Raw genomic sequence first — 117,117 nt, forward strand, 5'->3', positions numbered from 1 at the left:
AACAAATACCATATTGGGTAAATAACACTACGGCTAAAAAATTCTGAAAAAATAACCAACTTAAAATATATATTTTGACTTGTACTACAAATTTGATATGATTTTTTTGTACTGAAGGGAACAAATCATTGCTGCAAATTATTCTAGAAAAACAAACAAATGCTTGCAAGATGCATTAAAATGGTATTTGACACAATCAGGTTAAATAAAAATTGCACCTTTTGCAATCTGATATCTGCAGTGGGCCAGGCTGACTTCATCTAAATTTTGCCCTACAACCAACTAAAAGTCCAGAAAAAAAACAAAACACAATTAAGAGTTAATGAAAATAAAGATAAATACAAACAAAAATAGGCCAAACATTTTTAACAAAATTAGTCATCGAATTCTATTGCTTTGCCCTTACTTCAGGGATAATGTGGTTAACTGTTCAAGACATGAGTCTATACTATATGAGTGTGAGACCCCCCCCCCCCCAAACACTGAGCAGTGATATAGTAGTAGCAGAGATCAAGCACCCTGGCGAGCTGGCACTCGTGAGATTTCATAGTGAAAAAACAAATAATTCAATGAGATAACACTGCTATGTAAGGCCAAGCAAACAAGACATGCTGCGTTTCACTGTATGCACACTGAAAGTGAACCAATGTGGTGGAACTCACTCATTCCTTGTATAATGAAAGTAGCATTGTGTTTTAAAGGCAGCTAAAATACTGTGTGCTGACTGTACCACTCAATCTTTTTGTCAACCAGTAGTTTAGCACCGGTTCTTTGAATCCTGGGAAAATGGAAGGTTGCGAGGTTAAGGCCAACCCTTCCTAGATCAGGAAGAGCTTCCTAGAAGCTCTTCCAAAGGGAACGGCTAAAGCCTTTAGCCAATGAAGTAGATGGCCCTCAAGCCAAGAAAGCTGGGGGCCATTTTAGTAGAAGGCCCTCCGGCCTCCTTGGCCCCCTGGCCAAGGTAGCTGGGGGCCATTTTGGTAGAAGGCGCTCTGGCCTCCTTAGCCCCCTGGCCGAGGTAGCTGGGGGCCGTTTTAGTAATGGCCCCCAGCTACCTTGGCCCTCCAGTTGAGGAAGCTGGGGCCATTTTAGTAATTGCCCCAGCTTCCTCGGCAGAAGCTGCTGGTGAGGTTGTGGATGTGGCACCCCGTGTCGTCCAGTCCAGGCTGCAACAGGAGGACCGAGACCCCATTGTTGCTGCCTGTAGAGCCTCTGGCCACATCCAGCAGAGAGGTCAGGGCTACACCTGTATGTCGAGCTGCTGAGGAGCGCTTTAACGATCACTAGAGGCAACACCACCCCGAGGTTAATATCAGCAACAATGTGGCTTCCAGATGCCAGGAAACAGCCCGAGATGGAATTAAACAGAAATGAAATGGTGGAAATGTGATGTCTGTAATGGAATGCTGTCAGACCATCACACAACCTGAACAGTGCAGAGCACAGACCCCTAGGAGGTCTTCACCATCACGCATAGTTACTGGCCTCAGATTCGCCAAGTCCAGGCCTATCACACAATCACCAGTGGACTTGTCAGACAGACACACAAAACACAAAGGCATTGTGGGGCTGCAGTTTCAACTAAACTTCCTCACTCAAATCCAATAATGCTTACAAAACATTTAAGTCCAACAAGTTTTAATCTACACCAACACTGTCTTACAAGGCCAGTAAAGCCTTTATCTAACCATCTTGCTGCTTTGAAAACGGCAGGTGCAGGTAGCATCTGGTCATCCCACAGGCTCAGAATCCCGAAACCTTATAAAAGCATACCTAACAAACCCCTGAGCCGGCAGGACAATCAGACACTACCCACAGATGCTGCATGCAAAGGGCACAAGATGCTATGCTAACAACTTGCCATCTCTGCCAATACAGGCAGTGAGATCTCAGACAGCAGTAATCCTGAGTCTATGCTCACTGCCACAAACCATGTCTATCAGAAGCACCCTATCACCTAACTGACAAGGCTGAATAAAAATGTCCTAATGGATAACATAACAAAATCAATCAGAAAGACATAAAGGAGCTGGGAACAAGCACATTCCACCTATGAAAATTTGAGTTCCTGTGCATGGTGAAAAGATCCATCTCTGGCAAAGATGTGATGAACCACAGCCTGGTAGTCTCATTCACATTCAAGGGTCAGAATAAGAGAACCATGCACACTAATCAGTCAGCCATCTGTCTACAGGTTGTCCTGAGGAGTCTTCTCAAACCCAAATCACCATGCCTGGTGTCAACAAGGCCTGTGAGGCTTAAGGGAGAGTCCTGCATCTTAGCATACAGCAACCACAGAACCATGATGCACCGAGAGCTCAGGGGTTTGTGTAAAAGGTACACAATTATATGGTTTCGGGATTCTGAGCTGTCAGGACACCAAGGCGTTTTCTGAAGTCACAATACACCTAGACTCAAGACTCTACACCTCAAGCCTCACTGGTCCTGTAAAGCACCATGCACAGGGACAATGGGCATGACAAGACCCTTCAGGATAACCCACAGACAAACAGCTAACAATCAGTGCAGATGCTTCTCTCACCCCAACCCTGAATGTAAATGAAAACTAACCAGGAAGCAGATAATCACAAGTCCGTCTGAGATGTTTCTTTCACTGTGCCCAGGAAGTCAGCCTTGCCACAGGTAGACAGCTCTGCTCCAGCCTTCACCCGAGTGTCCAAAGCATACATCTAAACACCTGACTACACAGCCACTAACCTTTCACTCGGGTGATCTACCAGTTATGATGACAAACTACCCTACCTTTGAACACTGTGTTAGCTATGGCCACTCAATGACCAGCACAGAAACAAATATATACCCTAAGGTTCATACCCAGCAGGGTATTCATCCCCTCTAGAAACTGCAGCTGAAAACTTCACACAAATATCAACTGACCCTCAGACAAACCAAGAGGAGAGCATGTCATACCAAGAAATGCCTCTCCTCCTAAAACCCTAGACTAGGAGCTCTGTAGGCCAGTAAAGCCTTTATCTAACCATCTTGCTGCTTTGAAAACGGCAGGTGCAGGTGGCATCTGGTTGTCCCACAGGCTCAGAATCCCGAAACCATATAAAAAGGTGTACCTCTAACAAACCCCTGAGCCGGCAGGACAACCAGACACTACCCACAGATGCTGCATGCAAAGGGCACAAGATGCTACTCTAACAGTCAGGCACTTGCGTGCCAACACTACACCCTGTGCTACTTCCCCTGAGAAAAGACCCTATCGCCTTACCTGTGACACGACTGAAACAGCTGACTAGACCTGTCCCACTGGATCACACAAGATCCCAACAACAATCATTCCACCTATGAAAATTTGAGTTCCTGTGCATGGTGAAAAGATCCATCTCTGGCAAAGATGTGATGAACCACAGCCTGGTAGTCTCATTCACATTCAAGGGTCAGAATAAGAGAACCATGCACACTAATCAGTCAGCCATCTGTCTACAGGTTGTCCTGAGGAGTCTTCTCAAACCCAAATCACCATGCCTGGTGTCAACAAGGCCTGTGAGGCTTAAGGGAGAGTCCTGCATCTTAGCATACAGCAACCACAGAACCATGATGCACCGAGAGCTCAGGGGTTTGTGTAAAAGGTACACAATTATATGGTTTCGGGATTCTGAGCTGTCAGGACACCAAGGCGTTTTCTGAAGTCACAATACACCTAGACTCAAGACTCTACACCTCAAGCCTCACTGGTCCTGTAAAGCACCATGCACAGGGACAATGGGCATGACAAGACCCTTCAGGATAACCCACAGACAAACAGCTAACAATCAGTGCAGATGCTTCTCTCACCCCAACCCTGAATGTAAATGAAAACTAACCAGGAAGCAGATAATCACAAGTCCGTCTGAGATGTTTCTTTCACTGTGCCCAGGAAGTCAGCCTTGCCACAGGTGTACACCTAAACACCGATACACAACCACTAAGGTACAGTCAAACCTAACTGTTGCCTTTCAATGACCAGCACAAATCAAACATCACATCATCCAACACGTTTGTGTCTTGTGGTTGTGACAGTGCTGTGGATAACCATGCCACAGGTCGAGTCAGGACAAAAATGACGCCAGGAACTCTACGCCTTGTCTCAGACCACCTAGGTGTCTACAGTTGCAGCTGCCCAGGCTGTGAAACAGACTGAAGACACAGACAGGAAGCAGCTGATGAAGCCTCGGCAGTGTGCTGCCTTCTGTGGTCGCCGCGGTCACACAGCAGTGCGAGGTACAGGTATAGCCTTGGCCTCCAAGCTGATTATGGCCGAAGGCACAACAGGCAGCACCAATTTTTTGGTCACGGCCGTCCTGTTGCAGCCTGGACGGGCCCCACTGATGGTGCCACACCTACCAAATTTCCACCTCAACCTCACCAGCAGCTTCTGCAATTTTTAAGGAAATTTCATTTTGTATACAGTTTTATCTTTTTTTATTATCAAATTGATTAAAGTGATAGGTTTTTTAGGTTATTAGACAAAGGGCTTAATTTCATGTACTCTTTTATATTGGTTATTTAAATTTGCCCTTGTAAAGACTGAGAGCCTTTTGTGAGCCAAGGAACCATGTGGACTGTATAAATGTATAGAGTTTTCTTACTTGGGTTGCCTACATGGAGGAACGTTTGAATGAAGCATTTTTCTGTCTCTGCTACCAATTTCTACCCACTTACTGACCTCTAATATCCCCTAGATATTCTATTCCTGTGACATAACTTTTAAAGGGCTTAACAAAACTGTGCATGCCCAGTTTATGCTGCCATTTTTAATGCTACTTACTTTTTCTAAGTGCACACAGTTACTGCAACAGTACATTTGGCCTGCTGGGCAATTAGAGTGGACGTCTGGCCTTGTTAAAAAGAAGGAACCATGCCCTCCTAATCCAGGCAGTCATTCCATAGATATTCATGCAGGAAGCAGCATCCTCCTGGCCAAAGTGGTTTCCCTTTTGTCTTTTTTTTGAGTGTAGTGTTATCAAAGAAGCACTACACATCCAGAGGACGCTTACTGATCTGAGTGTGTCGACATCATAGGTCACCATTCCATCCTCTTCAGAAGAACCTAATAAGGGGAAAATTAATAAATCATTTTAGAATAAAGAAAACATTCCAGTGTTATTACAAATATCTTCAAGTTCAGTTCAACCACTAACCTGATATTTCATCAAGGTTCACAGCACAAGGTTCTTCATTGCTGATGTGTGATGGACTTGATGTTACAGAGTGCTAAAAAAAAAAAAAAAAAGAAAAAACAGGATCAGAATATCTCAAATACACCTGCAGATGTTTAACATTTCATTTCATTCATTTACTAAAGTTTGACAGTTTAAAACTTTACCTTCTTTGCTAAAAATAAGATAAATTGTACAGGTTATTGTTAGAAACTGATTTGTTTTTTTGCAGGGGCAACTTTTCACATCTAGAGCTGCTGCTACAGGTTAAGCCTCTTCTCACTGCCATTGGTCATACACCAACATTAATCAAGTTTCATTTACGATTTTAGCTTTGCACAATCACAAAAAAGAGACAACAGTGTGTTAAAGTCCTAGTTGTCAGCAGTACTGGGAGCCCATGCATGGCTAACTTGATTTGTACACAAGATGTTTAAAACCTCCAAGGAGGATGCAAACTGCCCCTTATAGTCCGATTTTCCTCAGGCACTCTCAGTCTCACAGCTGTGCCTCGACATGATTTACTATTCAGTCAATTTGGAGATATGACGCATAACCAAATCGTTCTGATGTTATCTGTGTTAAATCTACATTAAGGTTGGACCAATATGGATTTTTGGGGGCTGATACGATATGAAGGAATAAACAATATTGAGTGTTTAAAAGAGTTTTACAATATCTCAATTGTTTACAGTTGGGCATGGGCCAACTATCTTAGGCCAGACTTGTTTTTAACTAGCTTTGCCAAGAACTTAACTTTAGGAGGGATATAAGCAGCTGTATAGTTGGAGATATTGCAAAAGATAGCATGCTTACATTGGGCATAATTTACATTTACTTTAAGAGAGTGGGGGCACATCAAGGATTACACTATTTATCAAGCAGACAACGTCACAGCTTAGTGCACAAAACAGAGCACATATATATAGTGTGAAAGTCAGTCCCAGCAATTACCATCATTCGTTTGGTCGTCCAGTGCCTGTATGTGGGCGAGGAGTGGAATGTTTTCCAGACCTCAGCTTGGACAAAGGCCTCCTCCCCCGCCATCCTTGGTGTCTCTTCCTCCTCTGAGCTGAAGGACCCATTGGCATGGGAAGTTCAGGGCTCCAGTTGCAGCTCTGTCAGTGGAACTCCAGGAAAGCATTTAGGGATAATTCCCAAAATGTGTCACTGTGATGAGAAAGAATGCAGCGCGGCAGGGAACTCTGGAGAGCATAAATGCATGTCAAGGTGGTCTTGGAAGTCGCTTCTTATCAAGGTTGTTGCTTATCCTCCTTCATGTGTTCACAGGTTTAAAAGGGCAGTCTCCCTCTCTGTGTCAATGGTTTTAACTCTGCAAAACACAACATAACTTATTCATTACTTTCTTACTATAACAGAGGAAAGGATTGCTGATGCACATGGAACCTTTATTTTGTTTCCTCCTAGTATAAAGAAAAGGTACATTTCTCAAATTCAGCTGCTCATTTTTATAAATCAGTCACAACAACACAAAATAAAAAGATAAATAAAAAAATCTGCATTACTTTTCATGTAATAGATAGAAAATTGCCATTTATTCTGTTCTTACCTTGGAATGCAGATGGGTCATCACTTCTCTGCAACAAGACAAAAGTGGTTCACTATGTCCTTGATATGCCACAATGACATCCATCCTGCAGAAGCAACAAGAGGGTACATTGCTATTAACCCTTAGAGCTCACTGCCATGTTTTTTCACCATCATGTCTCACCTGGACATTTTGTCTTAAAAAGCTTGTAAAACATCAACCCTGTGGTGCACAGTCAAGCTCTAAATATTTTTTTTCAGGACAACCTGGGCTGGAAAAATATATCTACGACAGTAATGTCAGTTGAATTTTTAACAAGTTATAGAACTCTAAAGACAAAAAAAGAAAAAAAAATCAGAATTTGAAACCCAGCGATTTTTTTTATAACACACAGAAAACATTAGTGACTAAACCTTTTCTAAGCACAGACTTGTTCTCCCATCTCTTAGGGACAAAACAGTAAATAAAATAAAACATTTTATGACTAACGCTTTTCAAAATATCTATCTAAATCTACGGACAAAGAAAACTCCATGCATTTTTTGCACTTAAATTTATTTGTGCCAGTCCCAAAGCAGCAGAGATACAATTGGTTGACTACAACTCCCACAATGCATTGCGGTAAAAAACATGGCAATGCCCTGGGAAGAAAACCGAAGTAAGTGATCAAAAATGGGTTAAAAATTGATTAAAAATAGCATCCTTTAGGACTACAGAGGCATTTAGGTTAGCAAACAAATAACAGGAAAGTCAGCTTTCAGAGGAAAAAAAAACAAGTGGCTATGACTTATTTTTTCAAAAGTTATCAGCGTTTTTATAAACTTGTCACTTCTTGTTATTTATGACGACACCGTCCTCAGAGACCCCGGAAAGTCAGCCAAGTTCCGGGCTCGCTAGAAAATGTTCTGTAAGTGCTACAAATGCACAGAGAACATAATCAGAAAGGCATAACGAAGAGCTTTGGGGGAAAAAAAACAAAAAAAAAACAAAAAAAAGGTGTCCAAGACCTACGCTCTGAAATCTGAAATCTAATGTAGCATCTATTTATGTTTTCTAGGCTTTGTGATTTGGTTGATTCCCCGTTACTTGACACAAAGAAACAGACTGTGAACTCCTGCACAATACCATCTGCAAACAACAACAATCAATAATATAAACACATTTTACCTGAAGTTCAGGTACTTGGACATCTTTAGCCCCCATGTGTTAGTGAGGGTGTAATTAGTCCTGGTCCCTGCAAGGCAATTATGCTCATCCCAGCAACATGGAGGAGGTCCAAAGGTCCTAAAATAAAAAAAAGCATATCTGCATGCTAAATATCAGCCCCGACCACACAAAAAATACAAATAAATAAAATCTGCATAACTTTGTAAGTCATTGATAGAAAAATGCAATTTTCCTGTTCTTACCATGAAATGCAGATTGGTCATCACATCTCTGCAACATGACAATCTGGTTCACAATGTCCTTGACATGCCACAATAATGTCCATCCTGCAGAAGCAACAAGAGGGTACAGTGCTGTTAACCAGAAAATCAGCAGTCTTCCACTTACACAGGAGTAGTGTATGGGTCAGTCTTGGTCATACCACAATAGTAGAGACAGTCTGCTCTCAGCCCAGCTCTTTGCCCAACTGTAAGGCAATCACGCTCATCACAGCAACAAGATGGAGGTCCAAAGGTCATAAAAAATAGAAATGTATCCATTTGCATGCAAAAATATCTGCCCCAACCATACAAAATTTAATAACCGTATGTTTTTAAATAACTTTGTTTGTAATGGATACAAAATTGCTATTTTCCAGTACATACCATGTAATGCAGATAGGTCATCACTTCTCCGCAACATGACAAGAGTAGTTCACTATGTCCTCGACATGCCATGGTGACGTTAATCCTGCAGAAGCAGTAAGAGGGTACAGTGCTGTTAACCAGCCCTACATTAAAAAAAAAAAAAAAAAAAAAAAAATTACTGTGAGTGTTAGCCCTCAGGCATCACTAGGGACATTTTTGTCCATTTGGGCAATTTTTTCCTCTTTCTCTGTTCTTCATTTTGGCTGTGTTAGTGCATATGGTCTAATTGTTTGCAGCAAAGTTTCTTTCGAGCCAGATTTTTTAATTCAAATTTCAATTGCTCTAATAGGTCAGGGGAACACTGGGAAACTAATATACCATCCTTTAAAACCATTAAGGACAAAAATGTCCACTAACAAAAATTTGTTATAAAAACTTAACATATTAGTATTTTTTTTCTGCTTTTTTGCATAAATCTCTTAAACAACTTCAGCTGTGCTCAAAACTACCAAACATACATTAGCCAAAATATTGACTTTGATGCATATTTAGTTTTTGCATAGCATCCGATTTAAAATTTACCATCCTTTCAAGTCACTCGTGGACAAAAACTTCCAATTGACTCCCATTCAAACCACAGTTTTTAATCTTTGAGTAATCAAACCGGCATTTAAAGGGTTAAAATCCTCAAAATGATGTTTGGTAGTTTTGAGCACAGCTGAAGTTGTTTAAGAGATTTATGCAAAAAAAAGGCTGAAAAATATAAATCTGTTAAGTTTTAGTAGCAGTTTTTTGGAAGTGGACATTTATGTCCTTAATGGACAGTAAATTAAAGTGATGCCTGAGAGTTAAGCACATCAAAATAATAGTGACAATAAACTGTAACTGTACATGCTGTAAATAAGAATGTACCAGTTAAAAAGACTAGACTCCTGCATCAAAACCATCTGCAAACAACAACAACCACTGAAATAAACAATATTTATCTGAGGTTCAGGTACTTGGGGGCATAGTGCATAGTGAGGGTGTAGCAAGTCCTGCTCCCTCTCTCAGTCCAGGTCCTTGTCTGACCGGCTGCAAGACAACCAGGCTTGTCAGCAACATGGAGGAGGTCCAAAGGCCCTAAAATACAGAAATATATATATATATACTTTTTGCATGCTAAAAATCTGTCCTAAACACAGAAAAAATATACACCAAAAAATCTGCACAGCTTTGTTTGTAGAAGATTGATATTTATCCTTTTCTTACCATGAAATACAGATGGGTCATCACATCTCTGCAACATGACAATCTGGTTCACTATGTCCTTGACATGCCACAATGATGTCCATCCTGCAGAAGCAACAAGAGGGTACAGTGCTGTTAACCAGAAAATCATCAGCCCTCCATGGTGATGTCTATCCTGTAGAAGCGACAATAATGATGACCTTCAGTAAAGATAGTCTTACAAATAACTTCAATTAAGGAGGCTCCCTGGCTTGAACGCAGGCCGACTTAAATCGTAGTAGGCCCCAGTTTAACTATCAAGGTATCAGGAATGCCAACGTCGATGTTTCAGTACTAGTGGACAACAGACTAAGCGAGCACATAGATGCTTTATTTCTACACTAGAAGTTAAATGAGAACATGATGTTTTCAATTGAAAAGCCTACAGCATAGCGAGCTAGCACAAGCTAACCGGAAGTATTCAGACTCACCCTTCTAACAAAAACAGCCCAACTTTGGGTCACTCTCCAGCCAAAGGCTCCCAAAATCCATACTGCTCTTCATCCGAAGCGACTCCTCATGTGCCCACAAGCCGGTGAAAGACAGCTTAGTCGCGTCTGTTGTTTGTGAACAAGCTCCTAGCTGCTCATTAAGCACTCTCACACAGCTGGATCCGCCATGGCTGCCTCAAACAGATTTCCACGTGTTGGCACCGGTTTAAATACACATCGCCCCCCACCGCTCTCCACGTGGAGCACAGCCGGACTGGCTGTGACGTCACTCTGCGGCCCCTTCTTCTTCTCTGGCATCCATGAAGTTTAGGTTATTATGTCCAATCCTCAGTCTTGTTATTATTACTTGCTCTTTTCTTTTATGTCCTCTGTTTCTTGATGATCTTACTCTTTTTTGTAATGAATATAAATGTCTTCCTTTTCCAAACACCCCCATATCTTTAGCTATTCCATTTCCTTTCCATCCAAAACTCTCTCTCTGTGCTCTTCACTTATCCCAACACACCTGCAGCACACTTTTTGTAGGATGCTCATCACCCTGCCCTTTAATGTTGACCCAGTAGTGGGTCATCAGTTGCGTCCTCCTCAAGCACAATGGCATTTCCTCTGGAGTGCACATACAGGAGAAGATCTGACTGTTCCTAAACACAGTCTTAGTGCTTGCGTCTGGATTACATCTAAGCCTACCAGCACTGACTTTGCCGCTGAACCATACACTATACTCCCATAGTCCAAATGGGATCTGATTAGGACCACATAAATGTGCTTTAGTGATATAAATCTGCACCCTACCGCAGTCCTACAAGGCATCTCATTACATTTAAAACTTGTTAAACACTTGTTGATCATCTGACTGACATGATCTGTTCATCTCTGGTCAAAGTGTACCCCTAAGAAGCCAAAGCTTTCATCTCCTCCAATTTCATCTCCATACATTTTTAATCAGCAATTTCTTGGTGTCTTTCTTGGAAAGAAAACCACTTTCAACGTTTCCCTTGAAAACTTAAACCCCCCTTTAGTCCCCCACCTCTCAACTTGACTGATTCCCTCCTGTACTTTCTTGACTACATGCTCAAAATTCCTCCCCCTTTTCCACAAGGCACCATCATCTGCAAATAAAGATGTCCCCATTCCACATGGAGCACTTTCAAAAATATCATTAATCATTACTGAGAATAGTGTTGAACTTACACAGCTCCTTTGCGGCGTACCATTCTCAACTTCATGCTGGTTGGATAGTTCTGTCCCTAATAATATATTTTATTCTATGTAGTCTAGAGTTTCACTATCTTGATAATTTACTTTTCTATTATCTTCTAAATTTTTCCATTTTAGTCCAAATGCCTTGTTTCCTTGTCACAATGCCTTAATGGCATTTCCTTAATTTAACACTTAATCTTTGGTTCACTATCATTTTTTGTTGTTCAAGTTTTGAAGTTGTCATGTAAAGTGTTATCACAATGAACTTTAATTGACAACTGGATAATTTCTCATCTCTAGATTTTTTTCTGTCGGTCTTGCAAATTGCTGGTATTGACCAATAATCCTGAGTAGTCAATAACTGTAGTGTAAATCCTGCAGCCATTATATGGTTGCGGGATTTACACTACACTGGTGTCTCCTGTTGCCTGCTGACTGTGACAGCAGCAGAGATTGTTGGATTAAAAATGTTGGCTGTAATTTGATAAATCTAACTTTAGTTAAAAATGATCTGATTCTGGTAACTTTACCAGCAGCTAACAGTTTTAATCCAACCATCTATTGGTACATGCAGTTTAAACTTAACTATGCTTGCCAGAACAATAGATATGAGATTACTTTAGGAAACATCTTGGGATGCATGATAGAGGGTTTTTGCTGATATGATGTTTACAGATTGATTCTGATCGCAGTATGGATACCAATATTTCCATGTTTTACAAACCTAAAAATCCACTATTTTTTTAGTTTACATGGCCAAAATTTAAAGTCAATATATGCTGATATTCTCAGCCAAAATATCAGCTGTAAATATCGTCAGTAACTAAAAAACAGCAAATACCAGCAGATGTCAAACTCTCTATCTGCTCATACTGATGTCAGACTGATAATGTCATGCATCCCAAGAAACATCTACAGCTCATTCAAGAACAGTTGGAAATATTTTTGCCAGTTCGTCCTTTTAAAGAATGTGACTGTGGTCTGAAAAAAAGCTTTGTGCTTTCACTTCATGACTTCTAGAGCAGTTCAGAAGTCGACTGATTCTCTTTTATATCCTGTAACTGGTTGCAAACACGTTCTCATTCAAATACACTTTTATATTAGAATGGGTTACCACAACAGCAGTGGCGGCTTGTCCACGTCCTCGTCTTTCCCTTGTTGTGTCAGTGTTGAAGATTTCAGCACTAATTATTGACCTGTTTAAGATGAAATTAAATCTTAACCTTGACTGGTTTAAAAATGTTCAAATGTATAGACTGCATTCATTACAATTCATTTAATTTTTGTTTTGTTTTCTCCACATTTTTAAAGTATCCTCTTCTGTTGACTTAAAATAAAATAACTCAACCTAAAGACTAGTTTCCTATTTGTCAGAAGTCTTGCACATTGTGTGTGTTCCCCATGCCTCGTGTGTTTTGTTTTTGTTTAATAAATGTTGCTGAGAACATAAGGCTTCTGTTGTAATTGTTTGATGATTATGAGTTAAAGTAAAGATTTTTATGGGGTTTTACCCGTTTTATTATTGACTGACAAGTAGCCATTCCAGAAGCTTGTCAAGCCTAGGTTTGGGTGGCTTTTCGAGGTCTTTAAAAATTAAATCCACATGAAATCCGTCGTTAAACTTTGTTTTTTTTTTTTTTTTACCCATTTTTAATCTAATTTCTATCTTGCCTTTAAATTTTAAAAGGAGCAGTAACATTTAAATGATTACCTAGTTGACAGAACTTTCTGGAAATTAGAAATTAAATGTCTCTTTAAAGACACACTGTGCAAAGTGGCGATAAAATTTAAATGCTAATTGCATTTTTTGACCCAAAATTATTCAGATTCTTACTCAAAATCTCATCCATTTGTTGTTGTTTTTAGTATCGGTACTTGCATTTAAATCCATGAATGTAATTGTTTGTGCTTATTCCGACAATTCACGTACTCCTCGTTGACTTGTATTGCCTTATGTAGCAGACTTGCCTCTTGCAATATGGCGGCTATGTCAACGTACAGCCAGCCAGTCAATGAGGCGTCTACAGCCATGGACGAAAGTATTGGCACCCCTGTAATTTTTCCAGAAAGCACACCATTTCTACCAGAAATTGTTGCAATTATAAATGTTTTTGGTATAAATGTGTTTATTTCCTTTATGTGCATTGGAACAAAACAAAAAAGCAGAGGAAAAAAGCCAAAACTGACATTATGTTACACAAAACATAACACACAAAACTCAACCCGTGTGGTTACACAAAACTCAAAAATGGGCCTCATTGTGACACTTTTTAACCTTGCAAAGCAGATGGATACCCTGTTTCCTTGTTTCTCACTGGCAAATCCATTTTCCAAAGCTCCCATCTGAACCATTTGGGCCCAGTTAGAATGTGACGGGACCAATCAGCGATGAGGGGCAGTACTTACAGGAGGGCAGAGTCATGATGTAAACAAGCAGCAGCAAGAGGCCGGTGCAATTATGGCGGAAGAGCTTAGCGAGGATGCTGCTAAACAATGGGTGGCAATGGGTGAATTTGCCAAAATGTTGAAGTGTTCCTTTAAGGTGATCCAGTGGAGGACAAAAGAGCATCTGACAAGATGCCATTCACCCTCATGCTGAGATTTACAAGTTAAAAAATCAGTCAGCCAACATATCAAACCTGGGTTTAAGTAATGAATGCTCTGCAATCTGGCTGCTAAAATATGAGACTATATACAATGAAAAGCTGAGGAAAAGTCAATAAAAACAAGTTGAGCGAATGTTTTTACACCCTCAAGGTGTGTCAGGACCAGGTTTAACAAGGTCCCAATGGCATCTTCAACAACCCTACCTGACCAATTGCAAATTGTAAGGATTTGCCTCCACAGTTTTAAGAATTTAATCTTTTACAATTTCTTCAAAAGACTTTATCACAAGAGAAGTGAGGCTTACAGGTCTGAAGTAAGCATTATTTTTGGGAAATGCTCTCTACCTATCATGACATACACATGTGTCTCATTGTCAACACAAACCATGTGACCTCTCTTTACATTTTACAGTGTGCATGCCCTTCTCCAGTAGGACAGCAGGTGGCGCCTGTTTGATATGTTTTAGTTAGTCCGGCTTGAACTGGGCCTAGAAAACAAAACATTTCATATGAGATTAAAACCTCAAGAGCTGTGAGAGTTTTTCCTCACAAACACAATAACCAGTATCTTCCTCAGACTGCGTCCTCCTGCTCGAGTGGGGGCTTCTTTTGGGTGTCAGACTGTGGACAGGCGTGGCAGTGGGCTGGTCCTGGCGCGCGGAGAGATGAAACACATCAGGATCCATTGACTTGGTGTCAGATGAGGCCCTGAAATAGTCCGACAAAGGGACCCTGGTGTGGAGAGCCAGTTTTGAATGTTTTTTTTTTTTGGTTGTAATTAACCTCATCTGCTTATTCTGAGGGCGGCTGTGGGTTGTGGGTGTGCCTCACCCACGCAGAGGACACGGTCCTGAGGATGCACTGAGGTGAGCAAACTGCCTGCTGATTTTTGTTTCTTTTTGTGTCGACTGAGGCGATCATGGTGAAATGGCTGGGCGTAGCACTGGGTCCTCCCTACAGCGTGCATGAGTGCTGTGTGCGCATGATGTCTGTCTGACTGCACCGTCCTCGCTGCTCATGTTTACAGTTTGGCGTCGGCCATACGGCGCATCCCGCTCCTTTCTCTAGTAAAGCTTTAGTTTACGATAGTATAAAAGGATTAAACCGGAATAGTTACTTAAGCGCCATCCCCATATTACCCGTGCATAAATGTACGTTAAGCGAAAGGCCAAGTGCAAGGTCCCATATGTGCAGTGTGTGTTTTCAGAGTCAGAGTGATGGAAGTGCTGTAGCCATGGAGGCTCTAATCTCGCTCATTAGCGCTCCACTGATGAATATTCGCTTATTTTATGGCAGCTCTAACAACCCTGTGTGACGATAAATAAACGAGACTTTAGAAATAAGGCTCTTTTTAATAGAAACGCAAACATTCAGGGTATTTTCTTCGCCCTGTTTTCCAAGAGAACAGTCGTGTGGTGATGTGTCGTCGCTGCTGTCCTCTGCATTTTCGCTGGTGGCCATTAGCGGATCCTCGCTCTGCTGGTGCTGAGGCTGCAGCGCGTGCGAGTGTTGCTAGGCAGCCATGCAGAGCGCGAGCCGCTGGCAGGTGGCGGAACAGAGGATGCTAAAAAACACTATATTGTGCTTTGACGTTAAAATATGGCGCTGTAGATGCACAGTATGCTGCGCAGCACTCACATGACTATCTGATCAATAGGCCGGAGCTCGAGCTCCTTCCTCCCCCGTGTGGTTCAGCGTGTTTGGGAGTGAGCAGATTTTATTCAGCACAAAGGCAGACAGAGAACCGAGCATGGCTTCACCCTAGCCACTGGCAGAGGGTGGATGGGAAAGGGAAAGTTATTTCCCTAGTTCTTGCTGTACTGCCTTTTATTATGTTGTTATATTACCTCAGGTGCCCTATCCCAGTCTGTTCTAAGTTCATTTGATCATTTCTTTAAGTCTTTGTAAAAATGTCCTTGATTTAAGGCAAGGGGACCCACTGAGATATCTTACCTGGAGATGCTCTGCTTCAGTGATGGATTCAAGATATTTAAGGGTTAGGGGCGTGAATGATAAAATGGGCCCCTGTATGGAGGGATGGGGGGTATTACAGAGCACTGCAGTACTTCTGCAGTGAAATTTTAAGAAACTTTAAGAAACACACTACTGTAGTGAATTAGATTAGGGATTATATCCCAAAGATACACAAGAGTGAATAAAGTGAATATGAACTGAAGGAACTTAGGGTATGTTGTTGCATTTCTCTGCCATTGGACATGTGCCAAAAGGGCACATTTTGTCTATTTAGAGGGCACCGTATAATCACGTTGTCCAATTTAAAGGCACCCTAGAGGAACTTTGACAGTTTTTTCTACTTACAGGGCGCCTAGGGAGTACTTTTCTGTTTACCAGGCACCAAACTGAACACTTTGTTAATTCTTCCCATTTGGCATTTGTCAAATTTTGTTGACTTAAAAAACTTGACAGAGCTCTTTGTCTAAATTTATTCATTTAAAGAGGAAAAAAGTTTGTCAAATTTTGTGTAAAGCTAAGACACCAAAGAAGGCATATTGTCAATTTTGCCCATTTAGAGGGTACTTTGTCAAATTTTACTTATTTAAAGGACACTAAACAGGCCACTTTGTCAAATTTTGTCCATTTAGAAAGCACCAAAAGCGAGACTTTTTCTAATTTAATTCATTTAGAGGGCAACAAAGAGGCCACAAAAAGGGCAGTTTGTCAAATCTTGTGTAGAACTAAAGAAGGCATGTTGTCAGTTTTGCCCATTAAGAGGCCACCTTGTCAAATTTCGTCCTTATAGTCGGCACCTAATTGGGCACTTTGTCTAATTTTACTCATTAGACGGCAAAAAAGAGCAACCTGACATGCCAGATGGGTTTGTTTCACAGATCCATCTGGGAAAGCTTCAACAGGAAATGTTTGAGAAAAGGCAGAGGCTTTGAAAAAACTCGGAGTATGATTGGGTGAATGTTCTGTCTGTCACATCTCTATGGGCCAATCAGAGCAATAAAACACATGACGTAGCCGCTATCAAGCCACGCGTGCGCAGCTATTGAGGACTAACGCGAAACATGGCGACTATAGACATGTAAGTACTCGACTTTTGTTGTTTTTGAAAAGAAAACACCTCACTGCTGTTCTTTGTTCTTCTTTTAACAAAGAAATGTCGTCAAATTCTGATAAAACTGGCGCTTTGGCAACATCCACGCTAATCTCTTCCTCCAAAACTGCACCAGCACTTGCTGCTGCTTGTTTACGTCACGACTCTGCTGCGCCTGAAAGTACTGCCCCTCGTGGCTGATTGGTCCTGTCACTTTCTAACAGGACCCAAATAGTTCAGACGGGAGCTTTGCAAGATGGATTCGCCAGTGAGAAACAAGGAAACAGACGTATCCATCTGCTTTGCAAGGTTAAAAAAAAGAGGGTAATTTGTCAAATCGTGTGTAGAACTAAGACACCAAAGGCACCTTGTCAAGTCTTGTCCACTTAAAGGGCGCCAAAGAGGGCCTGTTGTCTAATTTTGTTCATTAAGAGGGCACTAAACAGGGCAGTTTATTAAATTTTGTCCAGACGCAGGGGCACCAAAGACTGATTTTGTCATTTTTGTCCATTCAGAGGGCACTTCGTCAAGTCTTGTCTACTTCAAGGGCAACAAAGAGGGCATATTGTCTAATTTTGTCCATTTAGGTGGCACTAAAGAGGGCAATTCAGTAAATTTTGTTCAAAGGCATGGTACCAAAGAATGCATATTGGTATTTTTGCCAACTAAAAGGATATTTATCAAGTTTTGCTCATTTAGAGGACACCAAAGAGGCCACATTGTCAAATTTTGTCCATTTAATGGACACCAAAGTATCACTTTTTTGTCCATTTAAAGGCACCCTAGATGGCCAGTTTTTTCAGGGTGCCCAAGAGGGCACTTTGTCAAAATTTTCCATTTAGAGGGCACCAAAGCAAGTACTTTGTCTGAATTTGCTCATTTAGACAGCACTAAAGAGGTCACTTTGTCTAATTTTGTCTATTTAGGGGGTACTAAAGAAACACTTTGTTTGTGCACAATTTAATAGGCACCCAAGAGGAAACTCTGTCAGGTGTTTCCTACTTACAGGTTTGTCAAAAGGGCACTTTGTCTGAATTTTCCATCTAGGGGGCACCAAATTGAGCATTTCATTAATTTTGCCTATTTCAAGGATGTTCTGTCATGTTGTGTACCTAAATGGCGCAATAGACGGCACATTGTCTGATTTTGTTCATAAAGAGGGCACTAAGGAACTGCTTAACAAATTTTGTTTTATCTACTTACAGGGCACTTGTCAAATTTTGTTCATTTAGAGGGCACCAAAGAGGGTACCTCACCATGGTTTTCTACCATTAAGTCAGCCAAAAGGGCACTTTACAGATTAGATTAGGAAAGATTAGGGCACTACGGGGGGGCTCTTGCCCCCTGCCACCCTCTCAGTCCACCATTGCTCTTCTGCAATACAAGTCAAAGAGAACAACTACAAACACATCCACCCAGATAAAAATACTTGCCTATTCACTCAAACACAGCTTAATCCTGGTACATCATGTCCATTTCAATGTTTTCATGTTTTAAAGCAGTTGCAGTTTATTTCCACAAGCCCTTTAAAAAAACACCATATAATACCAGACAGCATAGCTTAACTGCTTTTTTTTTTTTTTTTTTTTTTTTTTTAAATGACTTGTCATAATAATAGCGGCATCTCTAAAATTCATCTTTCCCCAGCATAAGCCTTAGTATTTCTAATGTGATCCAGTTTTGAGATCTGATTGGTTGTATAGCTTGAAATATTTATAGGAGAATAGTAATGTAAGGAGGGAGTTATCCAATGAGAGCTCTGTTAATAAACAGTACTACTGTACTACAAGTTCTGCCAACAGAGCAGTACAAGTCATAGTCATGACTCTGAGATCAATTTGGGAAAGGGCAGAGCCTTTGAAAAAAAATCCGAGTGTGATTGGATGAACGTTCTGTCACATCTTTACAGGCCAATCAGAGCAACAAAACTCGTGACGTAGCTGCTACCAAGCTGCGGCCCTACTGAAGGAGTAAGCTCCATATAGAACTGCAGAACACGAACCATGGTGACTGTCAGTAGTTTTGTCGTGTTTGAAAAGAAAACTCACTGCTGTTCTTTGTTCTTCTTTTAATGACGAAATGTCGTCAAGTTCTGATAAAACTGGCGTTTTAGCAGCATCCACGCTAATCTCTTCTGCCATTATTGCATTGGCCATTTGTTGCTATTTATGTCATGACCCTACCATGCCCAAAAGTACTGCCCTGGTTGGTCCTGTCACTTTCTAACCGGGGCCCAAACGGTTCAGACGGGAGCTTTGCAAGATGTATTTGCCAGTGAGAAACACTGAAACGGGCCATCTGCTTTGTATGGTTAGATGTAGATGCTATACACATACTCTTTTTGGGTATGTCTTACTCCCCATTGGGTCCCTCTATATATGTAATTTTGTAGCTTTGATGCTTTGAATTAAAAAAAGGTCATGCTGGGGTACCTAATTAGATACTGATGGACTTCAGCTGTGTTAAGTCACATGTTTATGTTCACATATTTAAGATGGCTACTCTCAGATGCATTTAAAAGTCTGAAGAAGAGTATGTTGGCTTGAAACGTCACTTAAACTTAATTGCTAATAAAAACTTGATATGGGAGCTCCTTGATGTGCGGACCTTCTCTCCTTGTTATCTACTTCGTTTTTGGATCCTGCACCCTATCCACTGATGTGTGTTGTACCTCTGATTTTTCTTAGTTCATTAGGCCAATAAGTTTGCCAGACTTACCTTGCCAGAGTCTCATGAGAATAATATGTAGGTTAAAGAAATGGCTTTGGAGCTCCATTCACCTTCATCATGTATTTACACTGGTTGCAGTTCTTTATGAAGGAAACCAAATCTGCCTTCAAGGTTGTAGAGAGTGATGCTTTAGTTTGCACAGTCAACAAAATGTATTCTAGCTCTACATCATTTATGCATTAATGCATTCTCATTTTGTGCCTGCAGCATTTCTGCAGAGCACTCAGTCTGCTAGATGTTTAGAGTTAATGGGTCCACTTACATGTGGAGTATGAATACAGCAAAATTAACCTTATCAAACCATAATAGTGTCATCTTCTTTATGCAAACCCTGACTTTGTTGTGCCTTGTCAGACAGATATAATGATTTCAGGATATAAATCATATTTATTAGCAATTATGCAGGACTTTGAAGTACTAGTGATGTTTTCTTGTGAGATCTTGACTGGAAGTTGAATGATGAAGATTACTTCCCCCAAAAGCTGCTATTTGATCAGAGCTGCTACGGCTTATGTCTCTTCAGAGTGACTTTAATGATAAAGTGATACAAAGATGTTAAGGAAAGTTTATTCATAGAGCATTCTGCATCAACAAAGCAGTTTAAAGTACTTAGCTGTGTTCAGACAGAACATTTATAACATTAAGAAACATTAAAAGACAGCAAAGAAAATAAAGAAACAAAGAAACATGACATTAAGCAAGAATATAAATTTAAAAAATATATATATTTCCTCAAATTGGGTGTCTGTTTTTTTGTATTTTACAGTGCTCTCAAGTCCCTACAGAGTCTAACTCACACTAGGCAGTCTGTACTGTGCTCAAGTGCTCTTGAGCCCCAAAGTCCACTTTGTTTGACCTGGCAATCTGTGCCAGGACCAATGAAGTACACACTCACTGACACAGATTGAAAGGGGTGGACTTCAGTACAGCTATGTCATTGCACAAGCATGGGCACACAATGTGCATGTGATGTATAATCGATACAACCATTATCCACTCATTTTAAACAGTCGCAGAGTCATGCAGAGGAATATCTGACCAAATAGACTCAAAAACAGCCACAACGTTCTCAATTGTGCAGACCCTCTGAGGCCACGCTTCTTGTAAACTGTGTGTGTCACATTACAACATGATCACTGGTCCAAAAATGATGCAAGTGCAGGCAGGTGACGAGGGAGGGGGGACAATCACGCTTCTGCACAGTACGGGATAACTGGGCCTCATGTGAGTGTGCCATTACTTTCCCCACGGACGCAGACTCATTTACTAGTCTTGCCGTATCCACCTCCAAATGCCTTCTTAACGATTAGGGGTCACAGTTTGCTCCATCTGTGTAGGGCACAGCCCTTGGCCATCCTGGAAACCCCGCGCAGGGGTCCCACTCAGTCTTTTCTACCCATTCACCAGAGCTTTAGACATAACTTAATTTGTGATGTGCCTTAGTTTTCTTGAATATTGAATTATGAGTTATTGATTTTTTAATAGCTAATTACTATAATAAAGGATATATGAAGGGATATGTTTCAGTGTATGTTATAAAAACTGACTTGTTATGCCAGTTAAACCAAAGAACAACATGAAAAGTTTGTTTGACTTTGTCTTACCTGCATGCAGATGTGCATCTGTCCAAAAACATGTTATGTGACCAACTAGATCCACTAACCAACCATTATGACATAAACCTAATGAAAGGGAAGCCGAGGGAAATCAATCCAGAGCTACTTAGGTACACTATCTGCCTCTCAGCTGCTCTGTGTCAATGCTCAGACCTCCTACCACTGAGAGTGGGTAGATTTACACAAGTCAATAAAGCCATGTGTGTGATGTTCATCAAACAAATTCCTCCTGTATCGCTCTTCTATTATCCAGAGATCTCAGAGTTTAGCTGCGACGGCAGAGCATTGAAATGTGTTCTGTTAAAGGAAACAAAGGCAGGAGGACAGAGGAAGATGATTTTATTAAAGTGAAGTGAGATGAGGATGCATACAGCATCACAAAGCAATTGAGGATTCAGGAGGAGGAAGAGGAGGAGGCAGCGATGATGGGCTAGCAGCCAGCTCTCTGTCTCCCCTCCATCATTAGGGCCCTCCCTGGAGAGAAAGGCTCTCTGTCTGCTGCCCGTCAGCAGCTGGGCCCCCTCTACCCCCACAGAGAGAGTCATTTACACTGTGAACCCAAATCTGTTGTGAGTAAAAGAGAGAGAGTGAGCGAGCTGCTGCTTTAAATTAAGGGTGTCTAGATTGGCAGTGCTTTTATTATGCAATATCTTTCAGGCATCTATCTGAATGCATTTGAATAGAATAAATCTGATGTAAATAAAAAAAATTGAAGAAAACTTACTTTAAAGGGTCAAATAGCAGATGAAGTGTGTGTGAGAGTAGGTTTTCAATTAATGTCAAACTACAGTGATTCACATTAAGGAGAAGTTTTGCAGGAAAACAACATAATGATTAGAAAAATAATTTAATTCTTGAACAAGTTTTCAATGATTTTAGATATCTGATGAGATGTTACATTGCTTCTGAGAGCAGGAAGCCTGATGTTGTCGGGATAAAGTGTGGTTTATCCAGAAAATCCATTAAAGGTTTAGTCATCTGTCAGCTTTTCTCACATGCGCTGCAATGAGACTGAGCGATTCAAAAGGATCTGATGCAGAGAAGATGTAAGAAAGAGCCTCTTACATGCTCGCAATGAATGTTTGACACATAGAGGTCGGATGTTTTAGGGTAGAAGAGCTACAAAATGAGCTGCGATTTCACTGTTATTGCATCATGAAAATATTGCATCATGAGGTACAATTTGTAGACATTTCTAAATAATTTATAAACTCATATGTATTTATTGAATCTTTTCAAAGATATCTAAAAGTCCCCAACATGATCCTTGATACACCGCTGAGTGTTACATGCACAATATGACAATCAGTGGAATTAACTTGTGCAGCCTCAGACATGGGAAATATTCTAAATCATTTTAAGAAGTCTTTAGAGATTTCTAGTGATCCTCATACAACCTACTGTATCTTTATCTTTCACTGGGGTCAGGTTTATAAAATAATCTCATCAGTTAAGTATGCACGAGAGCAGTCCAACATCAAGAAGACACAATGGCAGTAGATTATGAACCAGTGGTAGTAGCGGTTAAATATTGCATTGCGTTTCGTGCTTCAAACAATTAAAAAACATAATTTACAACATGTTTTTGATCCTTAATGATGAAGTAGTACAAAATAGCACCCTGGCTCTGAGCTGAAACTAGAGAGGAGTTAAGAGGTCGGGTAATGAGGCGGTGTTGTCTCCCTACTGACTAAGCCAGCGATCGCCCTGTAACAGATTATTTACAAATTCACAAACATGTTAATGATGCTGTAAAATTAAGATCAAACTCATTCAACGTGCTTGACAAATTTACACAAAAGGTATGCCATCTCCAGTCTCAAGATTGGGCTGTTTGTGCCATCTGTCAGAGAGAGGTATTCTTATAATTTTGTTTCTTCTAGAATATTTTTATGTAACCCGGCATGTCACATGGGCTGTTTCATATATATCCATTTTATGGAATATATTGAAATTTATCCCATACAAAGCATCTGGGGAAGGGCAGGACTTAAACATTTGTAAGGAGATTGGACAAACTTTCTGTCTGTCACATTCAAAATGAGCCAATCAGAGTGACAATAAGAAATGAGGTAGTGCATGAGGTAGTAACCAGAGTTTGGGAGACAGACGTGTCACAGGTTATGAACAGTGTTGTTGGCCGGTTGGTACAAATACAAAAACATCCTCTCTGCAAAGTAAACCTTTCAGTATGGGTCTGTTCTCTTGTTAATACACAAATGTTGCCCAGTTCTTATTCTAAAGCTACATCTGAGCTAATTGCTACACCGGTGGCTGCCTATATACCGTTCTACAGTACCACTAATCCCTGTCCGCATCTATGGCAAACTCATGCTGAAGCAGCAGATTCTGAGGAGAAAATCATAATGAAAAGCTTTGCTCTTTATTTAATAAATAAATGTGGTCTAGCTCTGACACAACTGCTAGATACATCTGTAACAAATGCTACACTGGCTGCAGCCATTGCTATCAGCTTCCAGTGCAACCAAAACCCACCTGTAGCTCGTTCTCTTGAAATGATGCTGATTGGTCGGGTCTGTTTTAAACTGGAGCTTTGCAAAATGGATTTACCTGATGAAAGACCTGAAGTGTGGTCAACCTATCAGCTTTCAAGGTTAGTTTGAATGCTTGTCCTTATTACTCCCGCCAAGGAGGTTATGTGATCGGGTGGGTTTGTTAGTTTGTTAGCAACATAACTCAAAAAGTTGTGGACGGATTTTGATGAAATTTTCAGGAAATGTCAGAAATGGCATAAGAAAGAACTGATTAGATTTTGGGACTGATCCGGATCACCATCTGGATTCAGGATTTTTTTTAAGGATTCTGTACTATTGGGAGATAGGGCTAATGGTGGAGGTCTGCGCTGTTACCACTTTACACCAGGAGATGGCGAACATGAGCAACTTCAATCCCAGCAGCATTTTGGGTGTGTTTCTATTCAAAGTTTTGGAGTTTATAGAGTTTGAAAGACACACGCCTGGTCAAGGAGACGAGTCGGAGCGTAACAGAGAGAATACTCAAAATGCTGGGAGGAATAGAGGAATATTCACCCTCTGCCATGACTTCCAGTCATCCAGTGAGACCATGGGTGAGACTGTCAGTGCATCTGTTGGCACCAGCTGGCAATGCTTCTGCCATGACAGTCCACCCATAGCGAAGTCAATGTTTTGCCTCACCGCGTGTCCACCCCTCTGAAGAGGGAGTAATTGGTGAATGCCGTGTCAGAGGGGGAACATGGGGACGGATCCAGGAAATTGTTAAAGGATTTGTCACTATTGGGAGGTAGGGCTAATGGGGGAGGTCTGCACTCTCTGAGTGTTTTTCTAGTTTATAAAAGCCATCATTTTTATGTCTAACTCACTTACCTCAGTATCTTGGCTCTAATAACTGTTAAACAGGGCATGTTTTGTTTTTAAACCTTATAAAATCCCATCTTCCCCATTTGCTGCCATTTTTTCTGATGAGTGTTTTCACCCAGAAAGAGACTGGCCAGCATCATTTGGGCATTATCTGAATGGATTGCACATATCAATTAGAGGGCTAACAAAGTTTTGACTTCTTATAGTTGTAACAGATGTGGCTTGTCGTTATGTCAAACATTATTGGAACTGCTGCTGGAAGCTGCCGTTCTGTTGCTGTATCTCAGTAGTGTTTTGTGCTGCTTACCTCTGATGGGCAATAATTATTTTCTGCCACTGACCGCACATTCAGTCGCCTAAGCTCCTCCAGTTTGTCCTCCAGTTGGTGTGTTCAGAGTTCCAATCAATCCCTTAATTCCTACTACCCTTGACCTTAACATTTTTTATTTTGACTGAGAGTTTCCTGGCAGATGAGTTTAAATACTTAACATGCATTTAAGACATCCTTGAAGACTGAATTTAGTAAAATAAATAAAAGAATATATTTCATGTAAACAAGCATTGCATTCTCACTCGGAATATTTAAATAATACCTGAAAAATACCTGTATGAAGGAGGTCTGGGTGAAGATGACTAGCTGTCACACCATAATGATGCAGTCAGATGAAGCTCAAACTTAATATCAGCTTTGCTCAGATTTTTTTGTGTCTATTTATTGGGGAAAAAAGGGCTTTTTTGGTTATATCACATCCATGTTGTATGCGCAAATTTATGTAAAACATGAAGAGCCTTACATTAACATGAAAGAAACTGTGAGTTAGACCAGGGTTTCTCAACTGGTGGGTCAGGACCCAATGGTTGCTGGCAGAGCAGTTTTCAGTGGGAATCCTTATTGGACATGCATCGATACCTTTTATTTTACTCTGTTTTACTGGGAAATCGGGTAAATTTTAGTGTTTGATCAATATTTCAACTAATTTATCTCCTCTTGCAATCAGTGGCTACTTTTCCCATGACATTGAAGTCATTTCACAAGTTCTCTGAAAGATTAGCAGAAATGTACACATATTGATGGGGAAAGTAGGCATAAAACTTGTCAGTTTTGTCCATTTTTTTTTTATTAGGTGTTTTGCTCCAATCATGCTCCAAACGACAACACTCAATGAACTAAACATGCATTGTTGAAAATGGTTTGGAAACTTGGGTCGCGATCTGTCATAAGACAGACGGGTGGGTCCTGAGGCGGGTCCAGTTCAGAACCACTGACTTAGACAACAACAGAGTGTATTTCATTGGTTAAAACTTGTTTTAATATGGCAGACAATGTCACCAGACCTTGGCTAAAATCACCCGTATTTGTATTTTTTTTTTAACCATGATGTTGGAAGAAGTTGGACAGTATCCTTAAAATGTAGGTCAGACCTAAAACTTCAGTCCTTAAAAAACATTTTAATGTGAAAAGATGAGCCAAGAAACAAACTTCGGCTGACATAGGCTTCTTGGCCAAGCCTTAAACTCCATGTTAAACTTTACTGCTGACATATCGGTAGAAAATATCAGCAGAAATTAAATATCTGCTGATATCACCATCATGCTGATAATACTGTGCATGTTTATCTTCCAGTATTTCCACATTAAAATGCAGGTGTTTATACAGTATTTATTTGTAACGGTTTAAAAAGAGTTATTGAACAATGTTGTAGATCTTTGCATTTTTCCCTCAGTTCTTGTAGGCTCATAATGCATGGGATCAGGGATACACAGTAACACTGCTTTGATGTTGGTCATTGAGCCTGTTGGTTAGATGTAGAACAGCAGAGAGGGTGTGGTGTGTTTGGGACCTTATCTGCTCCCTGCAGCTCTGTGTGCATGTCTGTGTGTGAGTGCTTGTGCTGGAGTTGAGTACGCTTCATTCAGGGTGGGGCCGCCTCCTTTCAGAAGCTCTTCTCCTTACGGTAACTCTTTCTCCAATTACTGAGCAGTATCACAAGCTAACTTCCTGTCTAGTTGTGAAGCAGCTGTCTGCATATGAGCTCTTACTGCTAATGCTCCATTTGCTTTAGCTCTGCGTTTCCACCATCCAGAGCCCTGAGGGATACAGCATCCTTAATGTGAGGGTAGGTTATTTTGTCTTAATGCTGCCGTTTGAAAATAGACAGATATCCCGGCTTAACGTGCAGACCAATATACGGTTTATTTTTATACCTGCAAGAAGAAACCCAGCTTTCTCTTAATGCAGCATACAAAAGGATTTGCATGGAGTTGATTACAACATAAGTGAGCGTATTGATTGAACTGACATTTGTTATTTAACATTTGATCCAGCATCTATGCTGGTTCTCTTCATAGCCTGTGCTTGGTTTGTAACTCTACATCTCTCAGCTTTAGTAACTCTTAGAAACAGGCTTACAAAGATCAGAAACATACTGTATTTTTAAATCTCACAGGACTAAAACTATTAGCTCTCACTTTTCATCTTTGCATTTTATTTGACCCTTCCTGAATTCACCTTACTGTCTGCCCTCTTGATTTCACAGCCATCATTTCAAATCTTGGATGGGGTGAGGAACATAATATAAGGAGAATGCTAGGTTCTGCTTTTGCCCTGTAATGTATTTTATATTATCACTCAGTTTGTTGGCAAAGATGAAGCATCCGAGACTCACCCTGATAGTGAAGCTCCTGATGCAAGAAATAATCAGTCCTGTTATGATGACTTATGGTACAGTGTGATGGACTTTCGGACGAACTCTGTTTTTAAGCATCTTTTTTGCTACATACAGTGCTTAAGAAATTTATTAGACCACCTGTCATATTTGTCTCAAAGACCATCCAACATCATGAAGTGCTTTAATGCGGACTCTTGCATTTTCAGTCAGCTCTCCACGTTTCTCTCAGGAATGAGGGATTTCAAACTGAATTCATTCATTCAACCACTAAAAGTAATTTTTCTGGTCAGGAATGCAAGTAAATAACTATAATTTGACATATTAATCAAGAAATATTAATGTGCTTTACTATTTTTTCATTTTTTTGTGAATCAGTAAATTTGAAAATTCATGAATAACAATAATAATTCTATTTTAGCATTAAAAATATCATTTGGGTTAAAGAGCTTCTACATATGGTATATTAACCATTGCAGAAACATAGAAAATGATTCTGGTAATTACCAATGCTGTTAATTTAGGGCAGCTGTGGCATAAACCTTACTTTGGTTAGGGTTAGGGTGGTCTAATAAATTTGTTAAGCACTGTATCTTAAATGGTATTTGTTGTATCTTTTTAATGATTCATCATACTGGTGTACTCATCCACCATATTGAAGTGGGAATGACCTGCCAGGAAGTTTAAGAAGCCAAAGTCTGACTAAGGGCTGTCTTCAACTCAAACCTGGTCTTTCTATCCTTTTATTAATTTAATTGATGCTGTATAGTTTCTGTGGTAAATTAGGAGGTTAAAAAGGCTTTGTAGTGTGGTAAGCTAAGCTAAGCTAAGCTAACAAACTGCTAGCCTTAGCTTCATAATCATTTACAAAGACCTGAGTATGTAGGGCAGCCAACAGTTCTTTAAAGTAAGCAATCATTCCTTATTTGACATCTAAAGTGCTTGTCCTATTGAACTGATAAGGAACACCTTTTGTTCCTTATTTTAAACTTAGTTAAAAATCATTGTCTTTAAAGCTTTTATTCCCATGACATCATCACAGCTACTGCTGTCTCTTTGCTTAGGTCGGCCAATGAGAAGCATCAAGTTTCCACTGTGCCTGTTCTCATTGGCCAATGAAAAATGTTTTTATGGTTGTTGCCCATAGAGCTAATAATACCATAGAAGCACTTTGAACTTGAGTGTAAGGACAGTAGCCTATATATTTAGCCTCTATGTTACATGTTACAAGTGTTTTTACAGATTGAATAAAACTCTGTAAATACCAATGCTGTCCATCAGGTAACAATACCTCCCCCTGTTCCTTATTTTTATTTCAGGGAGCTGGAAACCCTGTGAGTAAGTTATTAATCTCCTCATGTAATCCTTAAAAATAAAACCAAGGACAGGGGTCCTGCCAAAAGTTAATTTTCTTTCAATTAAACTCTATTATTTGATTATAAGGAGGCTAAATTAGGAGTGAAAAAGAGAATATTGCACAACTTTATAGAAGCTTTTGTATGGTGTAGGGTTAAAGTGGTAGGCCCAAACCAGGATACCCTGCTGTTAAAGTCCAGACATTAAAGGGGTATTTCAGTTTTTTTTCTAAATTATAGATATTTAGAAATATTGGGTACCTAGAAGTAGTACAGGCATTAGCCTCCAGTGATTTCAGTGAATTTTAAGCATTGCTCCTTCAAGAGGGACTTGATGGTTGTACCGGCCAGGTAGCTAGGCTATACAGTGTAACTGTTAGGTACAGTTTCTCCACAGAATTAAGTGAGTTTTTTTTTTTTTTGGTAACAATTGCCTCCAAAACAATGTTGACTCAAACATATGCACTATTGAAATTATTGAAGCATTCTATTTTAGCATCCCAGGGAGAAACTGTACCCATCTGTTACGCTGTATAGCCTAGCTTCCTGGCCTGTACAACCAGGAAATCCTTCTTAAAGAAGTCAGTTTTACCATAACTGAACCACATTTCTTAATTACAACGAGCTAAGAGCCACCCTGAAAGCTTCTCACAGCTTTGCATGTCTCCTTGTCGGCTTTGGCATTAAATTAATCCAGCACAAGTCACACCGTTCACAAACCACCAGGCTGCAGAGCTCAGGTTAGTGCTGGGGCTGAGCATGTCTGCTACCTCATTTTGTCTTGTTGCTCTGATTGGCCCGTATTGCATTGGGCAGACGCAATTTTCGTCCAGTCACCTTTAAAAATTTTTTGAGAAGTCCTGCCCTTCCCAAACACTTTGCATGGGAGGTTTCAGATAAATTTGAAATATATCCATGTAATGGAAATATGAAACAGCCTATCTGGTGTGTCAGGTTGGGTTGTTCTGATTCATATACAAGTATGGGAAATACATCCAATACTGCTTAAAATGCAGGTATTGGTGTTGGCGAGTACACGAGTTTATGCACAATAACATTTGGTTTAACTTTATATTTTGATTCATTTAGCCATTCTAAATGTAAGCGCTATAAACCAGAATCAATTCTTCTGCTGTTTCAGAGCAGCTAAGTAGAACCTAAGGACCCACTGCAGCAGCAAAGAATGGTGGCTGCATGACAGTTTTTCTCTGAATGTGATAGTTAAAATGCCCTCCAGTCCAGCGCTGTCGTACATGAAAAGAAATGACACAGTTTATCAAATGTTAAATAACTTTTGAACCATAAATCGTTGCCTCTTACTTGTTTTTCCTCTTGAAGCTAGCTGTTGTGCCTTTCCTTTGATGCTACTGATGCCTTTGACTCCATTGTGGCAGCATTTTCAGCGTGCCTGGAACTCATGTGACTTTTCAGGACTTTAAAGAGGGGGTATTATACTTTTCCAATTTTTAAAACATAAATATAAAGTCACAATGTAGGGTGACATTCTGATCATGCCTAGTCAGCAACCTTGCTATCTTACAACCATACTATCAATGCACAGAGACTTGTATATAATAGAAAAATACCTAACAAGAGCTTGTGCATACTTAAATCATATTTTTCAAATCATTTTTCAGTTTATTATTTTGTATTTAATGTTTAATTCCTGTACACTGAGACCAAAGCTAACCAGAGTCAAATTCATTGTTGCGTAAGCACACTTGGCCGATATATTGGAGCCTGATTCATATGTCATGCACAAAAAGTGCCCAGCAAATCAATTTTTCAGCAAATCAGTTCATGACAAGCAGTTACAAAGTTGCCTGTTATTCCAGCTCGATATTAAACAGAATATTCTGCCTTTTCTCCCAGACTTTGCAGCAAAAATCTGCTATAACAGTGAATACGTTTTTCAAAGTCATCCATTCAAAAAAAGTCAGCAGTGACATTTTTTCTAAAAGTAGCACCTCTTGGCACGCCAGTAGTCGAGTGGTTAAGGCGCATGCCATATACACAGGCGACCCGGGTTCGAATCCAGCCCGTGGCACTATTTCCTGCATGTCTCTCCCCGCTCTCTCCCCTGTTTCCAACTCTATCCCCTGTCCTATACTATCAAAAAGGCCAAAAATAAATCTTTAAAAAAAAAAAAAAGTAGCACCTCTTAAGTCATCAAAAATTGGACAGTAAAACTGAAAACAATTTTCATTCTCAGTCACCAAATCATCAGTATATACTTATTAGGGCTGAGAAAAGATGAACATTTTTAACTGTGATTGATCTCAGAATATCCATAGTTAAATGCAATTTGTCACACCCCTTTTGTCATGTTTTGATATTCCACTATTTTGCAATAAAAAAAACATTATATGCCATTTTGGTTTGGTCTTCTCCTGTTTGAATACAGATGACTGTTATAGGTAGAACAATGATTATGACATGAACTTAACCCTGGATAAATGAAATAAAAGAACAGTAAAAAGGCAAATGTTTGATAACACATGGTGTAGAGGACTTCTGATTTGTCCACATACTGTAAGTAAAATGAGACATTAAGAAGCAGAGGCTATTACATCATTGGGCTGCATGGAGATGCTGCTGAAGTGTGCCAAAACAGGACAATGAAGCATGAAATTAATGCAGCCTTTTATAGGGCTATATCCCACCCAAACTTATTCTGAAGCTTTGACTTTGTGTGCTACTACTCTTTGGACGGTATTCATCAGCAGTACATTTAAAAAGCTATGATAGTACTGCTTGCATTTTGATGTTTCAGTTTATTCTCCTGTAATTTGCCTCTGAGGTGGCTCTTTCATGCACATCACTGCAGTCATCCTAAACTATAAGCAGGAGAGCATCAGCAGCAAGAAGTTGCATTAAATTACTGAAATGAAACTACTTAAAAAGAATAAAAACACTAAAAGGAAGTTATAGGAAGTTTGAATTGTATCATGAGATAACTCGGCAACCTCTCTCTCTCTCTCTTGCACACACTTGTAGCGGGATCATGCATGAGTAAAAGCTTTGGTGGCTATGAATGTAGCTGGACGGCCTGCCTGAGTATTGTCAGTGTGTGGTTAAATCTGCATTCATGCAGCTTTTGTCGGTGCATTTAAACTGTCATCATGCTTTCATGTGCCATAGACAGTGCATTTCTGCAGAAATGTTCATGTCTGCAGGTGCCTACAGTATAATTAACATTTTAAGCTCCACTGATGCTGATATTATGCTCATGATCTTATGCATCTAAAAAATGCAAAATAGCTTTAAAGTTTGGCTGCGGCAGGATTGTTGGCTGATAGAGGTGGAGAAATAGATTGGTCTAAAACTTAAACTTACACCCTGAGTCACCTTATCCCAAGAAGAGGAAGACAAGTAGGAAAAGATCAGTATAGAAACCTGAATGAATGAGTATGAAACAATCTTTCTGCTTTTATTTGTTTTTGCTTTATTTCATCAGTGTCGTCACTTTAATTTTATTGCAATACTATAAAACACCATCAATGTAGCATTCCTAATACAGACACTCTTTCTTTACAGCTCTCCCCACCAATCATTGGTTCTAAGTCCCAAAATAGTTCAAGATGAGCAAGTCCCCGACCCCCAAGAGCACCCCGGTGCAGCGCAGCCCCAGTGATGGGGTCCCTGAGGGCCTCCAGTCACCTCAGCACTCCACGCCAGGCTCTGGACCCCAGCACAAGAAGCGGATCTCCAGCCTCCTGCAAAGTCCGGTGAGTTGCCTTTTAGTCTCAGAGTGAATGATTTATGCTCTTTCTGTTTCAGTCTCTGGATATCCTTCCCTGTAGATTCAGTTATCGCCTCACATCACTATTTATCTGTTCTCAAATGACACTCGACAGCCTGGGCACTAATCAGTGCAGAGCCCACTCTGAGTGCAGGACTCTGAGTTTCTCTGCAGATGGGAGGTTATCAGTGAGGCTTCAACATGCTGGGGTTGTTAGTGACATCACATAAATTGGGAAGAATGTGGAGAGATACTGTCAATGAGTTTCTTAATCAGTGCATGAGTTTAAAGCCCCTCTGACACTGCTTACACTGTGTGGTATGAGGGTACATGTATGTGCATGTGATAATCCAGAAGTATCTATGTTTGTGTTTCTGCACAGTCATTCAGGGAGGAGCTGGATGTGCTGATCCAGGAGCAGATGAAGAAGGGTGGCAGCTCATCCAACCTCTGGGCACTGAGACAGCTGGCTGATTTTATGGCCTCACATGGCTCTCCAGCAGCCCTGCCTGTCACTCCCTCTAGTATGTACACAAACCAAGTTTTACTGCTAGACTTCACTGTTTCTGAACATTTATTTAGTAGAATCATAAAGCATCGGCACGAGCAGGGGTGGAAAGACTACAAAACAATTTTACTCAAGTAAGAGTACAGTTACTTTGGTTGAAATTACTTAAGTAGAAATAAAATAACTGGGCATTAATTATACTCAAGTACAAGTAAAAGTAGGGCTGTTGAAAGATTAAAAATTTTAATCCCAATTAATCTCAGGATTTCTGTAGTTAACTGCAATTAATCAATCCTTTAATCACATTTAAATAAGAAACTATTTTTATGCCTTTTTGGATTTTTTCTACTATCTTATTAAGGAAAACTGACTTGAGGTTGTCAGCATGATGAGAAGTCGGGATCACATTTTTAGTGTGACCGGTCTGTCAGCCAAGACGGGGCAAGGTTTTTTGTGCATAGTCCAATATCACCAAAAAAATCATGTAGTCTTATCTGGCTTTAAGACAAACAAATGTCCAGTTTCGTGTCGATGACAAAAAAGCTTGAACCTTCTTGTTTTGACCCTCTTGTTTTTGGGTGCTTAGAGGGGGGCCCCATGTGCGCAGGTGGCCTGGGTTCAAGTCTGGCCTGCAGTAGGGGTGTAACAGTTCACAGAGATCATGGTTCGGTTTCATACCTCGGTTTTGGGGTCATAGTTTGGTAGGGGTTTGGTTCATTGATAACAAATTAAAAAGTTCCAGATTTATAATTCTAGATGTCCCTTACCTATTTTTTTCTAAAATTTTTATTAGTATTATTATTATGGTTATGGTTATTATTATTATTGTTATTTACCTTTTACTAACATTAGTGCAGCTAATGCTTTTGTTACATGTTTGAAATATACATTTGAATCCATAAATCCCTTGCTCCATCTAGTGTTATTTAGAGCTATCAGTAATAGTTGGTGCAGCCTGTGATATATTAAACATGAGACAAAAAGTGGAAAACAAAAAAACATGCAAAATGAAATCAACACAGAAAACAATCTAATATCTCCTGATTTAAAAAAATAAAAGTGAACACAACATAAAATGCAAATTAAAATGCGTGCTTTTAGAGCAATTTATCATATTAATGATTTATAAAGTGCGCTTTCACTTTATGATTAAATACAATGATTTATAAACTGTGCTGGTGTAGTAGTTACCCTTAGCCTGCAGCTCCTTTCTTATGTCTCAGCCCCACCACCCTATCCCAACTCTTTCCACTGTCCTCCTCTCAAAATAAAGGCATAAAGAACTCAGACATATATCTTATTTTGATTATATCTTATTTACTTCCCCTAATATATACTTAACGATAAGTAAAACAATGGATTTGAAAATCTTCTTTGAAAAGGTAAAAGTGCGCAAAAAAGCTACTCAGCTACACTTATGTAAGTAAACATTAAATTAGATACTCAACTAAAGGATAACTACTACTACAGGGCTAGTTTGATTACTCTTTTTACAGGGGGAGCTTATATATAAGCACATTAAAACACTGACTGTTCAGCAGGTTTGCTCAATAGAAACAATAAAAATTTGAGAAATAGTTTGTCTGAATGTCCAAAAATGATGTAGCTGCTGATGGAAAGTAGATTTTTTGATTCCACGTGACTAACAATAATAGTAAACTTAGGAGCCGCTTGGTTTCTGTCTTGTAGCTCCATAGCGAAGCACAGATGTAGTATGAGAATTAATTATTGACCGTAGAGCAATATGTCCTTGTGTTTGACCTCGGGTTAAAGAAGGATGCTGATGGAGGGACCACAATGACTTAAAGCCCCCTCTTCAGATCTGATGACCTAAAGGGGCCAGGTCTGGTTGTGGACTGTGAGCAGATCACATGTGGATCCAGATGAAGCATTGAGAGCCTCCTGGATGACTGAGAGGATTCTGGAAGGGATTTTGTATTTTAAGGCGAACCATTGGAGTGTTGATGTATTTAAGTTTTCTGCCTGCTGCTTTTTAAATGAGGATAACCCAGCATAGAGAGTATTATAGTAGTCTAATCTGCTTGAAATACACGTCTGGATTAATTTTACTCTACATCTTTTATGAATGGCTGTAGTGTACCCAAAATGACTGGCTTTAGGTTGTTTGCAAATGTATTATCAATTTATGCATTTTTTTTTTATAAATGCTTAAAGCTGCAGAAAAAGAAACCTGTTGTTAAAGAGTGACATATTTTTCACCAGGGCTGCACATTTAATCAGGAGGCATCTTTTTTGCAGTAAGAGCATTTGCAGGAACCACACCACAAAAGTCTGAACTCGTCGCTCTAAATAGAAATATATGGCATTGAAAGAAGAAATTATTTCTCACTCAGTGTGAGCACATCTTACCTTTATGGAGGCCCAGGTAGAATGGCCATGCTTTAACACCACTTTGATGAAGATGGATGACACTTAAGCTCAGTATCAGCTTCTCTCAGATGAATTTTGTTGTTAAGAAAGCTGCTTTTTGGCTTTGAGAGAGCCCATGATAGACATAAGGTACAGCAGATAGACATAAAAATTGACTTTAACCAACAAATAACTATGTATCAATTTTCTGACATAATGCAGGTCTTCTATCCCCCCGAAAACACAACATTTTATCTGATTGCATTTTCTATATGTATCACAGAGAGAAAATGTATTGCAATGTGAGTTTTTATCAGTATGGTATATTTTGTAAAAAAAAAAACAAAAAAAACCTAACCCCCTCTCCTACTTACATTTTCCCACTGACGGTCATCCCACTGTCTCTGAGTCTTTCTGGTTATTTCTCTCTCTCCCACAGACATGATGATGGTGACGCCCATCAATGACCTACACGGATGGGAGCCTGGCACCATGGTGAAGGGGGAGAGATTGATGCGCTGCAAGCTGGCAAGCACCCATCGCCTGTTTGACCTCTTTGGCTGGGTGCAGATCAGCCACACATGTCTGACGGTAGGTCTCACTCCCTTATTTAATAGTGCTTCTCTCTGAATCCTTCAATTATTCTAATTCAACTGAACTGACAACAGCAGCGATAGGAGCAAAGAATAGTTTGATTGGCAGATTATCTTTAGAGCCATTCATGATATCAGCGCTCATCAACAAAGGAATGAATTTATCTCTGTGCTCGTATCATCTGTCCTAACTACCATCCCTCCTCCTCTGTGACAGCTGCGTGTGAGCAAAGAGCAGGAACACTTCCTGGTGCTTCCAGACGGACTGTCTTACAGTGAAGTGACTGGATCCAGTCTGGTGAGTGAGACACATCACAGGACAAGCGTTTTTATTAGGATTGTGTTATATAACTGATCAGTAATCCAACAATCATTGGTCTGATGTCAAATTGTTTTTGTGATAACAGTATGAGGTATTCTGGTATTACTAATGCTGACAATGAGTCTGTGTATTTAACCTTGTATTTTTTTTAGTTGCTTTTCTATCCAGTCGAATCTGAGGAGAAAATAATTCAGCTAAAACTTGCTTTTCAGTTGAACTGCAGATATACTAAAAACACTGATGTTCTAGATAGGTCCACAAGCAAATCAGTAGTGATTGAATTTTAAAGAACACAATAAAATACTGTGGATGTCTTATTGGGAGGCAACTGCTCTAACCTTGCAAGGCAGATGGATTTGCCAAGCTCCATGTCTGTCATTAGGTAGATCCTTCTTGCAAAGCTCCAATTTACAAAATTTGTGCCAGACTGGAAAATGGTTTGGAAATAACATCATTTAAGGAGAATGAGGCAGTAGCTATGAGTGGAGTGTAGTTGTACTGTGAGCCAATGGCTATGGCGGCCACCAGTGTAGCACTCAGCTCAGATAATGTTAATATAGCAGCAGTTTTATTGGAACTGAACCACATTTCTTAATTAAAACAAGATTAAAGAGCCACATTGAAAGCTTATCATGATAGAATAGATGTTTTCGCTCCTCTCTCCACCTGCTTTGGCATGGGTTTGCCATTATTGCAGGTGGAGTTAAGCTGTACAATAAGCCGGTGCAGTCAAGGGCTGCTACCACCATCACTATTAGCTTTGGTTTAGCTGTAGAAAAGTAGCAGTTTAATCAGACCTTGACTACATTTCTTTATTAAAACAAGATCAGAGAGCCACAATGAAAGCTTCCCTTATCAGAGAAGATGTTTTTGCAGATCTCCAGATAGGTTTCAGCATGAATTTTAACCACCAAGAAGGGCACCATCAGGCAACTAGGAGGACTGGCAGTACCCAGGCCATGGTTTGGATGCCTTTGCATATTACCAGGGGCACGAGGATAGAATTTGTAGAAAAAATAACAAAGTCTACACCTTTTGGGCATGGTAAGGGGTAAATGTAAGTAGTAAGCACTGCCTAGGGTGTAGTGTTGGTAACTTTTCTGACACCTCCTGCTTAAAACCCAAAAAGTCAGAAGGATCATGGTCATGCTGTGGATATTCCAAGAAGGGTGGGGTTCACCAGGGGTGAAAAGGCCTGAACAAAAGAGATGCTGTTTAAACTTGACCTTGGCTCCCGAGCAACACTTGTATGTGTCAACATATTTGCAGAAAACTTATGACCTTATATGTCCTAAAAACATGCAGAAGAAAGCCAATGCATCTTCTTGAGTACCAACTAGGCTGCAAATGCATAAGCAAGACACAAAAGTCAACAGAAGAAAACTGGCTGAGGCCTGGTTTGCAGGTTTTTTCATTTAAAGTTACTGCAGATGCATACATAGATCATACATGTTAAAGAAAAACAACAAAACAGACACAAGCTTAGTAAAGCAACACACCACTTGGGCACTGGAACCACTGAACACACCACCTTCACATGTAGGCAGTAGTGGCATTATAAAACAAGGTCAAGCACGACTGCTTTAAGTTATTCATGTTGTGTTGAAAGCTGCAGAAAAGGCAGCGGTTTCTGGTTGTTGGTTTTGATTTGGGTCAATTATTGGAAGAATTGTGATAAATATGTTAGTGCTTTTCATGTCTGATATGACCCCAAAATACTAAGAAAACAAAGCATGCTGGTGTCTGGATAATTGTTTCCATTTATGTGAGAACTTAAAAACAACCAAAGATTAAAGACAGGGTCAGCTGCATTTTGACAGTTCAATTTCTGAGGCTTCTAAAATACAAGTGTAAAAGCTTCGCAATGAATTGGGAAAGCTTATTCATGTAAATACACCAAACCTGTTACTGTGGGCTAAGAGGAACATTCAGATGGTGGTGTTTGTTTTCCAGGTAAAGGTGAACATCCTGGGTGAGGTGGTGGAGAAAGGCAGCACCAACCTCAGTGTGGACACAGAGAAGTTCAGCCTTCACTCGGCCATCTACTCGGCCCGGCCTGATGTTCGCTGCCTGCTTCACCTCCACACACCGGCCACGGCTGCGGTGAGTCAGGAGAACAGGAAGAAGTTGGCGTTAGCTGGTCAAATACAGATGCATGTGCAAGAATGAGGATTTCAGTATAACCTTTATTATAAAACCATCCAAGCTATATATCTAAGTAAGACATTTTTAGCATAACTGATGGTGAAGTGTCTGAATCTAAATGCATCATATTTGATCTGCATGGATTTGCTTTGATGATTTTTTTTTTCTCTCAAACATTCTGCAAATGAGACTCTTGCATGACCTTTGCAACCATGACTGACTCCCTCCAGGTTTCAGCGATGAAGTGCGGCCTCCTGCCTCTCTCCCATGAGGCTCTGCTGGTCGGTGATGTGGCTTATTATGACTACAATGGAGCCATGGAGGCAGAGGAGGACAGAGTGGAGCTGCAGAAGAGCCTTGGGCCAACCTGTAAGGTGAGCAGACTGCAGAGGAACAAAAGATGCTATATCTGAAACATAGATATCATCGCCTGAGTCAGCGGTTGCTGCTCCTGCACCTCCCTTGTGAATTCTTTCAGCTTTATGAATGGATAAAGGAAGGGCATAATGGGACGATATCTTGCTCAGAATTAATTATTGAAGCTTCTTCTGCTGCTGCGTGGTGGCTAAACTTGGAAATGTGTCTTATTGTGCCCTCTTATTTCAATGACTCGTCTCACAATGCTGCAGCTTTCATGAGATATGATGAATGTGGTTTTGTTTAAATGATGTGTAGGTTCTGGTGCTGAGGAATCATGGCATTGTGGCTCTGGGAGAGTCTGTGGAGGAGGCCTTCTACACCATCTATCACATCCAGGCTGCCTGCCAGATTCAGGTACATCCTGCTCTCACAAATACCCTATAGGGACTCACAGCTGACAAAGACAAAGTGCTACCACTGCACGTGACTGTAGGAGTGTGAATGTTAGAGAGCTTGCATGTGCATATAATGTCGATAAACCTGGGCAGTGCCCTTCTCCTGCCACCCTTTCACAATAATACAGTCAGCAGCTCTGCACTGCAGTATATTACTGTACAAGAGAGTGCCAAGAGACACTGCAGCAATCCTACAGGACCAACACAGGCCTGTGGGAAAGGTCATCAGTGCTTCAAATCTCCTCAGGCTGATGTGTTATATTGCCCTCTTTTACACTAAATTGGGTCAAGATGTTTTAAAGTAATCCTCTCTGCTTGACTGTGGCAGGAAATCGAGCAATGACCAAAAGAAGCCGGGGCTGAGACTTCTAATTCTGGTTTATTTTATTCTAGGTGACAGCTTTGTGTTCAGCTGGTGGTGAACAGAACCTGATCATGCTAGACCGGGCCATCCATAAACCAAACATAGCCGGCACCGTGGGCTGGGCTGGCTCCACTTTTGGACCGCTGCACAAGAGCCGCCTTGGGGAGCATGAGTTTGAGGCCCTCATGAGAACTCTGGATAACCTGGTAGGTCTCAATGTTAGTGAGCACAGGAGGGTTATCTGCCTGTCATAATGCAGATCCCTTTAGTTTAGTTGGAGTTTAGTTGTACTGCAAACCAGTAAGCAATATCAGCTGGTGCAGAGACGCAGCTATAGCGACTGTTTAATCAGATCTGGACAGCATTTATTTATTTAAAGAGCAAAGACCCACAGTGAAAGTTTTTCTTGGCAGAAAATATATTTTTGTTCTTCTCTCGAGCAGCTTTGCATGAGTTTTGGATCTACTGTCAGTAAACAACAACTGTGCCTTATCAGAGCTGTGTATGCTTACTACGTCAATATGTCCTTCATTCTGATTGGCCTGTCATGTATGTGACAAACAGAATATTCGTCCAATCACTGTCTAAGAATTTTTGAATGGATCAGCTCTTCGCAAAAACTGTGAATGGACAGTTACCCAGATGGAAGTGAAATATATCCCATGCAATGGATATGTGAAACTACAGAGCTCTGGAGGGGACATGAAGGATTGAATAAAGATGATGATGAAAAAAAAATCCAGTTATGTTTGACAAAATTCTGCGAGAGCTTGCAAAATTTGTGAGATGTTGCAAAATGTATCCTGAAAATGTTCTCACTGTTAATTAAAAAAAAAAAAATTGCAAATTTTTGCAAGATCTTGCAAAATATATTCTGATTTTTCTCCCAATCAATGTTTTATTTACTCCTCCATGTCACCTCCAGGGCTTGGTATGAAAAAGGCTATCTGGTGTGTCAGATTACCAAAAATAAAAAATTTGTTAGGAAAAAAAATACAGTCTTATTTTTGACCCAAAGCTGCTGTGAGTGGGGATAAAATGAGAGCATGCAGCGGTGGGGAATCAAGTAGGGAGTGGGGGCATTGCAGTTGACAAATAAAGCAGTAACACGGAGACAAAAAGATGCATTTTTTAGAGTGTTGGCTAAAATGTTTTCATGAAGTCCCTCTGTATCTTATTAAAGAATGCTTTAACTTTAGTGACACAGATAGCAGAGGAAAGAGAAAACAATGCCACCTTGTTCCTACTACTAAATGAATTAATCTAACAATCCAGTGAAAAAAAATGTTTTTTGTCACTTTGAAAATCTCAAGGCTTGACATCTGGTTTAGGGGAGTCTAGTTGAAATCCATTTCTTAAATTATGTTGGCAATCTTATTTTGTCTCAGCATACATTATAAAATTGATTAACACTCTTTCGGGTTAGCTGATTTTCCTTTTACATATTAAGAATACAGTCTTGCATAAAGCAAGTCATAGCAATGAATAGGTATATTATGATTCCTGCAGTTAAGCTCTTAATTTTTTTTAAGAAAACCAGGAAAACAATATTACTGACTGTCAATCATAGTCATCAGGAGGAGATTAACTACTGAGCCTTTATCTTGTGAACATAGCACAGATGTTTCGTTACATGCATTTCCTGTAAAAAATTTAAAATAAAGCCTTAAAGCCATTCTTTGGTTACCAGATGAAAAGCTTTTAACGTGAAATGTGGACTTATCAGGAGGCAACTGAGCAGCTGATACATTTTTTTCTCCTCTAGAGAGATGTCGAAGTGTCCTTGGGCAAGACACTGAACATCAAATTGCTCCTACTGCTGAATCAGTGTTTTGTGAATGTGTAAGAAGGGCATTCATTAAAAATTGATGAACATTTACTGTAGCAGCTCATGATAGCAGTGTACAAATATGATGTGAATGGACAAATGTTTCCTGTGGTGTAAAAAGTGCTTTGTGCAGTCAAAGACTAGAAGTGCCATACAAGCCTATGACAATTTACCATTTAACAGATCTCACTCTCTGCTGTTTACAGTGCCTATAAAAAGTATTCACCCCCCTTGGATGGTTACACCTTTTACTGATTTTCTAAATCAATTATGGTCACTTTAATTTGGCTTTTTTTGACCAAAAAAAAACCCTCTTGAATGTCAAAGTGAAAACTGATTTCTACAAAGTAATGTTAATTAAATCAAAATGTGTAACAATTAATTGCAAAATATTCACCCCCTTAAAGTCAGTATTTAGTTGATGCACCTTTGGCTGCAATCACAGCACTGAGTCTGTGTGGATAGGTCTTAATCAGGTTCGTACATCTGGACACTGCAATTTATCCCCTTCCTTTTTTCAAAACTGCTCAAATTCCTTCAGGTTGCACAGGGATCAGGTGTAAACAGCTCTCCTCAAGTCCAGACACACGTTCTCTATTGGATTCTGGGCTTTGACTCGGCCACTCTAGAGCATTCACCTTGTTGTCTTTAAACTATGTGTAGCTTTCCCTGTATGCTTCAGGTCATTTTCTTGCTGTAAAATAAATATTCTCCCAAGTCGTAGTTCTCTTACAGACTGAATAAAATTGTCCTCCAGGATTTTCCTATATTTTGCATCATTCATTTTACCCTCTACCTTTACAAGCCTCTCAGGGCCAGCTGCAAAGAAGCATCCCCTCAGTATGATACTGCCACCACCGTGCTTCATGGTGTGGATGTTATCTTTTTGGTAATGTGCAGTGTTTTTATGGGCACTGTACATTAATGTCATACCGTCCTGACATAAGATCTTTCAAGCAACAACCCATTTACAATGTTTTGTTTCTGTATGGATTAAAATGAGATACAACATAAAATATTTGGACCAGCATGCCATGGGTTGGTGCTACTGTGCACTGTGGGACTGCAGTGCATTAGAGCTGTTATGACACGATTGCAGCTGTAGTATGCAATAGCAGAACAGTTGACATTAAGTGTGTCTGCTTCCTGGAACATTTTGACTTAATCATTGCATCCTGTGACTGGTGTGCATAAATCCGCCTTCTTGTTGTGTATTTCAGGGCTATCGTACAGGCTACGCCTACCGTTTCCCTGTGCTGCTGGAGCGATCGCGGACAAGGAGGGAGGTGGAGGTGCCTGCAACCGCCACCACATTTTACCAGTTTGACGACGACGGAGTCCACCCTGCTCTGAGGCAGCACCCGTTTGCTCAGCGCCAGCAGCAGGAGAGGACCCGATGGCTAAACACCCCAAACACCTACCAAAAAGTCAGCCAGGAGCAGGCCAGCCCAGGACACCAACGCACTACTGTGAGCCTCTGGGAGTCTTGATTTATTGAACAGATCGATTAGAGTGGGGAAAGTGTTGCAGATCAGAAAGCCCTGCCTGTAGACGAGAACTAACAAACAACTCACAGTAATGCTCAGATCATATGTTATTAACTTTGCAAACCAAAAGCTGATTGCTGATCAAAGAGGTAGCAATAGGTAGCCTGCATGCAGAGATATGTGGGTTAGAAGAATATTTAAAAAGGCTGGAGAGCAGGGGGATCAAAATCAGGAGGGAGATTAATGAGCTGTGAGGAGGAAAAGGCTTAACTCATGCAAATTTGTGGAGCTACTTTTAAACCTTATGACCTGTGCAAGGAAGAGACTAAGTGACAGATGATATGATCCTAAAAGAAACTGGTTAATTTTCTCACACAACTAAAGCTTTTATTGATTTACAATCAAACATTTCCTCTCAGACTCCTGCAGAGGCTGCTGTGTAACGTGGAGCGTTTGTTTTGATTCTGTGTGCCATGAAGGACAGATGAGGCAGAGCTGCAGTGATGACTCCCCTGGAGACAAAAACAGTATGAGACTGGTTGACTTACATCAGTGGGAGGAGCTCAGCCTCTGTTTCTGCTTTCACTCCTCCTCAGTCCCTCCCACCCTCCTCTCTCTCCTCTTCTCTGCATTGCAGGGGAAAGCCCACTGCTCTTTTATGACCACTGCAGTGTAGTCTGCCCTCTGGTGGACAAACAGCTTACCCAGGCTCCATGATAAACAAACTTTTTTTAAAAAAGAGAAAAAATACATTATTAATAAAGTTAGGAGCTTTAAATCCATGTTATTTATGATCTAATAATTTATTCAATGTCTCCTTAAATAAGTTAGACAAGAGGGGTTTATATTCTGTAACCTGACACCCCTGATGGGCTGTTTAATATTTCCATTATGGAGAATATATTTCACATTCATCTGGGAGACCAACCTTGGAAAGCGTCTGGCAAGGGGTGGACTTTTCAAAAACTTCTCAGCAGGTGATTGGACAAAGATTCTGTCTGTCACATTCATTACAGGCCAATTAGAGTGACAAGACGAACTGAGGTTGTGTGCATGTGCAGCTCCGGAAGTTGACGGGCAAACACTGCCATAGTTTATGAAAAGTTGAGCTACTTGGTGGTTAAATCAAATAGTGAGGCCAGTCAGAAGAAGTGCAAAAAACATATTCTCCGCAAAGTAAAGCTTTTAGTGTGGCTCTTTGCTATTGATTTAATAAAGAAGTGACCCAGTTCTGATCAAACTTCTGCTATATTTTTGCTACATCCAAGCTAATCGCTGCACAGCCATTGTATTTACTGGCCTGTGGTACAACTAATCCCTGCATGTTACTCTTGCAAACTCTTGGTCAAGAGAAGAATGAACACATGTTTTCAATCATAAGCATTCAGTGTTGTTCTTTGCTCTTTGTTTAATGACAAAATGTGATCCGTTTCTGGAAAAAATATGCCTCTACACTCGGGGTGTAAAGGTATGCGTATTTGCACCGATATAGTTTCGGTACGGTGCAGATGTGTACCAAACGAATACATGTGGAGCAAAGCTCATACAGGGATAGAATATAAGAGAGCACCTCGCACAACCACAGCAAATGATAACAGCAGCCTGAATATTCCCAGTTAAAAGTCTTCCGTTTGGGAACACTTTGCTTCCCAGTGAAATACAACAGTGGAAAAAGACAAAGACAAGGACAATACAGATGTAGGGCATACACTACTTAGCACCGATCTTCAGCCATATAAGCTGTTGAGAAAACAGGGCTTTAACACCTATTAAAGTTAAGTGAGCCAAAGTAGAGGAATTCAAAACCACTGCCTTTCCATTAAAGTCTCACCAGCCCTTTATGAACTTCCCATGATTCAAGGTCTCTTCTTTTAAACAATGGTCCTCTGGTTTTGCGAATCAAAACCTATATGCAGAACCTTTGGCTGCCAGCCTCAGGGGAGGGGTAGAATGGGACTGTGTCATGTCTACCGCTGTGTCATAGCATTGGTAACACTTATCCTCTCCTGTCTGCTCAGATGGGCTGTGAAAAGAGCTCCCAAACTTTGTAGCAGGTCCCATCAGTTGCAAGTGTTAGCAAATGCTGAAGTCTGTGTTGATATGGGCCGGATAGACGTTTATTAGTGCACTTAAGAAGCTTACTAACAGTTATGCTGTAATATGTTTAGGGTCAGCTGGGAAATTACAGGAGTAAATTATTCAGCCAATTTATTCTAATAAATACAAAAGCTCCAAATTAAGAAAAATAAATTCTGTTTTGTTGGCTTTAATTACCCCTACATGCTACACTATAACTACATCTGAGCTCGTTGCCGCTCTAGTGGCAGTCATTGTTATCAGCTTCCAGTACAACTTAACTCCACCTATAGCGTCTGCCTTGTTTTCCTTAAATGACGCTGACTAGCCAGGTCAGAGCTGGTACAGCTGTTTGGGACTGGAGCTTTGTAAGATGGACTAGCCTGATTATAGATGTGGAGTCTGACCAACCTATCTGCTTGGCAAGGTTATGTAGATAACCAATGAATAAAGTGTCGACATATTGATTACTCATCATTTAAGTCCTTTAAGTGTTTTATTGATTAATTTACTAGTAAAAATATGCTTCATGAACAGTTCCAACATTTAACAGTAGTTAAAAAAAAACTTTGGATTGTCTCAGGTCAAAATGTTTGTAAAATGCTGTCATAGGCTCACCACAGGGATGGTAGTATAAGAACAGGAAAATATTTGGCTCATTAGTGTAAATAATTTTTTTTTGTTCAAAGATTAGACTTGTCTATAGCATTTAAAGCTTCTTTAAAGCCTCTTAACTAGTGGGTTGGGACCTGAAAGTTGGCCGTGGTATCGCCCTCAGTGGTCTATATTTTATTTTACACAGTTGTAGTAAAGATCTAAAGATCTTGAGAGACTATACATCCATTCATTTTACTAAACTTTTATTGCTGTGAGAATGAGTAAAATTTGTTTTTTCTCTCAACATCTCGACCGAAGGCCCATCTATACCCTTTCTATGTATGCCCACGTAAATAAAACATTCCACTAGAGGGTGCTGTTGCACTCAGACCTCCAAACTTCTTTGTTGCCTCTCTATATCTTGGGAGATGCAGAGTAAATTGGTAAACAAATGTTGTGTTTTGAGAAAAAAAGGATGAAATTGTGTTATACAAGCATAAACCCATTAAAGAATAGCAGCTAGTTAATTCCAAAATATTTTTTATAAAGGAAATCTGGTGATTTTTCTCTTAAATTGTATTTAGAGATGTTCTTGTTTGTTTTCTTGTCTTAGTGGTTGAAAACAGAAGAAGTGACCCAGGCTGGCAGCACAGCCATCAAGATCGAGAACCCAAACCAGTTTGTACCTCTTTTCACCAACCCTCAAGAGGTCATCGAGACACGCAACAAGGTTTGACCCTTTCTTTACCCATAATCCCGATCTTTGCCTTGTGCATGTACTGTCACATGAGTCAGAGATTAAATACTTCTTCTGTCCTTAGATCCGACAGCAGAATCGTCAAGACATGAAGACAGCAGGACCACAGTCCCAAGTCCTTGCCAGTGTAATAACAGTCGACAGTCCTCCGGTAAGCTGAAGTCCCACCATTTATGAAACACTATAAACTCTCTATTTTTCTTCCTGCGCTACAGCTGTGGTTTTGTCTTGTCCTTTAGTCTCCAGTCAGCCCGCCTAAACTTCCACCTGAGCCAGAACCTCCCAACCCCTTCAACCAGCTTACAGACCAGGAGCTGGAGGAGTACCGCAAGGAGGTGCAGAGGAAACAGGATGGAGGGACTGATGGTATGATTTTTAACTCATTAACTGTTTAGTTTACAGTCACACCACCATTTATTGTCTATGTATGTGCATAGTTGATGTCTATTTGTCTTATTCTACAAAACTAGTGCCTTACTTAAAGCAGAATATAGAAATGTAAAGCTACATTCTTAAATAGTTTTTGCTTCCAAACATTGAATCTGTATGTAATATTTAAATATTGCATTAAAAACACATGGGTGTTAACCTGCAGCCTCGACTCACCTGGGAAGAACTTCTACTGTTTTGCTGCCATAGAGGAGTCCTCTGCAGAGGTTGGGTGATTTGAAGGCTTGCAGTGATTTAACTAGCTGTGACTCAGTTACTAACTAGAAAAGCTTGTGCTAAATGTGTGTGCGAGCTTGTCAGGGACTAACTTGCTATTTATTTACATAATATTTTATATTTTTTTTTTTTCCACATTTGAGATGGGACAACTATAAAGTAAGGATACGGCTGTCATTCCTTGTCAAAGTTTATGACCTCTCGTGCACGTTCGCAGAGCAAGATGAGCTAAACAACGAGACATCAGGGCGAGGGGGTAAACCCTGCCCCTCAACCAATCAGAGTAGAGAAGTCAGAAACAGTTCTGATTGGTGGTGATACCTGGCGCAGTGAAGGATTTCTGACATTTGATCCAATGAGACTATTTAAAAAATTGTGTTTTACCAAAAGTTACCAACTGCAGCTGTGAGTAACAACTTAACTAGTTTCAATGTAGGATTACTGTGGACTTTACATCATAGCTTCAGACATAATTTATACATAACTGGTGCAATGTGCTGCTGAATCAGGTTTTTTTTTAAAACTCTGATCAGATTTTTTCATGGCAGTTTCTACAGCAGCTCTCAATCTTCTCAAAAATCAGATTCAGGCCACTTTTAGATGGGAGTCAGCTGAATCAGTGAATAGTGGAGTATTAAACAAAAACAAAAATATCAGATCTGAGTGAAAAGTGAGAAGTGAGCATCAAAGCTTCCAGTTTGACTGTAGCCTACATAATCCAGTTAAGACTGATAACTGAGGAAAGAGATGTAATCAAGAGACTACTGTTAGAAATGCTTTTATTTTGTCATTTGTACTGCAATAATCTAATGGTACTTACTGTTTTGATAACCTGCTTTTATTCTGACAGAAAAAAAACAAACTCTTGGTAGATCAAAAGTTCTGACATAGGATTAACCATGTACATAGAAAATTAAATGAAATCGGCTAATGGGCTTGGTAAAAGTTACATGTTTGATATCACAAGTTACAAGTTTATGTCCACTGAACTGTCTGTGATTTGTGTAAGGTGAACTGTCATTCAAAGGTGTAGCAGTATCTTTATTTTAAAGGGGACATATTGTGCAAAAATCAATTTTTGAGACTTTTCTAACAAAAATATGTGCCCCTGCCCACAATCCCCTCAGGTACCAGAAAAATCTATTCCCTACCCCCTCTGTTTCTCCACCTTTCAGAAAATGTGTGCTAAAACAAGCCATTCTCAGATTTTCCCCTCATAATGTCATGTGGGGAGTAAGCATCGCCCCCAGGTTGGGTTGGCTCTCCATGCTTTGAAAAAAGTTCCGCCCTCCTCTCCTGCAACCTCCATTAAGCCACATCCATTTCCTGAGAGGGGCGGAGTCAGGGGCGGAGTTAGACAGCTCAGTAACATTTAAAGCCACAGACACAGAAACAGCTCGTTCTGAGCAGGGCTGAAACAGAGGGTTTTTAGACATACAAAAATCCAATACTGGACTGTTTTTGCAACTTCACAGGCATGTTTTGGGGACCTTTGAGACCAATATAAACTTGTCTTGAAAGGGTAAATAAAAATAATATAACAATAACTTTATTTATATAGCACTTTTTAAAACATGGGTTTACAAAGTGCTTTGACATGTGTAGAAGCAGGCAGAAAAACAAAGCAACAAACCCAGACAAAAGACAAGAAGACAGAACGTGACATGTAGACAACATCAGCAGAATCCAAACATTTAAAGAAACTAACCAAAAACATGGATGAGATAATAATTCATCAACATCAATATAGATCAAAACCTAGACGACCTGTGATGCCATGCAAATATGTGACCTTTATAGAACTATCTGAGCAGGAAGACTAACATTCAGAGTAGGCTACTGCCCATCTGCTGCCCTTCTATGGTCGCTTAACTATGGTGTGCTTGATTTGACAAGGTTGCATTTATAGAATCTGTTTTTAAAAAATTAACGCATTAATTTTGGACTTCTGGTTTAGACTTTAACAGTGACAGCCCTACGCCCAGCACTCTGATCCAACTACAGCAGAAAAATTCTTATCAGTACTAAAGCAGAATACATATGAGCTGACAGAAACTCTCAGAGGATAAAAAAATTAACATATTTTATGTCTTATTAAACAAAATCAAGAGACAAAAACTTGGCCAAATTGATGCTTCTTCAAATTGTTTAACCATCTGTATTATTTCATATTTTATTTGTCTTGCTCTTTTCATATTAATTCATATAACTTTTTAATGTTTCTAGCTGTCGGGCTTTTTTAACAGGAGAATATGACTGTTGCCATAGTCTTTCCCATTAAGGATGTTTAATATGTCAACACTCACTCTCACTAATAATGCAATGCATACTGACTTCTGACCTTCTTAAAGGTGCTGTGTGAAGCATTTTAAATGGCCATGACATACATTTTTTCCACATAAATTCTTATTGCGTAGTTGAAAGAGTAAGGTGCAGAACACATACTTGAAGAAACTGTCAGTAACTAGAGTAGGAAATTGTTTAAAGTAAGATTTTAAGAAAGAGAACAGTCTAGTCTTACTCTTACTGTAATAGAGTTTGTCAATTTAGTGTGTACTAATGAAAAAAGACTTTGTTGATTGAAAGTACCACTAGTAATTTTGAAGCTCAAAATGCTCCACACAGCCTCCTTCAGGAAAAGATTTCACTCATGACTGTCTTATTAACTGTGTTCATTTCTCTGTGCATCACAACTCTAACCTCCTGTAGAGCTGATTCCTCACTGTCTGTCTCTATGTCTGTGTTTGTGTAAGTAGGGGAGGAGGTGGCAGATGACAAGGAGTCTTCCCCTGCTACCTCCCCCTCAAAGGGCCCTCCCCTCGCAGGTGAGGTTTGCAGAGTGCTGCCTGTCTGCCCTGCTTGCCTCAAACTCCACTTGAGCTGCAGCCTGTTTCATGAGCTCAGAGCTGCTTCTGCCCTCTCATGCTTCTTCTGACAACCGTGTTACACCTCCTCACTAATACACTCTCTGTGTATTTTAAAACATTCAGGGCAGTCTAATGGGGATCTCTTGACATTTAAAGTATGTTTAATGATGCTTTAAATTTACTGAATTTCACTTGAATGTTAATTCACAAATTCAGCATGCACTGAAAAAGAAATTTAAAGTGCTTCGGGTTGGATCTCCTCATGCTAACATGCAGTATCATTAAGCTGAATCTATCTGGTCCACACTGCAACTGCTCTGATAATCTGAGTATCTGGTTTTATCTAATAATCCTTAAAGGAAACTCATTTAGACTCTAAAACTGAAGGAGCAACACTGGTTGTCAGGATTTGTTGGCATGTGCAATTGATCCCTCTTAAACATGTCTGTGCTGACATTTTAGTAAACATAGATCCATGTATGTAGCTCTGTAGTGAGCCAGAGTTACCCTGAGAGTAGTCTCTAAATGTAGATTCTTCATAGATATGTAGAATCTATACACAGATGTCCAGATTTCCACTCTTTTAGAGCTCTAGTTTTAGTTTGTAGTAAATTAGTTGCCCCAACCAAACTGACTAACAATAAACTGACTTCAGAAGATGAAGATGGAGGACGATAGAAATACTCAGCTGGCTGTCCCAGCATGCATTACAGTTGCAACAAAAAACAAGGACAAGAATTAAAAATAAAATTAAAATTCTGGTTGAGTTGATGGTCTGCTCACTCTAATTGGTTCTTGTGGGTAATATGTTAGGAAAAGTCCAACCTACAATCATAAATACCAGTCCTATTTGATATTACAGATTCAAGGTCTGGTAGGCTTGGACAGGCTAAGGAGCAGCAAAAAAAAAAAAAACTGTTTGTGAAGCCACACACATAAGGATTATTTGTACAAATAGTTGTTGTGATGAACTGTGAATCTGGACATGCCCCATCTGATTTGTGAGGAGGAATAAATCCAGCCTAAAGTCAGGATAAAGTTAGATCACTGCGTTTAGATGATTTTGCTGTGAAGTTATCGAAAATTGCCTTCAAATTGCATGTGCAAACACCACACAGAAAAGGAACTCTAGCCCCTAGCTTCATCAGGACTAAAGAAAGATTCCTCCCCGTTTCTGAAGGCACAAAGCATCCATCAGAATATGATAGACAATGACTCTCAGTGGGCTCTAAGATCACCCTAGGAAGGACTACAAATAGGTAGATAACTCACATATTAAATCTGGTGTTGATTACTCCTAGGTAAGTACAACAAAATGCTAGTACAAGCCTGTTGTCTTAGTCCCTGTTTGATTTCTCTGTTCCAAATTTCATCCCTCTTTAGGGAATCCCGTCTGTCACTGTACCTATTGTATCTGTTCTTCTCCTGTATCTGTGTCTGTCCGTCTGTCTGTGTCACGCTGATTCTTAGGGCACACTTCTGGTGCTTTGGTCTTGTCTCAATAGTAAGTACAGAAAACAGAATGGAAACCCACCTCTCATAAAGCAAGCATGTTCATCTGCACTAATGTTTCTAGCATGTAGCTTTGCAGCTCCAGCCAACACAAGGCTCTTCATCCAATCACTAAATATTCTCTTTTTTTCTTCAATGCTTTGAGCAGAGGAGGCAAAACCGGACGCTCCAGCCATACAGAACGGAGGCGAGGAGGAGAAGCAGACGACGGAGGAACTGGAGAAAGGAATGAAGGCCCTCACGACCAATGACACCTCCTCCACACCTGCAGCTCCGCCCGCTAAACCGCAAGGTGGCACCCCTGAAGGCTCTCCCTCCAAGTCCCCGTCCAAGAAGAAAAAGAAGTTCAAGCCTCCTTCGTTCCTGAAAAAGAGCAAAAAGCAGAAGGAAAAGGCAGAAACCTGAAGAGCTGGGACAGAAAGACCTTGGTGAAAACCTATTGTGAAACATTTGTTAGTGTATGACGGATGAGTTCACCACATCAGAGCTATACAAACACAGGCAGTTAAGATGTCATTCTCAGACACGGCGTGCTAACTCTAATACTTAACTGTAAGAAAAGTACTCACTTACTACAGCAATGTGGTGATTCATCTAACGCAGGCTGAAAACACTAATAATTGCTTTCACATATGATTTCACTGAGGTCTGATATATCACACTACGTCTCGTCACACAAACACAGCGCCCTGTACTACTCACGTCTTTTTTCACCTGCTGTGCTATCAAACCATTACCTAACTTCACTGTGTAGACGGTCATACATGTTCCTTTCTAACACTGGGGGTTACTCATGTGATCCATGCACTTCAGCTTCATTTCTTACCATTTTTATATCCACAATGCAACTATACATCTCTTTGAATTATGCACCCTTTCTCCATGTATCTGCACTTACCACATGTATATTTACATTTTAGTATGTTGCATTTGTTGACCATCATAGGCATCCTCTAGTCATGGTTTGGTTCTATTTATCAGATAGATGTTGCAGGTATACTATGTGAGCACCGGTGCAGTATGTGTAGAAGAAATATACTCCTAGCTACTGATTGTGCTCTTCTGAATGCTGGTTTTGTGTTAAACTAACAGCCTATTGAAATTACTACAGCAGGGATGAACAATGAAAAAAAGAGCGGGAAAATATACTGGCTTACAACAAAACACAATCCGCCATAAAAGCCACCATGAGCCCAAAAAAGTGATAAAGCATAAAGAATTTGTTGCTTGCCGATGCAGTCTGAATACCAGTAATAGGATACTGAAGGTACTAAACATTCCACTTTTCTCATTTTCTTTTATTGTATGTGTGCAAAATACCTCCTAACAGTTGTAATTATGTTCTGTTTTAAGTAGCTTTTAGCAAAAATGCTGATGTGCGATGTTTGCATCATGGTTTTAATTTATTTTTTCATTAGGATGTATAAGTGAGTGTTGCAAGGTTACCATGTATCAGTCATTAAAGGTCAACTTTGATTTCAAACCAGCTGGATGTCAAAGTTTGTCAGTCAATTCCTGCTTTTTTCTACTGTACACATTGATCACATGTTAAACCAGAGATTCTTACCGATGTTTTAATCTCTTAAGTGATTGAACAGCCATTTATATTGATAGAAATAGAAGCACGTTAGCAGCATTTAAATTTACTTTTGGTTATCTGTCATTCAAACAGGAGTGACATGAAGAAAACATCAAGAGATTGCCATTGACAAAAATATATCAGGATGCAGAAAATATAAAAACAGTGATTCTATTTTTGACACACATTTTGTTCATTGGCTAAAACTTTCCATAGTCACGACTTATTTTGATGCCATTCATTTTTTCCAATGCAAATGTCTTGATTCAAAGTGCAGCCAAGGTAAGGAGGGTTTACGGTTAAGGCACCTCACAATTTTATCTCCTCTTTTTGCAGATAATATGGTTCTGTTGGTTTTCTCGACTGGGGACCTCCAGCAGGCATTGGGACAGAGATTGGTGTAGCATCAGTAGTACGGCGAGAGTTGTGCCAGAGGACAAAGCTTTCATTTTACCAAATCTTTTTGTTTTTATCTTCATCCTAACCTTCGTCTTTGGACATGAACTCTGGATAATGACTGAAAAAATGTGATCGAGGATACAAATGACTGAAACTAGTTTTTTCCAGAGGGTGTCTGGGCTCAGCTTTAGACATAGGTTAAGGAGTTCAGATGTCTCGAGGGAACTAGGAGTAGAGCTGCTTCTCCTTCACATTGAAAGGAGCCAGTTGAGGTGGTTTGGGCATCTGATCAGGATGCCTCCCTTTGGAGGGAGGTGCACGTCCAGCAGGAAAGAGAACTCGGGGAAGACCCAGAATGCACTGGAGGGATTTTATATCCTGTTTGGTCTGGGAGCGCCCCAGAAGTAGCTGGAAATGTTGCTGGGGAGAGGGATGTATGGGTTGAATTGGTCAGTCTGCTGCCACCGTAACCCAGCCCCTAATAAGCAGAGTAAGGTGGATGGATGGATGGTTTTACACTGCCAATGTTCCTTTTTCTAACCTTGCAAAGCAGATAGATTCACCTGTTCCTTTGTTTCTTACTGGCAAATCCATCTTGCAAAGCTCCCGTATGAACCGTTTGGGCCTGGTCAGAAAGTGACAGGACCAATCAGCGTCGAGGGTCAGTACTTTTGGGCGCAGCGGAGTCGTGACATAAGCAAGCAGCAGCAAGGGGCCATTGCAATCATCCATTAGCTTGGATGCTGCTAAAGTGTCAGTTTTATCAGAACTTGGTGACATTTCTTCGTTAAAAGAAGAACAAAGAACAGCATTGAGTTGTTTTCTTTTCAAAAACGACAAAAGGTGTGTACTGACATGTCTACAGTCGCCATGGTTCAGGTTATGCAGTTCTATATGGAGTTTACTCCTCTGTAACGGTTACGACGTCATGTGTTTTATTGCTCTGATTGGTCCGTAAAGATGTGACAGACAGAATATCATCCAATCACACTCCGAGTTTTTTTCAAATGCTCTGCCCTTTCCTAAACGCTGTTTATGGAAGGTTTACCAGATTGATGTGTGAAACAAATACATCTGGCATATCAGATGACCTTTTTTCAGTTTCACAGTATTTTTTCATTGTCCTGGCTCTGGTTAACAGGCTACAGCACAGAGATTAATAGTGAAGCTAGCAAAGCATACTAAGTCTAATGAACTTAATAACAATTCAAAATTGTCACAAAAATATTGATTTCTTGCAAATTTATCACGTCACATATATCACATGAATAAATACTACTTCATACTAAATACTACAACTATTTAATCAGAATTTACAAACCAATTTACCTCAGGCACAGCATGCTGCAGACGACACGGTTTAACACGCTACTCTGCAGGGGCCCCAGCAGAAGGCACTTGTGTTACACAAAGTATAAGTACCAGTGGAAACACAAAAATATATTAATTACAGCATTTACACAAACAAAGTAGAAGTAAACACAAGACATGTATACATTACTGAAATGACATGGGCTCAGTGAATAAACCCTAAAAACAGTTAAGCCCTTAATATTGGCCATCATGAGTCAGCCATGCAGACCGATGCAGAAAAAGGCCAGCACTTCACCAGTAGCGGGAACCCTCCTTTGCCAGAGTTTGGTTTGCTTTGTCCCACAACACCTCGAGAGGGCTGAACAGTGATCTCCGGTGTCCCAGAGCCACCCTCCTCCATGCTAGCTCTCACCAGCCACCATGGCACCACTGAGACAATCTTTATCTTACCTACACTACAGCCCAAACAGCATTGCCACCTTCATCAGACCCAGACTCTGTCTATGCAAGCTCCAGATAGTGACAATGCTAAGACTACCAAGACAAGTAGTCCTGCTTCCAACATTAACAACAGCTACTGAGGCCAATCGTACACTCAAGAAAGTCACATCTGCATTCACTGTTTTATAAATCTATCATTTTTTTTAAGTCTATCACCAGTTTTGATACCTCTAAGCTGTTCTTTTATTTATTACCTGGTTCCATAATATGGGATAAAACTATTTAAGCCATTTATGCAAAGCTTTGCCCCTCCAAAAACACTGAATACATTTTTAATTTTTTTGATTTATCATACAATTATCAAAGAAATACCTTATCTTCTATTTTATATACAAGGGGCAAAAGAAAAAACAAATTCCATCAAAGAAGGAAAGATAATGGAAGAAGAAAGAAAATAGACCTGGTGAACTAAATATTTACATTTGGCAAGCAAATTAACATAATGTGATGCGAAATTGGCCGATATTATGAGGATATTTATTATATAAATCAAAATATAAATATTTTAGTAATGGTTTTGCAGATAATTAACACAGACGAACGCTGTCCTCCAGGTCGATAGAGGGCGCTCATGACACGACTAGTGCCCGGAAATTGACCAAAGAAACCCCAGCCTGTTTCGAAGTGGCAGACATTACCATCAACGACATATAAACAACAGCCGTTTTGCAGTATTTTTCACCCCAGTTTATCTTTTACTAGGTATTACATCGCTAGATAAAGGTGTCCTTTAAACCACTCGGAGGATGGGGAGGAGCAGAAGTCGAACTCCGCCAAGACGAGGTAAAAACAAGAAGATGCTAACGAGGCTAACGTTTTAACTACTGATGCTGCTTGGTCTTTGAGGTTACATAGTTAAATATCGTGTTATTGTTAGAGAAAAATAATTACTTGAGTGGATAGATACAGAATGCCGTTTTAAAGAATACAGTTATGAATCTGGTTTCATTACGATTATTGTCATTATTATGGTAATCGTCGCTGTAGCTGGCTCTTTGGATGCTTGTGGATATTTCTAGATCTCTGCCGAAGTCATTACAGACTTGATATTATTAATCTTTTCCATAAGCCTTTTAACTTAATCGCAAAATGAGTTGTGCAGTTGAAACTCAGGGGACATTGCACATTTGTAAACATTTGTAAAGTGATAAAATTTAAAAGGTAAATAAGTAGTTTGTGTTTGATGTTATTTACTGAGTGCATGTAACCGTTATGAACGTTTTTTTCTGCTGTATTGTTTTCTAAATTGTTAACCTTCATAAGACCGAGACACGATAATGAGATAAGGCCTTAAATTAAGTGACGAGAAACAGCAGTCTTCTAATGTGTTCAGCTTGTGAATCAGTATATTTGCCTGGAATGAACCTGAAAGTGGTTTGCATTGTTCCAGGTCCAACTCCTAAAAACTATGACTGAGGTTGTTTTACCTTTTTTGTTTCCCAACAGTTGCCTTTCTGTCATTATTATTATTTTTTATCTTTCTTGCATTTTAGTATGTGTCATGGTTCCCACTGCTCCTTACTTAATTTAAAGTGAGAGCTGTTCTCACATGCACATATTGCTCTGTAAAGGAAGGTAGAGTATGCTCCATTTACCATACATGATGAAACCTATGGACAAAACGAATGCAACGTGGAATCTAAAAGTAATTAATTAACACTATCTTATTTTCATGATAATACAAAGTAAGGATGCACAATATTGGATTTATGCCAGTATCAATAGCAAATAAAGGTCTGCCCTTTAAACATGAAAGTTAGAGTGTGATAATGAACATATTGGCAAATTTCAGACTTTCAAGTGTAAGGCAGAATGATGAAAAAAAAGACTCCAGCTCTCTCAGGTGTCTTTGTCCAGCCTAAAACACCACATACCTGTTCATATGGCCAATATTTAAAGCTGATCAAAGCTAATTTTTGGCTCCCATATCTGCTAATACCATTATTTCCTTTTTTAAGTGAATATGTGCGATATTATAACAATAAAAATGTGCATCCCTTATAGGAAGCCAAAATCATTATTGAAATTTAAACTTGATGAATGACCCAGAACTAACTACTTGTAGGGTTGATATAAAGCACTGTTAAAGAAATAATTTATATTAAAATAGGCCTCAGGTGATAGCAGTGACACATATTCTGATCATGTTGCATATTTAAACTTGCACAGAGGTAGTATGTATACCTTTTTGCATTACTTTCTTCTAACAGATACCAGTTTAATAAAATGATATTTTAACACTTAACAAAGAGCACAGATTACCTACAAATCTCTGGTATAGGCTCAAATTACATTCTGTGTTAAAATCAGTGTATTTTTATTTGTTATTCTCTCTTGAAAATGACCTAAAGGCTATTGATTTGGGTCATCTTGCAGATTTAGAAACCAAAAGTACAAGATTGGCCACCTTAAGTCTACTTGCATAAAATATGTTTAACAATTGCAGACTTAAATAAAGAAGAAGTAATAGCATTCGAGCAGGAGTAAGTGACAATTCTGATATTCTTTTGTAACGATAGAAAATGGTATCAGGAAGGCAGTTTTATATATGTCTGTAATTTATTGCTTTAAAAAAATTATAAGGAAAAATAAAACTGTAACAGAGGTCCACTAGGTTTATTCTTAATAAAATGCATATTACTCAGCTTGAATACTCAAGTTTTGCCACTTTGCTTGACACAAATGATATGTTTTTTTTCTCCAGTTGAGCTCGTCAGCTATATTCATGCCTAATAACTTGTGTCCTGCAGAGAGAAGGCGCTCCCGCTCAACTTCACGAGACCGTGAGAGGAGGCGAAGGGACAGGGATCGCTCACGTTCCCGGGATCGTGACAGAGACCGCCGTAGAAGCCGTTCTCGCTCTCCTCACAGGAGGCGTTCAAGGTAAATGAACACTTTTTGTGATCAATAAATAGTGGCAGGTACATTCTGTGTGGAACGTTGTATGGGTCGCACATATTTGTGTGCGAGTATTTTTAATAAATAACCGCTAAGTCAACTGATCTTTCATTTTTGGATCATTCTGATGATTTATATGCAAAAAGCCTTGTCCTTTGATTTGGTTTTACTGCATTTCTTTACCTGTTTGCTCAGATGGAACAATTTTATCTGTAGTATTTCATCTAAACAGATTTCAACAAACATGGACAGTAATCATCATTTTGGATGCAGAATTATCCTGTTTAATTAGTCGTGGTAACCCGTCCTGCAGCCATCTTTGTGTTCCCTCTGCAGATCTCCTCCTAGACGTCACCGCTCCTCCTCCCTTTCTCCTCTGAGACAAAAAGATCGACGTGACGATGACCGCAAAGATGCAAAGGAAAAGTCTTCGAAGCCAATTCAGATCTCGGGTATAACTATTGAAAATAGTGCATTGTTTCCAAGCAAGAAATGTCTGTTTTTTTCAGAGCTCAACACCATTCTTTTTTTATTTATCTGCTTTTTTTTTGCAGCGGAAGACATGCAGGGCAAAACAGAGGAGGAAATCGAAATGATGAAACTAATGGGATTTTCTTCCTTTGATAGCACCAAGGTAAGAATGTCGCATGTCATACAGCCACAAGGGGGTGCTGTTGATTTCAAAGTGATTTCTACGTCTACTTGGAAGATTGGCATATTGTTGTTTGCAATTATGTCTTTGGGCCTGCTTGGTGCAACAACTTAATATGTGTGTGCACTGATTTTCAAGATGGAGAAGGCACCAGAGCATTCTGATAAAAGTGAAAAAAAATTAAAGTGTTTGTGCACCTTAATGTTGTACTGAAGGTATGAGGAAGGGTGTTCTTTTTGACAGTATTCTTGGGATCCCCCTCAGACAAATCCTGATATTGAAGTTTGGTTAAGAACAACCCATGGTCCTTTTTCCATTTCAGCTGGTCGAATTCTCTCTGCTTTTTAAAGCAACACCATTGTCATCAGCAAAGGAGCTGTAGCCCTGGTGGTTGCTAATTTAAAAACCAAGCCAAATGAACTTTTCTGCTCTCAGGAATAACAAGGTCTACTCTTCTTTGAAACTGAAGACGAATGGTAGATACCAAAACATAAAGCGACTTAATTTAAATAAATGCAATAAAATAAAATTAAAAATTGTACGGCTCTGTGCTTGACAAACACGATGAATGCTTTCTCTCTGGCTCATGATGTTATCCATAGGCAGATGACAAACAACTTCTGCTATGCTTAACATTTATGCTGTTTGACTTCCAGGTTACATCCTGGCATGGAGGCTGTGGCACATTAGCAGAACACCTAGTCCAGTTTTGGTCCTTTTGAGGTGTATGCTAACCTTGGATTAGCCGGACTCTTAGCTGGTCAATCATTAAGCAGATTCATCCTGCAATTCTTCAGGCTGAGATGTTTGTGTCTGGTCTGAGAACTATTAGACCAATCAGTCTTGTTTTAGAAGAATAAGGGAGGTGGCTAAGGAAAGGGTTTAGTTTTACTGTATGCCAGTACAATAGCAGCAAGTTAAGCGATTAGCTTTGATAATAATAATAATAGTACATCACCCTTAAATAGTGCTTTTTTTGGACACTCAAAGATGCTTCACAAACAAAACAAAACATATGTTGCTACAGTGGAAGTTTAATCAAAAGTGGACCGTTTTTTAAAAGAACAGTAAAGAACTACACTGAGAGCTTTTCTTGGATGGAAAGAGATCTTTGCTCTTCCCCGGACTGGCTTCAGCGTGAGTTTAGCTTACCTACAGGCTTCCTGAAATGTGATGAAGGATAATGTGCTAAAAATATGTAGTTTAAGCAGCTGACACACTAGACAATGATCGTGCCCATTGTTGGGCTGAATCCTCTCTTCTGACCAAAGTCAGCAAAGCCTGATGGGATGGTTCTTAAAATAATCTTGCCAGATTATCCTGTGGTGTGTCTATCCGACTCAAGATTGTGAATATTAAACATGTTCAATATCTTCGACCAAAAATCCTATAGTGGGTGGTGAGAACCGAGGACAGCCAAGCAGACATGAATGTCAATGGAGCAGTAGCCAATCAGGAAGCAAGTTGACTGAAGGAGGAAGTACAGCCATGGCAAGGATAGAAAACGTGAAGCATGAAGTCAGATGTTGCATTAGAAATAGAAGAGAAGCTTGTTGACTCGTGGCAACAAAATGAGTGGTTAATATTGTGCAGTAAAACATACTACAGGTGAACTGACAAGGGAGGAAGCTACTGTAAAGGACTTAGCGTGTAGCTAATAGCCAGTGCCATAGCGTCTTCACTCTAAAGTCATGTATGACCGCGCAAGATTTGGCATTTTGAGAGATGAGACCAGGCTGAGACTCTGGTTGTCAGGGAGCAGAATCTGTTAGTATGTGGTGTGCTATGTAGATCCTCACATTCTACACCACAACATGGTAAAATCAGTGAGCATTTGTTGCCATGTGTGGGGTCTCCCACATTGAAAAAGTTGGTTAAGATTTTATAAATCTTAATGTGTGTTGCAGATTTCACTCCCCAGAGCTGTGTACTCGTACTACATCATAAATTTGTTGCTCTGGTTGACATGTAATGAATGTAAGAGAACTTTCGTCCAGTCATCCGAGATTGTTAAAGGGTTCTGCCCTTCCTACCATCAACTATGGACTGCTGCTGAGAAGGGTGTGAAATATATCACACACAGTAAATACTGGAAATGGTCTATCTGGCATATCAGGTTAGGTGTATACCTACAAGATAAAAATAATCTCTGACCACACTATCTTGATGTGTTAAAGTCCAGCTTTGAGAAATTCAATTTGGCATGATTAATGTTGAAGTAACATCTACTTTAAAAGTGTATTTTGAGTCTGACTAGCAAAAAATATCTAATGTTTTAGGGCACAACAATTGGCTTATGTGTTTCATGGTTTTCTCTTTTTTATGGTTTTTTCTCTAACATTTAATTTTTTTTTTAAAGGTTTGTGTTTCCTTTTTTGACAGACTGGTTTATGTGAAGTGAAGACTAATTAGTTTGATTTATCGGTAATTATCCTCTCATTTTATAAATTATAATATGTGCTGATTTGTTTTCACACAGGGGAAGAAAGCAGAAGGCTCAGCCAAGGCACATGCTGTTAATGTGACCATGAAGAGAAAATACAGGTACGTCAAAAAATAAACACAAAATATTTCTACCTGCATAGGGCTGTTTTTTAATCATACAGCCTTCCTGAATCGCCATACAGTTTTCATAAGTTTTATTGTCTGTAGATAATGTATAAAAGCCTTTTTGAAGTCACTCTTTGAAGTTCTGGTGTTTGATCAGGTTGCTGACTTAAAACGTCAACTTTTCAGTCCTTTTACAGTGAGCCCACTAAGTGTCAACCACTTTTATTGTAGCCAATCACCTCTGCAGGTGTTTCTATGCAGACATCCCAGCTCTCCTATTGGTGCGTGATGATGTAATCTGCAAGTGTTGCGAGGGTAACAGTGATGCAATGTTTTTCTCATATATTTATTTTTTTAGGCAGTACATGAATCGGAAAGGAGGATTCAACAGACCACTGGATTTTATCGCTTAGAAACATCAACAACTCACCGTGACGTCGACAAGATAATTTCCTTTCTCCCCTCGAAGTCTTGAATAGTCTTGTTTTTTTTTTTCGAATGGTTTTGTGTTGTGTTACAGATCTGTTTAACTTTTTAAACACACATTCATGTAAATAATGGCTTGCTGTAAGATGCAGCTAAATATTAATAGGACAGTTCTGGCCTCATTGCATGGGCTTTTTGTTGTTTAAGGTTATCTGAATAAAACTTTTTAAAATTCCAGTTGCAGTCTTGTGTATGAGAAATATCTTTTTTTTTTTAATTTGTAATCTTGTCTTTCACATTTGAAATTATATGCATGATTATTTATAGTGTCATCACAAGTGTCTCAGCTAATAAAGCCTACATTTAATCATGTAGTTAAGGGTTCAGGACAATGTTCTTTCTAAAGTAAGTTATACAGGTATTACTCCAAGGATGCACTAAGGAAACAGTTGGATATATATTGTTGGTTAGCTTGCTTTTTCTTGTTTTTTTCCAAGACACAATTTAATAAGGGTCTTCTTGAGAATGTATGGGATGGACTGTTTCCTCGTTTACAGACGTAATATAGCCCAAAAACGAATCGGCATATTTCAGTAAAGGAACTGTCAGGCTGTCTTTAGCGTTTGTCCATGGTTCATACACCCGTCCAAATATGAAGCAGGCATTTTCTGCCATCATATCAGACAGTAGTCCAATGCACATGCGCAAATGGTTGCTCTGTGACTGGAGGTGGGACAAACCAATAGAAAAAGAGCATGTGAATCCGGCCAATCAGTGGACAGCAAATAAAACAACATGAAAGGAGCCAATCATTGCAATACACCGCGAAACAGCATGGCAGAGGGGTGTGTTTTCTGTCAGAAGCGGGCGTTGTCTCTTTGAGCTCGTGGGCATTATGACCAATAGCAAACCAGTTTATCGGAAAACAGCCAATAACGTTGCCTGAGAATTTCACGGCGTAACAATCCATTCTGGCTCTAAAGAGCGACTATACCAATGTAAATCGGAACCAAAATGGCGGATTCAGAGCGTCAGTTGCAGTGACAGGTTGCCCCTCTCGTTAGCTGACGTCCGTAACGTCCAATGAGTGCTCGAGAAGCAACGTCCAGTAGCCAATTACATCGCAGAACACGGAAGCTTTGTGGTGAAGTACAGTAGTTAGCTGTCGTCCAGATCAACAAGCCACTATTTTGGAAGCAGTTTGATAAACACGAGCTATTCCTCAGTTGATGTCAGTCGCTATCTGCGATTCCAACGAGACATATCACGCGTGATCATCGATAAACCAGCACAAACTAGCCAGCCACGTAGCCCTGAACCGAGCAGTTTGGGAGACATCGACGGTTGAACTTTAAAAACAGCTAGCTCGGTTTTTCTTTCCATTGCACATCAGGCAAGTCTGACAACCTTACAGCCATCGTTTTTGTTTTTTTGATTGGCTTGATCCTTACAATACACAGCCGAGCTAACAGGAACTTTTGACAACTTGTCACTAGCGATAACGTCAGCCAAGTTGCATTTTTTGCCAAACAAAACAACACTCGGCTCATTTTTTTTCTATTCGTCAAGCTACTTTACACCTTGTTTTTGTCAACAAGCTGTTTTTTCGAAGAACTTTTTCTTCAATATTTAGCCTACAGCTTGCTTTATATCGAAGGCAAATCAACCTAAGGTGTGAAGAACAGTGTTAGCGCCAGACTAAACCAGCCTGCTAACCAAATCCTTACCTGAACCATTTTAACAATCAGACCAGTCTGGCTTTTAAACCCTCCTGGTGCTGTCACGTTTTTTTCACGACCTTTAACTTTTAAATAGCTCGTTTTATACTCTGCAGGAGTAACTATTCAGCGTTACCTCTCGCCTTTTAAATAATAACTGAGACAACAGCAGGCAACCTGAGTGCCAGAAGATAGCCCGACCTGAAGCAGGCTGTGTGCATCCACGGATTCCCTTTTCGGATTTTTATAATATCAGTGTTATTGTTAAAAATGGCGGCGATCGGACTGGTGCAGATGTTGATCGAAGCAGCTGAGTTCCTTGATCGCAGGGAACGAGGTAAAGTGTAATTGTATTGTGATCTATGGACTATTGTTTTCCTGTAAAATAACGATGCAAAGCCCCTAAAAATCACACAAGTTTACATACATGTCATTTTAAATTTTAAATCATGTCGCAGTCCTTATGTCTTAAAATGAAATAATCGGGTCATGCAGTTAAAAATAGAAATGTGAACGGATTTTGCACAATACAGCAGCATGAACCACCTACACAAAATATCTGCTTACCAATATTCGGGCATAATTGGGAATAAAATGCAAAAGTATAAGAAATATAAGTGCATTTTCCTTTCATTTATGATAAAAGATGCATGCATATGTGGCAGATGCAGTCAGATGTGTAGGGAGACATTGTTTTCATGATGGCCCCTCCTTTCCCTCTGTTGTGGTTTGCTGGTGGGGTTTATTTCAGTTCAAGATGACATCATTGTCCAGGCAGAGGGAGAAAACACTGTAGAAAGATACTGCAGGAAATCCATTCATTGCACACCTGCGCGTAAGCATAAGGCATTGCTACTGAATTCCAGAAAAGATTTAATGTGGCACATTCTGCAGTCCTCCAATTCCCTGCTGGGCTTCCTTTCACTGTGGCTATATTTTGCATTGCCAAATATCCTGAACATGTGACCACTATGTTGTTTATTTGCTTGCAGAGGCTGAACACGGCTATGCCTCCATGCCACCCTTCATCAGCAGCCGAGAGAGGGAGAGCTTGAAAAGGAAAAGCAAAAGCAAGAAAAACACAAGTAGCAGGTAAAGGACATTCTGCTCGCTATGGCATATGTTTACTGTATCATCATCATCAAGTGATTCCCTACTGACTGCAGCATGATTAATCCATTATTCCCTTATTTTCCCACTCCAAATCAAAATTTCTGTTTGTGATACTGAAAGCATATCTTGCATCATTTTATTAGGTCTTTTCAGTCTTGAGAAAGTAAATATTTCATACCCGTGCTATAAAATTCAGCTCCACACCCTCTGTAATAAAATGCTCACATTTATCGTACTGAAAAAATGCTAAAAAAAAAATGCAAAAAATATTCACACTAATCTCTGACATGCACAAGCACAAATGAAGTCTGTAATCGCGGTGCAAATGACTATGCCTTTGTGAGTCCTTTTGTAAAGACCATGCTTGACTCCCCCTCACTCTGTTCAAAGCCTGTGACTGACAGCAGCAAACATCAGTCTGGCTGGTAGCGAATGGCCACTCTGTAAAGGCAAAGTGGGTCAGTAAAGGTGACTGCAGAAGACATGTCTGTGGGGAGGGGTAGTTCCAGACACCTCAGTGGAAACATATACATATGGTACACTGAGTCTGTAAGCAGCACAGTATTACTCTCTCACATTAGGATGGATATGTGTTCTTCACCCTACAGATCAATGTGTGCTCTGTTATCAGATATCAGGTTGGATTCCATATCTCAGTATTTATTAGTGCAATCCCATTCGTCACATGATTAATGTGGCTATAGTAGCACACGAAAGCCCTTTGTGAAATGCCAGAAAAACACCCAATTAGTGCAAAAACAAGTTTAAAGTTTGGCAGAAAAGGCAGAAAAGTTGGCGCGCCAATATGGCTGAACTACACTGGAAAAACTGGCATTGCAATATGTCTTCATTTAAATATGAAAAAACAGGGCTATCCAACTATCAAATTTTGTGATCCTGTTAGTTCTTTGATATATATTTTTTTTGTTAATTGCAGTCAATCTGTTTTCTTTGCTGATTTTTTTTGCCTTTTTTGCATTTTATTCTGTATTTTTTTCTTTATTTTTTCTACTGTCTTAAACTGTACCCTGTTTGGATACAGATTAGAGCTGAACAATTTTGAAAAGAAATATTTAATTGCAGTTATTTTGATTCATATTGCAAATTGGATATGAATTGCTGTAATGAAGGAAACAATCATTTTATGCCATTCTTGTTTTGCTTTTGCAAAAACAAGGACAGTAGGATTTTGTTTGCAGTTAAAAATGTATTAATGTTTAAATACCTTTTAGAGCAGTTACAGGAAGGGTGGCTCGCTTTAGTTTCATTAGCTTTAGTTAAAGCTAACTAAGCTAAGTATTGGCACCCCTGAAATTTTTCCAGAAAATACACCATTTCTCCCATAAATTGTTGCAATTACAAATGTTTTTGGTATACACATGTTTATTTCCTTTATGTGCATTGGAACAACACAGAAAAGCAGAAGAAAAAAGGCAAAATTGACAGTTTTACACAAAACTCAAAAATGGGCCGGACAAAATTATTGGCACCCTTTTAAAACTGTGAGTAAATCATTTTATTTCAAGCATGTGATGCTCATTTAAATGTAGCTAATGTTAACAAAGCTACATAGGTAACATACCTGCATACCTTGCATAGCTGCTTTGAGGTTAGCTTCTGCTAGGATAGCTGTGAAGCTGTTAGCTACATTATCTTTGTAGCTTACACAGGTAATGGAGCTACGTAGGCAAAAATAGCTGTGATTGCTGTGTTAGAATGTTTTCATGGAGGACATTTATTTTTTTATTAAATGTTTACTAATCAGGTTTTACACGTCAGGTTAATGACTTTAACTTATGGTATCTTAAACATTACCTTAACCCTTACACAAAAGCTTAAATGGACGTTAAATTCCAATTTTATTTTGAAAGATTCAGTTCTGTATCAGGTTGTATGCTGCTTGTAACACATTGCTGTTCATCCAAAAGAAAACTGAAAACTGTTTTAAGCCCCTAAATTGGAAGACATTACTTTAAGGGTCCCTGATTGCAAGCTTGAGTTATCTCTAACTGCATCAAAATGGTGCAGAAGAATCAACATTAGACCCACGATTTCACTTAACACTTAAAGTCTACACATGCTGATTGAGAAAGAATAGCCTATTCAAATATAGTCTTTTTTTTTTGTATTCATTACAGTTATTCTAACTTTTGCAGAGTCTTTATTGCAAATGCTGATGTTGGAATAATGATAATAAAAATCACTTTTATTGTGCAGTCCTTGCAAATCTTACAAATGGGTGGCTGGCTTGTTCACTAGTCTTAAAGAATATTTTTCCTGCCATCCTGTTTTTTTCAGAAGGATTCACAAGTAGAGATTAATCAAGGATAACCAGCAACACCCTCGCACAATGTGTAAGGAGGCAACTGATGAATGTATACATCACAAATCGCAGCAGGTGTGCAGCAGTAACACATTCATGTAGCAAAGTTACAGCTATGTGGGTGAGCAGTCAGGTCTCATAAGGGTAGTTATTAACCCATTCAGACATGTGCTGAACGCACATCAGGTCTGCTGGCATTGAGGGCACACTAGTCCACTCTGTCAGTCACCAACTTCCCACTGAACTGAAGGCGTCTCTCTGCCAGTCTGATGTGTCAAAATGGGCATGGAGAGCACATGAGGTGAAGCATATAAATAGGTATCTATAGGCTTCTTACCTTCTGTGACCCAATGTATATCCAGCTTACCATCTGCTGTCATTGAGACGGCAATGCACTGACATTTAATACGATGTAACATTGCTTCTGATATTGAACATTGGCTCTTGATTGTTAAATTTGATCCATATTAATTCAGATTCATTTGTAATTTAGTCTATCAAAAATTTCCTTACCTTAATACTTGCAAAAATTTAACATCACGTCAGCTGTCATCTCAACTGTCAGACTAAGAGGACATTTCAAATACTGCCTGTAAAAGTCACCTTTTGTTGCTCAAATATTTGGTCAAGCCACAGGAAAAATGGGTCACCAGGTCTGTCTCCAAAGGTGAAGACATGGACCTTTCAACATGAGAACAAAGACTGCACATCATACTAATCTGTGGCGTTAGACAAATACCACAGCCTTAAGTGTCTGTGCTTCCAATGTACGGTATTTAATGAATGTAGCACATGAGGTAAAGCATGTATACAGACATATAAATAGCGTAATGTATAAGCCTGTTACCCCATGTAAACCAGTCCATTAAATACTGTATCCACTGCTGATCAGTAGTACCTTCACATGTAGTCTTTTTAGCACTATCTTTACCTAAGTGTGGGCTCCTCAGCTGACCCTATATTCTATTAAGTTACAAGGAAACCACACTTAATTATTTTTATGTAGTTTACTGTTTTGTCCACTACTCACTTTGAGGCTTCCTACTCTTACAGTGATAGAAAGCACCACTGCATCTTTGAATGTCTAATTTCACTTAAAAACACTCAGAGGCAGCTGGCTGGACAAGCCAAAAGGAATCTGAACCCTGATATTAACTATTTCACTTTATATATGGTCTCTTTATGGTAAATTGGTAAATTAAAACTAATTGAAGTGCTTTTAAAACAGCACGCCACAACCATTCCTCCCACATTCACTCACTGATGACGAAAATTGGCCGCTATTGACATCAGTATTAACTAATCCCATTCATATACATTCACACGCCACTGACGCAGCAGTTTGAGGTGAATCGTCTTGCCCAAGGACACGACATGTGACTGTAGGAACTGAGAATTAGATCCACAACCATTCAGTTGCCTGATAACTGACTGAGCCACAGCTGCGGCCTGTTGTCACTTTTCTGCATAGGAAATTCTGTGTTTATGCTAATATCAATACTATCCATCGCCCAAAAGTTCCTTATTTTCTCTTGAAGTGTAAGTGAACCCCCAGCTCTAAGTTAACTCCGCCCACTTCTGTAATTCAAAAAATGCCCAGAAAGTAAGCAGTTTGGTACTGAGAGGAGGGAGGGGAAAAGGACGAGGTTTTCCAGATGAAGCTGGAGTGACAGTGACGATACCTTGCCAGAAAGTGAAAGAGTCCCGCAGCACAGTGATGTGCCTCAGAGCGATCTTTAGAGGTGGAGGATTTTTCCCCTCCAGAGTCCCCTGAAGCAGGCTGTAATATGGTGGTGGAGCGTGGTGGTCCTGAGCATAGATATGGACACACACTACCTTTTTGGGCTCCAACACTGGCGTCACTAAAGCTGTTGCTCTCAGAGACGAGGAAGTGCAGGTGCAGGAGAGGATGGGAGTGGTCTCTGAATGGTAAAGTTGGTCAGAGGCGGTAACATTCTACCTAGCTAATTAAAAGTCGTAAAATGCAGATTTTTAACAGTTTGGTGCAAAAAACAGCAGCATTGATGTGTTTTATCATAGTTCAGACAGATACTCCAGTGTACAACTGAAAAAAAAAATTGCTCATGTTCACTACTTCTTTAAATGATAGCAGGTTTTATCCAAAGAGAGGGTAAAGTAACCTTAGCTTGAGATGGTATGAGTAAAAGCATAACAGTAAGCAATTTCTTGAGAAATTATTGTACCACCTGAACTGGGTTACTTACACAGAGAAAATAACTAAACTGGTACTTCTGAACGGTGCAAATAGTGATGGGAATTGAGAACAAGTTCCAGTTAGGAACCGGTTTGTATTGGTTCAGTCAGTTGACATCATTTACATTTAATCTCAACGGTTCCCTTAGCACTACCTTACTTTCACATGCCCTTAAAAGCACAGTCTCACGAGAGCTAGTCAGAGAAGCAAACAAGAACAGAGAAGAAGTCAACATGGCAAACAGTTGCTGAAGCCGTCAAAAGTGTGGCATCATTCTCAAAAATGGCACAAATAGCATGACATCTAACATCTGTTGAACAGTAATTTCATCCAGGATCCAGAGACTAGTTTTATATTATTTATTTTAAGATTTTATCTTTTAAAGAGAATGAAAAGTAGTATTGTATTCTCATTCAAGTTCAAAGATTGAAGATCCAGAGAGCAGTTTGCTTAAACTGAGACATTTCCAACTAAAAAGATATTTTAAAATATATTTCAGCGTGTTCTCCTTCCAAACACTTGATGTTTAACATGTTTAGTCATTTAAACTGTTTATTATAGCCAGTAATTGAAGTGTGCTTGCCATTGACCCTTGCTGAAGGTGGCATACATTTTGTTCGGTGTTCAGAGAAAGAGACTTAATAAAATGTGAGTTGTTTTACAAAAATAAAATTCACAGGAAATAATTGATGAGAAAAATGGATTAAGAATTGAATCAATAAGAATAATCGATGATGGCATTGATATCAATAAGATCTTATCAACTCCCATGCCTAGTTGCAAATGCCGTCACATCAGGTAGGCATCGTTGGGCCTCACTGAGTCATTTTGTACATGCACTCCTGATTTTGTTTCAGTGCATAATGATGTTAAACGCTTTGTTTTACAAAATAACTTCTTCATAGCAGTCTCCTACCTCTTAGTCCTGGTTTCAGGCCACACTGGTGTAGCAGCACTGGTTTGAATAATCAAATGTAAAATTCAAGAGCATAAAATACATCTCTGGTATTAATTTGATTCTCAAATCAAGACGCTGATAAGATTAGCTTCACATTAAAGATGGCCTTAAATATTTAAATTTAAAAGGCAAAATGATTGATTGTTAATCATGTAACAGAAATGCAATTAATTTTATTTGTTTATATAAACATGACAGAGCACATTAATGAACATAAGCATAAAAGACAAATGTAAACATGCCAGAGTTAACAAAATTGCTAATTTGCATCTATAGTCCTGTGGCAGGTAACACATAAAGAAACAGAACAGCAATACTGACAGTGTACAAACACGCAATCACAAGATTAATGCAAACAGTGCTGAATAAAGTTCTTGATTTAAAGGGCTATTCTAAGTGCAAGGAGTAATTTTCCTCATGTGTGTTGCAGACACAGGACGAGTACCACAAGCTAGAGAAGGAGCTTATAGCTGTTATAGTAGATGTAAATAAATAAATAAAACATTCTAGTTGTCTCTGCCTGCTAGAACTGACCAAGACAAGGAGAAAATGCTACATAAAGATTGACGTATATGCCCCACACATGCATACAACAATGAAACCATAGATACAAAACAAAACGAAAAGTCACAAATACATAAAGCAGTTATAATATATAAAACAGCCTGGTGCAATGCTTGGCAGACTGGGACAGCGTGAATATACATACGTAAATGTATGCTTATGCTGCAGCAGATCCACCTAGCAGTGAGCGCAGGTTTGATTTGTTTTGAGCCAGTTTGTGAAGTATGCAGGACATTCCAGGATTGCAGGTGTTGCAGATGTTTCTGCCCCTAACTGACATGGCATCTCCTGTGGCAGTGGTCCTGGTGGTTTTGTCACTGTTAGCTTTCGGTTTAATGTACTCATTTAATGGGGGAGACCATGCAGGCATATTTATCACAACTGCCTGTCAAAAATCTAGCGTTTGGTCATGATAAGGAACATTTAACTGTTTTGCAGCTCTTGTTAAAAGTATAATTTGTGAGGGAACAAGTTATTTGATTGAAGATGATGGCCTCAGATGTCTCTCTGTTTTCAGCCAGCAGTCCACCCAGTAAATATCAGGAATGCTTGGCATCTCTTCTTTTTAAATGACCAAACAAAAAGATGATCAGAACTGTTTCCCATATTTCCTGTTAGTTCTTCGAATTTGAATGCTAACCTGCATTTACCTCCTGGATACCTGACAGACTGAAAGATTATCTACAAAAATGCTCTTTAGAAGGGACAACTCAAATATTTGGTTAAGCCTGTTAGATAAGATTATGTCTGTCGGGCCTGTCAAGGTTGTCAATGACAACTAAAGAGTTATGGTGTCCTTTAAGGCGCAGGATGTGGGCTGCTGTAAGAACATATCTCCTTGGAGCTCAGAACATGTCTCAACATGCTTAGGAAGCATTTTATTTTTAGACATGCGTGGTGAAGAAAGTGTGGGACTAGCTTTATGTGTTAAGTAGACCACTATCTGCTGCAGGCTCATCCTTGTTTGCAGTCATTAAAGCTTTTATTTACTGTCGTTTACTTTTACTATTGTTTAACTACAGGGTTATATTAGGCTGCAGCTAAGAGCGCTCTATCAGCTACTAGTCATTACTTTTTAAGCGGAGCAGAGCTCCTCTTGTTAATAAGGGTTTCTGCTCAGTCAAGATGATTTGATAGGGTGTGCTATGATGATTACTCTGATCATTAACAAGCAGGCCAGCTCTATGACTTAAAGAATTTATATCTTTGAAGGAGGAATGATTTCGATCAGGCAGTGTTGTAAGTTTTTGTAGCTGCTGGTGGGTGAGACCTGCTGAAATGTAGGGCAGGCAGCAATGTATGTTTGAAGTCAGTCAACCCAGCCCCTCCAGTTTCTGTTGTTTCCTCATGCCGTGGACGTGTGAGTGGTGGGGGAAGGGAGTCACCCTGTCTCTGGCGTGTATTTGTGCATGTGTGTCAGTAGTAGTGGCTCCCCCCTCCCCCTCATCGCTTTCTCTCTCTCGTGTTTTCCCTCTCTCCTCACCTCCTCCTCCTCCTCCTCCACTCTGTGTCTTTCCTGCTTTGCTCTCACTCTTGGCAGGCAGAGGAGAGCACCAGCTCCTCCATTACATCGATGGAGAGTCCTCCCCCACCCGTCACACATACACGCTCAGTGGTACTACAGTGCACTGTATGGAAATCAGTCAGTGATCCTAGCTTCCCTGTTAAAAGAGGAAAATTCAGTCCTTCCATGCTCCCAGTGCTGTGTTTCTTAAAGGTTAATGTGGCTGCATTATGTGATGCTGCGGAAGTGAAACAGGTTAACTGTAGGTTTCTGTAGTAAAATCCTATTTTAGATGATACTAACAGATGGATGCACTGGTGAATCATGTTGTTTCAGCTCACTGATCACATATAACCTGCTCCTGGTTTTTACAGAGCCGTTAAAGCGGCTTTTTGTGGATCAACCTTTAGTGGTGTTACCTGTTCCAGAGTGAAAGGAAGGCAAAGACGGGAATCTGACTGAAAATTGATGCATGGGTGACCCTGGAGGACACACGCCATGTACCATTCTATTGTAGGCTGGCTGTTTGACTCTAAGCTCCAACGGAAACAAGACCAGGTTAAAACCTTGTATATGGCTGACCACAACTATCTGGGATGCCTGTTGAAATGCCAGACTGAATTGTGTGTCCTGGAGTGATTAGTTTTTGGGGTGTGTAATTGTGTTGTCCCTAATGTCTGTGGGTTGAGAATTTAAGGATCCTTAAACTTCAAAACATAAACCGCTAACCTGACACATTAGATTGAATATATTTGACATTCATCTGGGACTGCACCCATAGAAAGCATTTGGAAGGGCAGGACTTTTCAGAAAATCTTCAGAAAGTGATTGGAGGAATGTTCTGCCCTTCACATTCATGATGGGCTATCAGAGCAACAAATGACGTAGTGCGCATACGCTAGTCTTGTGCAGACCACTGCTGGCTTAATGGCACAGCATGTTATTTGGTGCCAAGGTAGCGTGCAAAAACAACTTTTGTGCCAAGACAAGCTTTCGGATTCACTTTTTGTGCTTGTTTTAAAAAGAAATGTAATCCAGTTCTGATTAATCTGCAGCTTTACTGCAGCTACATCCAAACGAATGGCTACTGTGGCAGCAGCCCCTGAATACACCGGACAACCCCTCTGTAATGGTTGGAAATCCGTGCTGGAGAAGAGAAAAAACATATTTTCTGTCACGGAAAGCTTTCAGCGTTGTTCTCTGCTCTTTTAATAAAGAGACGTTGTCCAGTTCTGAAAAAACTGCTGCCGTGGCTATGTCCAAGCTAATCACTCCACTAGCAGCCTTTGTATACAACCACACACAACAACTAGTCCTTTCCCAGTAACTATAACTGTCATGCCAAAGCAGGTTGGAAGAAGAGCAAAAACACCTTTTCTGTCACGGAAAGCTTTCAGTGTTGCCCTCAGTGCATGTTTTAAAAATGCATGTTGTCCAGTTCTGACCAAAGTGCTGCTGTGGCTAATTCTGAGCTAATCACTCCACAAACAGACATTGTATACAAGCATTCACATAACAAGTAACCCTTTCCCCCATCATATACTCACGCTGAAGCAAGTCGGCAGAAGAGTGAAACCATCTTTCTCAACTTGAAAGGCTTTTAGGGTTGTCTTTATTCTTTACTTCATACAGAGAGGTGGTCCAGTTTTAGTAAAATGGGCGCAATGTCAAAGCTATATCGGAGGTATTTACAGCAGTGGAGGCAGCCATTACCAATGGCTTTCAGTACAACTAAACCCTGCCCATATTGCAACACTAGTTATGGCCTTTTGTGTCTTGCTTTTATTTGTTCCTCTCCATAAAGGCTTAGCAATGTTGAAATATAGATCACACATGTCTTACTGCAATCTTCAAATCACAGGAGGTATTTCTTTAACCTGAGTGTCAAAATACCAGTTAAATGCATTTTTTTTACAGCAGAGATGTCACACTACACCAGTCAAATCATGTCAACTTTATTTATATAGCACTTCACACACAATGTGGTTAATCCAAAGTGCTTTACAGTATACATACAGAAGCATAATTAAAAGAATGAAAGGAAGCAGAGAAGAAAATGAGTAAACTTTAAAGGTGATTAAAAGTAACAACTGCTCATTATAGTGATTATTATAACAACAGCAATAATAATCAAAGCAATAATAACAATCATAAACAACTTTAAGAGAAAAGTCTGAGAGTGTTCCAGAGTTTTGGGGCACGGATAGAAAAGGTTTGATCTCCATAACTTTTTGCTCTGGTTCTCTGGATAGACAGGAGTCAGACGACCTCAGATCTCTGTGGATGTGGTATGGGGACAGGAATTCAGTGATATAGGATACAGATTGTGATACCGTATATTGCGATCTATTCCATTTTTAAACTTTTTAGCTGATTTAGCTGATTAGTTGCCCTCATGTTTGTTGTATGTAGCACTTCTTGCAAACCTCATGTGTCATGTCCATCTCATTCGTGCCCTGCTTGCATTCCTAATATCCTTCCCCTGGTGCTGCCATGTTTGTTGTACTATATTTCTCCTGCTCTATGTCTATCACATCTGCCCACATCACTGGACAAACAATTGTTCAAACAATTGATTTTATTTTTCCATTATAATAGACTTTAGTTCATATTAGCAAAAATTGATACTTGGTGGACGAGGCGATACAATATATCACCAGACAAAATATAACAATACTATGCTGTATTGATTTTTTCTCCCATCCCTTGTGACAGGTAGCCAGTGCAGGGAGGAAAGAATGGGCGTTATGTGGTCTGTGTTTTTTGACATTTTTAGAATTCTTTGTTTTGAACGAGTTGAAGCCGGGATATAAAAAGTGTGTGATACCAAAATATAGCGAATTACAGTAATCGAGACAGGATAAAATGAACATGCGGAGGTGCAGAGAATTGGTCTGAGTTTGGAGATGATACGGAGCTGCATGAAACTAACTTTAGCTTCATGATTGATTTGTTTTTCTTGGTTAAACCTGAATCAAATATGACACCAAGAATTTTTGCATGTGGTTTTACGGAGAGGGATAGTGGACCAAGAGGAGGTGAGGTACTCTCAGTGAGATGCTGTCGACCAAATATGATCTGTTTTTTTCTCATTTAACTGAAGGAAGTTGGTGGCCATTTTGTTTTTTTTTTAATGTCTTGAAGACAGTTTTTGAGGTCATACAGTGTTTCTATCTTATACACCAAAGCCTGCTGGTATGTAACTGGTTATTAAAGCTCAGACTACAAATGTAAAGACAGAAAAACAGAAATCTGAGCACCTCCTTTTTTGACTGTCTATACACTCATGGACAGATTCTTAATGTCTATGTTGAATCTGTGAGCAGAGGTTCATTCTCTGTGTACCTTTCTTGTTGACCAAGAATCAAGGTTTGTTGGATTAAACAGGATCATGTATGAGGACAAAATTAACATTATCACCGAATTTCCATTGTACTTGGTTGTGTCCTGGCTGCATTAGAAGCATTAGTTAGTAGTGGAGGGTTGTGAGACTGGAGCAGGGGATTGGGGGTTTCTGAAATCTATCCTGAATAAGTGGGATCATTTCCCTGCTAGCACTGTTATGTCACCAGCTGCTGTCTGCCCCGCACTGGAATTCACACTGACTGGAGGTGAGATAGAGAAGAGCCAATGCTACAGCATGATACCCCACGGCACTCACAGAGGCATCACACGCAGCAGAGTCAGAGCCAGTCAGTGCATTTACATGCAGTTGGAGAAGGTCAAATGATTGAAAACCGGACTTTTTAAATGTTTGTTATCATGTCCCCACAGCTGATTACAGCTCTTTCTCTCCATAAAGCGGTGTATTTAAATATGACGTACTTCTCACTTATCCCTGCTTGCATTAATGTTGATGCACCATGGTGCTGCTGCTGTGAAAGCTTAACCTCCTCCACCCCAGCCTCCTCCTTTATGGCATAAAGCTTATTGCACCCTCGTATTGAGATTCATACTACTATGGATTAATAACTTTTGAATTAATTTTATTGTATTCAGTACATACTGTCATGCAGTATGACAGTGCAAGATATTGGATTTTTGCCGATATGCCAATATTTTAAAACTCACTTTGGCCGATACCGATATTTAATCACATGTTTTCCACTGTGAAAAACACCAATTCCATCCTGTACTACGAATTTATATATTTTTTAAATATCTATTTTTCGACACAGAAAAGACATTTAATTTTTATCAGAAATTAAGGATGTGCTGTTTTTTCAAATACAGCCATACCCAAATGAAAAACTTGCAGTAATGTCTTTGGGTTACATGTGCAGTACATGCTACATGTATTTTTAACAGTACAGCCAAGTTTGATGGGCATTTCACTGTAAACAGCTCTGTAACAACCCAGTGACACCCACATCTCCAATGCTGGAGACAGGACACCTGCAGAGTGTGTGCCACGCATGTGAGACTTGGCACACAGAAGTCCGTCATTGCTTTTGCCATGTCACGTAGCACGACATGCATGTTCTTTTTCTCTATTTTCCATTTCCAAAATGTTATCAAAAATAAGAACTGGAGCACTCCTGTCAGTACAGGACTGGCTTTCTAAGAGTGAAACCCTCATCTATCCACTAAGGCAGTGAGGCTCAACATGCTAACAGGACGGACACTTGATGTCCATATATCCGAAGTGAAGCTAATATGTTTAGCTTTAACGAGGAGCTTCTCTATGTGACTGGAAAAAAGTTTTGCAGTTCAGGTAAGGCTTTAAGCGCCTGCTAGGTATAACGTAGCGGGGCTTTAAATGCGTCATCAGCCCGTGTAAGCCCGTATATTCTACCACGCTAAAAGGCTGGTTATCTAGAGCTTTAAATTCAGTGATTTTCTTGTTCAGCTCCTTACCTTGGGTGGTTGCTGCTGTATTTTTTAGCTTTGTTAAATGACTTAAGTAGAGGCTGTTGATGAGTTTTCCCTGGCATGACGTTTTTTCTTTCTTTATCTTAAGAAAGTCCTTGTAGTCATTAGGGTGACTGTTTTTAAGATGCAAAATTAAACTGGTGGTGTTAAAGGCATGTTGTTGAGCTCCTCCTCGCATCACATGTACTTTACAAGCGATGCAAACAGCTACTTTTCTGTCTTGTTCTCACACCTCAAAATTCTTCCACATAGCCGACACGTTGAGTTTGTTGTTGGCGTCATCGCATGCGCTTAATTATGATGTCACATTATTGGCCGTACAGATCGGAGTCAATTTTCTTCTTTTATTTAGTATTGTCACCAAGAATAGCAGAGTTGGACACATTTTTATCCCTAAATTGATCTGCTCCAGTGCTTGTATACAGGGACAAGACTGATAGTCGGATTAATTGGCCTAATTGATTTACATCCAGAGCTGAACTTGACTGCACATGTCAATGTGCTGAGTACTTCTCTGCTTGATCTTGAAAATAACATCAAACGTGGAGATGAACCGAGGTGTGGAGTGAAGAGTGGGAGTTTGACAGAGCGAGAGTCCTCTGAGGATCCATTGCCTAGCAGAGCTGAAGGTGCACAAGCTATTTTGGGATGTAGGGGTGTGGGGGTGTGGGGGTCAGGAGGTCAGGTGGAGGTAGATAAAAGTTCAGGGATGGTGAGGGGATTTTCTACATAGCCTACTTGTTCTCATCACCATCCACTCTGCCCTTTTTGAAGGCATTCCTACCAAAATGACACTTAAATCCATCTCTGTATGTGTTTTCGTCTCTGTGCTGCAATGCAGGAGTCGCGCTGCCCACCAGCACGCCTCCATCTCTCAATTTACCTCCAGCACTGTCTTCCCCCACCTCTCTTAGTGTTATGTACACGGTGGGTAATCAGACAATATGAAGGGGCATAGTCCCTTCCTCTACTGCTCTTGGCTTCTGTTTCTGGTTACTGTTACTATGTTTACCCCGGGCCTCCTCATCCTGTATCCGAGTATGGCTCCTAAAAAAGCTCCAGTCTCCTCTGTAGAACAAGCCTCGGGCTTCAGAGTACCCAACCTATTCTTCTATTTTTCCAGAATCTCATTTTGTCAGCCGTTCTGACTGCTCATAAACTCCCACACAGCCTTTTCTCTCTCACTCACTCCCCTGCAGTAAGGCCTTGGACGGCAATGATGGCTCACAGAGAGGAAACCTTAGCCTGTTTAATCAGCTGCTCTCTTATTATGTGTGGTTTCTCATTTGTCTCTTTTATCTCCACAGGTCTACGCACAATGAAATGGAAAAGAACAGGTACGTTAAAATGTCTGTGTGGTTGTGTGTACAAGTGTGCATATTTGTGATGTTTATATAGTGGTAATCAAAAAGACAATTACCAATTTGGAACGCTGTGTAATGAGGCTGTAATAAAAGATTAGGCAGAGGAAATTAAACATTAGAACTGACATTTTAATTTTTCTTTGTATGAAATTATGTTGCAAAGACAGGTGCACCACCACGACTGTAACAATCCCAAAAACAGCTACATGACTGACCTCATGAACATTAAACTCTACTTATTTCTTTCACTCTGTCCAACCCTAACATGCCAAACTAATATTGTTTATTAAGTATTTAAAAAGTTAGGAAGTATTCAGACCCTGTTTACTTTTTCTTAGGTAGCAGCCTGATGCTACAGTCAAAAAACATTTTCATTATCATTAACCTACACTCAATACCCCATCATGACCAAGTGAAAATAGTTGTTTTTTTTTTGTTTTTTTTTTGCAAATTTATGGAAAATAAATAAATAAATAAAGTGTTCAGACCCTTTGCAAAAACACTTAAAATTTAGCCCAGGTACCTCCCATTTCTCTTGATAATTCCTGAGATGTTTCTACACCTTGGTTGGGGTCCAGCTGTGGTAAATTAAATTGATTGGACATGATTTGGAAAGACACACACCTCTTTATAGAGGGCCTCATAGCTGACAATGTAAAGACCAAGCCAACTTAAAGTAAGTTTTAAGGACTGAGATTTGTTAATTTGTTCATCCTCAAATTTAAACTATGTTTTAAAGACTTAAGTTTAGGTCTGAACTATATTTAGATATTGGTATACGTATCTGCAAAAATTATTTGTAAATACCAACATATTGGATATCAGCAAAATGTCAGTGTTGTGTATTCACATCTGAAATATATATATAAGATACCAAAACTCAGAACTAAGTCTTACAGTTTGAGGAGTATTAAATATATATATATATATATTAATATTAAGTCTCTGAACTAGAGTTCTGTTTTTCCTTTGTGTGAGTAGGCATGCAACAATGGTGGCAAAAATAAGTCCACAGGATTTTTTGAATAAAAGTGCTTTAGACTTAAAAAAAACAAAACAATGCAAAACAAACAAAACTGTGATTTTAATAATCACTCAAAGCAAATGGTGCCATGAGGTGAATGGAATAACTTTTGTTTAACATTAGATGGTAAGATGATTTATTTTACAAACATGTAAACATGTACAGTGCTTAATAAATTTATTAGACCACCACCCAAAGTAAGGTTTATGCCACAGCTGCCCTAAATTAACAGCACTGGTAATTACCCAAATTATTTTTTGTTTCTACGATGGTTAATACACCAATGTGTAGAAGCTCTTTAACCCAAATGATATTTTTAATGCTAAAATGTAATCCTTGTTGTTATCCATGAATTTTTAGATTTACTGATTTACAAAAAAACTGAAAAAAAAACAGTAAAGCACATTATTATTTCTTGATTAATATGTCAAATTATAGTTATTATAGTACAGAAAAATGAGTTTTAGTGGTTGAATGTTATGCTTGATTAATTTCTGACTTCTCAGAGAAGCCCAGTGAGCCGGCTCAAATTTGGGTATGTAAAGGTGAATTCAGTTTGAAATTCCTCATTCCTGTTCAAAATGGTAAAATGTGGAGAGCTCACTGAAAATGAAAGTCACATTAAAGCACTTCATGATGCAGCTGTGGCATAAACCTTACTTTGGGTGGTGGTCTAATGAATTTGTTAAGCACTGTATGTATGTACATGCAATGTAGTTTTTGAAAAAAAACTTTTGTAAATGTACAAAAAATGCTCAGCCAATACAGGCATAGCATAAACTGAAATATTTGCAGTGGTATGTTGAAGAAGCATATTTATTTTTAGATCATTTTTTCTCTTAATATTAGGTTAAAGGAAAGACTCTCAAACAAAACCATGTTTAGGCGAAGTTAAACATCAGTTAAAAAGATAGTCAATGAAATATTATTTCATTGCTTCTTTGTAAAGTAGAAAATTAAAATTTTTAAGTATTACTCCTGAAAAAGAAAAACAGCATTTATGACACGTCCATTATATCACTTCCGTCATGGTAAGGGCTTTCAAAACTGGGGTTTCAGCTCTGGGTCTGCAGCTTGATATTGCAAGAAATATGCTGGAGTTCATGTACAAAATGACTCACTGAAGTCCTGTGATCCTGAACAGTTTAGCTGCTGTCTGTGTGTAAACAACCATATTAAGCTTGCCAATTAAGTAACAACTTAATTTCCTCAGAAAATGGATCCTTTTTATACTTAAATAATAACATAAGCCCAACCGCAGAGAATGACATTGGCTATGGATTAGAAGTAACTGGAAATGCCTGAAAAGAACAGTAAAGAAGTGAAATTTTTGGTATCACAAGATATACAACGTACTTAAGACTATCCTCCAGAGCTGCCTGGTAGTTTTTTTTAAAGTGAAATGAGACATTTAAAGGAGTGGTGTCCTTATTTTCCATTAGTGTAGAAACAGGAAAAGTGATTAATGTGATCAAAAATTAATGCAACTCCACTACCCAGGTTCAGCATAATTCTGTGGAAATACAGGAATGTTGATAAGAGGCTAATATTGGCATGCTAACAAGCTAAACTCAGATGGTAAACACACTAAGCTGTTTACCTGCTCATGTTGGAATGTGAGCTTTGTCATTGTGAGTATGCTAGTATGCTGATCTTAGCACTAAGCTCAAGGTACAGCCCTGCAGAGCTCCTATCAAAACTACAATTAAACACCATAAAACACGTTGTATGTTAGGCTGTTGTGTAAGCAGAGCACCTGTAGAAAAATGCTGGTTTAATCCAAACAAAATCCAACTGTTGACGTTTCCGTCAGTTTTCTAGGCAGACATTTTAGACCTAAACATGTATCTTCTTTGGCGTTGCCTCCGTCATTCTCAGTGCTTCCATCCTGCCTTTGCTAGCTCATCCAAACCAGCAGCTCAGTGTGCAGCCTGAATAATGTATTACACTGAAGCGTGTGTCTGGGATTTAACCCTCTGCATGTGTGCGTGGAGACACCTCATGCTCTGCAGTAAGTCAAAATTACGAGCACAGCCCATCCTATTACACTTGAGAACATGCCTAGCCTTCGGCCACTTTCTTCCAGCAGCAGTTTGATGATAGAAAGCAATCATAAGCAGATAGTAAATTCATAATGACCGCCTGCTTGCAAAGCTAGAGGAGTGCAACAAGATCCTCCTTCCTCTAGTAATACTGGCTCAGTGAAATCTCTATACATGCATTCAAATTCCTATTTTGCTAAGGCCCCTCTCCTCCTCCTGCTGCTGCGCACACAACCAAATTGCGTGCGTGTGCATGTTTGCATCCACGAAACACAACTCGAGCAGCTACCACGCCTTTTTTTTTACATGCAAAGTTTCTCCCAGCTGGTCACGGGAAGTTACTGTCAAGGGTCAGAGGGCTAGAGTGAAGACAGTGGGGGGATTTACTGCTGGTCAGTCAAAGTGCATCTCCGTGACCTAGTTGTTTTTTTTAGTTTGCAGTAAGTGTAGCTTTTGACAGGCGGCTGGAAGAGAAACCATCTTGGTTTGCAAGGAACGATTAGGTTGCAAGTGTTGTTATGCAACAGGCTCAACTTGGACCTTCACCTTATTTTGGACCTGAAAGGAACACTCGCACCAGTTGTGTGCTTTAAAGAGGGACAGTAGAGCAAAATTAGGGCAGAAAATGTAGGTTCTTGCCTGCAGCTGATAGCTCCACATACATTTTCCCCTATTGACACACTGCTCTGCAGCCACGGTGAACCAGAATAACCTGTTGCTGCAGCGCTGCTGGGTTTTACAGCCACACCCGCAGCGATTTTCTACACCCAGACACCATGTGACCTGTGCTGTTTTGTGAGTCTGCAGCTTGTCAGGGTTGTTTAACAAACATTAGCTAGCACTTCTGATCCCTTATTATGTCAGAACAACACAGGCAAGGGCATTTCCATATTATGTAATAGTGCGTGCCCTTTGGACCAAGTCAGCTGAGAAGCAGCCGCTCGTTCTCATCTGCTGAGTGCTGCTTTGAATGGGTGTGAGTGGGTAGTACAGTTTACATGTGAGGTATAAAAGGCCATCTCCTCCTTTGCCCATGTGTCTGATTCCTCTCAGGGCAGTGACGCTCACATCAGGATCACCTGCAGAAGACAATAAATGAACAGCTCATCCAGCGAGTCCTCAGCTGCTGAAAAAATATTTTTACTCTCCCTCTCAGGAAGAGTCTGACGTACACACGCCCACTCGCTCAGGCACACAGACACGTACACACTCCACAGAGGCTGGTGCTGGAGGTGTGTGTTGTGTAACAGCGAGGTCAAGTGGTCGCTAACACCCCCAGACCTCAGCAGCTGGCTGGGCTGCCAGTTTCGAGCGCCTGTGAGTTAGAGGGTAGGCTAGTTTGTTTTAGGAAAGGTGACATTGACAATGAGCTCAGATCTGAACACATTTCACACAGGATCTCTGTATTTGATCCCATTTCTGTCTTTATCGCATATCAGTGGAAGACTTAAGATACTAAATTAAACATCTTCTTTAGCAGCACAATGGACTATTTTATAGTAAAGTCACAAGATGCACCAGAGGTCTCATTATGCCTTCTAAAACCCTGAATATGTAAGTATTTTACCCTCTGCCCCTTATTATGTAAGAGAAACAACAACATAGCCTTCAAAAACAGAGGGAAAATCCAAATGTGCATAAGTAGATCTATCATAAAGATACTTTATATAAATTTACCCTAATTCTTTTTTGTCTGATATTTATTTTCCATGCATATCAATCCAGAAGCTGCACTAGTGCCTCAGTATTGAGGATCACAAGTGCATTCAGGCTTTAGGACATGATTGAGTCATTTATTTAATCATAGGGCAGTTACTCTTAAAAACTACTTGTATATTATCCATATTTAACATTTTTAATGTTTGGCCTCTAGCATATCACAAAACATACAAAGAGCAGAGGTCTGCTCTATGCACGTATTGGTCATAGGCCTTTTAATGCTGCCTTGAGCGACATGCTAATGTTTGGGAAATGTTTGAGATAAATGCTAACATTAAGCAGGACACACACTACAAGATAATCATGCTGATTGTCAGCTTCCAGATTTTATATGATGTTTTAATCCTAGTAGTCAATATGATCAGTGAAGACAGAATGATTGTATGTTATACATTTGATTATGGGTAAATATGTACTTCATACCCTTCTTTCATAAATCAGAGCCCCTGTTGGACCACCCACATCTGGATTCTGTTCCTGGCTGACACTGATGGAAATGACATTACATTTCCAAAATAATTCCCATAAACCCAAGTATTCAAGACACTTTGTTTTGACCTGATAAAACTCGATAAAAGGTTTGTAGTTTATTTTTTTAAATCACAACTATTGTGCTAAAATTAAAGAACGGGATTACAAAAGTCAGTGGGGTTAATGTTCATGAGGTCAATGCAATAACAGGTTATTTAGGACCAGAGTGTCAACTATTAAGAGTGAATTATTTTCAATTTGATCTTACTCAGGCAAGTGAAAAGTACTCAGGTGTTTAATAATCTGTTTATTATTTAAGCTGTGAGTTTATTTATGCATATTTTAATTTATTACTAATTTGAAAAGAAAAAGATTTTACAAGTTATGTAAGTTTTTAAGCTAAGACTGCTCTATAAATTGAGTTGCAATGAAAAGAGATGGGATTTAAAGCTACCTAAAAAATTTGGGATTTCCAAGGCCATGATCAACCTTCCAAGCAACAAATCATGCTCTTGTAAATTCATATATTTGATTTAAAATAAGTGAGTCATCCTTTTATGTTTTTATCTTTGTTTCTTCTGCAGACGGGCACATCTACGGCTGTGTTTAGAGCGCTTGAAATCCCTCGTTCCCCTAGGACCAGATGCTAACAGACACACCACCCTCAGCCTGCTGATGAAGGCCAAAGATCACATCAAGGTTTGTGTATTTGTTTAATTACGTGACTTAGAATCTTTGACTTTAAATCATCAAATCAGTATGAAGAGGCTGATTTATTTAGCACTGTAGTGGTTGACGGTGCTCACATTTGTGTTCAAAGACTATGTGAGATCAGCCACTGTTGAAAACTAGTCGCTCTAACTCTCTTCTTTTGTGTTGTGTTTGTTTTTCTCTGCAGAGGTTGGAGGAGAGCGATAGGAGAGCTCAGCACACCTTAGAGCAGCTACAGCGGGAGCAGAGACACCTGAGGAGGCGTCTGGAGCAGCTGGGGGTGGAGAGGACCCGCATGGACAGCACCGGCTCCACTCAGTCCTCTGACAAGTCCGACTCTGATCAAGGTCAGCCCTCACAAAAAACACAATGATCATACACGCTTTGTTTTCAGGGACAATGTTGGTGGAGAGGGAGCAGTGGGATAAGAACAAGACAAAAACTCCAATTCCCTTCAAGGATATACATAGACATTCAAATCTTAACTTAATATCATAGTTTTACTTAAAACTCACAGACTTACTCTGGTTTTCAGCTGGCTTTATTTTGGTTTAAATTGTGCAAAATAAAGACTAAAAAGACGCTGCTCCAGTCTGAAGAATCAGTTAAATTGAATCATTTAGATTATTCCTTTTCCATTTTGATGCTGTTAGAAATAACGAGCCTCTGTGTAGAATTTAAGCTGTAGTATATGCTGTATAATGAGTTGATTTATGTAGCACCTTTAAAAACAGATGTTTTAAAGGAAATAAAAGGACACTAACAATCTTGAAAAGCTGTTAAAATAGTAAATGTTGAAAATATTTAGAAAAAGACAATAAGATATAATATATGACTTCATAAAAACATTAAAAGATGAATAAAAGGATGACATCACATCATTAGAGATGCAGCAAGGATAAGAGAATTAAAAAAAAGAGATAGAACAAGTGAGTGAATTAAAACAGGGTGTTTAGGTTATTCCTTTTCTGTCTTTTCCTGTGTTTAATTTTCTTAATCAAAACGAGAATAACATAGAAAAAATCATCCCTTTCAGTATAGCAAATTGATATCAAGTTTTCTAGTTGAACCAAACCACAAATAGATTTTTTTTCCAATCTTTCATCCCGAGTTTAGTTTATCTAATATTGTTCTGGTTATAATATAGAATGATTTATTGCTTGTGTTTGTTGAACAATAACTAAGATGAAGAATCTAAAAAATAATTGCATATTAAATCACAATTGCAATACTGGGGAAAAAAAATCCCAATTAGATTGTTTTTTACAAATTGTTCAGCCCTAGCGCCTGCTGCTTCCTTCTCCATGGATATATAGCAGATAAAAGCATATATTTGTACCTACTCACAGGTCATAACAGAGAATTAAAAAGTTGTTCTCCATCTCTCCAACTTGTCTCAGCGCTACGACACACATTCTGTATGAAGCTCTCTGTCAGGAATTGATGGATTCAGAGAGATTTTAAAGGCTTGACAGATCTACAGGCTCACAGTACGAAACCGTTTGCTGCATTCTGCTAATTTCTGCAGTGAAGGCAAATAAAAACATGACAGACTCCATGTGCAGGGTTTGAATGTGTGATGTTTGTCGGATTATGGTGTAGCTACAGTTTAGATCTGATGAGGATGTTTAACTGATGTGGCTCAGGGGCCAAATCCGGCCCGTGGAACAGTTAAATCCAGATCATATGATATTTCTGTTTTAACTGGCCCACCAGTATGCAGATTTCCTCAAGTATAAAAATGTAAACTTATTCTTGATAATTTAAGATATCCTTATTAAGTCATACAATTGGAAAACATAAGGACTAAAAGTTTTCTTTAGATGGAAACTTTAAAACATAACCAATCAAAAGCTGATATTTCATTATCATGCAGTCTAACAGTGCTGTTTTATTGTCTCTGTGATCAAACAGAGGACCTGGACGTGGATGTGGAGGGGACAGACTACCTGCTGGGTGACCTGGAGTGGAGCACCAGCAGTGTGAGCGACTCAGGGGACGAGCGAGGCAGCCTGCGCAGCAGCTGTAGCGACGAGGGCTACTCCAGCGCCAGCCTGCTGCGCCTGCAGGACACTCAGGGGATGGCCAAGCAGCTGGGCTGCAGCCTATAGACAGCAGCGATCACACCACCCACCTCCTCCCCTCAGCCAGTCCTCACCTACATCAGCTCCCTAACCTTGGCCCCCTTCAGACCTCAACCCCACCTCCCCTCCTCCCTTCCTCCTCCCCCACCAGGACTGATCAAGTCCAGCCAGGGTCCTGCAGACGTTCTGTCCTTATATTGACTTCCATTCAGACTGCAGCTCCTCCAAGATGGACGCCCACATCCAGCACATCATCAGCGGTCAGTCTTTAGGGTGTCACCGGCTCTGCACCAATCAAACCAGGATTTTAAAGACACTCCACCCTTCTCTGTCCCTCCGTCCGTCCTTCAGACACACAACTTTCAGCCAGAGAATGTTACCACACAATCCCACTGCCTCTTTTTCTATGCCTCAAGAGCCATGGGAAGCACTTATGAGATTTCACCCTTACTTCACACATACTTAAACACACATATACACACCTCCATCGCTCCTAGTTGTCCTAGTGAGACAGAGTCCTCCCAAAGGTGTGACACTGACGTGATGCGAGGCCTTTTTTTCTGCCCCGCTCACCATCTGTGCATGGTCTTTTGCACTTAAATAGCTTTTTTTTTTTTTTTTGAACAGTTGCTGTCTCTTAATAACTATGGCCCCTACAGCTGTTGAAGTGATGCTGCGAGATGAAGCAAATTGTTTGAGAACACGTCAGTCTTCTGCAGAGTTTGTGTGGTGTCACACTGTCAGGGCCGACAGCAATATATCGTTTAGTACCAAGGCTTTGGTGGGCAGACTTGTAACTACCCTGTCATTTCTGTCCACACCCGCCATTCAGAGAAAAACACAAAAACAAAACAAAAAAAAAAACTTGTGCAGCATGAGATTGTGTTTGGGCCGGGGATGTGGGAGGGTAAAGCGGGTGGGTTAGATGTTTTCTGCCTCTCTCTGATGACGGTGGCGTTTTTACAGCATCTTTTATCTTAATGTTTGTATGACTGGTACAGCTGGGGTCACTAGCAGGTTTGGAAACGTGAGACACCAGCCACCAAGCCGAATGCTGGTATATTTAGGCAGGTGCTGGTACATTTTTGTACACTACTTCTTCACTGCCCCGTTCACCAGGTATTAACAGGAAGGAAAGAGCCGATCTACTGAGAGCAGTCGAGAGACTGGAGCACATTCCATTATGTAGAGAGGACGGGCAGGTAAGACTGAGAGCATTATTTTTTGAGTGGATGTTCCTGCCAATTATTTATGAAGGGAGAGTTCAGTTTGAGACGAGCCAAGTCACCCTAAAAAAAGCCACTGGCTTTGACTTTTCAGTGGAAATGTGTGAGAAAGCCCTGAAACTTTCTCTCTGTTTTCACATGAAAAGCTCTAAAATGTTAAAACCACAGATTTTCTCTCCTTTGCCTTGACTTCATAGCTATTTATTGTTTAGCAGAAATGTACACCTTGTAATGTAAATAGTTCAAAGAAAGATCTCTATGTCTATCAACAAATGTATTTATTAGATATACTAAATATATAGATGAATATATATGAATATATTTAATTAGTAATAGCTTACGTTCTTCTTGTGAAGTTTATTGAGAGTTTCCTATGTGTAGTTTGTTTGCACAGACTAGTCAATCTATAGAGTATTTAGAAACGTCTTTTGTGCCTCAAGGCTTTTGTGTCTGTTCGGATTTCGGCACGGTGCTAGAAAATGAAACTATTTCTTTGTGATTGATCATAAATTTTAGTTGTTTTCAAAGCCATTCGGCCCGTAACGGGAATAAAAGGACAAAAAAATAGGAATAATTTATTAAAATGTGAATTAAAAAGTATAAAAGCGACAGGAGCTGGTGCTTGATGCAGAGATGGTGATGATTCCTTTGGTGATACCGTGCTGCGTCTCCACTTTTAGGAACCTGAAACAAAATGGCTTCTCCCGTTGGTGATGCTTTTGGTTCTGATTCATGACGTCCATAGGGAGGATTGCAGCTTTTTTGAATGTAGACGTCCTGGGGCCTGCAGTGTTGCAGCACGGTGCCAAAGGAAGCTCCCTGCTTCTGCATCCACCACCTGCGAATTTCAGTTAAAGCATGAAGATAAATGAGAAAAATAGTTAAAGGATTGTTTAGTGTTTGAGTGTGGAATGCTGCTTTTTTGTCAAACTTCTTCAAACAGAGAGGAACTGTGTAGCCACGTTTAGGAGGACTTAAGGGGAATTGTTTCTAAAATGAGGTGTGAGAGGGCAGGTGTGTTCACTGAGATGCCATCTGTCGGTGTGTGCGTGTGATAGCAGAATGTGAGTGCGTGCGTGTGTGTGTGTTTATTTCGTCACTGTCTTCAGAGAGAATTTTTTTGGGGAGGTTGTGGGTGGGCGGTTTAAAAATTGTAAGGCTATGTTTCTGTTTTATTTGTTTACTAGTAAAATGCAAAAAAAGTCCACTTGACAAAGACTTGATGTATTAACCTAAGCATTAACGTCTGTCGATGGGAGTCTCCTGTTTCGTCCTTTCTCCATCCATGGCCTGTTGTCCATCTTCCACCGATCCAGAGTATGTGTGGTTTGGGGCTTGGCAGTATCGGGTTTTTGAGATGGATTGATGTATTTTCAAAGCAGACAATTTGACAAGCAAACTTTTGATGGTTTAATTTTGAAGTCCATTTGATATTAAAAAAAGATTCTAGGTGTAATGCTTGGATGAAAGACATTTTAAAATAAGAACCTCTAACAGTAAAATGCTTTTTGACTTGAAAAATGTTCAGCCAAGAAAGGGGCATTGTCATTTTGTTATGAAATTTTATTTCAAGAGCATTTATTTGTAAAAATGAAACCATGATAATGGCTTTATACTATGGCAAGAAAAATAAACACCCAAAATTGGGAAAATCTTGTTTTTAATTATCAATAACTGCAGAGGAACTCCTACATAGTGTCTAATTTATGCAAAAGCAATTACATTGGCAACAGTTGAGAAAGTGGGTGGAAATGGCATAGAGGGAAGGAAACCCTCTTTCTCTTTCTGACAAAATTGTGACTGAAAATCATTAAGTGTCTCTACTTTTTGATACCAAAATCATTCAAATGATGATTTTATCATAGCAAAGATAATGCTGCATCATAGATGGGGGGTGGGCTTCTCATAGAAGAAAGAGTCCATTCCCACAGTCTTGCATTACTTATGTTAACAAGCTGGAAAGTCCAACATTGAGCCATTACAGTCACATGGCAGAACATTAAATAAACTAAACAGAACAGGGTCAGATTGTTGTCCACACTAGAATGATTCCACTAAATAGCCTTAAGTTTCATTCACAGATATCTTCTGCTACCTGGTTAAATCAGGTTTTAAGAGATAATATCACAATTACTGTCAATAATTGGATTTAATATCAACATAATATTAGTAAGTCCAGATTCACTAAGATGAACATAACATTAAAGTTGCATATAATTAAGTGCATACTGACTACGCATGTTTTTGCAATGAGCAAAGCTCCTCCACCCAACAAGTGGCTTGCAGCCACAGTGATCTATCTCAAAGAGGCCTCTGGCTGCAGAACTCTACAATGGGGAAACCTCGATGAGTGGGACGAATAACATACCAACCCTTGTTGTTTTTTCCTTAGTTCATGGTTTGTTCTTTTTAAATTTATCTCCCTCCCTTTTACCCTAACCCTAACCTTTAGGGTTTGGGTGCCTAACCTTGACCCCCTTTTGGTTTTCCTCAGTTTTTGGTGTGTTAGAAATTTATCCCCCTTAGTAAATATTTCGATTTTTATTCATAAAATTCTGCTGTGTGGAAAAATACCACCTACCGTAACCTCTAACAGCAAGCGAAAAAATGCGTCACTGAACGTTATTCTGGTTCTGGCTTGGTTAAAAGCACATCTGTTTTCAAGCAGACAAGTCAAAAAGCCTTTTACCTAAAACGGTACAAAAAAATCTAAATTTACAGATGAGAAGTTAAGGTAAAATAGCTGAATTTCAAAAATGTGCCAGAGAGAAGAAGCTAGTTGCAATTAGCTGAAGAAATGCTGATTCATTGTAATAAAAATTTTAAAGTAACAGCCTTAATTGAAACACATGATTTTAAGAGCTATATAAATTATGCAATATTAGGTGTCTAGGATTTCTATTTTTTATTGCCAAGGTATCCAACAGGTATCTATATTGTTTGATTTATACCATCAGAATCTTATAAAAGTCTATAACGCTTGGATTTTTACAACCATTTTTAATGTCATAACAGAAATAAATTTGGTGATGTGTATCCTGTATGGCCAGTCATCTGAAGAATATCGAGATCTGATTTTTGGTCGATATCGCCCGGCCCCAGTATGTGGGTGTATGTGTTTCCTGTATGTATGCATGCGCGAGTGTGACTCCCTCCTCCACATGCTGTGTTGGCATCTGTGGAGGGTGGCGTATGTGTCAATGATGCAACTATTGCTCCTCATCTCCGTCCTTCCTCCCCCCTCTTCAAAGACCCTGGTGCTCTCAGCATCTGCCTTAAGAAGCAGGTGTGGAATCTCTCAAAGAACAAGACTACAGTCAGACCAGTTGTTTAAGCTACAGGTTTCAGCATCAGGGGAAAAGGCATCTTCATGTGTATATTTGGTTTTTGCACAATATATCCCTGCATACAAAGTGGCTGATAATGCCTTAAACAGACACAAATGTACAACCTAACAGAAGGATACGATACGTATGAGTGTATGATATATCAACATGTATCACAAAGGCCATTCCTTGTCATTGTGACGGTTTCAGGCGTGGTGCTTTTCATGCATTACACAATAAACACCGACACACCACGTCATAGCTCCATGAACATCGTCGTCGCCTGCCTTTCTCCACAGAAAGGCTAAACGTCTAACAATAACTTAATAAAGGAGGGCGTTTTGTGCACTTACTTTTTAGAAATTGGAGAATTTGGACACTGTCTTCTAAAGAAAACACTTCAAATGTTGGAAACAAACCCTTTGAAAAATGAATTGTGGAGCAGCAATTTATATTTGCCATTGATATTCAAAGAATAAAACATTTGAAACCCTTGTTTACCTACCTATCATCTTGTCACTGTCTTTATTTCAGAAGCAAGAAACAAAAGCATGATCTGTAGTTCTATTCAAGCAACAAATGACTGCTTTAACCAAGGAGCCCTGCCCTCCAGCTCCTTATACGATGAGTAATCTTCATGTAGAGGCTGAATTGTCAGTAATGAGGAGGTTTTTGCACAACAGATGAAAGAAAGCCTCAGCAGGGGCTTGATCCTTGCCAGCCATCCTGTGTGTGTTTCAGAGTAATCTGCTGGCCAAATCCCAGGTTTGTAGGATAATAGCCATCTGACTGCTGCTCAATAACCAACACAAACAAAGCGTGAAGAAGACGGAGAGAGAGGGGGATGAGCTTCTTGAAAAGCATCCCACATCCTTTCTGAGGCTGTCTGGCTACTGAGGGGGAGGGGAGTCATAGGAATAGGCTTTTTCTCTGCCATGGGGAGCCATGGTACGCCCTTCTTGATCCTATACCATTACACTACATGCTAGGGTCTGGATTCATAATCTTGCATGACAACTGAGATATAACGGTATAATGGCAGAGATACTCACATGGACTCTTCCATGTTTGATAATGACATGCCATCTCTGTTACATCTACACCCAAGTCCACCTTACAAAAGCAAGGGAAAGCATTTCAATCACTTATATCAGGGGTGTCAAACTCAATCACAGAAGGGGCCTGATTATGAATTAAGGTCTAACCTGAGGGCCAAACTGTCAACCTCATTTTTGCCGGTAATACATTGTAGGGAAAAAATAAGCACTGATGATAAATGATTTTGAGATTTAAAAAGGTCAAAATGATAAGTTAAAAGGCTCAAAATCCGAGATAAAAAGTCAAAATTATTAGTGCAAAAGGTCAAAGCACAAAATCAGATGTTAATATCATGCTTTTGAAAGGCAAATATATTAAAAAGAAAGTCACAATCAGGTTTTTAAGGTCAAAATATAACTTGAAATTTAAAACTAAACCTAAAAGGTCAAAATATGAGATAAAAAGTCAAAATTATGAATTGCAAAGGTAAAGACATGAGATAAAAAGTCAATTACAAATAGAAAAAGTCAAAATATGACAAAAGTCAAAATAATTGACATTGTCAAAGTATGAGATTAAAAAAATCAAAATAATAAATTGAAAAAGCCTAAATATTAGTTAAAAGTCCACATAATAAATGTAAAAGGTCAAATTATGGGATTAAAAGTCAAAATAATAAATATTAAAAGCTCACAACATAAGAAAAAAGTCCAAATACTAGCTACAAGTCATAATTGTGCCGTGCAAAATTGAAAATATGAAATGAAAACAAAAATGAATTCCCACACTTTTTATCTCATTATTTTTACTCTTTATATTTTTCACATTTTTATGACTTAAGGCGATTTGATATAATCAAGGTTAAGTTTAAATTTTTATACTGAAGGAAATCTGACCTCATATTTTGAGAGGGACCCAGCTGCAGTCAAGATGGCCGACATGGGCGTCGCTATACATCCAATCCATGCCGGAAGTCCCAAGCGGAAGTTTCTTCTACATGTTGGACTCAGCTGCCAGTGTTTTTCAGTCTTTTTATGCCTAAGTCTAACCCTTGGTGCTGGATCTCAAATATATCACCTTCCCCACTGCCTTACCCTGAACCTAACCACTCAGGTTTTAATGCCTAAGCCTAACCTTAGACGTACGGACTTCCAGTTGGAACTTCCGGTATGGATTGGATGTATGTCGGCCATTTTGTCTACATCAAGGTACTCTTGCATATTTTAGGGCCAGTTAAAGATAATGATATTATCTTGTGAGCCGGGTATTACTGTACCATTGGATGGATTTGGGCCCTGGGCCTTGAGTTTGACATCCAAAACTTATATGATATCAGGCCCAAAATTCAGAGTCATGTTAAAGGAAACAGGCACCCATTAAATCCAAGAGTGTCTTGCAACTTACAGTTAAGGTTCATAAATGTAATCCACAAATTTAGGATAAATATTTCTCAAATCTACACCTTTGTTGCACTGGATGTTATATTGTCTATATTCAGTTGATTCAGCTTGCCATAATCAGCTTCAATACAAGCAAATATATTTTCAAAATGTTTCAACAATAAGCCGCAGAATAAGGAGTGGATTTTGCCACTTTCTGTTGGTATCAGATCAATGCTGGAATATTTAGCCAGTTGTTGGCATGTATTGCTCACAAAATGAAAAGAAAAAAAAAACCCTACGTATTACGTTTGTATCAGTTGTGCTTTACTGAACGAGAAAATAGTATCTTGGTCATGAGCTCACCAGCCATGTTCGATGGATCTACAGGATGCTTTGCGTGGGAGCAGCTGCAGCCTTGCTCCACTACATTTTAAATGCTCTACATTAATCTAAATATAGCTGGATAACCAGCCGGCTATAGCACAACAAAATACATCAAGTCCATAAAATCCTTGACATATAGGATATGCTCCTGAATACATATGGAGCTGCTTGTAGTCCACTGATGTGCAGTCTGCTCTCATTGCTAGTGTGGTGTAAGAAATTTCACTCTAAACTTTTGGCCAGAGATGAGGTAAAAAATGGGCAGAATACTGTTACAGTCATGAAGGACCAATCAGAGCAACAAGACATAATGATGTAGCAGGAAAACAAACTAACAAACAAAAAAAAAAACAATGATGTGGCAGACTTTAGCACTGAGCTGAGCTGTACAGGCTAACGCTGCCATAGTGATCAAATGGTGGTTGCCAATGGCTAAAATTCATGCCAAACCCTGTTGGAAGACGTGCAAAAGCATCTTCTCTGCCAAGAGAAGTTTTGGGTGTGGCTCTTTACCCCTGTTTTGTCAAAAAAACAAAAACAAAAAAAAAAAAAGGTGGTCCAGTTCTGATAAAACTGCTGCTATATTACAGCTACATCTGAGCTAATTGCTACACTGGTAGCAGCTATTGCTGTTGGCTTCTAGTACAACTAAACCCCGCCCTTAGTGACTGCCTCATTCTCCTAAAATGAGGCTAATTGGTCAGACCTGGCACAAATATCGTTATAAACTTTCAACTGTATTTAAAAACAAAATCTGGCAGTTAAATTCATGAAACAACCACATTGCAAACATTACAGACCAAGCAAGATTGCGTAGGCTAAATAAAACAGAGAAAATATCAGAGGAGGAATCTGGGATTAAATTAGACCAGATTAGAAGTAGTTACATGAATGGTGACTCACTTTAGTTTTGTTAGCTTTAGTTTAAGCTAGCATAGCCTCACTGGCTATATAATTAACATAGCTAAAGCTAACTTAGCTACATACTGTAGATAATGTTGATCTGTACCTTATGTGGCTGCTTTGGGATCTTAGCTTTCGCTACATCATTTTGGGGTTAATCTTAGTCTGTTTCTCTGAGCTATGCGGCAGCTTCAAAGTATATTTGGTGACGATTTAGTTTGAACTCATGTGGGGAAGATTTGAGGTTTAACATGTCATTAAAAAAGCAAACTTGTTGTTAAAGGGTGTCTCTTTGAGCTATGCCGAGGGTTTCCTTGATAGTAATTTGGTTTTTACACTGAGAAACAATTGTGTGGGACAGTTATAATAGGTAAGTAATGTTGGTCAAAAGTGGGTAAGCTTATATTTGATTTATCTGTAAATTCATGAAGCTGTAATGATGGGAACCTAGCAAACATTAAATGCCTAAATGTACAGCCAAAATTAAGCCTAATTTGAGGTGTACTGTAGGTGTATTTCCTTAGTTTGGTTCAGTGTTTTTCTTCACAAATGTATTCAGCACTGTAGCCATGTGCTACGATTTGACGGCCATAATTTGAGGTTTTACATCAGACCATGGTCCTTCTTAGCTGACATTTGATTTGCAAGTTAGCTTACTTCTCTTAGCCACACAGCAGCTATCCCTGATAGTATGGGAGTAAATATTTGGCAACCATTAACTTACATAAGAACTAGTGTGATGGATATTTGAGGTTATTAAAGGTCATGAATCAGCAAGATAATATTTAGTGGTTGTTAGTGTGAGCAAGGTAGCCGATTTCCCAGATAACAACAAGGTATCAACAATTAGCGACAATAAACCCTTTTAAGAACTAGTGAGGAAGATACATCAGCTATACATCATAGATGAGAAGTATATATTTGATTTATTTGCTATTTCTGTGAGTTTTGAGTATGATAAACTCATACTGAGTACTCATACTGAGCCTAGAAGACAAGTACTACATACTTGTCTTCTAGGCTGCCCGGGGGGGGTAAAGGGGAACACGATCCATCCTAAATAATAACCAACAATGTTTTAGTGACAATACTCAAAACTACTTATTAAAGTAGCTCTGTATTCCTTTAAAAGGTGTACTGTTTCCAAATTCAACCCCTCTTCTTAAATTGGACTTTGCACAGCCATGTCAGGACCTGAATAAAAATTGGAAGAGTGGAAAAGAAAGGATATTTGACCCTAATATTGACATGTTGGCAAACTTTTGTCAGTCAGCTTCAGAATTGATCTGAGCCTGGCACTGGGGGCAAACTCAAGCCAGGAGGCTAGCACTGTTGTCGCTAATCTATGCATTGTAGGGATGCCCGGCCCTGGATTTTTGCCAATATCTAGTATGCTGATAACCTAACACGCCAGATGGATGTGTTTCACTTATCCATCTGGGAAAGCTTCAATAGGAAACGTTTGAGAAAAGGCGGAGGCTTTGAAAAAAACTCGGAGCGTTCTGTCTGTCACATCTCTATGAGCCAATCAGAGCAACAAAACACGTGATGTAGCCGCTATCGAGCTGTGCGTGGGCAGCTACCGAGGAGTAACACGAAACATGGCGACTGTAGACATGTAAGTACTCGACTTTTGTCGTTTCTGAAAAGAAAACAACTCACTGCTGTTCTTTGTTCTTCTTTTAACAAAGAAATGTCGTCAAGTTCCGATAAAACTGGCACTTGAGCAGCATCCACGCTAAGCTCTTCCACCATAATTGGACCGGCCTCTTGCTGCTGCTTGTTTACATCATGACTCAGCCCTCCTGAAAGTACTGCCCCTCGTCGCTGATTGGTCCTGTAGCTTTCTAACCGGGCCCTATCAGATGGGAGCTTCACAAGATGGATTCACCAGTGAGAAACAAGGAAACAGGCGTATCCATCTGCTTTGCAAGGTTAGTATGCTGATATTTATGCGTGAATTTAAGCTGATACTGATATTTACATGTTATAATGTTATTCAGACTTAAAACTTCAGTCTTGAACTACACTTTAGAGTTTGAGGAATGAGGATGTATGAAGCTACGTAGGTTCGATGCTCCTGCCTAAAAATCCACAAACTTTTTAAAAAATTTTTTCTGATGTTCAAAAACCTTATTCGTATCCTGCTTTTTTAAAACCCCTTTTCATCACTGTTTCCAATCATTATTTCCACATCTTTGCCACTTTTAAATTATTTTTGCCTCTTTCAACCTATTCTAGCCCCTTTTTAACCACTTTTTTTCCATTTTCAAATTTTTTTAACCCCTTTTGCCTTTTGAAACCTATTTTTGCAGCTTTTATTCTATTTTTGCCTCTTTTTACCAATTAATGCCCCTTTTAACTAATTTTTCCAGTCTTTTCACCATTTTTTTCTGCCATTTTTTGCCACTCTTTACTCTTTTTGCCAATTTTTGACTTTTTCTCTTTTTGCAATTATTTCATTATTGTTCCCTAAAAGTTGTTTCTACTTTATTCTCTGGCACTGTGATAATTGTTTGGATCATGGTTAAGTAAATTTGCCCATCCACATTGTTAACATAGAAAAAAAAAGAAGGAAGGTAATTCAGTTTTCCAAAAAAGGGTTTCAGTTTTGATAGAGGCTATATTTTACTCCATCATCAATAAATAAAATTATTTTTTTATTTGTAAATCTTTTTACATATGTGTACATAAGTCTCATATGAAGGTTCACCCAGAAAATCCAGCCTATTTAATTTGTCTCACAGATATCTCTGTCCAATATCTCCCCTAAGAAAAAAGTGCGAGACACAGTTCAAGGCCTTTGAATTATGTTATGGTTGCCTCATTCATAATTCTGAGCTTAAGGGAAAATGAGACAGGAACAAGCTCTCAAACTAGTCTCAGTGTGATCTTTACAATAGAAAACCCCTAGGCTTATGTCTTTATTCCCCTGATATTAAGTTTATGTTAACTCTTAGCAACAGTTAACTCAGGGGAGAACTAGTGTGGGTAAATAGGCCTTGGACAAAGCCTTTAAGTGTAAACCATCAGAACAAAATAACAGATCTAACTGAGAGATTTAAATGGTGGTTCAAATGTGTTAAGCATTGCTGAATGAACAGCCTTGTGCCTGCTTTCCTGCAGACAGCATACAGTGGAGGTCATAAGAGGAGGTCCACTATGAGGCGGGGGAGGTACGACAGAGTCAGCGCTGACAAGGAATGGCTCGAGAGAGGTTCAACACAATGGATCAGACAAGAGGGTCTGTACTGTATGAAGCCTGACTGTTGAAGAGGGCACGCTGAAGGATTTCCATTGTTGTAGTCAGTGATGTCCTCTACTCTAGAGTCAAGGCTACTATCTATCTATCTATCTATCTATCTATCTATCTATCTATCTATCTATGTAAAGTGTTGTTATAAATAATCACTGTCACACCCTCTGTCACTAGAAGACACACCTCACGTCTAATCTTCACATGAAACACGAGCCGCCCTCTGCAATGCAGCTCAGCCTGAGCCGAGCCCACCTTGCTCCAGCTGAGCGTATTGACATAACCCACCTGCAGGTGTGTGTATAGATATGTTATTGACAGAGTTGTGTAAGACAGTGTTTGTTTGCAGGTGTGTGTCAAAGTCACAGGCCTACTGACCCACCTCTCCCAGCCTCTCCTGTCAGATTAGACAAATCCAGCAGCTTATCCACGACCCGTGCTCCCAGTTTTCTCTGACCTTCGCCTCCCAGGGCTGCCCTGACCAATCATACACATACACACCCATAGATGCAAATTAAGCCGAGCTGAAGCCTGTAATGCAAGGAGCACACCCCTATGACACACAGAGCACAGTGGTAACACACCCCCATGACATGCACATAGACCACGGTGACACAATCTGACAACAGTGGTGGTGTGCCATGGAAACACACAACAGCTCTAAGCCCTTGGGAACAATTGAGTTAGTACAAAGAGATTCAATCACTTAAAGGCCTCACGCAACCAATGGAGATCACATGGACACGCCCACTATGACTGTGCCTATATACTCATGACAGCTGCATACAGATAATGAGATATAAAAATGAAGAGGGATTATATTAAACAGCAATGATAATCACTCTATGCTTTTAAATGTTAATATATATATATATATATATATATATATATATATATATATATATAGTGTTTATTCCAATATCTGATGGCTTTCTGGGATAGGAGCTAAGCCATTAATATTATTGCTGTGGCAAGTCAAAATTCCTGATAAAGGTCCATTATTATTATGTTTATTACTCTACATGACTATTTTTATGCATCTAAATCATGATTAGACCAATTTTCTATCATCCTAAGGCTAATTGTCTGCACCTGTGAGCACAGGCCCTGCTACAGGGGGCCAGAGGTCTTTGCTCCAAGAATCGGCATGCCTCATTTGACTGATCTTGATAGGGCAACTTCATGATGGTGTTCAGCAAAATTAAGTTACGGTGATATTTGGAGTGCGCCTTAGTACCATCTCCAACCTGAAGGCCAGGTTCTGTATAACGCGGGATGGCAGGGACAGACGTCCCAAGAAGACGATACCCCAAGAAGAGCATTTCTGCACCCTGTCAGCACTTAACAATTGTTTGGCTGTCTTCCGTAGATTTGCAGTCAAGGTTTGCAGGACGATATGGCCGACGGCTCTCTGCCTAGACAATCCAGATCAGACTGCATGCAGCCAATCTCATAGAGCAGCCTGGAGGCCCGCCATGATTGCCCTTCACTGCCCTTCACCGCCAGGCCCCTTTGAGTCCAGATTCTGTGTGGAAAAGATGTGGAGAATGCTATATTAATTGCTACACTGATAGAGTAATATCTTTTGGTGGAGGCAGTGTGATGGTGAGGGGCAACATCTCTCTCACTGGAAAAACAAGGCTTGTCATCATCTGAGGCAATCTCAATGCAGAGAGATACTGAGAAGAGATTCTGCGACCAGCGGCAATCCCATACCTCCACAGCCTGGGACTGAACTCTATCCTCCAAGATGAGAACGCTCGCCCCCACAGAGCGGGGTTTATCAGGACTACCTCCAGAACCACATTGAACACTTGTGGGATCAGCTTGGTCGTGACCAACAACCACATTGGCTGACTTGTGACAAATGCTGGTTGAAGAATGTGATGCCATCCCACAGTAGTGTGACCAGGCTAGTGACCAGCATGAGGAGGAGGTGCCAGTTGTGACTGTATATGGTTCTTCAACACCTGACTGAGGCTCCTGTACATAGTCGTTTTTTTCGGACTTCACTCATCCAGTTCACAAAAGACCAAACAAGAGTGAATGGCAGAATAAGCTGTTTGGCATTAGCAGAGAAGATTGAGAAAATTTTTTATGGGTGCAACCCACATTCTGAGCTCTGCTCCTCATCCCACAAATGAGTGTTCCTTACAAATGTGGCACCACTTAAAATGGAAATAAACAGGCTTTCCAACAGTATTCAATTTCCTGTCAAGAAGCATTGTTACAACAAAGACATGATCTACCAAACACAAATTTACTTAATTTTTGTGCTGAGTTTATATAAATTTACTTATTGGCACTGGAATTACAAGGAAATTAATGTTATATTTCTATCATCTATTAGAACACACAGCTTGAAACTGATTTTATTCTGTGTTTATCTCATTAAATGAACAATGTCTATTGCAGTTGAGTTTAAAACCACAAATATTGGCATTATAGATGATCATAAAAACAACATATTCTTCTTGTTTTTGGATTATTAGAAATTACAACAGTTAAATTATGAATATCTGAGTTACCATATCTAATAAAAGATATTTTTCTCTGTTGTCTTAAGCTAAAAAACACGCATCTCCAACAAATGATTCAGCCTGCATGATCTTTTTTTCCTTTAAACATGGCTTATGATTTTAAAGGCCTGTGTACTTTTAGAAAGCACCTTTTTAATGAACAGAGTTGTCAGCTTTAATCAAAAGATTGTGCCGTTTTAGCTTTAGCTTTAGTCTTTTAGCTCTTTGTTTTGGATTTACAGTCGGTAAATGTAGATGTGACTTTTCTCACTGCTGTTATTGACCCAGTTTCTTGCGGTTTAAAAGAAGTTACGATAAACTGAGTGCATACACTACCTAAACAACAAAATTAGCAACCAACTGGTGTTAACAGCAGAGTATAAAAACAGAGATTTTAATCAGGACTGGTTAAGAGTCATAAACTTTGTCAAAAGAGGGAGAATGCAGGATAAACATCTGCTGGATGTGTCAATACTGACACTGAAATAAAGCTCTGAATGAATGCTAATGAAGCTCAATGTTTGCTGGGTGTCAGGGTTGGTTTAGATCTTGTTCTGCTGCCCCCTAGTGGCCAACACAGAGGAACTGTATAACCTCAGAATCTGGTTTGACTGTACATACAAGGAATTTGTCTAGCTGTAACAAATAATTGATTTTATTTTCTGTGGCTCAAAACTGAAAAAAGAAAAGACTTTGCACGTCTATTTCAAAAGACAGGTGTGAAGAAGGCTCTGTCAAAAACAAATAGAAACATTCCTGCAGACTAATTAGCACAAATACATCTTAATAGATATGGTTTCAGTACTAGACCTTCATTTGGCAAACACTTTATCCACCTGACATTCTGTCAAAATATTCATATCTGCAGATAGGTAACTTTTCAAATGACTATTTGGTGATACCAATATTATGTTGATAAAATCACACATCCCTTCAAACATCAGCTTCCTGATTGAGAGTTAACATTATAGAAAATTACAAGAATAGAAATGTTAAGATTGTCTAAAAGTTATCTACTAATATCAATCCTACTTATCTCTAAGTCCCAACAAAATGCAGGCAATGAATGTGTTTTTGTATCAGACTGTGTGGAAGAGTTTACCTGATGTGTTAGATCAGATTAGATATACATTATTGTCCCCAGAGGGGACATTCACCTCAGGCAGTACTGCAAGGAAACACACAGCTCTGTGCAACTACAAGGCAGAATGGATCCATATTTTAATGTTGTTTACACCAAATTCTGACCCTTCCATCTGAATGTTGTAGCTGAAATCAAGACTCATCAGACCAGGCAATGTTTTTCCAATCTTCTATTGTCAAATTTGGCGAGCTAATGCAAATTATAGCTTTAGTTTCTTGGTCTTAGCTGCCACTCTTGTCAGCTAAGGGTTGTTGCTGGGTTGTAATGAGTGGTTATTTTTTGAGTATTGTTGCCTTTCTATCAGCTCTAACCAGTCTGCCCACTCTCCTCTGACCTCTCGAGGTGTTTTGGACCAGAGATCTGCAGCTAAATGGATAGAGACTCTTTTTGGACCGTTCTCTTTTACCTTAGAGATGGTTGTGCATGAAAATCTCAGTAGATCAGCAGTTTGTAAAATACTCAGTCCAATGTGTCTGCCAACAACAGTCCTAACATGTTCAAAGTCACTTTAGTCATCTTCTTTCCCAGTCTGTTGCTCGGCTTTAACTTCAGTAGATCATCCCGGCCATTTCTCCATGTCTAAATGCATTAATTGCTGCTATGTATATGGCTGATTAGATATTTGCATTAACAAGCAGCTGTATGCGACAGCAGCTCAGTTCAAGAGACTTGGGTTGAGAAATGAAGGATTGCTGGTTCAAATCGTATGGAGCAAAGAATGGAATAGGTCTAGGTGGAGAGGGGCCTGCTAACTTCTTGAGCCCTGCAGAGGTGCCCTTTTATAAGGCACCCAACCAGCAACTGCTCAGACATCTTCTTCTTCTTCTTCTTGGACATGTGTATTTCATAAAGCAGACAGTAGATTATTGTTTCACTGAAAGTTAAGCCTGAGGTTTCTTACTTAAACACCCAATCAGGTTAGGAGGGTAAATTTTTCAAACCTTCTTAATCATTCTGTAGTACCTATAAAAAGTATTCACCCCTTGGATGTTTTACCCTGTTATTGATTTTTAAAATGATTGGTGGTCAATATAACTCTTTAATGTCAAAGTAAAAACAAATAAAACTCCATTCTTCTTTGGAAAACTGCTCAAGTTCTGTCAGGTTACAATGGGATCAGGAGTGAACATTCCTTTTCAAGTCAAGCCACAAATTTTCTTTTGTATTGAGGTCTGCAGCCTGTTGCACCAGCTATGCGTGAGTTCTGCCTTAAGTTATAGAGTTAAGTCCACACTAAACTCTATGTTGAAACTAGTTAAGTTCTAACTTAAGTTGTGTCATTGTTTGGTTGCACCACAGAGACGTAAGGTTGGTCTTAACTAGTAGAGATTTACGTCCAAACTAACCAAAATATTGTCGCAGATATGACATGTTCTCTTTCTTTGGCCAATCGCTGAAAAGCATTTTTTAACCCTGTGTCATATATTATGTCTATGGTGTTTGCTACAGATGCTAATGTCTAAAAATAACATTTGCTAACTGCTATTTATCATCAAACAGCGTGCAGTGTGGATGACAAATATGACAGGGCATTTTGCCTATGTGAGTATCGTGAAGCCTACAGACTAAACCTAGAGCCAGTGTAAAATAATAACACTGACATCAAGTGGTGAAATCGCTAATAACATGAGATGATTTATCAATGGACGGCTGATCTCCGCTAATGGAAAACAGCAGTGTTACTGATCATGGAGAACGCAGTGCTGACTCCAAATTGCCAGAAAGATCCTCAACTCCTCGTCACTCTCCGGGTTAAACCGTCTCTCAGAGCTATCACTATGACAGCCATATTCTCTGGAGGACTTTACACCTAGTACGGGTTAGGTGTCAGATTTAAGTTATAACTTAAGCCTACGTTGAAACTATCACAGCTGGTGCAACACCTTAAATGTTTCTTCCAAGCCGGAGTTCTCTTGCAGACTGAATAAAATTGTCCACCAGGATTTTCCTATATTTTGCAGCATTCATTTTACCCTCAAGCTTTACAAGCCTTCTAGGGCTGGATGCTGAGAAGCATCCCTATAGCATGATGCTGCCACCACTGTGCTCAATAGTGTGGATGGTGTGTTTGTGGGGATGTGCAGTGGTTGATGTCTGCCAAACATAGCGTCTTGTCTGATGGCCAATAAGCACTATTTTGGTCTCATCAGCAGAGGTGTCAAGTAACTAAGTACAAATACTTCATTACCTTACTTAAGTAAAAATTTTGGGTATCTATACTTTACCGGAGTAATTATTTTCAGCTGACTTTTTACTTTTGCTTCATACATTTTCATGCAATTATCTGTACTTTCTACTCTTTGCATTTTAAAACTGCCTTGTTTCTCCTATTTCATTTCAGCTTGTTTCATTCCAGCTTGTCATCATTCAAACCCCCCCCCCCAAAAAAAAAAACTATCCAGATAAATTGTGCCATCCGGATAGAGTGAATTTGATTGTGGTTGGATGAGAAGTATAAACATAATATCATTCCAACACTATTGGTTTGTACGCGATCCATCGCACCTGCGCACATGACACAGATCATGTCACTCCAGGAAGGACATAACAGCTGTATGTAGCCTAGTACGAAGATGTCCCTGGCAGAGACTCAAGAGAGCTCGAGTGAAATGTCCCAACTAAGCACCAATGAGGTGGTTGGTAGCCAGGAAGACCAATACTTACAGGCAACTAGTCATCATATCTTCCACTCCATGAAACACATGTTAAAGCTCAGTAGTACACATATGTGGTTCTTGAATGTATCTGCATTGTACTAAAAAGTGTTTGTTTTCAATGGGCATAAATGTGGCTGAAACAGGTGCATCCTAAATTTTTCAAACTCTAGTCCAGATTTAATCAGAGTTTTCTTCAACAGAGGGTTTTTTCTTTGCCACTCTCCCATAAAGCGTTGTCTGGTGAAGAACCCAGGCAACAGTTGTTGTATGCAGAGTCTCTCCCATCTCAGCTGCTGAAGGTGAAGGTGTCTTGGTGGTCTCTCTCACTAGTCTCCTTCTTGCACGCCCACTCGGTTTGTGAGGACGGCCTGATCTAGGCAGATTTACACATGTGCTATATTCCTTTCATTTTTTGATGATGGATTTAACCAAACTCCAGGGAATTGTCAGTGCCTTGGAATTTTTTTGGGTCCATCCCCTGACTTTTCAATAACCTTTTCTCTGCATTGCTTGGAGTGTTCTTTTATCTCCATGGCATAATGGTAGCCAGGAATACTGATTCACCATCAACTGGACTTTCCAGACATGGGTGTCTTTATAGTACAATCACCTGAGACACATTCTCTGCACTCAGGTGATCTTCATTTCACTAAGACTTGAGACTACAAGCACCAGTTGGCTGAACCTCTGTGAATTAGGTCAGTTACTTTAAAGGGGGTGAATATGTATGCATCCAATTATTTTATCTTACATTTTATTTAATTGACATAAACTTGTAGATGAGTGAAACTGTTATGCATACATTCAACAGTTGTTGTCACTCTTTAAACTGATTTGAAAACGATTTATGAGTAGCATGTGGCCCATATAGATATAAACATAAGCTTTTACTAATACTATATTGAATGCATCAATCTGGCCTTTACTGGGTTTTATGAAATGAGCTGGAATCCTGCAGCAGGCAGATTCAGTTTGGCTCCTTATCTGATCGAAATGTCAGAGCAGGAAGATGCTGAGTGAGCCTCACACGATCATCCTCCATCACAGCTGACAGCTCAGATCAAGAGAGATTTCATTGTGTGAGTATGTGTTTGCTTTGCACGTGTGTGTATTCAAACAGATGGAGCAGATCGTCCGCATGCAGGAGAGAGAGAGAGGTCCCCGGGGGGCCGGAGTGAAGAGTGCACATCAGACAATATCAGTGCATCCAAGATAGAACAAAAGCGAGCGAGCTGAGTGGCCTGTTCGTGACACGTAGTAAAGCTCTTCACAGAAAGCCTCGCTCAGTGCTGTGAGTAACACCTGGCATATCAAAGCACCAAAGGGAGACGAGTTTCAAAGGAGCGAGGCTGCTGGAGAGAGTTTTGTATCAGGACCTTCATGGAGTGGTGGGAATTTCTAAGGTTTTGTGTGCAGTTATATGTAGAGGAATAAAATAGTGCCATTCAGTGATACATTTTTACCTCTCTGCTTTAATGCATCTGACTGAGTCACATCTACATTATTCTTTTACGTCAGATTAATCTGTTGGTTGAGCTGCAACGAAACAGCTGAAATGAGCAAACAGTATTAACAGTGTTTAATAAAATGAGACCACAGTGAAGAGAGTGACTGTGCTGACAGCATCAGTGGTTTGGACAGCAGCAGAGTAGAGGATAGAGTAGCAGAGTGGTGAAAGGTCACTATGTTTGAATCCAAGGACAAAGCAAACCAACAGTATTCTTACCTCAGCTTCAGTAATTAGTATTACAGTATGCAGAGGAAGGGGCTTTGCACGTCTTCAACTTCCTGCCAACAAATGCTATTTATAGAACTTGAAAAATATTTTTTGGAGACTCTTGTTCCTACAGAGATTTGGAACGATCCTACTCTCATGCTTTAAAGCTAATAATTAAGCCAGAGCCAGCAAACAGTTGGTATGAATAAGGACTGGATGGTGTGGAGAACATCAACATAAGCCCTAATATGTAACTTTTCTATAGGAGTGCACCAATACTGATACCAGGATTGGTATCAGTATCAGTATCAGATTGGTGTACCAAGCTGTACTCAAGGCTGCCCATAAGGGGGGATAAAGGGGGGAGCTTTCTTGGGCCCTGCCATATGGGGGACACATGGATGACACAGCAAATCATGGTTCATTGTAAAGTGATGTTGTTATATGCAGATTTTACTTTGACATGAATAATAAACACTCTTATCAAAGCAACACAAATGAACTAAAAAAAACAAAGATTGATTTATTGGTTGTTTTATTCATTTATTATAGTACCTAGAGAATGCCAAAAGCCTTGACCCAGCATTTGGGTTAGAAAAATAAACCACCAGTTTTTAGTGTGCAACATAATGAAGGCTGTGATGATCACATTAGAGAAAATCCAATTTGCACTGTAGTATATAAAAAAGAAAATCCCTTTTTCATGTCTTTTACATTACAAAATCTATGTTTTTGCAATAAAACTGGCACTGAAAGGATCAGTCCAAGGAATTAATCATATGATCAGGTTTGATCTTGATTAAAAAATTAATGCAGTTTTTTGTTAATGTAGTATTGTTATTGCTATTTATGCATAGCATCTATTTTTGACCACTTACACCCTGTGAGTAACAATTTATTAAAATCTCCCTCAAGGAAATTCTATTCATGTACTGTAGCATTCAAAATGTTTCATTTTTTTGTGTATGTTTGTTTTACGTTACAAACATCAGGGTTTTTGTACCTAAAATGGAATTTAAACAGTTGAACTCCCCATAATTATTTTTTCATTTGTTATTTATGATCAGGTCTGATCTTGATTTTAACAATTGGTGCAAAAAAATTGTTAAAAGTAGTATTGTTATTGCAATTAATGCATAGTTTCCGTTTTTGACCACTTACACCCCGAGTGAACAATTTATAAAAATCTTGAAATGTAAAAAAAAAGCATAAAATCAATGTTTTTGTTCATTATTGACATATTTGAAACTGTTATAATACTGTTAAAACTGTTATAAGTTCAACATTTTAAAAAAAAAATTACAAACATTAGGGTTTTTGAAATCTAATCAGCATTTAAAGGGTTAAATTCCCTCAACTTTTTAAAATATTTAATACTTATGATCAGGTCTGATCTTGATTGAAATAAATTGTGCAAAAAAATCATAAATGCAGTATTGTTATTGCTATTAATGCATGGTGTCCATTTTTGACCACTATCACCCTGAGTGTAACAATTTTTAAAAATCTTAAATTGTAAAAAAAAAAAAAAAAAAAGATAAATATCTAGGTTGCTGCTCATTATCATTATAAACGTATTCAAAGCTGTAATAATAGCCTTCTACGAAATTCTATTTCATGTAGTATTAAAAATGTCCATTTTTGTGTGTTTTTGTACTTAAAATGGCATTTTAAAAGTTAAACTCCCAAAAATTATTTTTTCATTTATATTTATGATCGGGCCTGATCTTGATTAAAAAATTAATGCAAAAAAAAAAAAAAAAAAAAAAAAAAAAATCTTTAAAGCAGCATTGGTATTACAATTTTTGCATAGTGTCTATTTCTGACCACTTACAGCTTGAGTGCAACAATTTATTAATATCACAAAATGTAAACAAAAAGATGCATTAATGAAGTTGTTGCTCATTATTAACAAATTCAAAGCTGTTATAATCCACGTCTAGGAAATTCTTTTGCTTCAGTATTAACTGTTAAATTTTGTGGGTTTTTTTTTTGTTTGTTTTTTGTTTTTTTGTTTTGTGTTTTTTTTTTTTTTTTTTTTTTACATTACAAGCATCAATAAATTGGCATATAAAGGGTTAAATTCCCCCAAGATATTTTTATTTGATATTTATGATCCAGTCTGAACTTGATTTAAAAAAAATTGGAGAAATATTCAAAAAAACAAAAAAACCCACATGTATATACACAGTGCTTAACAAATGTATTAGACCACCTGTCATATTTGTCTCAGAGACCATCCAGCATCATGAAGTGCTTTAGTGCGGACTCTTTCATTTTCAGTGAGCTCTCCACGTTTTACCATTTTAAACAGGAATGAGGAATTTCAAACTGAATTCACCCAAATTTGAGCCGGCTCAAGTCACAAATTAATCAAGCATAACATTCAACCACTAAAACTCATTTTTCTCTTCAGGAATGCAAGTAAATAACTATAATTTGACCTATTAATCAAGAAATAATAATGTGCTTTACTATTTTTTCAGGTTTTTGTAAATCAGTATTCATGGATATCAATAAAAATGATATTTTAGCATTAAGAATATCATTTGGGTTAAAGAGCTTCTACATATTGGTGTATTAACCATTGCAGAAAGATAAAAAATGGTTTTGTTAATTACCAAAGCTGTTAATTTAGGGCAGCTTAGGCATAAACCTTACTTTGGTTAGGGTTAGGGCGGTCTAATAAATTTGTTAAGCACTATATATATATATATATATATATATATATATATATATGTATATAATTTTATGGTTTCTTATATATGCTGTCACTTTTGGTCCCAAACACATGCAGTGTAACATTTTATTTTACACCACCTGGGGGTTAACGTCTCATATCTGACTGAAATTAGTTTTCCCACGACGTAAAAACCTGAGAACAAATGAGGCTCCCAAAGAAATCAGAATGTTGCATTATCTTGACAAAGGGAGACAATTGGGACAGTTTATTTCTATTATATATAGATATTATTTATTAAGTTCAATAATGACACTATCACTTATGTCACAGAAAGTTTGAGATCAGCTGCTGACCTAATAGAAGATAGGATAAGTTTTACCATATATACATCAAACATCAGGAAATAGACATTAGACAGCAGAAAAATGAACCATGGGCCTCCATGTTTTTCTTTTATGTTTGTTTACTGTTTGTTCTGATCATGGTGAGTTTATGTGGATGTAGAGGCTGAGGCGGAGACAGGCAGTGGAGGAGGCATCGGCAAAACCCTACTAGGCATCATGATTTCATAGTCTCCTGTATCATCTTCCTCATCATCGCTCTTCAAAAAAAAACAAACAAACAAACACACACAACACCATTAAAGCAACTCTGAAAACACTGAGAGAAAAAACCCTCAGTATTTTAGACTAAATAGCTGTCTCTGATTATGATTATTATTCTCTTGATGGCCAAGCAATTTCAATAGCACATTACACCCACTAATGCAGCACTAATGATGAGCACGCTAAAGGTTAGCATGAGAAAATATTGTTTTCAGTCTATTTAACTCTTGATAGGGATCAGCTGGTGTGCTTTTGTTTACATTTGCAGCATTATGTTGTCAAGTAAAGGCTATCTGATCATATCTATAGTTTATTAGCGGGAAATTTAACTCTCCTCACTGATCTTAAATACTGGATTACTGTGATAAAACTAACCTTGCTTTCATCAGTCTGTGCCTTTTTTCCTACAAGAAAAGAACAACAGCTTTCAGTGGAAAATGCAGGTTATAAAAGCATGTTCCTAAACTTAAACCGTGAATCTTCTCACCTTTAGCTCTTCTCCACAAGACCACAACCAGAGTGATCACTGTGAGTATAATCACAGCAGTAATGATGAACCTCCTCCAGTCTGAAACAGAACACAGCAACATCCTCTTTAAGACTTTGTGTTGTTAAAAAAAAAAAAGATGTTATAATAATGTTAAAGAGGTGCAGATGGCCTAGTGCAGGGGTCATCAACTACATTTGTACATGGGCATGATTTTGTTTTGACAGACTGTGGGGGCCAGATTTTCAAATCAACATATTATGACATTTTATAGGCATTAACAATGAGATCCACCCCATCACCTACACTGCAGCCAGCCACAAAGAAGCGATACAGACATGTTATCTGTTTCATTCTGGGGTCGCCATGTTGTCCATCACTGAGGGTGACAATGCTGTGTCATGAATAAATAGAAGCATTGCACCCTCCACAAACCTGAAGTGGAAAATTGACACAAAAACTTGCAGATTTAATTGTGGCTTGAATGTTGAGTGTGTTTTTTTTGTCATGCTATGTATTTACTTATGGTGGCTAACAGGTGGGTGATTGTTAAAATGGGTGAAACATAAGTCATACCTGATAAAACTGTTTCAATATTGGTCATTTTTGGGGGCTGATTTAACAGCTATAGGGATATAATAACCAAAGATACCCAATACACCATACTGGGAAGCTTTGGTCGACCTGGCAGGCCCCTGGGCTGCCAGTTGATGGTCACAGGTCTATTGGTTAGGTTGCACTATATGTACATAAGTGCCCAAGTTAAAGGCTGTCCTTCAGTGCCTTTTTTTGTGAAACAGGAGCTGTGGTGGACTGGATTTTTATCACTTTGACTGCAATTGGCTTAACCAAAGTTTGATGAAAGGGACAGTAAAGTATGAAATTAATGTGATTCAAAAATAGCTCACTAATAATGGACGTTAGTTTATCATCATTAGTTTATTAAAGCTGACAACCTCCTTTACCTTTTTATAAAGTTTACTAAAAATGCTGAACTTAAAGGACTCACTGGATAAATGTAGGCTTCTGTGGTTGTACTCTTTCTTACCTACTGTGCTGTGTCCATCATTATCAGCAGTAGTGGTAGTAATCTCTGTGGTACTCGTCCCTGATTCATCAAAGTTTTCACTTCCTGTTGGCACCTTCCTTGTGTCCTGATCTGAACAGACAAAACCAGATCAACATGCTCATGATATCTGACGATCTGATCTTTTATTCAAAGTTCAAAGTGTTTTAGTTTATAATTCACTAGATGAAACAACTTAAAACCACTCCATGTTTCTCACCTGAGGGCTTGCCTGGAAGATCGTTGGTCACATGACACTCTAATAAGTCATGTCTTAATTTGTAGATGTAATGACAAGGCTCAAGTGTTAGGGAAGAACTGCAGTCAGACTTTGATGTCTTTACACCTCTGACACGCTCATCTACCTCTCGACCCTGAAACAGCCACTTTACTCTGTATCTGCACCATTCATACGTCCACACAGAGCAGCTCAGAGTCACCCCACTGATGTCCTTATATTCACTTTCTAGTGACGATTGATTCAGTCAGCGACAAAGACAAAACAGTTGAATCGAGTTAGTCACATGATATAATTAGGATTTTAATGTTCAAGTAGATTCTTTAAAGAACTCGTTGTGGTCTGAGGTACCTACCTGTAATAACAGACAGGTAAACAGGAGCCCCTTGACCTTGTTGTCTGCCTGATTTGTACTGCAGACATGTGTAGACTCCAGCATCCTTCTGTGTGACCGTCTTTATTACCAGGGAACAATTAACTGAAACATTCATCCGGTTTGATTCGGCACCAACATTCATCTGCCCCAGTTTGACAAGCTCCACTGATGGTTCATGGCTAGAAACACTGAATATCCACGTAGTAATGTCGCAACCATCCTGATCATTTCTCATATTTCCACAGGCCAGAAAGACAGATTCTCCAGCTCTGACAACGATGGAGGGAGGATACTGTTGGGATGCTGCTACAGGAGGATGATGTTGGGATGCTGCTACAGGAGGATGTTGTTGGGATGCTGCTACAGGAGGATGTTGTTGGGATGCTGCTACAGGAGGATGTTGTTGGGATGCTGCTACAGGAGGACGTTGTTGGGATGCTGCTACAGGAGGACGTTGTTGGGATGCTGCTACAGGAGGATGTTGTTGGGATGCTGCTACAGGAGGATGTTGTTGGGATGCTGCTACAAGAGGACGTTGGGAGGCTGGTACAGGAGGATGATGTTGGGATGCTGCTACAGGAGGATGATGTTGGGATGCTGCTACAGGAAGATGATGTTGGGATGCTGCTACAGCAGGATGTTGGGAGGCTGGTACAGGAGGATGTTGGGATGCTGCTACAGGAGGATGATGTTGGGATGCTCCTACAGGAGGACGTTGTTGGGATGCTGCTACAAGAGGACGTTGGGAGGCTGGTACAAGAGCATGTTGTTGGGATGCTGCTACAGGAGGATGTTGGGAGGCTGGTACAAGAGCATGTTGTTGGGATGCTGCTACAGGAGGATGTTGTTGGGTTGCTAGTACAGGTGGATGTTGTTGGGATGATGCTACAGGAGGATGTTGGGAGGCTGGTACAAGAGCATGATGTTGGGATGCTGCTACAGGAAGATGATGTTGGGATGCTGCTACAGGAGGATGTTGGGATCCTGCGACAGCGACAAAACGAGAGACATAGAAACAATTATGGTGAAAAAAATAAGACTTATTAAGACATAAAATACTGCTTTTCTTTCTTTTAACACAGTCTGCTTGTGGTCTTTATCCCTTACAGCCTGTTGTCACATGTTTGATACATACTTTTATGATACCTCTATCTAATCAATATGATCAATAAATTACTCAAAAAACTTATGAATACAATCTGAAAAATGATAAAAATGCTCTCAAGTGGATTATGAGTTACCAAAAACATCTAATGTATCAAATGAGACAAAAATATATATGTTAAATTTTATGGACATTTGGATTTTTTTTTGATTCCAGTAGAAAGTGAAATAAACATTTCATTTCCAAAAAAAAAAAAAAAAAAAAAAAAAAAAAGAAAAAAAAAAAAAAAATTTTCTGGCTATAATTTGTGTTTTCAGGCTTTAAGGGGTTAATAATTGAACTCATTATTTAGAAACTGCATTTTGTATTTACGTGGGTTATCTTCATCTGATCTGGGAAAGAAAGCCATCCAAAGCTACCTGGCCCTGTGTATAAAAAAGAAATGGCTCTTCCTTGTTAAATAATGAATTAAGTTTGATTGACCATATGTTTTGGAAAGCTGAATTCAATTTCACTAGCCACACCCAGGCCTGATTACTGCCAGACCAGTTGAATCAAGAAATCCCTTAAATTGATCCTGTCCGACAAAGTGAGGTAGGCTAAAAGTCTCAAAAAGCAACACATGATGGCACCATAGAAATACAAGAACAGGTGAGAAACAAAGTCACTGAAATCCATCAATCTGGAAAGAGTTACAAAGCCATTTCAAAGGCTTTGGGACTCCAGCAAATCATAGGGAGAGCCATTATCCACAAATGGAGAAAATTCAGAGCAGTGGTGAACCTTCCCAGGAGTGGCCAAGCCTACCAGAATTTCTCAAGAGAGCAACAGTGACTCATCCAGGAGATCACAAAAGAACCCAGAAAAACATCTAAAGACCTGCAGGCCTCACTTGACTCACTTAAGGTCAGAGTTCATGATTGAACAATAAGAAAGACACTGGGCATCCATGGGAGAGATCCAAGAACAAAACCACTGCTGACAGAAAAAGAACACAAAGGCTCGTCTCACATTTGAATCAGACTCAGAATCAGAATATGCTTTATTGGCCAAGTATGCAACAAGGAATTTCACTCCCATCAGCTTTGGTCTCAGTGAACAGGAATTATAAATTAAATACAAAAAAATAAGTGAACTAACAAAGTCTAAAAATTTTAATGGAATATGTACAACCAATTGTAGGTATTATCTCTAATACATACAAGTCTGGGTGCAATGATAGTAAGGTTGCAAGAAAGGATGAAAAGATGCTGTCTAGACATGATGACAGTATAAAAGATGCAGAATGTGGGCAGATTTACATGAGGTAGATAAGATAATTCAAGATAGTTGATTAGTGCAATGTGTGTATGAGGTGAGGCATTTTACCACAGAGAGCCATCTCACAGCATTTGAGTTACAGTAAATAGACTGAATTAGTGATTTGTGGGGTGAAAAGATTAATTAGTGCAAATATGCATAAGAAGTGTGCTATGAAATAAGACTTTTGGGGAAATAATCCGTGGACTGACAAGACAAAAGTTGAACCTTTTGGAAGATGATGCGAAAGTCTCATTGCCATTTATTATAAACCCTTGCTAGCAGCCGTTGCCCCCAAGGGTGGTACAACCAGTTATTAGATTTAGAGGGTAATGACTGTTTTACACAGGGGCAGGTACTTTTGGATGACTTTTTCTCCTTAATAAATGAAATCATCATTGAAAAACAGCATTTTGTATTTACTCAAGTTATCTGTCTAATATCAAAATTGTTTGATGATCTGTAAGTGTGAGAAATGCGTGTAGAATAAAATAAATAAATAAATCAGGAAAAAGGCAAGTCTTTTTTCACAGCACTGTAGGTGAACACGCTCATTAAACACACTCATATTTTGGGTGAATGATGAATTAAACATTTGACTTTACACTTTATGGGTGATAATATGAAAGTAGTTAATTCTGAAATGTCTGTTCCTTCTCTGTGAGGTACAGAGACTCGACAACAACAGCATTCTGAAAGTTGAATTCCCTGTATGAATCTGCCTGTGAGTACATCCATACAATATACAATATATCCCTACAGCATTTTACCATGTGTTTGACCCAGTAACTTTGAGGTGTACACATCTGAGAGGAGCCACCAGACCCAGGGGAGGCAGCTCCCCATCAATGTAGCATGCCAAGTTTTTATTGAACCGTAGTTTTGGCTCAGTAGAGCAGTGATTGGTGCAGATAGTTACATAGTTATCATACCATCCCTCTCCACAACATCCTTCTGCTGTATATAGCAAACTGAAGAGGCTGGTGATGTAACTAAGCTAAAGGTAGGGGTATTTCCAGTGTGGTGGGTGGGTGTGACTGTTTAAGAGTGTCTTTAAGAGAGGAAGTATGTATGTGGTTTGTGTTTGAGAAAATAGAGCAGAAAAAAGGTCAGAGAGAAATCAAAGATAAAGAGATATTCTAATAAATAGGTGGAGAGCAAAGAAGACTGCCATTACAGTGAAGGACTGTCCCCAGAGTAATCAGGAAAAAGGAGCAAAGGAAAAAATGCAAAGCATGATGACGGTAATGTGAACATTAGGTAAAAACAGGTTTTTAAATGGTAAAATGTCAGTTACTATGATTGTTGGGAATATTTAATAACATCCATCCATCCGTCTGTCCGTCCATCCATCCATCCATCCATCCGTCCATCCATCCATCCATCCATCCATCCATCCGTCCATCCACCCATCCATCCATCCATCCATCCATCCATCCATCCATCCATCCATCCGTCCATCCATCCATCCATCCATCCATCCATCCATCCATCCATCCATCCATCCATCCATCCATCCATCCATCCATCCGTCCATCCATCCATCCATCCGTCCATCCGTCCATCCACCCATCCATCCATCCATCCATCCATCCGTCCATCCATCCATTCATCCATCCATCCATCCGTCCATCCACCCATGCATCCATCATCATTTTTAAATTAATTAATCATTTATATCATTATTTCATTTTGAACCAGGGCTCTAAAAATATACATATACATATTGAAATTATGTCACAGGAAAAAGCACTGTGTCAATTGCCATGGTAGGAAAAAAAGACGAATGCATGAAAATTTAACTACTGAGAGTGACATGATAATATTGATAACAACAACAACAACAACAACAATAATAACTAGATCAAAATTGCAATTTCAGCTATAATTACATGGGGATGCTGAGAATTGAATTGTGGAAGAACTGCTTAAAATAGCCAAAAGCACAAAAATAGCAGAAATGGCATAAAATGGCATAAAAGTAGCTGAAAATGACAGTCAATAGCTCAAAAAAAGATAAAAATAGCTGAAAGTAGCCTAAAAAAGCTGAAAATGACATAAAAGTAACTGATTTTGTCCTAAAAGTAGCTGAAAATTGTATTCAATGGCTGAAAAAGCATAGAAATAGCTGAAAATAGCATGAAAACAGCTATATTTTAAAAATAATAAAAGTTAGAAATGAGAAAAGTCATAGCAGTCGAATGACAAAGAAACTGAATTTTTTAAATATCAAACGGTGTCGATACGACAAAGTACGAAGGAGGAGATAGTGGACATGGAAGAAGAATAAAATGGCCCGTGTGAATATCAATAGTGTGGATGCTCAGCATCCCCACTAATACTGTAATAATAATGTTAGAATAATGTGTTGAATAGTATTGATATCAACAACTTTTCCAAGTGGAAAGCTGAATAGAAATAAAGACAAATAATGCCTAATTATAAAAGTGAAGTCATAAAGTAATTACTATTATCACTATCATTATCATCATAAAATATGATAATAATAGTCAAAGTTATTATTATTTTTATTGTTAATTCTAATAATAAAAACAACAAAGTAATGACAATAATATAATGTTATAATGATTATTATAATAATAAAATAATAACAATTTTATAATAACAATTATAATACAATAAAATAACAAGAATTATAATATTTCAGTATTAGTAAGTTGGTGTTGTAATGATGGCAAAAATATCCAAGTTTGGGTACAGATGAATGACTGGGAGGAGAAGTATAAGGAGAGAAGCGGGTTCTTCATGGGGGCTTGTTATATTTATGTTGGTTATTTCCTGATTTTACCAGCAGTTGTGTGTTAATAACAGTAAACTAAAGAATTTTTAACAGTTCATTTCTAATTGCTAAAATTTGTATAAAATTGGGAGTTAACGGTGAAAGAACTGACTCAGTGAACCATTCTGTTGGTGTCTGTGTTAAAATTGTTGAGTTTCTATGACTAAAAATGTGATTTGACCATTTTTCCATGAAGAATAAAGAATAAATAAAGAAAAGATCTTTAGTTATAAAAACACTGATGAAAAGTAAGTTATCATCAAGGAGACTAAAACAAGACTAGTATTTCATAAAAAACATATGTGCCACTGAGGGTGTCAAAGGTCTGATATAGTATATCTGTAGTTTATATTATTGAATGAATTTAAGCAATATAAATATACCTGATAATAAATATGAAAGTGGAAATAACGAGTGAAAAAAATGGGAATG

The 117,117-nt window shown here is 39.3% G+C and overlaps 3 protein-coding genes and 1 long non-coding RNA gene across 17 annotated transcripts; 3 read left to right on the top strand and 1 right to left on the bottom strand.

The window, feature by feature from the left end:
* Positions 1–454: 454 nt before the first annotated feature.
* On the bottom strand, positions 455–10,366 carry LOC121509276. Of its 2 annotated transcripts, XR_005991864.1 has the most exons (11): positions 10,211–10,366; positions 9,762–9,845; positions 9,512–9,632; positions 8,306–8,613; positions 8,127–8,210; positions 7,885–8,001; positions 6,739–6,823; positions 6,123–6,501; positions 5,151–5,223; positions 3,313–5,059; positions 455–2,050 (listed from the first exon to the last, which is right to left on the bottom strand). It is a non-coding gene; the product is annotated as an uncharacterized LOC121509276 (long non-coding RNA). The 2 variants fall into 2 exon arrangements; XR_005991863.1 differs by having other exon boundaries at positions 455–5,059.
* A 4,240-nt stretch (positions 10,367–14,606) lies between these two features.
* On the top strand, positions 14,607–52,953 carry add2 (adducin 2 (beta)). 11 transcript variants are annotated; one of them, XM_041787798.1, is made up of 16 exons: positions 14,607–14,903; positions 32,362–32,552; positions 32,949–33,090; positions 35,884–36,035; positions 36,255–36,335; positions 38,313–38,462; positions 38,735–38,878; positions 39,180–39,278; positions 39,713–39,889; positions 42,732–42,980; positions 46,285–46,401; positions 46,493–46,579; positions 46,668–46,794; positions 49,851–49,919; positions 51,432–51,465; positions 51,622–51,763. In XM_041787798.1, coding segments are annotated over exons 2-16 (1,776 nt in total). In that variant the 5' UTR covers positions 14,607–14,903; positions 32,362–32,405; the 3' UTR covers positions 51,623–51,763. The 11 variants fall into 11 exon arrangements, 9 of the variants coding, with proteins under 9 accessions (XP_041643732.1, XP_041643724.1, XP_041643731.1 ...); XR_005991907.1 differs by lacking the exon at positions 49,851–49,919 and adding an exon at positions 47,024–47,084 and having other exon boundaries at positions 14,610–14,903; positions 51,622–51,719; XR_005991908.1 differs by lacking the exon at positions 51,432–51,465 and adding an exon at positions 47,024–47,084 and having other exon boundaries at positions 14,610–14,903; positions 51,622–51,689.
* A 2,909-nt stretch (positions 52,954–55,862) lies between these two features.
* snrnp27 (small nuclear ribonucleoprotein 27 (U4/U6.U5)) lies at positions 55,863–62,029 on the top strand. Of its 3 annotated transcripts, none has more exons than XM_041786728.1 (7): positions 55,863–56,049; positions 58,017–58,149; positions 58,501–58,616; positions 58,719–58,798; positions 61,296–61,360; positions 61,553–61,647; positions 61,725–62,029. In XM_041786728.1, the coding sequence occupies exons 1-7, from the start codon at positions 56,013–56,015 to the stop codon at positions 61,733–61,735; spliced, it is 537 nt and encodes a 178-aa protein (XP_041642662.1). In that variant the 5' UTR covers positions 55,863–56,012; the 3' UTR covers positions 61,736–62,029. The 3 variants fall into 3 exon arrangements, with proteins under 3 accessions (XP_041642662.1, XP_041642663.1, XP_041642664.1); XM_041786729.1 differs by having other exon boundaries at positions 61,598–61,647; XM_041786730.1 differs by lacking the exon at positions 61,553–61,647.
* A 926-nt stretch (positions 62,030–62,955) lies between these two features.
* On the top strand, positions 62,956–91,522 carry mxd1 (MAX dimerization protein 1). The gene is made up of 6 exons (XM_041787691.1): positions 62,956–63,847; positions 64,503–64,602; positions 78,367–78,396; positions 84,264–84,378; positions 84,578–84,737; positions 86,305–91,522. The coding sequence occupies exons 1-6, from the start codon at positions 63,781–63,783 to the stop codon at positions 86,499–86,501; spliced, it is 669 nt and encodes a 222-aa protein (XP_041643625.1). The 5' UTR covers positions 62,956–63,780; the 3' UTR covers positions 86,502–91,522.
* Positions 91,523–117,117: the final 25,595 nt, after the last annotated feature.

This window comes from Cheilinus undulatus, linkage group 5 (assembly GCF_018320785.1).
Source record: "Cheilinus undulatus linkage group 5, ASM1832078v1, whole genome shotgun sequence".
NCBI lineage: Eukaryota > Metazoa > Chordata > Actinopteri > Labriformes > Labridae > Cheilinus > Cheilinus undulatus.

Excerpts from the sequence above, each read along its gene's own strand:
- snrnp27 (XM_041786728.1), top strand. The coding sequence starts at position 56,013 with ATGGGGAGGAGCAGAAGTCGAACTCCGCCAAGACGAG. Across the intron at positions 58,150-58,500 it reads CCTCACAGGAGGCGTTCAAG|ATCTCCTCCTAGACGTCACC; the intron begins GTAAATGAACAC and ends TTCCCTCTGCAG. Across the intron at positions 61,361-61,552 it reads ACCATGAAGAGAAAATACAG|TCCTTTTACAGTGAGCCCAC; the intron begins GTACGTCAAAAA and ends TCAACTTTTCAG.
- add2 (XM_041787790.1), top strand. The coding sequence starts at position 32,406 with ATGAGCAAGTCCCCGACCCCCAAGAGCACCCCGGTGCAGCGCAGCCCC. Across the intron at positions 32,553-32,948 it reads CCAGCCTCCTGCAAAGTCCG|TCATTCAGGGAGGAGCTGGA; the intron begins GTGAGTTGCCTT and ends GTTTCTGCACAG. Across the intron at positions 46,795-49,850 it reads ACAGGATGGAGGGACTGATG|GGGAGGAGGTGGCAGATGAC; the intron begins GTATGATTTTTA and ends TTGTGTAAGTAG.
- mxd1 (XM_041787691.1), top strand. The coding sequence starts at position 63,781 with ATGGCGGCGATCGGACTGGTGCAGATGTTGATCGAAGCAGCTGAGTTC. Across the intron at positions 63,848-64,502 it reads CCTTGATCGCAGGGAACGAG|AGGCTGAACACGGCTATGCC; the intron begins GTAAAGTGTAAT and ends ATTTGCTTGCAG. Across the intron at positions 84,738-86,304 it reads CAAGTCCGACTCTGATCAAG|AGGACCTGGACGTGGATGTG; the intron begins GTCAGCCCTCAC and ends GTGATCAAACAG.